Source organism: Oryx dammah, unplaced genomic scaffold, assembly GCF_014754425.2.
Source record: "Oryx dammah isolate SB20612 unplaced genomic scaffold, SCBI_Odam_1.1 HiC_scaffold_26, whole genome shotgun sequence".
NCBI classification, from domain to species: domain Eukaryota; kingdom Metazoa; phylum Chordata; class Mammalia; order Artiodactyla; family Bovidae; genus Oryx; species Oryx dammah.
Genome location: NW_024070210.1, coordinates 42,920,767 through 43,055,438, shown reverse-complemented (window position 1 = coordinate 43,055,438; position 134,672 = coordinate 42,920,767). Strand labels below are relative to the sequence as shown.

Here is a 134,672-nt window from a genome sequence, read left to right as displayed (position 1 = left end):
GGGTGAAGCATGGTTTACTAATATACAAACTGTGCTTCAGAGGAAAGAATTGGAGACAGAAGACAGGATACCGGGTGTTAGTCTCAATTCAATTAAAAGTTTGAGTAAATTTTATTAGCTCAATGCAATTGTATCTCAGTTTTCTCATCTGCAAAATGAGTATGTTAGACCAAGTAATCACTCTGGTACCTTCCAGCTTGAAAAAATTTTCTCATTCTTTGTTCAATCTCTTATGTAAACTTGAACATTATCCTGTGAGTCATAGGCCAATTGTCTATTTTATTTTCTTTTCTCTTAAGAAATCTCCGAAAAGTGATTGCAGAGACAGCAAGATTTTGTATTTCTCTGTAAATAATATATGAGATATGTGAACACATCTACGATTTTTCATTCTAAGGCCAGTTTAACTGATTAAAAGATAAAGCTGACACCTTTCAAAAATAGATCAAACCTTTGATGTTTGATCTGAATTTAGCATTTGAGGGAATTAGATGCTTTTGATTCATTGATATCTTTCCAGATTGTTAAGTTACTGAGTAATTTACAGATATAGAAGCTCCCTTGACAGCCCTTCTTTATACTTAATAGACTTATGGGTCACTTGGTTTATGGCAAATGACAAATAAGTATCTGACAAGTAAGAGTTCATGTTGATTTTGCCTGCATAATATCAAGTTTGAATTTTTTCCAAAGAATCTAATTTATTTGGCAGACTCGGATAGAGAGAAGAACAGATTAAGTGCCAGGTGAAAGCTCCCAACTATATTTTCATTTATAATATCAATAAAAAGTTTGCCAAAATACAGCTTTTTTAAGTAAAGTTATCTGCACTCTTATTCCAGCTTTAGGATATTCAAAAACTTCGACCACATTTTATGAAGAATGTTACAGAAAATTTTATACCTAGAAATCTGGAATTTCAGTTCTTTGATACAGATTCTACTTTATCCAACCACTAGTAAGAAGGTAAAATCTTGTTCTAGTTTGCTATTTAAATCTTACTTATTAAATAGAAAAAACAAAAAGTGAAATTCCTTGAGTTTCTCTGTCTTCAGTATCAACTTTATATTACTTAATCCTTTCTAGCAACTGAACTGAAAATATTTATAAAAATTACAGTAAAGTGCAGATTTTATTTGGGGAATCAAAATATGAACAGAGGATAGGAAAGATGAAAATTTGCCTTTAGAAGACTATCATTTCTTTCTCAAACTGTAAAAGTAGATGATTTTTACTTCAGTTCAACAAAGGTAAATATGAGTTTTGTGGGAAAGGACTTTGATAATCTGCTACATTGTTTTCTTCTAGCTTGTAGATTTTTTTAGATTAGCAATATCTTATTAGTAGACTCAGCAATTTATTTTTCTTTTGAAGGAAGAGTTTTAGCCCTTCTGTTGGCATTCACTGATTTTAGTTACATGTTCATAGAGATTTTGATGAAATGGTACATTTGTAGTAAATACAAATGAGCTTTGCAGTTTTTTTTTTGCTCTTTTAATTTCTGCCTTGTGTGCATATGTGCTAAGTCACTTCAGTCATGTCCGACTCTTTGTGACCCTATGGGCCATAGCCCACCAGGCTCTATCCATGGGATTCTCCAGGCAAGAATACTGGAGTGGGTTGCCATGCCCTCCTCCAGGGGATCTTCCCAACCCAGGGATCAAATCTGCATTTCTTGTGTATCCTGCATCAGCAGGCAGGTTCTTTACCACTAGCATCACCTGGAAAGCCCAATTTCTGCCTTAGGTATAAGCAAAATTTATTTTAATATTTGAACTAATTTATTTAATATTTGTCTCTAAAATTTCAATCTAATCTCAGTTAATGAGACTTCAAAAATAGAAATTGCTTTTCAAACTAGTGGATTATACTAGTTTGAAGGCTTTGTATTTTCCCATTAAGAAGGGAATATGCTGAATTTATTCAAAATGATGCCAGATAACCAGTTTTGTAGTTTAAAAATTTGTTGATGTTTTCAGTGCTCTATTTACCTCAGAGGTAACTCTAAAGGGGATAGGGGAGGGTAATGAAAATAAAATCAAAATCTTGAACAAAAATCATTTTATGCTTCCTGCAAGAAAGATACTCTGTGAATTCAGGAGATCTGAATCAAATCACTGAACATTTTAGAATTTGAAAGAAATTATGTAGTACTTATGATTTGATCATAAGAGTATTATAGTGGCCATATTACAGTAAAGATTTTAAATTTCCTTGTTTAATGTTTCCATAATTAAGGACAGCTTTTGTATCTAAGAAAATGTTCATGGGGGAAAAAATTTTAAACTAGGTTTTTTAGAAAAGTCCTACATTATTGGCAATTAACGGACAACTAAAAGAAAAAATGTAGAATATTTAATGTCATCGTGTATTTCTTTGATTAGGCATAAAATGTATCATAAACAACTGCTTTTCCTTCAGAACATGGATTTTTTTTTCAATATCTAAAATTCACCTGGTCAGCCTATAGGATTTCCCAGTGAGACAGGTCAGTATAAATTAGGTAGGTTTTGCCCCTTTTATACTTTCTGTTGTCTTTTTATCACATGAGAACCTATTTTAAATACATGATTGAATTTTTACTTCTTAAATGAAGTTTTGAGTGTGGAATTCTTTTCTTTTAACCCTTTGATATGTTAGTGTAAATTAGTACTTTTATAACACTACTAGGCTTTATTTTTTTATGGAACATGATTTAAAAATTTTCGAAGTGTTAATTTGGCTGTGCTTTGAATCTCTTCATTATGTGCCAATACTGACAAGAAAAAGTTTTTTTAATGTATTGAATTCACTATGTATTCAATAAATTCTATTTTAAAATAAAATTTGATTTTGTTTTCATTTGAAAAATAATTGAAAATGAACTGAAAGCTACTAGATCATGTTCACATAAGATAAAAATAATAATAATCACAAAAATGTGTAGTTATTTTTACTCTGACAAATTATCCATAACCTAGATTCCACAAATATCATTTATGAGAAATTTATATTGATACATAATGACCCTTAATAAGTATTTATTAAATTGATGTATATATAGACTTTTCTTAAAACCACGAAATTATCAAACCCTTTGTAACGAATATCCCTAGCATTTGCAGCTTTGCTGATATTCTCCCAAGTTACTAAGATTCCTGCTGCCATTGTACTGTTTTGTTTTTTTAACTCACATGTGGATGGCCCAGATATATATGTCTTGACCACGTGTTAAGAAGTCCTCTCCCCTTTATGCATTAAAGTCGCTTCAGTCGTATCTGACTTTTTGCCACCCCCATGGATTGTACCCCATCAGGCACCACTGTCCAAGGGATTCTCCAGGCAAGAATACTGGAGTGATTTGCCATGCCCTCCTCCAGGGGATCTTCCTAAGTTAAGGGATAGAACCCACGTCTCTTTACACCCCCACGGCAGGCAGGTTTCTTTACCACTAGCGTCATCTGGGAAGGGATTTTGTTTCATTCCACAGGTCCATATACCTGAAACGGAAAAGATGCAGAAGAAACTGGAAAGAGAGGGATTATGATGGCTTGAGCACAGCAGTGAGAGAGAGACTTATTTTTCACTGTATACTCTTGTACCACTTACATTTTCTGTCATATATATATGGAGCCCTATACCAAGGTCAGTTCAGTTCAGTTCGGTTCAGTAGCTCAGTCACGTCCGATTCTTTGTGACCCCATGGACTGCAGCATGCCAGGATCACAGAACAAAAATCTCTGAAAGTGACCAAGCCCCATAGCAGCTGTTGCCATGAGCCTTAGTATCTAAACCAGCCGGTTCCCTAACTCCATGCTAGGTAAAATACCCACCCTCTAGCATCCTAGCCAATCACCTAATGTCTCCCTTCCAGTAGGAATTTTCTGTCTTGAGGCTATAAAAATTGACTACTGACCTGTGAAAGGGGTTGCCTATCCCTTGAGCCAGCCCGCTGTTCTAACAGGGTCTCTCACTCATAAACTTGGTTTTTCTCTCATTCTGCCTCATGACTGGAAATTCTTTTCCAACCCACACACAGACCCCGACAATATACGTCTATTAAGATTCAAAATACAAATCATAAAAAATACTGAATTACTCCCCTCTAAATAGGTATTCATACTAATAGATGGTTAATAAAATACTCATATCATTTTCTTTAGGTACTGAAGTGAAGTCCCTCAGTCATGTCCGACTCTTTAGGTACTAAGCTTTGTAAACAGTATAAGGTATAGTGGGACTAAAGGGAGAAATATTTAACCAATTGTCATGTTTTTATTATTTTTTTATTTTTTGGTCACACCATGCAGCATACAGATCTTAGTTCCCTGACTAGGGATAGAACCTGTCCCCCCTGCTATGCAAGCATAGAGTCTTAACCACTGGACAGCCAGGGAAGTTCCCCAGTTGTCATGTTTTTTATCTTAAAATTTATGTTCTTTACAAATTATGCTTATTAGCTTGAAATTCATTTTACTTTGCTAGAAAATAGCAGTAGAACTTAATTTTTTAAGCTCATTCCCATTTCTATAATTGCATGAAGACTCTAGAATCGATGTCAGAAGTTTTCAATATTTCTTGTCACCCTTAACCAAAAGTCCCACAAAAAATTAAAGCAAAAGTGGAAATTCCCTGGTGGTCCACTAGTTAGGACTGAACTGAGTGCTTTCACTGAGGGTCCCAGCTCAGTCCCTGGTCAGGGAACTAAGATCCCATAAGCCGAGTGGCAAGGCCAAAAAAAAAAAAAGGCAAAAATAAAAATAATGTATCACTGAAGGGCAATAACAATGGAAAACAATGTCCAATTCCAGGCAACCCTGATGATAACAAAGTATTCTTGGTAAAAATTTGGAAATTTCAACAACCTGCATATGAGCTCTTAGAGTAGACACTTTGCACTTGCAGCAATAGCCAGATTCAGCAGAATTCTGGAGAGAGCTCTGTAAATGAGAGCAAGGCAGTAATTCTTAACAGCTCTTTTAGGAGATTGGGGTAAATAGTTCTTACCCCTGGCTGAAAATTACTATTTGACATGTTATTATGTTAAAAACAACTTTCCAATTTAGATCATAGGATCACCTCTCTAGCTAAGTGGGAAAGGTATCAATTGGGTTCTAATTAATAGTTACCTACTAATAGATTCTGCTAGCTTTAGAAAACCAAGTAATTTTTTTTTTACAGATGAATCCTCACTTGAAACTTCAGTTGAATCCTCACTTATTATTTTCTCTGTAAACTCTACTCCAGCCCCTTTCAGTGCAGAGAAATAAAACAAGACAAATAGAAGGGCCAAGTCCTCTCCACACTCTTCCAAACATCTCAAAGAATTCTAGTATTCATCATCCCCACTGCCAACAATTCAATTTGACTCAGTTTAATTCACCTGTACTGTAATAGACTTCTAGTTGGTCTTTCAGATGTTAATGTCACTATCAATTCCCCTTCCACATCACTTGCCAGTGATTTTTCTAAGATGAAAATCTGATCGTGCAAATTCAAGTGTTAAAAAAAAAAACCTTTAATAGCACCAAATTTGTTTAAGAACGGTCTAATTTCCTTAATGTGGTTTTCTAGTCCCTGTTCCTAACTCCCCTATGCCATGTGTCCAGTCATGTCCAACTCTTTGTGACCCCATGGACTGTAACCTGCCAGACTCCTGTCCACAGGATTTTCCAGTCAAGAATACTGGAGTATTTCTCAGTATTTCTCCCTCCAGGGGATCTTTTCAACCCAGGAATCAAATCCATCTCTCCTGTGTCTCCTGTATTGAAGGCAGATTGTTTACCCTCTGAGCCATCTGGAAGCCCCCTTTCTAACAATTTCCCATTATTTTCCTCTACATCATTCCTGCCCCTTACACTCTTCCTAAGAAGCTCTTCTGTGCACAGGTCCACCTTTCACATTCAGCCATCACCTACATACCCTTCAAATGTCAGTTTAGGTATCACTGGAATGGAAAGAGATAAATGTGGGAAGAACAAATATATTCCTTTACAGAGTTCCATTGTAAAAGGAAGGAGAGAAATGGATCAAGAAACAAGTTTGGAATGGGAGCGGGGTATTGACAAGGGGAGAAATAACAGCATTTTTGAATGTTGGTGTTTAGTTCAGTCGTGTCCGACTCTGCGACCCCATGAACCCGCAGCACTCCAGGCCTCCCTGTCCATCACCAACTCCTGGAGTCCACCCAAACTCGTGTCCATTGAGTCGGTGATGCCATTCAATCATCTCATCCTCCGTCATCACCTTCTCCTGCCTTCAATCTTTCCCAGCAAAAGGGTCTTTTCAAATGATCAGCTCTTCACATCAGGTGGCCAAAGTATTGGAGTTTCAGCTTCAACATCAGTCCTTCCAACGACTGATGGAAGGACTGATCTCCTTTAGGATGGACTGATTGGATCTCCTTGCAGTCCAAGGGACTCTCAAGACTCTTCTCCAACACCACAGGTCAAAAGCATCAATTCTTCGGCACTCAGCTTTCTTCACAGTTTTTCTGGAACTCTTGCTTTTTCGATGATCTGCCGGATGTTGGCAATTTGATCTCTGGTTCCTCTGCCTTTTCTAAAACCAGCTTGAATATCTGGAAGTTCATGATTCACGTATTGCTGAAGCCTGACTTGGAGAATTTTAAGCATTACTTTACTAGCATGTGAGATGAGTGCAATTGTGTGGTAGTTTGAGCATTCTTTGGCATTGCCTTTTCTTTGGGAGAATGTTGATAGGGATCCAATAAAAGGAGATATTTTGATGATGTTGGAAAGAGATTGGAGAATTAACTAAGTTTATATACTTAAGTAGGCCAGAGGTGATGGAACCTAGTGTCCAAGTAGAAAGGTTTACATTAAATAGGATTATGGAGGGTTTGTCCCCAGTAACTAAAGATAAGGTGTAATATTGAATAGAACCATGGCTGTGATTTAGTCAAGCAAATTCCTGAAAGCAAAAGAGGAACAAGGGAATGAATTTAGGATGTGTGTGAAGGAGTAAATATAACTTATTAACCATGAATTTTAACTGGGTAAAGAACATGAGGATTTGAGGCATAATGCGGAGGGTGGTGGGGTGGTGGTAGTGGTTGTAAATGATAGTGAAAAGGTGTTAGGATAAATGCAGGTCCCTATAATAGTCATAGGTCCCCTATAGTGTTGAATGATTGTTGAGTTTGGGATAGCAGAAAAAGTTGAATAGATGGCAGTGGTAGTCCAGGTAAATTGAAAGAAATGGAAATTGTGAGGAATTGACAATATTGGTAATGATAAGGTCAATGTAGATTTCCCAGGTAAAATACAGGATGCCCATTTAAATTTAAATTTTAGATAAAAAGTAGATGCTTTTTAGTATAAATATGTTCCAAAGTATGCTTAGAATGGATTTATTTTCATCCATTATGCTGATCTTGCCATGGGTCCCTTCAGCCTAGTAACCTCTGTTTTTCAATTGGGGGATATTTTCTTAAATTAGTTGATTATTCCTTCCCTTCATTTTCTCTGCTTTTTTCTTTCTGGAATCCCTAATTATATTGATTTTTTACCTCCTGTGTTACTTTTCTTCTCAAATATTCTACTTTTTGTCTTTTTGCCTCGTTATCTGGAAGATTTCCTTAACATTTAATCCTTTTATTGAATTTATTTCTGCTATCATGTTAAAATTTCCAAGAGATCATTATTTGCTTTTTGCTCTCTGACATTTTATTTTTTATTATATCTTACTGCTGTTTCATTAGTGCTGTATATTCTCTTAATGCTCTGAAAATATTAATAGGGTTTTTGTTTGAAATTGTCCCTTGTATATAACCACCATTTATTTTTTCCAATCCATTTTTGTGTGGTATATTTTAGAAGCTTTCTTCAAAGAGAAGATAATCATTAGTTTTCTGCTCATGTTTAATAGTATGATACTAAAAATACAGTTGGACACTCTGAGCACATAAGTGGTTTATTAAATGACAGTTGCATTGTAGGATAATCTGGCTCTGCTATCAGGAAACCCCAACCCCAGTATATTTGAATGTTTTCTCTTGGGGGTGATCAGATTGCTCAGAAAAGTGTCTTCCAGTCTCCTGGAATCATGTGGTAGGGAAAGTGTTGAGAGTCTCAGCATTCTACTTGCAAACATTCACTCAAACACCATTTTCAGTGTGTTACTGATACACATCCTTTATTTTAATGGGAATCATCCAAGTCAAAGACATCTGTTTTACTCTCTCCAAAGAACAAACCTCGTTCTTCTTCCAGAGCAGAGGGGAAAAAAATTGCCCAACTACATGAAGTAGAGATGTGTGACTCTTCATGAATGATAGGATTAGAAAATAACAATTTTGTAATTCCAAATGAAATAATTGGTTTAGGCAATAATCAGTGTATAAAACTATTAGATGAGAGGAGGGCTTAAGGTGTCGGCACCTAACATCACTGATAAATGTTAGCATTACTAAAAGGGCTTCCCTGACGGTAAAGAATTCACCTGCCAATACAGAAGACACAGGTTTGATCCCTGGATTGCCAAAATCCCTGGAGAAGGAAATGGTAACCCACTCCAGTATTCTTGTCTGGAGAATCCCATGGACAGAGGAGCCTGGTGGGCTGCCGTCCGTGGGGTCACAAAGAGCTGGACACGACTGAGTGCAGCATGGCAGCAGTAAGCAGCAGCATTACTGAAAGTGTGACAGCTAGGCATCACGGGCCTTTCAACGTGGTGCAGTGTGAAGCACAAAGCACCATGAAGTGTTCTTGGAAAAAAAAAATAACCTGAAATCTCATCAAATCTAGAGTATGAACTTCTAACAATGGGAAATATGGAGGATGAAGACCTTAAATGATGCTTGAGAGAGGAAACTTACAGAATATGCAACATTCTCAAGGACAATTGAATTGGCTCTTGTAATAAATCAATAGTACAGGGGAGAAAAGTGTGAAACAAAGAGCTGCTCTAAATTAGAAGAAACTTCTGTAATGTGACACCCAAATCTCACATTTATTGAATTGGGATCCAACTTATTTGGATCCCAATTCAATAAACCAACTAAATAAGACATTTGTGAGTCAACTGGGAAAATTTGGTTATGAACTAGATATAAAATGATATCAAATAATTATTTTTTTTCAGTGTGATAATGGCATCATGTCCATAGCATATATGCATATGCTCTAATTGAAGAAGCCTGATTTTCACCATCTCAATTATTCAAGAACTATTTATTAAATACCTATGATATGCCAGGCACTGTAATAAGCTATTGGGGTTAAAGATTAATATTTGAAACATTCCCGGTATTTTTGGTGCCATTTTATAAGCTTTCCTCTTACAAAACAAGTTAATTATTTTGAAAGAATGTCTAAGAAAGAAAATCCATTAATCCTCAATTCAAAGTACAACAAAATTTCTTGGAACTGGTTTAATCACTCTGCTTATACAAACAAAGGATTTGCCAAACATTTATGAGGGTCTAATTTACATGACAGGGAAATTGTACATAAAACATTTCATGTATTGACTCTCTTTTTGTTTTAATACTTTAATCAATGTTAATTGTTTTAATTCATATGTTGCCCATGTTTTTCAACTTTGAGTCACAATTGTTCCTTTCTCAGTTGCCCAGGGACTTAACGCTGGTGGCAAAACCATTCAGGGAGAAGTCAGAGTGTGATTAATGTGAAAACAATTATGTAAGCCAAATATTTGGACCTAGTGAAGTAAACAAAGAATCTTGATTAGCTGATTAATTAGTTTGAGGAAGAGATTTTGTGAAAGACTGAATCATATATAAACTGATCTCTATTATTAGTGACAGATTTCTCAGCTGTGTTTTACTGCCACAAGAGGTAATGTAGCGTAAGGGTTAAAGACATAAACTCTGGAATTAGACTGCCTTGGTTGAAACCCTTACTCTGCCTTGTGCCTCAGTTTCCTCCTCTGTACAATAAGGATGAAAATAATAGTGTCTAGTTCATAGAGTTCAGAGGATTTAATACACATTGAGTGAATAGAGCAATATCTGAGAGATAGAAACCACCCAACAAATGCTCACTATTCAATGTTCAGAAGTAAGGACTCCTGATGCTTTCCAATTGTTTTACTATGGAGCTTACTTTTACTTATCTGCATATAAACCTCTATACTTGTGTTGATGTCAAGGTGAAACATGTTTAAAATAATTGTAGGAAATCATAAAACCTGGCTAGTGTCAGAGATAGTCATCATTTATAAACTGTACTACTTATTGGTCACTTTAGATATAACTTACAATAAACTTACAGCATTCCAAATGAACTGAACAGCATTCCAAAAATATATTTTTCTAGGTTAAAATTAAGCCTCTTTACTATTAAATACCCAAAAGCCGCAAAGAATCTGCTAATGTTTAAAATAGTTGCTTTACAGTTGCTACATCCCTACTGTAGCTGTTGATGAGTTTAAATCAACAAAATGTGCTTCTGAAAATTTCTAAATGTAAATGGAATACCAAATATTGTATATATTTGTTAACAAATTTAAATTATAAAAACAAAGAAGAAATTGTGGGCTAATCATTGACATTATTTGGATTGACTGAGCTTTTGTTTTTGTTTTAATCCATTTCTCCTCTTTACAGTTTGGGAGCTATATAATCTATTTCTTTTCTCTCGGTTCTTAATTTTTTTAATGTTCTTATGAAACTGGAAGTCTAAAACAGAATGGCTGACTCTATTTCCTTCCAAAACAATGAAAGAGCTTTGAAATAATGGTCTTCAGATATTTTTGTTTGCATATCACTTAAATTTGAAAAGCTACTAGGGATGGATGGGTTAACTATACTTATTGTGGTAAACATTCTGTAACATATACATATATTAAGTCATTATGTTGTACTCCTGAAACTAATAAAACATTACATGTCAATTATATCTCAATAAAATATGTTTCAGTATAAAAAAGCACTATGTAACTCACGTATTTTATAATTTAAAATATTTGCAATAAATATAATTAACAAAATATTTAAAATTTAGAAACTTTTAAATATAAATTTTATCACTTGGATTTTAAAATATTATTTGATACTCATCACCATTCACTTAAGAAAAGTAAACTCTTATTCAAAATTAGAAAAAAAAAATTTTGTTTGGCCTTGCATGCAGCATGTGGAATCTTATTTGCCCGACCAGAAATTGTACCCATGCCTCTTGCATTGGAAGTATGGAGCTTACACACTAGACTGTCAGGGAAGTCTCCCAAATAGGAAATTTTACGTTGTTCTTTTTCTGTCCTTGACTTGTGTTTCTATTCTACTTTCCCCATATGATTTTTTTAAATTAATACATTTTATCTTTAGAGTAGTTTTACATTTATAGAAAAATTGAGTGAGAAAGTATAGAGTTCTCTTACACCCCTTTTAAAACCCTCCCCCTCCCCCGAGTTTCCCCTACTATTAACATCTTGCATTAGTGTTGTACATTAGTCACAATTGATAAGCCGATATTGATACCTTATATTAATTAAAGCTCCTTATTTACATTGGGATTCACTCTGTGTTGTATATTCTACGGTTCTGACAAATGTATAATGACATGTATCCACATTACCCTATCATACAGACTAGTTCATTGCTTAAACATGCCCTGTCCTCCATCTATACATCCCTCCCTCTCTCCTTTCAAACCTCTGGCAATCACTAACTTTTAAACATTTCCCTAATTTTGCCTTTTCCAGAATGACACGGAATTGGAATCATACAGTTTGTAGCCTTTCAGACTTGCTTCTTTTTCTTAAAAAATATTTGTTTCCTCTGTGTCTTTTCATGGCATGATAATTCATTTCTTTTATCACAGAATAATATTCTACTGTGTGGATGTACCACAGTTAGTTTCTCTATCCGTTTAATGAAACACAAACTGGTTATTTGGCAATCATGAATAAGGCTGTTATTAACAACTATTTGCGTATTTTTACGTGGACAAAAGTTTTTACCTCATTTGGGTAAACACCAAAGATAACAATTGCTGGATCCTATCAAAAGAGTACGTCTAGTTTTTGTCATACTATCTTCCAAAGTGTCAGTACTATTTTCCATTCCTGCAGCTCCACATTTTTGCCAGTAAGTGGTACTGGTTTTTGGGAGGTCTCAGTCCCTTGTCACATGTACCACTTCAGAGGCTGCTTGAGTGTCTTCATGACATGGCAGCTGCTTTCCCCCAGAATTAGTGATCTAAAAGAGTCAGGGGGAAGCCAAAATGTCTCTTATGGCCAAGCTTAGAAGTCACACATTGCCATTTTCACAGTATCCCATTGGTTACACTGATCAGCTCTATTCATTGTGGAAGGAAACTACACAAGAGTGAGAATACCAGGAAATGAGGAACACTGAGGGTCCTATGGGAGGCTGACTAACGCAGCTACTAAGACATTTATCTTTAGTATGAGTTAGGCTTGTATCCATCTCTAGTCCCACTAGACCAGTGTTTCTCATCCTTTTTTTCAGGATCACTCCACTATGGAGTCTTTTTAGACGTTTTTCCTAATCCATGCTCCCTTCATGAAATGTTAATGTTTCTTTATGTACTGTGTGTATATCTGTGCTAGATATATATGTGTATAAATATATACACATATATAAAGTAATATTTTTCACCACTCCCCCAAGAAGCAATTTTCACTACCTTGAAGGAGGTGATGTCATCCCCTCTGAGGTTGAGAATGTATGCAATAGACTGAAAGCTAAAAATCCAAGAGTTGGTACAATACCAAACCTTTACATCTTTTTATATGTCATGAACTTCACTTGATGTTTTAAATAGAGTATAGTAGTAAATGTTTAATTGTTGCGAATAACTGGGCGAAGGTAGGGAGGAGAATGAGTATGTGATCCATTGAAAGTGGAAAATACAGATGCCATTGACCAAAATGGAAAGAGACTCTACGAGAAAGAAGTGAGAAGAGAGCATTTAATGAACTTTTTCTGATCCTATGTATGGGAAGATGCAGAGTTTGGGCTCATTGAAGTAATTCCTGTGATCTTCATCTTAACTACCTGGAGCCAGTACCTGTCTTTCTCTATCTTGAATTCCCCTCAGAGCACAAGGTGGTAGTGGCTGACGGCTTGATCATGGGCAATATTCGTTGTTTACTCATATGGAAGGCAAAATTTCTAACTCTAGACTAAATGTTCCAATTTACCAAAAAGTTTTGGAGATCAAGTATCATGGGGCTATTCTTGTTTCCTTTTCTAAAAAAATTCTTTTCATTTATTTGGCTGGGCCAGGTCTTAGTTGTGGTATGCAGGGTCTTTGATCTTCATTGTGGCACTCAGGATCTTTAGTGATGGCATGGTCAGCATGTGGGATCTAGCTCCCTGACCAGGATTGAACCTGGGCCCCCTGCACTGGGAGCACAGTCTTAGACAAACTTTCTACACCCGCCAAGCAAGAGGACTTTGGTGTACAAAAAGGCCAGAGACACAAAGACCACGGAGAACAAAACATTCTTTTTATCTTCTGCTTTGCTTCCACTTTTCAGATTATAAACTCCCCAAAGGCAGGAAGTGTATAGGCCCTGCTGAGATCTAGATGATAAACATTTAGATCTCTTCCCCAAGAGGCTGACAATCTAGTAGCAAGGATATGACACGTTTTAAAACATTTTTTTAACTTTGGTCCCACACAAGAAGGTATCTCAGATGGTTAAGAATCTGCCTGCAATACAGGAGACTTCGATTTGGTCCCTGGGTCAGAAAGATCCCCTGGAGAAGGGAACGGCAACCACTCCAATATTCTTGCCTAGAGAATCCCATGGACAGACCATGGGGTCACAAAGAGTCAGATAGAACTGAGCTACTAACACTTTGTATTTTCTTTTTCTACATGATAAGGCATACCTTGTTTTACTGCACTTTAAAAATACTTTTTTTTTTTAAACAAACTGAAGGTTTGTGGCAACACTGTGTTGTCAGATTGTCAGATGCTTAATATTTTTTAAGGAATAAAGTTTTTTTAAAGTATGTGCTTTTTAAAGACATAATGCTACTGTATACTTAATAGATCATAGTATAGGGTAAATACATCTTTTATATGCTCTGGATACCAAAAAAACTGTATGACACAGATTATTGCAATATTCACTTTATTGCAGCGATCTGGAATGGAACTTGAAATATCTCCAGGCTACATTTGTACTTAAAGCTTGTTCACAAGTACAGCGAAAGCCTGTTAGGAAAAACAATGGGTGGATCAATTTTTGAAGAGAAGTGCCTACTTCAGGGACTTCCCTGGTGGTCCAGTGGCTAAGACTCCAAGGTCCCAATGCAGGGGTGCCCAATTCCAGTCTTCTTTGGGGAACTATATCTCATGTGCTGCAACTACCAGTTCACATGCCGCAACTACAGATCCTGCATACTGCAACGTAAGTTTCCACACGCCGCAACTAAGACCTGGTACAGTCAAAGAAATAAATACATTTTAAAAAATATTTAAGAAAAGAATATTCTACTTCAGTGAATAGAAAGTTATAGCTATGCTGGCTGAAAGAAGCCAGATTCCCCTTGTCCCTCAAAAGTACATAGGGTATAATTTCATTACATAAAACTTTATGCTGGAGAAGGGCTTCCCAGGTGGCGCTACCGGTAAAGAAGAAAGTCGCTCAGTTGTGCCCAGCTCTTTGAGACCCAATGGACTATACAATCCATGGAATACTCCAGGCCAGAATACTGGAGTGTGTAGGCTTTCCCTTCTCCAGGGAATCTTCCAAACCCAGGGATCAAACCCTGGTCTCCCGTATTACAGGCGGATTTTTTACCAGCTGAGCCCCAAGGGAAGCCCAAGTGGTAAAGAACCTGCATGCTAACACCAGAGATACAAAAGATGCAAGGTTCGATCCCTGGGTGAGGAAGATCCCCTGGACAAGGGCATGGCAACCCACTTCAGCATTATTGCCTGGAGAATCCCATGGAAAAAAGAGCCTGGTGGGCTACTGTCCTCCATGGGCTCACAAATAGTCGGACACGATTTAGTGACTGAGCACTAGAATGTGCAAACTGATCTATAGTGACTGAAAGCACCTTAGTAGTTGTTAAGAGGGCTTCCCCAGTGGCTAAGGTGGTAAAGAATCGGCCTGCAATGCAGGAGACCCCGGTTCCATTCCTGGTTTGGGAAGATCCCCTGCAGAAAGGGAAAGGCTACCCATTCCAGTATTATGGCCTGGAGAATTCCACGGACTGTATAGTTCACGGGGTCGCAAACACACGACTGACTGACTGCCTTTCACTTAAGAGGCGGTGATGGGGAGGGACAAGATAGAGGAATTAAAAAGAGTGGAAGAAAATTTGGGGGTAATGAATACGTTCACAGTCTTCAGTGTGATGATTTCCTGGATATATCAATATGTTAACACTCGTCAAATTGTATATTTTACTACGCATAGGTCGCTATAGGTCAATTATTCCTCAAGAAAGCAGTTTTTAAAAGATTTAACAAAGAATCACATCACACAGGATCAGACAGAGGCACTCCTGATGCTTTTCTGGTGTATGAAAAGCAACATTTAATAAATTATCCCTAACTGTCAAACCTGGGCTGGTGCAAGAGCAAAGGTGAAGGTGAAGTCGCTCAGTCGTGTCCGACTCTGCGACCCCATGGACACCAGGCTCCTCCGTCCATGGGATTTTCTAGGCAAGAGTACTGGAGTGGGTTGCCATTTCCTTCTCCAGGGAATCTTCCCGACCCAGGGATCGAACCCAGATCTCCCACATTGTAGACAGAGGCTTTACCGAGAGCAAAAGAAAGACAGAAAACCTGCACTCTCTGGTTTAGGTGTGTGGTGTATGCGGGCCTGTGGGTGCTTTCTGAGGAAGGAAAGGCTAGTGCCCACAATTAAAGACAGAAGAATTTTTGCTGGCAGAAACAGAGGAAGCTAGAGGAAGAACATGATTTGGGGTAAGACAGTTTTGCACTTTGGACGAGGAGAGAGTAACTTCTAAGGCCTCCACCCTCGCTGAGGCACAGCCAAAGGGCTAGGGAAAGCTGCTCAGAATGCAGACAGAGGCCAGGCCGAGTAAGCAGAGATGAGACCACGTCGCAACTCCCGGCAGGGTCCCAGAGGTATGGAACCTTAACCCTCAGCTATCGCTCCCTTAAGTTCCACTCCCCAAGCTGAGACAGACGTTTGTGCAAGTCCGGCCTACGTAGCCCACGCAAACCTGGGGAAAACCTACCCAACTCGGCGAACACGGGGCGGTGGGGGTAGGGCGCTCGTGCCCGGCGCGTGCGCGCGCGGCGCGCTGAGACTCGGCCTGGAAACGAGGGAGCGCGCGCCCTCCACGTGACCCGCCCGGCGGGCGGCGACGCACTCGACGCGCCCCTCACGTGGTCTGTCTCCAGCCCCGTCGCCGGCGGAGGCGGGCGCGGGCGCGTCCCTGTGGCCAGTCACCCGGAGGAGTTGGTCGCACAATTATGAAAGACTCGGTTTCTGCTGCTAGCGCCGGAGCTGAGTTAGTTCTGAGAAGGTTTCCCTGGGCTGTCCTTGTCCGGCGGCCTCTGCTGCCGCCTCCGGAGACGCTTCCCGATAGATGGCTACAGGCCGCGGAGGAGGAGGAGGTGGAGTTGCTGCCCTTCCGGAGTCCGCCCCGTGAGGAGAATGGTACTGGACCCACTCAGGCCCCGGTGGGGGAATGGCCTGGGGGTTGCGATCAGGGAAGCAGGAGGACTCGGCTGGCAAGTGTGTGAGCCGAGCCGCTCTTCCTGGGGCGAAAGATCTCGGATTTTGCGTTGAGGCTTCCGGACTTGCCCTGACGGGACGGGAGTGCGGTTCTTTTAGCGGGTGAGGGGCAGGAAGCAGGTAGCAAATCTGGCGCCACAGCTTGTCGCGGGAATCCCCTGAGCGGAGCCCGGGCTCCGGGTAAGGCCCCTCGAGGAGGCAGAGGCGCGAGCTGGGGAGGACCTGGCGGAGCTGAGCGGCCGCAGCGCGCCAGACGCAGCGCTCTGCCGCCAAGCTCCGCATCTCCCGGGAGCGCGTTCCTCCTGGCGCTTGTTGCTGGCTGATAAGGGAGCCAAATGCTCTGCTCAAGTTCCGCAAGGAAGGGGAGGGAGGGCTGAGAAGGGAACAAAAAAGGGATAGAGGATACGGGTTTGGAACTGTGCCTTGTTTGCTGCGCAACGTGTACTCCACAGGTACATTTTCTTTTAGAGCCAAAGAGGAGGGATTTGATGATATTGACGCTAGCTCTGATTTGGAATTTTCTTTAGCAATAATTAAGGGCTTTCATTGGGCTTCCCAGGTGGCTCAGTGGTAAAGAATCCGCTTGCCAACGCAGGAGACGCAGGTTCGATCCTTGGGGTCGGGAAGATCCCCTGGAGGAGGAAATGGCAACCCACTCAAGTAGTCTTGCCTGGGAAATCCCATGGACAGAGGAGCTTGGGGGGCTACAGTTTATAGGATCGCAAAGAGTGCGACACGACTGACCGAATAAAACAATAAGGGTTTTATTGGGGCGCTGCTGTAGGTACGCGAGGCGATGCGTTGTCTGGGTTTGTGTCTACCTCCTTCGTTGCGGTAGAGGAGGGTTGGTCGTGTTCTAAACCAAAGGTGCAGAGAGGGATGCGGCGCATTGCAGCTTTTTGGTAGAAGTTTTTGTTAAGGCCAGGAATAAATTAGAAAATTTCTTACAAAAAAAGTCATTTGGATCAGGGACTTGAATGAGCGGGTAGGTGTTCCTGGTCAGTACTTGAACTAGATAGGCGTCAGGCGAACAACTCTCCCTCTGCTGGAGTCTGGCAGGTATACTTCTCTCTAGAAACTAATTCAAATGCCATACAAAACTGAAACCACGAATATAGTTATACTTTGACTAAATAGTACATCTTTCCATTATTTTCCACCTTTTTGGGTAAATGTAAAGTCAATAGAAATGTCATTTTACCTTTTTTCATAATTTTTAAAAAGAAGGATTTAAGTTCATCTACCAACACTAAACTTTAACATTTATTTGTTAAGTGGATTTTAAGGGAAGCTTTTTTTTTTTTTTGGTGGTGGTGGGGTTCAATCAAAGTGGTTTTTATTAAAAAAAAAAACAGCAAAGCATTGATACTGACTCTTCAATGATGTTTCTCATTTTCTTAGATGGTAAATGGCATACATTGAACATACCATTTAAGTATTTAGAAAAAATTTAGATACATTAGAAAATGGAAATGAAGGTGATTCATCATCTTCAAAACCATCGCTTCCTACTGTTTTGTTAAAGCAACCAGATGACTTTATTTCTAGTGACTTTCTAGTAAAAGTCAATTTCTTAGTCTTACCTCAGGTGGTGTTCTTAAGTCCAGCCTCTTAATGTCTTGCTGTTTACGTACGTTGAAATGCAGCTTTCAAAATTTAAGATGTGGTCTGAGTTTTTCTTGTGTTTGCTGTGTTTCCACTTTGTCCTTTTATACATGTGTATATAGCAAATGCACTCTCCCAGACAGCATGTTTGTATACAACATTATTGTTTCTACAGGGAGAAATTCTCACTTTAAAATTTGACAAGAAGAATCTGGTTTTATTTTTTATGTTTCTTGGGTTCTGACTGCTGTTGAGTCCTGTGATTTTGCCTACAATTTCCAATTATAGTGAAACCTTAGGATAACCTAAGACTGAGGTTCTCCAATAATGGTAATTTGTTGATCCTCCTGAACTTTAAAGTCAACATTGTGACCTGAAAGTTTCCCTAAGTATGTTGTGGTTATAATTCCTACTGCAAAATCTGTTTAAGACTTCTGTTTCTGGTAGTCATTTTCTTCTTTGACACTAAGAGAAAGTGTACAAGAATGTTCTGCACTGCTTTGAAACTAATCAGCCAAATGACCACAAAACAAAAAAATACCAAGAAATACAAGTTAAACTGGCATGGAATAAAATTTCTTACAGAATTAAAAACTATGGCTAATAGAAGTATTTGTTTTATTCATTTGGTTAACACTTAATATTTACTATATTCTAAGTACAGAGTTGGACATGACTTGAAATGACTTAGCACACAGCACGCACTAGCACTGGAGTGGCAGAGATGTGATAGACAAGTTTCCTACTTTCAAACCACTTACGTTCTGGTTATTTATATAAGAACTGACTACCTGTCTGTTGTCAAAGGAAGATGCCTACATTACTTCACAAAACAAATACTTAAGTGTCTACTGTGTTGCAGATTCTATGATACTCTGTCTTGAAGGGCAGTATAGATATGCAAAAAAGCAAGAGTTCAGTTCAGTCGCTCAACCATGTCTGACCAGGCTTCCTTGTCCATCACCAACTCCTAGCGCGTGCTCAAACGCATGTCCATTGAGTCGGTGATGCCATCCAACCATCTCATCCTGTCCTCCCTTTCTCCTCCTGCCTTCAGTCTTTCCCAGCATCAGGGTCTTTTCCAGTGAGTCAGTTCTTCGCATTAGGAGGCCAAAGTATTCGAGGTTCAGCTTCAGCATAAGTCCTTCCAATGAATATTCAGGACTGATTTCCCTTAGAATTGACTGGTTTGGTTATTGCGTAGATTACTGTGAAAGTATAGGGTAATCAGACAGAAAAGAAAGTCTGGGTAGGCTTGCAAAGGAGCTGACATTAAAGGTGAGTCTTGTACCGTGTGTGCTAAGTTGCTTCAGTTGTGTCCAACTTTTTGTAAAACCTGCCAGACTCCTCTTTCCATGGGATTCTCCAGGCAAGAATACTGGAGTGGGTTGCCATGCCCTCATCCAGGGGATCTTCTTTACCCAGCGATCAAACCAGTGTCTCATACATCTGCATTGGCTGACAGGTTCTTTACCAGTAGGGCCACCTGAGAAGAGGCAATAGTAATTAATTAACCTGGAAGTAGAAGAGATATAGAATTGGTGGTTTTAGTTTAAGGGAACTGAGCTTTAGAAGAGAAGAAGCATCCATAGTTCATCTGAGATCTATTATATAAGCACTGTACCTAGTTTAGAATGAGTAGAGTATGAGATGGTACAGTCTACTAGTGCGAGTGTTATGAAGATAGGCAGGGATCAGTTTTCTGAGGGCAATGTATGTCAGGAAGAGAGGTCTTGATTTTATTTTGGAGATTAAGGATCCATTGAAGGAACAGTATGGAAGGTGAATTGCTGTGTGTTTAAACTAAAAACTGAGATCATAAGAAGTCTTTAGCAAGACTCTGAGCAAAATATTTAGGACTTGAAATAAAGAAGATGGAAAGAAGGAACCAACTGAGGTGTTTAGTAGGAGTTAGAATATTCAGAACTTGGTTCCTTCGGGGAAGGGTGTTTGTGTATGTGTCGGCACATGTCAGTAGTAAGAACCAGACATAAAATGAAAACATGAAATAGCTGAAGTCATTACTTTAATACGTGCACAATGTAATGTTTAAAGGCAGTACTTAAAATGTGTATTTTCAATTTTGATTTTTAAATGAAGATCTATTGATGCAAAAACCTCTTAAGATTTAATTTTGAGAGTTTTGCCAGTCATAGATATTTTTGATACAGTGCTCTGACATTCTCTTTCTTTAACATTCTGATGTGGGAAATTTGAAACATATAAAGGTATAATAGTAAAATGAATCACCATATACCCATGACCCGTTTCAACAGTTGAAACATGTGAATATTGTTTCTTCTATTAACTCTCTCATTCTCCATCAACTGGATAATTTAAAAACAAATCGCAGACATGTTCGGTCTCTAAATACTTCATTATGTATATCTGTAAATCCACAGTACTGTTGTGCTCAGTCGTGTTTGATTCTTAGCTTCCCCATGGACTGTATCCATTAGGCTCCTGGTCCATGGGTTTTTGCAGGCAAGAATACTGGAGTGGGTTGCCGTTTCCTATCTGCAGGGATCTTCCCAATCCAGGGATCAAACCTGAGTCTCTTGTGTCTCCTGTGTTGGCAGGCGGGTTCTTTACCACTGCACTTCCTAGGAATCTCTTACAGTACTATTAGCACACTCAAAATTAATAATTCTTAATATCATTAAATATTCAGCATATTGCCTTAATTCTTATTTCTTTTCCCAATTGATTTGTTTGAATCAGGGTCCAAAGAAGTCTACATAGCATTTGATTTGATAAATAATTGTCAGTCTCTGTATCCCCCTGCCAACTGCTTTTTTTCCAGTCTTGTGATTTACCATTTAATGGGGGTGGAAAAGTGCATTTCCTTGCCCTGCAGAATTTCTCACAGTTGGGATTTTGTTGCATATATCCGTGTGGCATCATGTAGCATGTTCCTTTCTCTTCTGTATTTCCTGTGAACTCGTGGTTGATCTTAAAACTCTTAGATTCTTGTTTGAATTTTGGTAAGACTACTTAACAGGTAGTGAAATACTTTGTATTGAATTATATTAATAGGCACATACTGTGGCGGTTTTTCTCTTTTGGGTGTTAAAGATTATCTAGTGGGTTGCTGTTGTCAGCTGCCTGATCTTTTAATCATGAAGTTTCCCATCATATGTTCACATAATAGTAGCAGTTGATGATTATTGCCATTGCTTAGTTATTTCATTCTGTATTTCTCTTTCTCCTTTTTGGCAGGGGTGATGGGGGGAGCCTTTCAGCATGTGATTAAATTGTACAGTTTTTTGGGGGGTGGGTAACAGCTTTTTAAATGCTTGTTTTAACTTTGATGCCTGGAGACAAACTTCAGAGTGGTTGAGATTTGTTTAGAATATGAGCAACTTTTGGCTATCTGTGGGAATTTGAACTGAGTCATTTATGTGAGTTAATATTTAAAAAAAAAACTTAGATGTGTGTCACTTTTATAGTGTACTTTGCAAATTATTAGATTAGTTTGAATATTAGTAAAAATTGTGACTTGGAGAATTGGACCTCTTCTAGTTTATAAAAACAATTGGTTTAATTTGGTTTAAGTTCATACATTTAGATATTTTGTTCACCCTTTGGTTTGGTTTACCTTGGATTTAGAAAATTATTCTGAATCTTTTGGGGGAACATGTATTTAGTTTCCTGACCATTTAAAGGTTTTAGAACCCTGTTAAATAAATTTTAGATATGGAGGTAAGCAGTTCTTTGAAACTGATAGACATGCCTATTCACTGAAGCATTTTTTGCCAAGTCACACTCTTACGAGCATCACTGTTACTGTGTCTGCGAAAGGCAGATGATACATCTTTTTTCTACTTGACTCCAGGAGCAGTACTTGGATTAAACTGTTTGTCCTTCCTTGCGTCATGAAAACATGTTCGTAACACCTCAACTATCCCAGCTACCACACTTTTGGTAACTTCAACCTTTGGAAGCCCAACTCCTCATAGAAGGGAAAAAAAGATTTTGAGCCAAGCCATTATCAGAAATATGGCAACCTTGAGCCCAGAGTTCACTGGTTGAAAAGTATGTGCAAAGTGAAATTTAGTAAGCTTACTTACCTACTTTCCTCTGACAGTTTGGTAGCACACTAGAAATGATAGAAGTTATCTGGGAAGCAGACTGCTACTGCAAGGAGGAGACTGGAGAAACATTCACTAGAATAGAAAAACAGGACTGTAAATTACCCTTTAGTATGTGAACCAGGTCTTCCTTGCTTTTGAGTATTTTACCATACCCAATACTTGGAAGGACTTCCTTTAGTAAAGAATCTGCCTGTAATGCAGGAGACCCTGGTTTGATTCCTGGGTTGGAAAGATCCTCTGAAAAAGAGATAGGCTATCCACTCCAGTATTCTTGGACTTCCCTTGTGGCTTAGCTGGTAAAGAATCTGCCTGCAATGTGGGAGACCTAGGATTGATCCCTGGGTTGGGAAGATCCCTTGGAGAAGGGAAAGGCTACCCACTCCAGTATTCTGGCATGGAATTTTCCATGGACTGTATAGTCCATGGGATCACAAGGAGTTGGACATGACTGAGCCACTTTCACTTTCTTTCACATTTTCAGTACCTGGAAGATACTTTACCCAGAAGGTACTCCTGACTAAAAAACCTGTGTGATAGGCTTTAGACAAATTTTCACAATATTAGCTAACATGTATTAGCATATTAGCATTTTGGAGAAGGAAATGGCAACCCACTCCAGTATTCTTGGCTAGAGAATCCCATGGACAGAGATGCTTGGTGGGCTACAGTCCATGGTGTCACAAAGAGTCGGACACTGCTAAGGGACTAATATTAGCATTTAGCTGTCATTGTTCTAAGTGCTTTGAAAAAGTGAAAGTGTTAAAGTTGTGCCTGACTCTGTGACCTCATGGGCTGTCGCCCACCAGGCTCCTCTGTCCATGGAATTCTTCAGGCAAGCATACTGGAGTATGCCTTTGGATGTTTTTATAGTGTTGCTACATAGAGTATATATACTATGTTCTGGTCCTTTGGTGTTCCTAAGTTTGGTATATATAGAATTTTGTACATCTTTTTATGGATGTTGGTTTTTTATTGAAGTATGCTGCTAAGTTGCTTCAGTCGTGTCCGACTCTGTGCGACCCCATAGACGGCAGCCCACCAGGCTCCGCCATCCCTGAGATTCTCCAGGCAAGAACACTGGAGTGGGTTGCCATTTCCTTCTCCAATGCATGAAAGTGAAAAGTGAAAGTGAAGTTGCTCAGTCGTGTCCCACTCTTAGCGACCCCATGGACTGCCACCTACCAGGCTCCTCCGTCCATGGGATTTTCCAGGCAAGAGTACTGGAGTGGGGTGCTGTAGATGATTTAAAATATTGTACTAGTTTCAGGTGTACAACAGTGATTGAATATTTTTATACATTATACTCCATTTAAAGTTATTATAAAATACAGGATATAGTCCCTGTGCTGCACAATATATCCTTATAGCTTATTGGGTTTGTTTTTTTTTTGTTTTTTTTTTGTTTTTTTCATTTTAATGAAATTAGGTTTTGGAGATTGTCGTGTTGATACATGTAAGGTTTAGTTTATCCCTTTGAGCTGCTATATATTATTCCATTGTAGGAATATACTGTATGTTATCCATTTTACAGTTATTGGGCATTTAGGTTGTTTCCAGTTTTTTATTAATGATGTAATATTCTTGTGTATCATGAGAATTTTTCTAGGAAGTATATAAATAGAATTGTTGGGTCACGGGGTAGGTGCATCTTCAACTTTGTAGGTATTACTGGAGTGTTGACTAAAGTAGTTGTGCAGTTTCCACTCCCTCTAGAACTGGGTAAAAATTCCCTTTCTTTTTTCCAACATCTTTGCCAACATTTAATTGCTTAGGTTCTTCTATTTTGCCCGACCCATGAATGTAAAGTAGTTCCTCATTGTTCTAATTTGCATGTCCCTGGCCATGAATAATGTTGTGTGTCATTTCAGGTTAAAAGTTTCTGGCTATGGTTTCTTTCCTTCTGGTAAATTCCCTTTGCTCAGTTTTCTAATGAATTATATTTTTCTTTATTTACTCATAGAAGTTCTCTGTGTAGTCTGGACAGTATTTTTTGTTGTTTGTTTTTTGTTTTATGAGCTACAAATATCTTCTCCAGTCTCTAACTTTTTAAGTTTTTATTTTGTTAATGGTGGACTATTTACTTATTTTTAGATTGTTGATGTATATTGGTTTTTAGTGTAATAAGTTATCAGTATTTTCATTATAGCCCGAACTTTCTCTTATCTTGAAGTTATAAAGCTATTTATTTTTATTTTTGGTAGAAGTTGTAAAGTTTTGGTTTTTCACATTATGACTTAACCCATCTAGTATTCATTTTGGATTCTAGTGTAATGTATACATATAATAATCATACTGTCTCCTGATTTGTATTGCTCTGTCTGAAATCTCTGGGTCGTGTCCAACTCTTTGCAACCCCATGGACTGTAGCCTACCAGGCTCCTCTGTCCATGGGATTCACCAGGCAAGAATACTGGAGTGGATTGCCACTTCCTCCTCCAGGGGATCTTCCCAACCCAGGGATCAAACCCAAGTCTCCTGACTTGCAGGCAGATGCTTTACCCTTTGAGCCATCAGGGAAGCCCGTTGCTCTCTCTAGCACTCACCAAGTTTTCTTAAGTGCAAGTTTCTGTTTCCAGGTGATTTATTCCATTGTTCTGTGTGTCTTTTTTGTCAGTGTATTTATTTGGACTTTTTTAGTAATCTTAGGTGTCTCCATAACATTTCTTGACTTTGTATAAGAAACTAAACTTTTTGCCAACATATGTATCATCCTTTTTCTCATAAAACAATAAGTTTGATCCTTTTTCATTTTAATAAAAATTCTTTATGGTAAAATGATAAATTGTTCTAAGTTAGACTTTATTTAGAATACCCGAGAAATAAATTACTGCTGTTTGAGCTAAATTAAAGTTGGTCACTTTTTAGACTCAATGTCTTATCTTCAGTTACTTAATATGTTGGACTCCATGGAATGACACAGTGGCAACTGCTCATACTTACATTTACCAGACATTTTCTATCTTTTAAATTGGAGCAATACTGTAGTGGTAAGCAGGCAGGGTAGCAATCTCCATGAGGTCAGCAGGGCAGCAAAACCAACAGAAAATAAGATTAAATATAGAAGTTGGACTCTCTTTACAGACACAGTCATGGTATGAATTTGATTCTTTTTATTTATTTTTGGCAAAGTCTAACCGTTTATTGGAGCAGACTAGAAAAGTAGTCACTAAAATGACAAAAACAGTTTTTAAAAAACTTTTAATTTTATATTGAAAACAATTAACCAAGTTTTATTTTTTAATGTGTAAAACTTTACCAACTATTTATTACTCCACAGAAGCTTTTCAGCAGTGTCTTTAAAACCTGTTCGGAGAGTTCACATCTGAATTATCAATAATATCTAATTAGTTAAGTGATCGGCAGCCTTTTAAGCAAAAGAGCAGAACTCTGTAGAGTAGGGGCCTGAGTGCCAGGTCTCCTACAGAGGAAATCAAAGAATGCCAGCCATTTTCAACATTTTGCTTCAAGCTAGCCTTAAGTTTTCTTTGTCATTATGCCTTTGCTGACGGACATGTTGTCCAGTGTACACAATTACCACAGAACTCAGAATTTCTAGATCTGCAGTGTCATTTAACTTTCGTAAGCTATTGAAGTTTATTAGTAGGCAAGCTTCCTTTTCATTTGATTGGCTTTTCTTTGGAATATGGGTCACATTTTCCTGTTCTTATATCTAGTAATTTTTGATTATATCATAGATGTTGTGAATGTTATCTTAGAGAGACTGTGAGTTCTGTTTTAGTCCTCTGAAGATTATTGATTTTCTCTTTTAAAGTAGTTGCTGCTGATTGAATGTTTGTGTCTTCCCAAAACTCAGTGTTGATGTTATTTAAAGATGGGGCTTTGGGAAAGTAGTTAGAATTAGAAGAGGTCATGAAGGTGGGGTCATTATACAGAGACCAGAGAGCTTGCGCCCTATCCCCACCTTGTGAGGACACAGTGAAAAGACAGCTGTCTGCAATCCAGGAGGGGCTCTCAGGTGCAGACCTTACTGGCCCCTTGATCTTGGATTCCAGTTTCTAGAACTTGGAGAAAATGAATTTTCGTTGTTGAAACCGAAGCTAAGTCTTATGGTATTTGTATGGCAGTCAGGCTTCCCTGGTGGCCAGAGGTTAAAGCGTCTGCCTCCAATGCAGGAGACCCGGGTTCGATCCCTGGGTCGGGAAGATCCCCTGGAGAAGGAAATGGTAACCCACTCCAGTATTCTTGCCTGGAGAATCCCATGGACGGAGGAGCCTGGTGGGCTACAGTCCATGGGGGCGCAAAGAGTCGGACACGACTGAGCGACTTCACTTCACTTCACTTTTCACTTTTCACTTCATGGCAGTCAGAGCACATTAGGATAGTAGTTGATTAACCTGACTGTACTCAAATTCCAAACTCTGACTCCTTCAATGGGCAATAAAAATATCTATTCAGTTAGTTACTCTATTCTTAACTGACCTGCTTGGAACCTGCCCCATGTATGCATGCTTCATGGGTCAGCTAGATTTCAGCAGTGTTAATATGCAGCATTTAGGGTTCCCTTTTTTTGTGACTCTGTCCTATGCAGGACTTTTCCCATCACTTTCCAGCTGCTGTTGTCACCTTGAAGTTTGTATTCTGGTTCTTCAAGCCAGTAAAACTATGGAATTTCTATTGGAGTTTTAGCTACTTAGTAGGTATGCAGTGGGGCCTCTCTTAGCCATAAAATAGGAAACTCACTCAGTACTGTTCCTTTATCCTGAGTACAAACTTCATCTGATTCCTTCCTGCTTTTGGTTGCCTGTTCAGTGCTGCTAAGTAGTTTTTTTTTTTTTTTTTGTCCTGAGTTTATGGTTATTATCTTCAGAGCTTTAATCCAATAGAAGCTCCATAGCTGGAGGCTCTTTTCTAATATTAATATATAGAATTGTTGGGTGTATTTAGTTGTAAAAATAGATTGATTGAATTTCTCCTCCCCCCACCCCTCAATTTTCACTATCAGTATGTAGTCAAGAAGGATGTGCTGGTACTGATTTGTTTGAAAAGTAGGATGTGGTTAGTAGACTTATTTGTAGCATATATGCCCCTTATTGCTAGGAGACAGGAAGAATTTATAATTGAATTTTGAAGCATTGTTGAGATATGACTGTGTGGGGGGCATTTTGCTAAAAACATGGATCATAATCTTCAGAGCAACTTTGTGAAATTGGTATGTTATTCTGTTTTATGGGTGAGGAAACAGAAGTTCAGACACTTAAGGTTGCATTAATAGAATAACCAACAATGAACAGGTTATTCTCAACTCCAGAATCTGAACTCTTTTACCACTGAAGATCACATTTCCCTCTTTTGCTAACATTCTGTGGTTAATATAGTTGGTTAAGGAAATGGCACCCCACTCCAGTACTCTTGCATGGAAAATCCCATGGACGGAGGAGCCTGGTGGGCTGCAGTCCATGGGGTCGCAAAGAGTCGGACACGACTGAGTGACTTCACTTTTCACTTTACTTTACCTAGAACATTTAAGTTTAGGAATTTTCAGATTTGTGTTTGTAGTGTGCCATCTTTTGGTAAAATACAGTAATGCAGTCTAGCAAAAGAAGTATAAAATTAGGAATTTTTATATGTATTTATAATCCGGGGCACATTTTATTGGATACTTGATGGTAGAGCAGAAACTCAGAGTTTCAGAAATTATAGAAACCTACTACTGGGAATGGTTTGCCATTACCAGGTGGGGTATGTCACTGTCAGGCATGGACGCCAACCCCTAATGTACTCAGTGAAGGCCGTGATGCCAAAACTGGTGTGTATGGGGAGAGTATATTTACATTTGGTGTTCACACAAACAGGAGAGGTGGCAAACCCTTGAAATAAACTTGGTGAATAATGAAGGTAGGGGAAACTGTGATAGTCTTGAAGTGTGGTAATGTTTTTGTATGTCTCTGTAGGCACAAAATTTGATAGAAATTTGTGAGCATCAGAGTGACACTATTTAAGTGACTTAGCCAGAGGGTTTGCTAAAGTTTTGGATGGATTTGTCAGAGACTACTATGAAAGATTTGAAGTTGTGAAGAGATATTACTGGCTGCTTATTATTTTTGATAAGAATGATAAAATGAAACTATGAGTACATTTGTACCAGGTCCTGCAATTTAACAGTGTTCCTGTTTGGGTAGTTTTATATTTTATCATAACAGACAAATGAGTACTGAAAGAAAGGGAAAGCGTTAGTCGCTCAGTTGTGTCCCACTCTTTGCCACCTCATGGACTGTAGCCCGCCAGGTTCCTCTTTCCGTGGAATTCTCCAGGCAAGAATACTGGAGTGATTAGCCATTCTCTTCTCCAGGGCATCTTCGTAACACAGGCATTGAACCTATGTCTCTGCATTGCAGACAGATTCTTTACCGTCTGAGCCACCGGGGAAGCCCCAAATGAGTACTAGAAGGGACTCAAATGTTTTAGTTTGTTGGTGATTGAAAGTGACCATTTCTGGGGGGAAAAGCTAGGTATATGTGCTCAAACACTAGATATTTTTTTCCTCAGTAATGTTTAGATTTTCATGTTTACATCCATTTATTTAATGCCTTTTCTATTGGAATTCCTGCAGAAAAAAATAACTTTGTTCATGTACATCTAAAACTCTCTAGCCCCATCTCATTTTTCCTGTCTTTAGAAAGCAACTCTTAATACAAGGGTCTACTGGGATTGTAGGCCTGGTAGAAGGGACACTAATAATATCCAAGAAACAATGCAGGGGAAGAATCTGAAGGATGTGGCATAGACTTGTTAGGTTGAATTGGCTCAGTGGAATTGTGAGATTTTTTTGTGGGAAGCTTTTGTGAGATTTAGAGCATGGATTGGCAAACTATGCCATGTGTACCAACTCTGGCCAAGGCCTGAGCTCAGAATGGTTCTTATATTTTTTAGTGGTTGAAAAACAAACCGGTATGTGATGGAGGCAGTAAGTGGTCCAAAAAGCCTAAAATATTTACCATTTGGCTCTTAATAGAAAAAATTTACTGATTGCCCATATAGAGTATAGCCATACTTCTCTAAGTGCAAGTCGCTCAGTCGTGTCCGATTCTTTGCAACCCTATGCCAGAATACTGGGGTGGCTGGCTATGTCCTCCTCCAGGGGATCTTCTGAACCAGCATCTCTTACGTCTGCTGCGTTGGCAGGCAGGTTTTTTGCCATTTGGAAAGCCCACTGTTGTGAATGGAGTATTCCATAAGTTCCATCAGGTAAAACTGACTGATAGTGTTTAAGTCTACTCCGTTCTTTCTAGTTTTCTGCCTAGTTATCCAGTCAAGAAAAAGAGGTGGGGAAAAGGGGGATGTGAATTGTACAAGATTGTATTTCTTAACCTTATCTAAGCCATATATTTTCAAGTTCTCCCTAAGATGTTTTCCTCTTGACAGAACTCCTTAAAAAGGTCCATTGTATTGTTAATTAATAAATTTGGTCATGTTGTGTTCAATTTTCACCCATCTTTCATTCATGCTGTAGGCTTTAGGCCTATGCTCATGAATTGCAAATAAATTAGTTTTTTAAAAAACATATAGTTCATACTGAAGCAATCTGAGTGCTTCTTATGCTTGTATATTGCCACTGTTTTAGTGTGTTATTTGCATATCTTAAATGTTTAATTCTAGAATCTGATTTTGATGGGCTTCATTACTGTATCGTGAGACTGAGCTGCCTTTTTGTTTGCAAATAAGCTCACAGAGAGAAATTCCAAACAAATCTTTTGTCTTGCTTTAACAACGAGTAAAAATATAGCAGTAAGTACAATCACTGAGCTGTTCTCCCCCACCCCAGCACAGTTCCAGTTTTTCTAAAAGAGAGAAGCAACCCTTTAAAAGATAAATCACAGTATAATTTTTGTTATTATAAACCCACTTTTATAATTTAAAGTTTCATTTATTAATTTGGCCATGCCAGGTCTTAGTTGCAGCACTTAGAATCTTTAGTTGCAACGTGTGAAGAAATCTAGTTTTCCTGGCCAGTGATTGAACCCAGGCCGCCTACATTGGGACACAGAGTCTTTAGCCACTGGACCACCAGGGAAGTCCCTGCATTTAAAAAAAAATTATTTCTTTATTTTTGGCTGTGCTGCATCTTTGTTGCTGAGAGGGCTTTTCTTCAGTTGTGGTGAGCAGGGGCTCCTCTCTCGTTGCGGGCTTCTCGTGGTGGTGGTTTCTCTTGTTGCAGAGCACAGGCTCGAGGGCACACGGGCTTTAGTAGTTGGAGCACGTGTGCTCAGCATCTGGCACCCACGCTCCAGAGCACAGGCTCAGTAGTTGTGGCGCACCAGCTTAGTTGCTCCGTGCCATATGGGATCTTCCCAGACCATGGAGAGAGCCTGTGTCTTTGGCACTGGCAGGCAGATTCTTTATCACTGAGCCACCAGGGAAGCCCCCTGCGATTTTTAATAATAGAAGAGGAGCATAATAAAAATTTCATGAGTTTAAAGTGTAAGTTAATTTTAGTAAAAATTCAACCTCACATCATCATGTGTTAGAACAGCCTACCAAATGATTATTTTTAAAGTTACAAACAGAAGTCACATGAATAAATGTCTTCTGGTCCAGATGTGCTGCCTACCTTCAGTGTACTGTGGTTCTGGAGTGAGAGAAGGGTTAGGATAGCAGTAATATCAGCAATCTGACTGACATGGCCAGATCTTTTGGTTGTCAGGACAGTGCTCTCACTGTGATCCTGGGGATGGTTCCATTGTTCTGTAGATGCATAAGGCAGTAGAGGGAATGGTGATCGCATATCTTAGTGTAAACCTCTTTGGTGGGCAGATTTGCTTCAATTTTCTGAGTGAAATGGGAAGTAGGTCATCAGTTGAGAATAAGAATGGTGAATGATGGTTGGAGGTTTGAGGAGAGGAGGATATAGTGTGAAATCGTATAGGAGAATGAGAAAATGGACCAGGGAAATGCAGTGTGACTATTGGGCATCATTAAGGGATGTTTGAGGTTTTAAAGTGAAATCAAAGGGTGTTGTTTTGTTTTTTCCTGTAGTCATATTAACATAGGCAGTTATGGAATAGATGGGGAATTGGATTGAATCAGGATTGGGTTTTCCGGGTGTATTCCTAGTACAGTAAAACTGAAGAGAGTCCTATTTTTTTTTTCCTCCATGAGAGGTATATAGGTAAAGCAGATTCTTCAAAGGAATACCAGACTTTAGTTAGAATAAGAAGGTGATGGAGGGACTGTGTTAAATGATCTTTAGAGTATAGGACATTTTACTGATGAAGGGTCATGGGTTCTAGAGGGCATTCTGTGAGTTTTAAAAAATTTGTTTATTTACTTTGACTGTACTGGGTCTTCATTTACTGGGTGCAGGCTTTCTCTAGTTGTGGCAAGTAGGGGCTACTCTTCTTTGAATTGCATGACTTCTCATTGCACGATGGTCTCTAGGCACATGGGCTTCAGTAGTTGGAGCTGCCAAGCTCTAAAGCATAGGCTCAATAGTTGTGGCACACTGGCTTAATTGCTCTATAGCATGTGGGATCTTTCCAGATCAGGAATCAGACCTGTGTCCCCTGCATTGGCAGGTGGATTCTTAACCATTGGACCACCAGGGAAGTCCCCATCCTGTGATTTTTGTAACTAGGGGATCATGGTATAATTTGCTCCTACTTAAGTGAATCTATTTAAAGGAGAACCATTGACCTAGAAAATGGACATTTTGAATGGAGAGACAGAATTTTGCAACCAGAATTAGATTAAAGGATATACTAAGGTTTATGATTAGAATATCTAAGGGATTTGAGAGGAAACTGCAAACTCCACCATCATAATTCTGTCTAGAATATCTCTTCTCCTAGGGGCTTCCTTTTTTTTTTTGTTTTTGATTTGGCCCCCTGGTTGGCTTATGGGATCTAATTTCTCCAACTAGGCTTGTACCCTTTGCAGTGGAAACTCCTCTACCTAACCACTGAACTGTAGAGGTTTCATTAAGGAATATAGGCTCTTCCTTTTTGTATTGTCCTGGTAAGAAAGAGGCAGGTAGAGAAGGGAAAAGAGATTCTGATAGAGAGTATGCTAATATCTATATTTAATATATAGTAATATCTATAGACATATTAGAGATATAATATTTAATATTTTCTGTATATCTAATATATATGTTATATGGAGGATGAAGCTCAAGATCTTTAATCTACTCAGTCCTAATTTATGGAGTTTCACCTTTTTCAATATATAATGCCCCGTCTCTTTCTAATCAGTCACCGGTAGTAGGGTACAGAGGCTAGGGATCCAAGCAAAAACTTAAGTAGTGGTATAAACAGTAATTTTTAAAAACCTTTTAAACTTGAAATTGTTTCAGATTTACAGTAATTGAAGGAAATGTGCTAATCTTCCACTGTGATCCTAGATTTGTCTTATTCTCCCTATTAATTTTTGTGCTATATTCATTTTAGGACTGTCATATTTAAGATTGTTCTAACAATCTGGTGAATCAGACATTTGAAATCATGTAGTAATCTATTGATGTTTAGCATCTCTCTTTTTTTAGTATTATTTTTCTTTTGATTGATGCATTTTTGGGTGCCTGTGCCATTAGCCATTCCATGCCCCTGTACTTTAGGTATTTATCTTAGAAATAGAACAGAATATACCTAGGGGTTTTTTTTTGGCTGTGTCATGCGGCCTATGGGATCTTAGTTCCCAGACCAGGGCTCAGGGGACCCAACTTGCGCCCCCTTCAGTGAAAGCACAAAGTCTTAGCCACGGGAATGCTTGGCAAGTCTCTGACAGTTGTCTGTAAAATGATCCACTTCCCAGGATCGTACCAGCCCCTCTTGAGGTTTTTGGCTCTGCATAGCACTGTTGATTTAGTATCTGCATAGTACTATTGATTAGTAATCTCAATCTCAGTGGATTTAAATGGAATGATTCTCATATTTTAGTTGTGCTGTCATCAACAAACATATGTAATAAATAGTGAACTAAAAATGGAATTATTTTTATGTATTTCTTATTAAATTTGTCTTTGTAATATTAATTGGTTAATTTATAAACAGTCTTTTTAAACTTTCTGTTTTAGTCCCAGAAATCCTGGATAGAAAGCACTTTGACCAAGAGGGAATGTGTATATATCATACCAAGTTCCAAAGACCCTCACAGGTAAGTAATACTTCTCTTTATTCTGAATTCTTATAGAAATTTAGATGTAAATTACATTGCTATTTATTTATTAAAAACTAAAATTATTAATTATTTGTAGTTACTGTTGGGTGAAGGAAATGGCAACCCACTTCAGTATTCTTGCCTAGAGAATCCTGTAGACAGGGGAGCCTGGTGGGCTGCTGTCCACAGGGTTGCAAAGAGTCGGACACGACTGAAGTGACTTAGCATGCATGCATGCATTGGAGAAGGAAATGGCAACCCACTCCAGTGTTCTTGCCTGGAGAGTCCCAGGGACAGAGAGGCCTGGTGGGCTGCTGTCTATGGAGTTGCACAGAGTTGGATATGACTGAAGCGACTTAGCAGCAGCAGCAGTTACTGTTAATTTTTGTGTTTACTGTTAATCTTTTAAGATTAGGAGGAGATAGTATTAGCAAGATATCAGCATTCTGCAGTTCTTAATGACATTTCACAACATCAAACCTCTCATTCAGAGTGTTCGTCCTTCCTGATCTTCCCCATATCATACTAGTGTATTACAAAGATCAGACAATTAAGTCTCTTTTTTAAAAATTTGATTTATTGATACTGAGAACTTAAAAAGTTTATGTATCTGTTTAAGGGGCGTATACTGAGTACCCAACAGTATAGTTTATGCTGAAGAAACCAGTATGAACCTAATGGTTGCTGTTTTTGTTTGCCAATATGTAGCTATAGATGAGCACCTATTGGAAAACCCATCACCAGAAATTTGTTGGCATCTCTGATTGTCCTTTGGTCTTAAAAATGGCATTGATAATAGAAAAAAAATTTAAGTAAAGGTCATGAGTTAGAATTCAAGAAAAAGATCTCTTGAGGTATTTATTGAAGAAACATTTTTCCTAATTTTTTTCTTTTTTTTCTGAGACCTAAAAATAGCAAAAAGCTTAAAAGGGTACATCAAAGATATATTTACTTCCTGGATTACAAAGCACTTTTTTTTTTTTTTTTAATTTTATTTATTTATTTGGCTGCTCTGGGTCTTAGTTGTAGCATGTGGGATCTAGCTCCCTGACCAGGAATCGAACCTGGGCCCCCTGCACTGGGAGCTCAGAGTCTTAGCCACTAGACCACCAGGGAAGTCCCACAAAGCACTTTTCTTCACGGCACTTAAGACAAATTAATTGAAAAAGGTGTTTACCGGGGTTTTTGGTCGTCTTACCATTCCGGTCTCCTATTAAACCTTGTTTTCTATGTAGTTATCTTTTCTACAACTTTCACTTCCATTTGATATATGGCTCTTATGAATATAAAGCCAAATAAGCAATCTTTTATTAACTATTTTGAGTTATAATATGTTTGTGTTCAGTCACTCAGTCGTGTTTGATCCTTTGCTGCCCTATGGACTGTAGCCCGCCAGGGTCCTCTGTCCATGGGATTCTCCAGGCTAGGAGTACTAGAGTGGGTTGCCATTTCCTTCTTCAGGGGATCTTCTCGACCCAGGGATCGAACTGGTGTTTCCTGTGTTGGCAGGCAGGTTCTTTTACCACTGAGCCACCTGGGAAGCCCAGTCTTTTATTAACTGATGTATATTAAGTTATAGCACCTGTCCCTATTATTGTGACATAGTGAATTCTCGGTAAATATTTGTTGAATAGAATTTCTAAATATTTTGTTTGTATATTACATAAACCTGTTTGAAATTCAACATTTCTTTTTATATTAATGGCAAAAAATTTGAGTATCTCATTTATTCAAATTAAATGTGCATGATAAATTTTGCTAACTTGAGATGTAGAAAGTTGGCTTAATATTCAGAGTATCAAAACTTGAAGACAGTCATTAATAACATTTATTTCACCTATTTTTAATCTTTACTGAGTGTATAGCTTTTGTTTTAAAATATTGCTTAATTCAGTCTATATGTAAAACATTGTATCTTTCTCTTAACAAAATGTTATAGTAACTTTATTTTTCCATAATATCCCTTTAAGAGTAGTAGTTAATACTCTGTTGGTATATATACAATTCATATATGTATCCTACTGTTGGGCACTTGAGTTGTTTTCAATTTTTAGCCTATTTTAAATTAAAATTAGGTCGTAATGGAGGTCTTAGTGGATAAAACTATTTTTGTGTTTCAAGTTTTATTCCCCCTTAATATATGTAATGCCAAAAAGCTTTACAAAAGATTAAAGAATTATGTATATTGTCACCAGTAGTGACGAGAATGCCTGAATATTGATTAATGTTAGCCATCATCTTCAAGAAAGTGATTAATAGAAAATTATATATTAAATTTGCATTTATTTGATCACCATTAAGTAAACATTTTTTGTATTCTTTAATATTCCCCCAATTTTTGGTAATTTCTATAAATGTCATTTTAGATCATTAAAATACATAACCTTAGTGTTTCTTTCAATCAATATTCTGTGATTTATCTGAATTTCATACTAGTTATTAAAGATGAGTTTTGTTATAAGATCATCTCTTTTAACCAGAAAGCACCAATGACATTTCCCAGGTCACGTTGTTCTTTGTTCTTAAATGTTGCATCCTTACTAATTATATATCTGGATCATAATTTTAATATTCCCTGATTGATGGACATTTTAGCTAACCTGTTTTCTTTTTTGCTATTAGACAAAAAAGTATTCTGTAGTGAATAACTTTATTTTACACATATTCTATAAATATTTTTAACCTTTACTCTTAAGTACTGGAATTAAGAGTTTGAGAGTCTACATTTTTCATTTTGATGAGTATTGCCAAATTGCCCTCCATTTGTACTCCTACCAGCAGATATAAGACTACTTTCTTCCATATTCTTACCAAGATATTGTCTTAAAGGATTAAATAATTTTCTTCCAATCAAATATCTTTCCTTATGTGTGTTTTTGCTGTGAATTATCTGTTCATGTGGACTTCCTAGGTGGCTCTGTGGTAGAGAGTCCGCCCGCCAGTGCAGGAGATGCAGGGGACACTGGTTTGATCCCTGGGTCAGGAAGCTCCCCTGGAACAGGAGATGACAAGCCACTCCAGTATTCTCGCCTGGGAAATCCCGTGGGCAGAGGAGCCTGGGGGCCCCAGTCCAGGGGTTACAGAGTGTACTCGACTGAGTGCCTGAGCACACATGCACACATCTGTTCATATATTTTCCCATGTTATGTTGATTTGATAAATATATATTATAGTAGGGAAGTGAATACATTTTTTATATTATATCTTAGGGAAGCTTTATATATTATATTTAATATAATATTAGGAAAGCTAATCTTTTCTCTATAAATAATTTTTCTCAGTTTATCTTTGGACTTTTATTAGTGACATGTTTTTGCCATATAAATTTTTTTTTTTATGTAGTTAAATCTGTCTTTTGTGGTTTCTGGGTTTTATGACACAACTAATTGTATTTAAAGGATGAAAACTGAGTTTTTTAAAAAGGTACAAATGACCTAAGATATTGCTTGAAAAATATATAATATTCCTTTGTTTTATCCTTTTTTTTTAATGGATTATTATAGTTTAGTTTAATGAGAAGAAAAATGATTTTCCCTTTAAGTAATAGATTTACCTTGTTTTATAGATGCCTTCCAGGATGTCAGATTTGTCAGCAGCTTGTCAGGTAAGTATCATAACAATAACGGTATTGCACAAATTTTGGAAAATAAAACTCGTATATTAAAAAAGTCAGAATACACTGGGATAAAATTCACAGGCCATTATGTTTAAGCGTTACTTAACTTACACTTGGGAGGTAAAGGATTAGGCAGAGTTCCTTGAAACTGAAGTGCAGAGTGCTAAAGTTGAATATGAATTAGCTGGGTAAAGATTGAGGGAAGGGATTTAAAGCAGAGAGGACAGTTTGTGGGAAGGCCTGGTAGTGAAAGAGAGTATGCTTATGTCAGGAAACTGCAAGCTGTAGAAGATATTAATAAGATGGATTTTGGAAAGATCTGAGTCTTGAGAAATAAGTAGGGCCAGATCATTTTAACTTTTTGTATACTATGCCACACAGTTTTGATTTCATGTTAAAATGATGTTATATAAGGAAGTAACATGCTTAGATTTTATTTTTTTTCCCCTCAGTAAAAGCAGTTGGCATTTTGAGGAGATTGGCTTGAGAGGAAAAAATAGTTTGGAAGTTTTTAGAGTAATTCTGGCAAAAAAATAAGAGCCTGAATTAAGATACTACCTATGGTGATAAAGAGAAACAAGCATATTTGAAAAGTGGGATCAATCAGATAAACTCAGTAGTATTGGTGGTATGTAGGGAAAGGGAACATTGGAGGATGGTACCTAAGTTTCTTACTCGGGCAACTAATTAAAGACTAATGTTGTTCTTTAAGAAGTGATGAAGGAATGTAAGAGAAAGAAGAGAAGGCCTCTGGTTGGCAGGCTAAGAGCAGAAGTGCATAGAATGAGTTCATTTACAATATTGAATTGTTGCACCATTTCCAGGCCTATTCATTCCTTCCTCTAGATGGGTAGTTCCATCTGGCATCTGTACTCAGGCTGAAGAGCTTCTTTTAGCTTTTGGTATAATGCTGGTATACTCGATGGACATGGGTTTGGGTGGACTCTGGGAGTTGGTGATGAACGGGGATGCCTGGCGTGCTGCTGTTCATGGGGTTGCAAAGAGTCGGACACGACTGAGCGACTGAACTGGTATACTGGAGATGAGTTTTCTCAGCTTTATCTGGTTTTATCTTTTTCAGGTTTATCTGAAAATATGTTTATTTTACTCATTTTTGAAGGATGTTTTCCCAAATATGAAATTTTGAGTTTTCTCATTCCAGTGATTTGAAGATGCCATTCTATTGTCTTCTGGCTCTTGTTTCTAGTGGGAAGTCAGCTGTCATTAGTGCAGTGGTTCGTCTGTGTGTAATGGGTCTTTTTTCTCTCTGGCTGTTTTAAGGATTTTTTTCCCTATAATTTTGGTTTTAACAGCAGGCCTGTAATGTGCCTGAGAATGGTTCTCTTTTTCCTTCTTTTTGAATAAATCTTGAATCAGTTCAGTTCAGTTTAGTCGCTCAGTTGTGTTTGACTCTTTGAGACCCCATGAACTGCAGCACACCAGGCCTCCGTGTCCGTCACCAACTCTCGGAGTTCACTCAAACTCATGTCCATCAAGTTGGTGATGCCATCCAGCCATCTCATCCTCTGTCGTCCCCTTCTCCTCCTGCCCCCAATCCCTCCCAGCATCAGAGTCTTTTCCAATGAGTCAACTCTTCACATGAGGTGGCCAAAGTACTGGAGTTTCAGCTTTAGCATCATTCCTTCCAAAGAAATCCCAGGGCTGATCTCCTTCAGAATGGACTGGTTGGATCTCCTTGCAGTCCAAGGGACTCTCAAGAGTCTTCTCCAACACCACAGTTCAAAAGCATCAATTCTTTGGCTCTCAGCCTTCTTCACAGTCCAACTCTCACATCCATACATGACCATTGGAAAAACCATAGCCTTGACTAGACGGACCTTTGTTGGCAATGTCTCTGCTTTTGAATATGCTCTCTAGGTTGGTCATAACTTTTCTTCCAAGGAGTAAGCGTCTTTTAATTTCATGGCTGCAGTCACCATCTGCAGTGATTTTGGAGCCCCCAAAAATAAAGTCTGACACTGTTTCCACTGTTTCCCCAACTATTTGCCATGAAGTGATGGGACCAGATGGCATGATCTTCGTTTTCTGAATGTTGAGCTTTAAGCCAACTTTTTCTCTCTCCTCTTTCACTTTCATCAAGAGGCTTTTTAGTTCCTCTTCACTTTCTGCCATAAGGGTGTTGTCTTCTGCATATCTGAGGTTATTGATATTTCTCCCGGCTATCTTGATTCCAGCTTGTGCTTCCCTATCCCAGCGTTTCTCATGATGTACTCTGCATATAAGTTAAATAAGCACGGTGACAGTATACAGCCTTGACATACTCCTTTTCCTGTTTGGAACCAGTCTGTTGTTCCATGTCCAGTTCTAACTGTTGCTTCCTGACCTGCATATAGGTTTCTCAAGAGGCAGGTCAGGTGGTCTGGTATTCCCATCTCTTTCAGGATTTTCCACAGTTTATTGTGATCCACACAGTCAAAGGCTTTGGCATAGTCAATAAAGCAGAAATCTTGAATAAATATCTGCAAGTTCATGTTTTTCACGAAATTTTAGCCACTGTTTCTTAAAATCCTTTTCTGCCCCTTCTTTGTCTCTCCTCTCTCTGGGACTCCGGGTATATTAGGTTGCTTGATATTTTCTGCAGGTCACTGAGGCCCTGTTTTATTTTTAATTAAAATATTTTTTTTCCCATTTATCAAATTAGATCATTAGTATTCATCTGTCTTCAGGTTCACTAACATTTATACAATCTCCAATGCTGTTTTGGCATCCAGTAAGTAGATGCCTCGAACTAAGTTTATTAATAGAAGCCTGTATCATTAAATACTAATGTATTTATAGTATTTTAATGCTAAGGTAAGCATATTAACTTACTGATATCCTAAAATCAGAAAGTCAGATTATTTGGATATTCTTCAAAAGTTCCTTTATTTTCATACAGTTTTTCATTGACTGATTTTTTTAAAAGGTCTTTTAAAAGTTTTATTATTTTTTTCCCTTAGGTGTTTTTGTGGTCGCTTGGTCAAGCAACATGCTTGTTTTACTGCAAGTCTTGCCATGAAATACTCAGATGTGAAATTGGGTGACCATTTTAATCAGACATTAGAAGAGTGGTCTGTGGAAAAACATACAGAACAGAGCCCAACGGATGCTTATGGAGTCATAAATTTTCAAGGGGGTTCTCATTCCTACAGAGCTAAGGTATGTTGTGTATTAGAGTGTCTTACTTCGTTTACCTTTTAATTAATTCCAACTCTTTGCAACTCCATGGACCGGAGCCCACCAGGCTCCTCTGTCTATGGAATTCTCCAGGTAAGAATACTAGAGTGGGCTGCCATGCCCTTCTCCAAGGGATCTTCCCAACCCAGGGATTAAACCCATGTATCCCGCGTTGCAGGAAGATTCTTTACCATTTGAGCTACCCAGGAAGCCAGTTAATTAAATAATGTATGTTTATTATCTGACAGCTTATATAATAGTGTGTCAGAAAATTAGTTTTAGTCATTTCTTTATTTTGAAGTTCTTTGTATTGGTACACACAAATATAGAATTATTATGTTTTGGTGCATTGAACCTCTTTTAGTTTCATTTACTATTTCACTTTCTCTTTGTTCCCTTTTTTTCTTTTTGGTTAACGTATTTTTAATTATTGCTTATCTTCTTTATAGCATCTTATTTATATATTTTTCTGTTCTGTAGATTAATTTTATAAATACTATAAAATACATCTTTAACTGGTTACTGTTACAGATCAGTACTTTTACTACTTTCTGGTCAATGCAAGAACCTTTAGAATACTTGTGACTACATTTATTTCCCTCATGACTTACGTGCTTTTGTTGGCATAAATTTTATTTGTGTGTGTGTGTGTGTGTATTTTAAAAACTCCCAAATTAATCCTCCTTGGTGGATCAGTGGTAAAGAATCTGCCTGCCAATGAAGGAGACACAGATTTGATTCCTGATCCTGGAAGATCCCACATGCCACAGAGCAACTAAGCCCATGTGCCACAACTGTTGAGCCTGTGCTTCAGAGCTCAGGAACCACAAGTACTGCACCCACATGCTGCAGCTACTGAAGCCTACCTGTCCTAGAGCCAGTGCTCAGCAACAAAAGAAGGTACCACAGTGAGAAGCCCAGAGCACTGCAGTGAAGAGTAGCCCCCACTCGCTTCAACTAGAGAAAGCCTATGCAGAACAAAGACCTGGCACAGCTAAATATAAATAAATAAAAACCTTTAAATCCCCAAATAATAATTTATGATTCATTTAGACTTGTTTACATTTTACCTTTTAAGTTGTTGTGCCTGGCTCCCTCCCTGCCTTGATTTGCTAAGCAGTGTCATATGGTGGGCCTGTCTCTCCGGGTTTTCTGTTCTCTTGGATCCTGACCCAAGTTGTCACACCTGGGTAGCTTACTGATGTCTTAATAACAGGGGTCGTTAATCTAGTTTCTCTAGTTCCCAGGGGCAGAGTTGGTCCAAAACAACATAGTCCATCATTGTTGAAAATGGAATTCCTCGTTTATTACTGACATAATCTTGTTTTTTTTTTTTAATTTTATTTATTCATTTATGTCTGTGATGGGTCTTCATTGTTGCATGAGGGCTTTCTCTAGTTGCTGCCAGCAGGGGCTACTCTTTTTGGTAGAGCGTGGCCTCAGTAGTTGTGGCATATAGGCTCAGTTGCCTCACAGCATGTGAAATCTTCTTGGACCAAGAATCAAACCCGTGTCCCTGCATTGGCAGGTGGACTCCCAACCTCTGGACCACCAGGGAAGTGCCATAATCTGTTTTTTAAATTTATTAACTTTAGATTATTTTCCAGGCACTACTTAAAACCCAAGTATAATGATGAGTTAAAGCTAATGCTTAAAGACTTATAGAAGAAATTTCATTACAAATCATTCTTAAAGGAATCTGGAGTCTTCTCAGTTTTATATAATTTATGATATTTTGGGATATTTTTCCTTGGTGTTTGATCTCTGTTTGTAAAGGAATAGTTAATATATTGTTTTGGAAAGAACCTTTATTAGAGAAGATTAAAAATGTTGTTTTTTCCCCCCAACATCTGAGTATTATAGGTTTGATATGAATAGTTTTGATTTCTTCTTACAAAGCAAGAAATACTGTGGATAAATCTGTAAACCAGATGAATGGTAATTGGGTTTATATAATCAGAAAGAGTAACAAATTTACATCTTATTTGAAAATTAGAGTGCCACTATTTCTCTAGCTCTTACAGAATGGTTTTCCAACCTTAAAATTGTTTGTTTGTTATTGCTTATTCTTAGGAGTATAAATATATTATGAGTAGCCTATGAAATCTATTTCATAATAATCTGATGCAAATAAAGTTTTTCTTAAGTCATATGATGCTACATTATGAAACTTATGAATTATTATTTTTTAAAAATCTTTCTTGTTAGTATGTGAGGCTATCATATGACACCAAACCTGAAATCATTCTACAACTTCTGCTTAAAGAATGGCAAATGGAATTACCCAAACTTGTTATCTCTGTGCATGGTGGCATGCAGAAGTTTGAGCTTCACCCACAAATCAAGCAGTTGCTTGGAAAGGGTCTTATTAAAGCTGCAGTTACAACCGGAGCCTGGATTTTAACTGGAGGAGTAAACACAGGTAAACAGTAATAAAATTGGTATAATTTTTATTTGATGTGTTTGTAAATTTTTCATAATATCAGGTATTTGAAAAGTCAACACAGTATAAGTGTATAGTAGTCTCCTGTTAAGTAATCTATAGTTCTTAAGTATAAATGCTAACTGAAAAATGAATTTGGTTTTTGTTTGTTCTTTTAAAAGAATAATATGCTTTATCATTTACTTTTTTTTTTATTAAGACTTTATTTTTGGCTGTGCCTTGTGGCTTGCAGGATCTTAGTTCCCCCCCCGGGCTGTTGTGATGACAGTGCCAAATCCTAATCACTGGACTGTCAGGGAGTTCCCAAGAATAATGTGCTTTGGAGCAAGGGTTTGCAAACTGTGGTTCCCTGCACCAAATCCAGCCTACTCCTTGTTTTTGAAGATAGAGGTTTACTGGAACTCAGCCACATTTGTTTTTGTATGGTTTTGTATCACACTTCTGTGCTATAAAAGCAGAGGTGGATAGTTCTTAGACTGTATGTCTTGCAAAGCCTAAAATGCTTAAAATTTTGTCCTTTATAAAAAGTTTGCTGACCTCCTACTGTATAGCAAAGTGTTATTCTTGTCACTTTGTGACTGCTAGTAAATTGAGAAAAGAATGGCAATTCATTGCCTAGACAGTGGTAAAAAACAGCTTTTGAAATTAATTTTTAATATAATCTTATATTCTAAGTCTTTCCTATCACATACACAGTTTGGATGGAAGGAAGGCAAATTAATTTTAATATCCAAAGTAAAACATACTTATTATTTACGTTAGTTTGCAAAAATCTATTTCATTAACAGCAACTGTTTTTTGAACATCATTGTGGCACTCTTCTAGCCACTGAAAATATATCATTACACAAAATATTTGCCCTCATCGAGCTTATATTCTAGTGGGAAAGATATAGAAAACAAGCAGATAACTAAATGTATAATAAATTAAATAATAAGTGCTTTGGGAGACACATAAAATGTAGAGGAGGGATAGTGAGGGATGGTCAAGGAAGCTTCGTTCATAAGGTAACTTTTGAGTAGAAGTGGAAGGAAATGAAGCAAATGAGATTAAGAATAATGTGGGACAGAGCATTTAAAGAAGAAGAAATGGAAAGTATTGGAAAAATAGTAAGAAAGGTCCAGTGTAGCTTGAGTAGAATGAGCAAGGACTGCTGGGTGATGAGATCAGAAAGTTACAGGTGAGTGGTGATGGTGGGGTTGACATGGGGTTTGTGGTGAATATCAGGAGCAACAGACAGATCATCATATAAGGCTTTGCACGCCATTATAAGCCCTTTGACTTTTAATCTGAATTAGAAGGGGAGGTTTTAAACAGAGAGTTGACAGGAGCAAAGATATCTTGAATGATGGTTTAAAAATAGACTATAAACAGGCAAGGCAGCCATTGGAAGAACAGTGAAGATACTATTTCAGTAGTCCATGTGAGAAATGAAAAATCTAATTGAGTGATGCATTGATTTGCTAGGGCTGTTAAAATACCACAGACTGGGAGGCTTAAAAGAAATGTATTTTCTAATAGTTCTGGAGACCCAAGATCAAGATGTTAGCAAGTTTGGTTCCTCCTGATGCAGCTCTCCTTGACTTACAGACGGCCGTCTTTTCACTGTGTCCTCTTGTGGCCTTTCCCATTGCATGTGCATCTCTGGTGTCTCTTTTTGTGTCCAAATTTCCCCTTTTTACAAGGACACCAGCCAGATTGGATTAGGGCCTACCCTAACGTCCTCATTTTCACACGATAACCTAAAGGATCTATTTCCAAATACCGTCACATTCTAAGGTACTGGGGTTAGAATATCAACCTTGGAATTTTGGGGAGGATACTGTTCAGTCCATAACAAGTGGTAATGAGAAGTTATGTGCTCTTTTGAATCATTTTTTCTGTATACTTTCCTTCCAATTTTTGACTCAGTTGGAAAACTGTTGTATTTTTTTCTGAGTGTGTGTGTTTTGCTTATAGTCCTGAGCCATACTCTTCTTTTTTTTTAGATGATGTATAGAGCAGTAACAAAAACTACAGTTAACATGAGGAATCTAAGAGAGGAGACTAGGCCTAACAACATGGTAAAAGTTAGTTTTACGTGTGTTTCAGGCAGTTGTAGTGGTTTGACATTGTGGGTTTTTTTTTTTTTTCGTCCTTGTGTTTTCTTTTGAGTTTGTCTTTTGGACTTGGTTGCTTTTTATCTTGTATATGTAAAAAAAACTAGCACCAGTTGTAACGTTACTGAGAATAGGATTGTTCTGAACACAATAAAGACTTTCAAATAAAGTGAATTTAATTTTGTATGAACAGGTGTGGCAAAACATGTTGGTGATGCCCTTAAAGAACATGCTTCCAGATCATCTCGAAAGATTTGCACTATTGGAATAGCTCCATGGGGAGTGATTGAAAACAGAAATGATCTTGTTGGGAGAGATGTAAGAGTGTTTTTTAAAATTTCTTTTATTTAAGCTTATGTTGAAACAATTAGAGCAAGAATAGTGCAAAGTCAACCTAAAATATTCATGATCATACTACAGTCCTTTTGAAAACACTATCACAGATTTAAACAGTTGTGATTATAGTGTTAGTACATTTAGTTTCTGCCCTTTTTTGTATAACTACTTCACACCTTTTCCATATCATGCCAGTCTGTGTAATTGTTTTTAATGATTGCATGATGTTAAGAATTAATTGTATTGTCTGTGAAAGTAGTAATCAAATGCTAGTGTTTTATTCAAGTAGGTTAAAGACATGCGAATTGGTTGTAGATTTTTTTCAAGAGGTTATTAAAAAGGAATTAATTATAATGATCATTTTCATATGCAATTAAATTTCTAACATCAATTTAAAGATTCTACTTATGATTGGAAAAGTGGCAATATGACATTTAACTGCTTTTATTCAGTGTCCTTTATATATTGCACTTTATTCCCTAATAACCTGAGAGTTTCTTAACATTGTTTATTTGCTTATTTGCTGCTGTTTCCTTTGCATGGGATGATGAAATATGATTTATCCTGCAGTGGAGCCAAAATGTAATTGTTTGGTTTAACCCATTATTGAATAATCTTCAGCTGCTTAAAAGCTCATGCTTTTTGATACATTCTTTCATATTTTATATTTTTGCCTTTACAGATTATTTCAAAATTTGTTTTTACTTTATGTTATATTTAATCCTACCCATTAACTCTCATATTTGCTATTGTTTAGGTGGTTGCTCCTTACCAAACTTTGTTGAACCCTCTGAGCAAATTGAATGTTCTGAATAATCTGCATTCCCATTTCATACTGGTGGATGATGGCACTGTTGGAAAGTATGGAGCAGAAGTCAGACTTAGAAGAGAACTTGAAAAAACTGTTAATCAGCAAAGAATTCATGCTAGTAAGGGCATTTATAAATTTGTTGTTAAAATTATTCTGGGCTGTATTAATTGCCAGCAGCATTCTATGAAAGGTAGAATGCTCTTTAAGTCTTCATTTCTTTAGTAGCAGGATGACATACAAAACAACAAAGAGTAACTGACCTTACACAAAATAAGACCTAGCAAAGGAAGTTTGAGATTAAACAGGATACTCAAATATCAAGTCCAAAGCCACAAAAGTTCATTGGAAGCTTTGTTGCTATTGTAATCCCATTGCATCTCAAGGAATTCAGAAATATTCTTAATGTATGCTATATTCCAGTACATGATTTTGAAGTTCAAGGTTGAAGAGGAAAAACATACTTTATTGTGAAGTAAGAATCACTTTACTTAAAGTTGATAACACAAGTAGGTATCACTCTTTGATAGATATGTCTTAAAAATTGGTATTCTTGACACACGTCTTCTTTTCCAACCATGGTCAAACTTTCTGGTTCAACATCTAGATTTTTATTTCAAAAAGAAGAAACTTTATAATTTTAGGACACCAAGAAGGTGAGCTCTATGATGAAGTGAAATATAAGTACAAAAATTACAGGATACTATTTTCAGATTATGATGGAGTCATAGCATCTCCTAAAACTTAGGAATGTTTTAGAACTTTGCAAATACCTATATTTTGGATTTTTTCACTGGGTATTCACTAGGCAAGGTATTCACTAAATTTCTTTTCTGTTACTCTTACAGAGGAAATGGATTTTATTGATCTGTTCTGTTTATGTAATCCTGATTCTGGCATTAATTTCTATACTAATGTCTCAATGCATTTGGATTAAAAAAGTGATTAAAAATAGAAACATTGGAAGTTCAACTCAAGCCATATTAAAAAGCAAACTGAAAACTAACTTGGTGTTTTAATTTCTAATCAAGAGTTAAAGTAGTGAAATATATAAAATAGTTATTGCTTTTCAGTGAATATATGTTCCAGTGTGTGCCTTGTTATATATTGAATTTTCTAATTTTTTTACTTAGAACAGACTTTTAAAAGTCAGTGTAAAAGTAATTTTTTTAGTATTTATATCAGACTTAGTATCATGTCAAGTACTTTAATTCAACACAGTCTTTTAAGACATTTTATTTTGGCTTTTTATTGTTTTTGACTGAGAAAAAAATAAGATTAAATTATTGAATTTTGCCTAATATCATAATTAATCTTTTTACTTTTTTAAGGAATTGGTCAAGGTGTTCCTGTGGTGGCACTTATATTTGAGGGTGGGCCAAATGTTATCCTCACAGTTTTAGAATACCTTCAGGAAAGTCCTCCTGTTCCAGTCGTCGTATGTGAAGGAACAGGCAGAGCTGCAGATTTACTAGCATATATTCATAAGCAAACAGAAGAAGGAGGGTAAGTGTATGATTGCAACATGTTTTTAGTAATTTCATGTAAAGAGGGCTGTGGGACTTCCTAGGTAGTGGAGTGGGAAAGAATCTGCCTGCCAGTTCAGGAGATGAACGACATGCAGATTTGGTCCCTGGGTCTGGAGCAGGAGATGGCACCCACTCCAGTATTCTTGCCTGGAAAATTCCATGGACAGAGGAGCCGGATGGGCTACAGTCCATGGGGTCGCAAAGAGTAGGACACAACTGTGCACCCTTGCATAAAGAGGCTTGTGGCTTCTAGAATATTAAATTCATTTTGGTGTTTTATGAACATGAAAATGCCTTCCTAAGTGTTGAGGAAAAGGCCTGTCTGACACATTATTAGAATGAATTAAAATATAACAGTCTTTATTGTGGACAATTTTGCAATATCTGTTAAATATACAGAGGCACATATCTTTTGACTTGATAGTTTTATTTCTGGTAATTTTCCTACAAATGTACACATTATGAAGTAACTTACATAAAGTTATGCATTACAGTGTGGTTTGTGATAATAAAAGATTGGAACAATATAGAGCATATATCAAGGGGACTAGATAAATAACATGGTATATCTGCACAGTGGAATAGTTTGCAGTTATGTATGGTTTTAATCTGTTTAGTAGACTTGAGAAGATTAACTATATATGTAGAAAAAGGAAAATGTACAGTAACATATGTATTATGGTGCCTTTTATGTGGGAGAAAAGCAGCAGAATAATTGTGTGTGGAAAGAGATCCTGGAAAGTTAATAGTGTTTCTTGAGAGCAGTTGAGATGGAACGGACTGATGGAAGACAGTCAAAAGGACACATTCACTATGAATTTCCACATCTTTATATTTTGTATCAAACTTTTGAGCCATGTAAATATATTCCACTTTGAGAAAAAGAAAAATGCAAATGTGCTGATATTTAACACATTTTGGTGAAATACTGCTTTACACGTCATAATATCTTAAAATTATACAAAATCTAATAGGATATGAGTACTGATAATGTATTCACATGCCTTATAAAAAAAAAGTTGGAAATAATTCAAAGAGAAAAATCACTCCATTTTCCGTTTTTTACCCTTGTAATTTGTAGTGGGAGTCTAATGAAGCAGATTTCATTGACGGTAGAGTATTTAATTTTTTTCCCCAAGTACTTAATACAGTATCTTTAAATGCCTTGCCTGTCCACCAGTAACTTGATGATACTAGATTCTTTAAATTAGGGAATTTGAAATCAGTGGATTAAGTTGTGTTCCTCTTACTTCAGGAATCTTCCTGATGCAGCAGAGCCCGATATTATTTCAACTATCAAAAAAACATTTAACTTTGGCCACAGTGAAGCAGTTCATCTATTTCAAACACTAATGGAATGTATGAAAAGAAAGGAGCTTGTAAGTAGATTTCATCAGAATAAGCCTTTTTATTTCATTCAAAGCACATTCTAAACTAGAGAAATAGTTTTTTTAAAAATTAATTTTTGGCCACCCCTCTGGCTTGTGGGATCTTAGTTTCCCAACCAGAAATTGAACCCAGGCCCTTGGCCGTGAAAGCATGGAGTCCTAACCGCTGGACTGCAGGGAGAATTCTCAGTTAGAAAAATAGTAAAGGCTTGAATATACTTGAATTTTATTTGGTAAATGATACAGATTCTTAATTTTCTGGGTTTTTTATTATAATGAAATTATTCCCAACTCCCCAAAATTGTATATGCCATGTACTTTTAAATTACTTTGTGATTTATGTGTGATTTATTTGCTTTATGCCTTAGCTTTTAAAATGTAAATGTATAATATTATGGATTAATCTTTAAATAGATCACTGTTTTCCACATTGGATCAGATGAACATCAAGATATAGATGTAGCAATACTTACTGCACTGCTTAAAGGTAAGGTTTCAAATTTATTTGTTAGGTCTTTCATTTACAGTCTTTTTATATAAGTTAGTGTTTGTTAATTTGAGAACTAAATTTTTCAATAATTTTTCTTTGTAAAAGACATAGCATTCACTTTCTGTGACAGCAAATTCTCTTTTGTCTTTATATTATATAATTGTTTTAAAAGTTCAAACTAGGATTTATGCCATTAGGCCTATTATCTTATTAAGGATGTATAAAATATGTCACATTTTTAATTGGCTGAAAAATAAATAAGTGTTTAAAAGTAATAAGGTATTAATTGATAGAAATTAAAAATAGCATTCTTAAATATGCGATTTTTATCAGGAAGGAAAGTTTGGAAAGAAAACTTGTATCTTCTAGGACTGAAGGGTTATTATACATTCGCTTGAATTGTTTTTCTTTCTTATCTTTCCAAAGGCATCCAGCTGATAAACAGTGTTATAGTGAGAAATCTTTTCAAAATTAGAAACTAAAATGTTCCATCTATATACCTGACAATATGGAATGAGGTAGCAGAAGCAGAGCAAGAGGGTGTTGTCTTATCATTCACAAGAATTTTGCAAATGTTAGGCCATAATAAATTGCCAATAGATCAAACATTTAAAAATACTATAATAAATATAGCATGTTTACATCATCTAAGAATAAAGATCATAAATAATAGGAAGCCTAGAAACCATAAAGGGAAAGGTTAGTAAGTGTAATTTCCTAAGTATAAAAAATAAAAAGAGAGCACTAATATTTGCTGTATTCTTTCTGTGAACTAGCTACTGTGCTTTAGTAGTTTATGTTTTTTACTCTTGCAGCAGCCCTAATAGTCACATTTCCTATTTTCCTCATTTTATAGATGAGATAACTAAGAACAGGAATGTGGAAAGATCACTAGAAGGTGTTAAAAATTAGTGATAAGCAGATGAATAATCCATGGAAAAATGAGTCCGAATTTATGTAATAGATATTAGCAGAAATGTGGAAATTTGAAAATGATAGAAAGATGTAAAAGAAACCCTATAAATTGGGGGTGGGGGGGAAGCTTTTTATCCTCCTACTGGGTATTTGTATACTCCTAATGGATGGTATAACATTTCTGGAATTTATTTTGGCAATGTGTCAAAAATTTTATATATCCTACACAGCAGTTTGACTTCTATAAATTCATCTTATTAAACATGTACATGAAAATGTACTTGCCAAAAAATTCAAATAAGTTAATTGAACTTGTCCACTTCTTTATTCAATTAGGCACTAATGCATCTGCATTTGACCAGCTCATCCTTACATTGGCATGGGATAGAGTTGACATCGCCAAAAATCATGTATTTGTTTATGGGCAGCAGTGGCTGGTATGTAAATAATGTATACAAGCAATGTAATTAAGCTAAATTATAACACAGTATTTGCTGAAACTGTGTCCTAACTTGACATTTTACCTGTCAGTCAAAAGTGCAAAATTACTGTAATTAAACGTTTCTGCAGCATCCAGATCCATTTAGAATTTAGTAAGTTCTGTTTACTCTTGATAAAAACAGTGGTTTTTTTTTTTTTTATGAGGTATAGATCTCTAAAAATTCTATAACTTGCATCTGTGTTTGTAAGGAATGTTTTCCTGTAATTGCCTTTTCTTGTGGCATCCTTGTCTGATTTTGGGCTCAGAGTAATGTTGGGTTCATAAGATAAATTTGGAAGAGTTTGAGAAGGATTCGTATTAATTCTTCTTTGAATGTTTGGTAAAATTTACCAGTGAAGCTATCTGGTCCTTATTCCTAATTAGTCCGTTCACAATTTCTATTTCATCATGATTCAGTTTTGGTAAGTTTATGTTTCTAGGAATTTAACTGTTTCTTCTAGGTTGTCCAGTTTTTTGGCATATAATTTTTATGTTAACCTCTTCAGTTCAGTTCAGTTGCTCAGTCGTGTCCGACTCTCTGCGACCCCATGAATCACAGCACGCCAGGCCTCCCTGTCCATCACCATCTCCCGGAGTTCCCTCAAACTCACGTCCATGGAGTCGGTGATGCCATCCAGCCATCTCATCCTCTGTTGTCCCCTTTTCCTCCTGCCCCCAGTCCCTCCCAGCATCAGGGTCTTTTCCAGTGAGTCAACTCTTCACATGAGGTGGCCAAAGTACTGGAGTTTCAGCGTTAGCATCATTCCTTCCAAAGAACACCCAGGGCTGATCTCCTTTAGAATGGACTGGTTAGATCTCCTTGCAGTCCAGGGGACTCTCAAGAGTCTTATCCAACACCACAGTTCAAAAGCATCAATTCTTCAGTGCTCAGCTTTATTCACAGTCCAACTCTCACATCCATACATGACCGTTCAGGTATGACCTAAATCAAATCTCTTATGATTATACAGTGGAAGTGAGAAATAGTTTTAAGGGACTAGATCTGATAGATAGAGTGCCTGATGAACTATGGACTGAGGTTCATGACATTGTACAGGAGACAGGGATCAAGACCATCCCAATTGAAAAGAAATGCCAAAAAGCAAAATGGCTTTCTGGGGAGGCCTTACAAATAGCTGTGAAAAGAAGAGAAGTGAAAAGCAAAGGAGAAGAGGAAAGCTATAAGCATCTGAATGCAGAGTTCCAAAGAATAGCAAGAAGAGATAAGAAAGCCTTCCTTAGTGATCAATGCAAAGAAATAGAGGAAAAGAACAGAATGGGAAAGACTAGAGATCTCTTCAAGAAAATTAGAGATACCAAGGGAACATTTCATGCAAAGATGGGCTCGATAAAGGACAGAAATGGTATGGACCTAACAGAAGCAGAAGATATTAAGAAGAAGTGGCAAGAATACATGGAAGAACTGTACAAAAAAAGATCTTCACGACCAAGATAATCATGATGGTATGATCACTCACCTAGAGCCAGACATCCTGGAATGTGAAGTCAAATGGGCCTTAGAAAGCATCACTACAAACAAAGCTAGTGGAGGTGATGGCATTCCAGTTAACCTCTTATGTTCCTTTATATCTCTGGTATCATTTGTAATATCTCTTTCATCTTTTATTTATTTGAGTCCTCTCTGTTTTTCTTCTTGAGTCTAGCTAAAGGCTTGTCAGTTTCTTTTTTAATTGGAATTACAATTACTTGACACTGTTGTGTCAGTGGAAGCTGTACAACAAAGAGAATTAGCCATATGCACACATATATCCCCTCCTTCTTGAGCCTCTCTCCCACTCCCCCGATCCCATCCCTCCAGGTCATCACAGAGCACCGTGCTGAGCTCCCTGTGTTATACAGCAGCTTCCCACCAGCTATCTGTTTTACAGATAGTAATGTATGTTTTTCAGTGCCACACTCCTAATTCATCCCACCTTCTCTTCCCCCTCTGTGTTCATAAATGTCTATTTTCTACATTTGTGCCTCTGCTCCTGCCCTGCAGATAGGTTCATCTGTACCAGTTTTCTAGATTCCTTATATATACGTTAATAAACAGCATTTGTTTTTTTGACTGACTTCACTCTGTATGACAGACTCTAGGTTGATTCACATTACTACAGATGACTCAATTTCATCCCTTTTTATGGCTGAGTAATATTTCACCATATATATATGTAGCACATATTCTTTATCCATGTCTTGGGCTGTTTCGTATAATGCTGTTTCATATAATGTCTTGGCTGTTTCATATAATGCTGCAATGAACAGTGGGGTACAAATGTCTATTTGAACTATGATTTTTCTCTAAGTGTATGCCCAATAGTGGTATTGCTGAGTCATATGGTAGTTCTGTTTTTAGTTTTTTAAGGAACCTCCATACTATTCTCCATCATGGCTGTATCAGTTTACAGTACCACCAATAGTGCAAGAGGGTTCCCTTTTCTTTACAATGTCTCCAGCATTTATTGTTGGTAGATTTCTTGATGATGGCCATTCTGACCGGTTGAGGGGATACTTCATTGTAGTTTTGATGCGCATTTCCCTGATAATTGGCTTTTCAGGTGACACAGTGGTAGAAAATCTGCCTGCCAACGCAGGAGACGCAGGTTCAGTCCCTGGGTTGAGAAGATTTCCTGAAGGAGAAAATGGCAACCTCAGACAGAGGAGCTCGGCAGTCTGTAGGGTCACCGAATCAGAGACAATGGAGCATGCATGCACGGTTGCTTTGCAGATATTTTTCTCCATTCTGAGGGTTGTCTTTTTGTTTCGTTTATGGTTTCCTTCGCTTTACAAAAGCTTTTAAGTTCCAAATGTTTGGGCTTTCAATTTTATCTTTTCGAAGAACTAGCTCTAGTTTCATTATAGTTATCTTTTCAATCTGTTTCATTTTTATCTGTCTAATCTTTGTTACTTTCTTCCATCTGCTGACTTTGAGTATCATTAATTCTTTTCTGTTCTGGTCTCTTGAAGTATAAAGTTGTTATTTGAGACATTTTTTGTTCTATTGCTGTGAACTTACGTTTTAGAACTGCTTTTGCTGTATACCATAAATTTTTGGTATGTCATATTTTCATTTTTGTTTGTCTCAAGATTTTTTTTATTTCTATTTTGATTTCTTCTTTGACCCATTTGTTGTTGAGTAGTATGTTGTTTGATCTTTACACATTTAAAATTTTTCCAGTTTTCTTTGTGTGATTAATTTCTAGTTTTATATCATTGTGGCCAGAAAAGATGCTTGATATGATTTCAGTTTTGTTAAACTTATTAAGACATGTTTTGTGGCTTAACATTGTCTGTCCTATAAAATTTTCTGTGTACACTGTAGAAGAATGTGTATTTTTGCTCTTAGGAAGGAACTTTTGGTATATCTGTATTAAATCCTTGGGTCTGTTTGTCATTTAAGGCTTATGATTTCGTACTGATTTTCTATGTGAATGATCTGTCCATTTATGTAAGTGGCTATTGTTTTGTATTGCTGTCTGTTTCTTCCTTTAAGTCTGTTACTATTTGCTTTATGCATTTAGGTGCTCCCATGTTAGGTACAAAAATGTTTATAAATGTTGTGTCTTCTTGTTGAATTGACCACTTTAACATTATGTACCATCCATCTTTGTTTCTTATTGCAGTTTTTTTTTTTTTTTAACTCTCCTCTGTATGATATAGGTAAGCTTTTGTTTGGTTTCCATTTGCATGGAATATTCTTTTCCATTTCTTTACTTTCAGTCTGTTTGTGTGTCTTTACATGTAAAGTGAGTCTGTTATAGACAGCATGTAGATAGGGGCTTACATTTTTATTCATTTAGCTACTCTTTGTCTTTGAATTGTTGAATTTAGTCCATTTACATTTAAAATAATTATTATAAGTATGTACTTACTGACATTTTGTTAACTGTTTTCTGGCTGTTTTTGTAATTCCTCTCTGTTCTTTTCTTTTTTTCCTCTTGCTCTTCTTTTATAGTTTGGTGACTTTCTTTAATGATATATTTATATTCCTTTCTCTTTATGTTTTGCATATTTACTGTAGCTTTTTGCTTTGTGGTTACCATGAGAGTTACAGATAATTTATATCTCTTAACAGTCTGTTTTATGTTAATAACCATTTCTTTGATCCCATTCTAAATCCTAACATTTTCATATTACCCTTCCTGTTTTGTTTTTCATGTCACATTTTACATCTTTTTACTGTGAGTTTCTCTTAACTAATAACTGTAATCGTGGCTGTTTTTACTACTTTGGTCTTTTAACCTTTATTCTGACTTCATAAGTGATTAATTTACTATTTTTACTGTATATTTACTTTTCCACTGAGATTTATTCTTTCATATGTTTTCTTATTACTAAGTACCACCTTTTCTTTTCAGCTTAGAAGAAGCTCCTTTAACATTTCTTAAAAGGCTGGTTTAGTGGTCATAGACCCCTTTATTTTTTGCTAGTTTGGAAAAGTCTCTATCTCTTATTGCTTATAATATCCTCTCCTTGTCTTTAACTTTTGGCATTTCAGTTATGTATCTCTGTGAAGGTCTCTATTAGTTTCAGTTCAGTTCCTCAGTCGTGTCTGACTCTTTGCAACCCCATGAACCCAAGCACACCAGGCCTCCCTGTCCATCACCAACTCCTAGAGTCCACTCAAACCCATGTCCATTGTGTCGGTGATGTCATCCAATCATCTCATCCTCTGTTGTCCCCTTCTCCTCCTGCCTCAATCTTTCCCAGCATCCGGGTCTTTTCAAATAAGTCAGCTTTTCGCATCAGGTGGCCAGAGTATTGGAGTTTCGGCTTCCACATCAGTCCCTCCAATGAACACCCAGGACTGATCTCCTTTAGGATGGACTGGTTGGATCTCCTTGCAGTTCACCTTATTTGGAACTCTCTGAACCTCCTGTATCTGGATATCTGTTTTCTTCCTGAGATTAGGGACATTTCAGTCATTATTTCTTCAAATATGATTTCTGCCCTTTTGTCTTGCTCTTTTTCTGGGAAACCTAAAATGTGTTAAGTCAATTTAATATTGTCCCATAAGTTTCTTAAGGTAACTTAACTTTTTGAAAAATTCTTTTTGCTACTCTGATTGGGTGAATTCTATTGCTTTATCTTCAAGTTGACTGATCCTTTCTTCTGCTTCATCTAGTCTGCTGTCGAACCCTGTTAGTGTATTTTTCAGTTCAGTCTTTTATTCTTCAGTTCTTTGACTTCTGGTTGATACAGTCCTATAGATTTTCCATCTCTTCATTGAAGTTCTTGCTGTGTTCATTATTCTTCTCCACAGTTTGGTAAGCATCTTTATAATTACTTTGAACTCTTTCTCAGGTAAATTACTTACCTCCATTTCATTGTTTTTTCTTACTCTTTCATTTGGAACATATTTCTCTATTTTACTTGACTCTGTACTGGTTTCTATACAGTAGATGAGATAACCATCTCTTCAATTGTGTGGGTTTTTTTTGGTCATGTGGTGTGTGCAGAATCTTGGTTCCCTACCCAGGAAGCAAACCCACACCACTGGAAGCATGGCATCTTAATCACTGGACTCCCAGGGAAATCCCCCAGCTCTTCTAGTGTTGAAGAGGTGGCCTTGTGTAGGGGATGAACCTTGTCAGTCAACTTTGCCCCAGCTTTTTGTTCTCTCTCAAACCTTTCTGCTTCTTCATGCAGTGTATGATATTTTTACTAGCTCCCAGTAGTTGAGAATGTCCCAGTACCTTTTAGTGTCCCTAAGGGGAGTGTTTTAGCATCCAGATTCAGACTGATGGAACCCAGCTGCTCAGACAACAGCTTTTGAGAGAAGATCTTAGGAAAGTGAATTCAACAGTATACCATAATCAGGTGGGATTTATTCTGGAGATCTACAAATCAGTCAGCATGATACGTCACAAAAAATGAGTGATAAGGGCTTCCCTGGTGGCTCAGTGGTAAAGAATCCACCTGCCAATGCAGGAGACACAGGTTCGATCTGTGATCTGGGAAGATCTGACATGCTCTAGACCGACTAAACACATGCATCACGACTATTGAGTTTGTACCCTCAAGCTCGGAACCATAACTGCTGAGCCCATGTGCCACAACTACTGAAGCCCCATGTTCCCTAGAGCTGTGCTCTTCAACAAGAGAAGTCACCACAATGAGAAGCCCACAAACTACAGCTAGAGAGTAGCCCCCACTCGCCACAACTAAAGAAGAGCCCATGCAACAGTGATGACCCAGCACAGCCAAAAATACATAAAATTATTTAAAAAAGAAAGTGAATGATAAAAATTGTGTAATCAATTCAATAGATGCAGAAAAAGTGTTTCATATAATTCTATATCTGTTTATGATAAAAACTCAACAGAGCAGGTATGGAGAGAATATCCTTCAATATAATAAAGACATATATGACAAACCTACAGCTAACATCATACTCAATGATGAAAAGTTGAAAGCTTTTCCTCTAAGGAATAAAGCACTCTTCCTGCTTTTATTGCACATAGTGTTGGAAGCCCTCACTATAGCAGTTAGGCAAGAAAAAGTAATAAAAGGCATATAAGTTGGAAAAGAAGTAAAATTGTCACTCTTTGCAGATGACATGATACCATATGTAAAAAACCCTAAAGACTTCACCAAAAAACTGTTAGAGCTAGTGAGTTTAGCAAAGTTGCAGGATACAAAATCAGTATGCATAAATCTATTGTGTGAAATGCTGGACTGGATGAAGCACAAGCAGGAATGAAGATTGCCAGGAGAAATACCAGTAACCTCAGATATGCAGATGACACCACACTTATGGCAGAAAGCAAAGAGGAACTAACGATCCTCTTGATGAAGGTGAAATAGGAGACTGAAAAAGTTGGTTTAAAACTCAACATTCAGAAAACTAAGATCGTGGTATCCAGTCCCATCACTTCATGACAAATAGATAGTGAAACAATTAAAACAGTGAAAGACTATTTGGGGGGGCTCCAAAATCACTGCAGATGGTTACTATAGCCATGAAATTAAAAGACGCTTGCTCCTTGGAAAAAAAGTTATGACCAACCTAAACAGTATATTAAAAAGCAGAGACATTACTTTGCCAACAAAGGTCTGTCTACTCAAAGCTATGGTTTTTCCAGTAGTCATGTATGGATGTGAGAGTCGGACTATAAAGAAAGCTGAGTGCTGAAGAATTGATGCTTTTGAACTGTGGTGTTGGAGAAGACTCTTGAGAGTCCCTGGACTGCAAGGAGATCCAATCAATCCATTCTAAAGGAGATTAGTCCTGGGTGTTCCTTGGAAGGACTGGTGTTGAAGCTGAAACTCCAATACTCTGACCACCTGATGCGAAGAACTGACTTATTAGAAAAGACCCTGATGCTGGGAAAGATTGAAGGCAGGAGGAGTAGGGGATGACAGGATGAGATGGTTGGATGGCATCACTGACTCAATGGACAAGAGTTTGAGTAAGCTCTGGGAGTTGGTGATGGACAGGTAAGCCTGGCATGCTGCAGTCCATGGGGTCACAAAGAGTCAGACATGACTGAGCAACTGAACTGATTGTGTGAAAATCTCATTCGCAATTGCATAAAAAAGAATAAATTACCTAGGAATAAATTCAGCCAAGAAAGTGAAAGATGTATGTACCGAAAACTATAATATGTTGATGAAAGAAATTGAAGAATGTATACAGAAATGGAAAGATATTTCATGCTAATTGATAGAAATCAATATTGCTAAAATGTCTTCAACTTTTCATCATTGAGTATGATGTTAGCTGTAGGTTTGTCATATATATCTTTATTATATTGAAGGATATTCTCTCCATACCTGCTCTGTTGAGTTTTTATCATAAACAGATATAGAATTATGTGAAACACTTTTTCTGCATCTATTGAATTGATTACACAGTTTTTATCATTCACTTTCTTTTTTAAATAATTTTATGTATTTTTGGCTGTGCTGGGTCATCACTGTTGCATGGGCTTTTCTTTAGTTGTGGCGAGTGGGGGCTACTCTCTAGCTGTAGTTTGTGGGCTTCTCATTGTGGAATCTGTAGATTCTGTGCAGTCCCTATCGAAGTTCCAATGGCTTCACAGAAATAAAAGAAGTAATTCTAAAATTTGTATAGAACCACTGAAGATCCTAAGTAGCTGAAAGAGTCTTGAGAAAGAAGAATAAAGCTGAAGGCATTATGCTGCCTGACTTCAAACTTTTCACAAAGCTAGAGTAATTTAAACATGATGGTGGCATAAAAATAGATACATAGATCAATGGAGCAGAATAGAGAGCCCAGATATAAACTCATGCACATATTATGTCAATTAATTTATGACAGAGTAGTCAAGACTATACAAACAGGAAAGGGCGGTGTTCTTCAATTATTTGTGTTCGGAAAACTAGACCGTTGCATGAAAGACTGAAAGTTGACCACTGTCTTAGACTCCACACAAAAGTCAATTCAAACGGGGTCAAAGACTTAAACATAAGACTTGAAACCATAAAACTTGTAGAAGATTACATAGGTGGTAAGCTCCTTGACAGATTTTAGTGATGATTTTTTTAATCACACCAACAGCAAAACCTAAAAGTGCAAACAGGTAAGACTACCTCAAACTAAACATCTTCTGCACAACAAAAGAAAACATCAACAAAATGAAAAGGCAGCCTACTCACTGGAAGAACATATTTACGAATCATAAATCTGATAAGTGACTAATATCTATAATACATAAAGGAAAGCAAAAACAAAAGACAAAAATCAAACAAAACCAAGAAACCCAACTGAAAAATGGACAGAAAATCTGAATAGATACTTTTCCAAAGAAGGCATGCAAATAGCCAATATGTTCATGAAAAGATGCTCAGCATTATTAATCATTAGGGGAATGCATATCAAAACCACAATGAACTATCACTTCACACCTGTTCAGTTCAGTGCAGTTGCTCAGTCATGTCCGACTCTTTGTGACCACATGAATCGCAGCACGCTAGGCCTCCCTGTCCATCACCAACTCCCGGAGTTCACTCAGACTCATCACCGGAGTCGGTGATGCCATCCAGCCATCTCATCCTCTGTCGTCCCCTTCTCCTCCTGCCCCCAATCCCTCCCAGCATCAGAGTCTTTTCCAATGAGTCAACTCTTCACATGAGGTGGCCAAAGTACTGGAGTTTCAGCTTTAGCATCATTCCTTCCAAAGAAATCCCAGAGCTGATCTGCTTCAGAATGGACTAGTTGGATCTCCTTGCAGTCCAAGGGACTCTCAAGAGTCTTCTCCAACACCACAGTTCAAAAGCATCAATTCTTCGGTGCTCAGCTTTCTTCACAGTCCAACTCTCACATCCATATGTGACCACTGGAAAATCCAAAGCCTTGACTCAACAGATCTTTGTTGGCAAAATAATATCTCTGCTTTTTAATATGCTGTCTAGATTGGTCATAACTTTCCTCCCAAGGAGCAAGCGTCTTTTAATTTCATGGTTGCAGTCACCATCTGCAGTGATTTTGACGCCCAGAAAAATAAAGTCTAATCTAACACTGTTTCCACATCTATTTGCCCTGAAGTGATGGGACCAGATGCCATGATCTTCGTTTTCTGAATGTTGAGCTTTAAGCCAACTTTTTCACTCTCCTCTTTCACTTTCAACGAGAGGCTTTTTAGTTCCTCTTCACTTTCTGTCATAAGGGTGTTGTCTTCTGCATATCTGAGGTTATTGATATTTCTCCTGGCTATCTTGATTCCAAATTGTGCTTCCTCCAGCCCAGCATTTCTCATGATGTACTCTGCATATAAGTTAAATAAGCAGGGTGACAGTGTACAGCCTTGATGTACTCCTTCTCCAGTTTGAAACCAGCCTGTTGTTCCATGTCCAGTTCTAACTGTTGCTTCCTGACCTGCATACAGATTTCTCAAGAGGCAGGTCAGGTGGTCTGGTATTCCCATCTCTCTCAGAATTTTCCACAGTTTACTGTGATCCACACAGTCAAAGGCTTTGGTATAGTCAGTAAAGCAGAAGTAGATGTTTTTCTGGAACTCTCTTGCGTTTTCGATGATCCAGCAGATGTTGGCAATTTGATCTCTGGTTCCTCTGCCTTTTCTAAAACCAGCTTGAACGTCTGGAAGTTCACAGTTCACGTATTGCTGAAGCCTGGCTTGGAGAATTTTAAGCATTACTTTACTAGCGTGTGAGATGAGTGCAGTTGTGTGGTAGTTTGAGCATTCTTTGGGATTGAAATGAAAGCTGACCTTTTCCAATCCTGTGGCCACTGCTGAGTTTTCCAAATTTGCTGGCATATTGAGTGTATCACTTTCACAGCATCATCTTTCAGGATTTGAAATAGCTAGAGTAGCTATTATTAAAAAGATTTAGAAAAGAAGATAAATAACGTGTTGTTGAGGATGTGGAGAAAGGGAAACGCTTGTGCACAGTTGTTGCAGCTACTATGAAAAATATCATAGAGATTCCTCAAAAAGTTAAATAATTGAGCTACCATATCCAGTAATTTTACCTGTGGGTATTTAGCTGAAGAAAAAGAAAAAAAAGATACCTGCACTCTCATGTTCATTGCAGCATTGTTTAAACAGTCACAATAACGGAAACAGTCTTAAGTGTCCGTCAGAAAATGAACGGATTAAGAAATCATGTGTATGTGTGTATAGAGGAAGTTTACCCTGTTGTAGAAGAGATGAAATCTTACCATTTGCAGCATGGATGAACCCTGAGGGCATTGTGCTAAGTGAAATAAGTCAGAGAAAGACAAATACTGTCTGATGTCTCTTATGATATGGATTATATGTGGAATTTAAAAAAAAAAAAAGCTCATGGCTACAGAGACCAGATTGGTAGTTGCCAGAGGCAGATGTGGGTGGTGGGCAAAATGGATGAAATTGATGAAAAGGTTAAAAAGAAAAAGTGTTGTTTGTATAAGAAAACTCACTGTAGTGTTTTCTTGAATGTTTAGACCACTTTCTTCTGCAGTCTTCTCATCTCAGTAAATGGCACAACAGCTTCCCACTTTCTGAGACAAGAAAGTTTAATTTTTAACTTTTCTGTTAAAACAATTCCTTTGGTAAATCTTTCATCTATTTTCTAATTTTATCATCCTGGTCCAATCTACTCTCACCCTTCTTTTGTATTGTATTGTATTAGTAGCATCCTGTTTGGTTTCCTCATTCTCATTTTTTCTCTTGTTTTGCAGATAGACAGTGTATCATACTGTATTTACCCAGACCACAATCCGGAGTCCTTATGATGTCTTGTAAGGCTTAACATTGTCCACACCTTTACTTTTCATCATTTACTCTCTTACCTTACCTGTTACCACTGTTCCCTTTGCTTTCTATTTTGTAGCCATGTTGGCCTTGTTGTTCTTAGAACATACCAAGAATGCTTCTGCTCTCTGTTTTGTACTTACTATTTCCTTTGTTTGGAGCATTATTCCCCTAGATTCCTACCTGGGCTGGCAAGTTCTTATTTTTCTGGCTTCAGACGAAATGTCTCCTTCTTAGTTAGCTTTTACTGTTCACCCTGTTTTAATAGCAGTCCCCTTTGACATCATTTTGTATGTTTTTCTCTGCCATTTTTTCCTGTAGTATTTATCACCTGATCCATAATGCATTAAAGCTATTTGTTTGTTTATTGCTGTACTCCTAGGAAGTAAATTATGAAAGCAAGAATATTTTTTCAGTTTTGTTCACTGCTGTCTTCACAGCCTATGGTATAGTAAGTGCTTCACAATTTTTTGTTAAATGTCTGAATCAGTAGAAAGCTTGATAAATTAAATGTTCATCCATATCTTGGAACACTATCTAGCCTTTACAGAGGATGAGCTAGTACCTTTCTAGCTACATAATGTAAACAGCAAATTGCAGGATGATATGCATAGTGTGATCTTAATTGTGGCAAATTCTGTTTATAAGTGGCAAATTCATACATATCTATATGGCCTGTGTGGTCAGGAATTTTACTGGAAACTGTTAATGTGGGATGTATCTGCAGAGATGAGGAGCAAAGGAGAGACGGTTTCATTCATATTGTTTTATGATATTTGATGTTTTTTTGATCATGGGAATATATTTTCTCTATAATAATAATAAAAAATTATTTAGTTGCTTCCCCTCTTACAAAACTATAGAGGAAGAAACTGATTAAACTCCAGCAGTAAACCAACCTTTCATTCCCTTGCATAATTTCATTGGATTTTTTTATCTTAGATATAAAGGCTTAAACACAGCCTTTACCTTCTTTTTATATTTGTTTTATCTCAAAGATTTGTTCTGCATAGTATTATCTATTTGATTTTATGCTTGTGCTCTGTGCTTAATCACTAAGTCATGTCTGATTCTTTGTGACCCCATGGACTTATAACCCTCCAGGTTCCATTATCCATGGGATTTCCCAGGCAAGAATACCAGTGTGGGTTGCCATTCCCTTCTCCAAAGGGTCTTCCTAACTTAGGGATCAAACCTGTGTCTCCCTTATCTCCTGCAGTGGCAGGCAGCATCTTTACCACTGAACCACCTGGGAAGCTCGATTTTATGCTGCTTCACCCTGAACGTAGTCTGCAGGACAGTTTACATTTTTTACTTTTATTTTTGTTAGGAGTTCAGTATGCATTGAGTATGTAAACAAATTCTGTTTTACAAACAGACTTTTTTTTTAACTAAGCCTTTTTTTCTCAGGTGTGAAAATTTTGGCAGGCTTTACTGTTCTAGGTCAATGATTATACACCCAGTTGGCTAGAATACTTCTTTTTTAAAACTTTAAAACTTTGTTATACCTTTTTTTATTTTGTGGAAAAGAAATTTGGTAAATACTTACTACACAAATTGTTTTGAAAAATACTGTAGTGCCCTAATTATATTGAAGATAGGGAAATGAAAATGATGTATAGTAGAAACATATTTCATAGAGCAAATGTTGTTAATGTTAGAATAAGTTAATAGCAAATCAGATTTGTATGTGATAAGAGAAAGTAGGAAGTAATCTTAAACTAAAATAGGAATAACATGCTATGAAAAGTTACAGACTGTTAATATATAAGAAAATAAGTTACAGTCTTATAAGTTGTGCCTTGTTTTTAAGTGCAATGTTAAAATATATTCCTTGTTATGAGGTAGAACTGAATGGTGAAAAAATCACAGAAAATATCTTCCATCCATCCATCATGTGTAAGGGATTAATTAATTAATATTTAGTCTTTATACTTAAAAAAGATTTTGGAGACCATACCCTTTGTGAAATAATAGAAATCAATGATAGATTGAATGAAGTAGTACTAGAAGCTGCTGTACAGAGGTTATATAGTTGTAAACTTTTCTTAAAATTTATTCTTAATTGGAGGATAATTGCTTTACAACATTGTTGATTTCTGTTCTACAGTAGTGTGAATCAGCTACAAATATACATATACTCCCTCCCTCTAGAGCCTCCCTCCAACCTTCTCCCTCAGTAAATTGCTGAAGATAGAATTGGAATAAGATTAAAAAACAACAGGTGAAAAAAGCTAATGATTTGGTATTGATTTTCATCACAGAGTTTCTTTTATTATATGATAACCAAAGTATTTTAAAATATACAAAAGCAATAGGATATTATCAAGATATTAATATAACAATAGTATTAAATATACTAATACTGTTTTTAATGGATTTTAGTGAAATTTCTCTATTTGTGTCTCCATTAATTTTAGGGTATTTGATTTAGAGTCTGTTGAAGTCTCTAAAAGAGTCTGTAAACAATTACAAGTGTTGAAAAGTTGTTAGTCACTCAGACGTATCTGATTGTTTGCAACCCCATGGACCTTAGCCCACCAGTCTCCTCTGTCCATGGAATTCTCCAGGCAAGAATACTGGAGTGGGTAGCCATTCTCGTCTCCAGACTCAGGGATCAAACATGGATCTCCTCGTTGCAGGCAGATTCTTTACCATCTGAGCCATCAGGGGAGTGCCATGAACACTGATACACTTGTTGTATTAAACTACAGTGCTGCATGTTGTGCTGCTGTTAGAGATGGGGTTTTTCTCTAATGGTGAATGGTTTCTCAAAATTCTAAAGAAAACTGAATATAATCTTGTCTGACTTATTCAGTGGTTGTATTTTTAGAAAGTCTGTGACAATACTTTGTCTTTATATGTAAAGCAAAATTGTTGGATTTTTCATTTGTTAGAGTCTAAGAGGATAATAAAAAGTTGTGTGAGATATAAGTGAGATTATACGGCATACTGCATGATTTCTGGTGTCTTTTGACCCTGTCCTCTAAATGTAGTTATGGCCCCTAATTATTAAAATGATTCCTCTAAAAACACCTTTCCTGAACACTAAAAATCATTGCTCTAAGCTGTTTTCCCCCAAATTTATTTGATGATGGATTCTTTCTTATACCTCCACCCCCTTGTAACCCTTGATCTTCTGCAGAATGTTTTTTTGGGAATACTACTATAGATAGGTCTGTTTATCTATTTCCTATATAGTTAAGTCCTAGCCTTCTAGATTTTGCATCTTTTTAATTTTGTTTTAAATCTGTTCAGGAATAAATATGTGTAAATCCTAAGGACGTGCATTTAGAACTGTTTGTATAATCAGAATGTGTGAAACATTTATTAATTTTGATGCTGTTTTAGGTTGGATCCTTGGAACAAGCTATGCTTGATGCTCTTGTAATGGATAGAGTTGCATTTGTAAAACTTCTTATTGAAAATGGAGTAAGCATGCATAAATTCCTTACCATTCCTAGACTGGAAGAACTTTACAACACTGTAAGTTTATGTTAAATTTCTTTGTGGACTAAGTTTTATCGTCTTTGAAAAGTGTCATTTTACTTGAATATATTCACTCCTATTGATAAAACCTTTAATATTTTGCTAGATTACATGAAAAAATTATACCCAGTCTTTGTATAGATTGTTTATGACAGTCTGAGACCCTTTCCCTGTTTCTGGAGACCTCCTCTGTTACCATAGCTACATAGGAAAGAGATGCAGTGTTAACAACCCTTTCTTTCACCTCATCCCCCTTTTAAAACTTATAAGATCAGCTTTCTAATCATAGAGCCATTGTATTTCTTCTGTTTCTTGGTGGTCATTTGTTAACCAAATTTGTTTTCCTTTGACTAATGGAGAAATTACACATTGCTTTTTTCATGTCTCCTTTTTGTTGTTTCTATTTATGATTTTGACCTTGTGATATCTACTGTTAGCTTACATACCGTTTTTCATTTTTTCCTTTTAAAGAGCTCCTGAAAACTAATTATTCCCTTTACAAAGCTTTTCTCATTATGTTTCAAATTTAATGTCACTAACATTCAGAGGTAAATAACTACTACTCTTAAAATTTTTCGTTACCAATAGTACTTGAGGAGTACTATGACCAAATCCTAGCTGTCTAACTTTGACTTCTCGGCTAAGCTGTTTCCCTTTATTCATCAGTTTGTACCTCTTTATCTCTACCTTTGCATTCTTAATGTCTTTGTACTATTCAATCATTTCTAGCCTTTACTACTTCAGTAATCTAATCTCTTTGTCTATCTTCAAATCTTTAACCCAAATATTCTTATAGTCACATATTTTATCATAGCTTTCCCAGTTAAAAATTTTTTGATGGCTCCTTGATATGTATAGAATAGTACTCAGCCCTTTAGACTAATTTTCAAAGCTCTCCGGCTTTTGAAATTTTGCCTCAGCTATTTCGGTCACTCAGCCTTTCAATTCCTACCTCCCATCTTCCTATAGAGTGGCTGTTTCAGCTACATCATCTATCTACTATTTTTTAGAAAGTGTTTGCTATTTACACAGTGCTGGTCTGCATTTTTCTTCCAAACTACTTACCCAGTTGCTGGATTTTATTCTTTGTTTAAACTTATTTCAAATGCCAAGGCATTGGTACAGTAAACCCCAATTAATGGTTTGTTAAGTACAATTTTATCTTCTACTGTGGACCTTAAATTTCCTTTGAGTAGGGATTATATCCTTTTTCCCCCCATTTTTTTCCTTTAATAGTGTCTAACACAGTCAAATTGAACTTTGTTGGCATTCTACTGTCTCTAGAGAACAGATGTAATATTAAATGGATTATTCATTGTGCTGAAGTAAGGTTTATTCCTGAAATGTAAAGCAAGTATAAAACAGTAAAAATACAAATTGATCCAATTAGCAAGGCAAGTAATGTTTTAATAATATAACTCAAAATTATTAAGATAATAGTTACCTTTCCACATCAATTATTGATAAAATTATTTAAAGTTTCAGGGATTATATATACCATGATAAAGCAGTGGTTCTCAAACTTTTTGGTATCAGGGTCCTATTATATAAAAATGGAAAAGTAGTTTGAATTGATTACTAACAACCTCATAAAAAATTAACTATAACACAGAAAATTTTCATTTGAAAAATTTGGTAGGAGAAACTTTTCATTTGATATTTCTTTTAAACACCAGATTTAAAATATTGACAGTAAGTCTCTTGATTTATGCTGCATGGAATTAATTGCAGTAAATTTTATATAGATGAGGGCACTTCAGAAAAGTTTAGAAGAATATATTTTTGGCTCTTTCATCTCAGTCTTGATGAGAGAGATAATAGTGGGTATTTTTTCAAAATATAGGATACCCTCAAAATAAGATTATGTAAAAATGAAACTTGTTTAGTCTGCTGTAATATTTCATTTAATAGAATTAAGATAATAGGGAAAAGACAGCATATATAAATGTTAAAGGTTTCTTACCCAAAATATTTAATATATTGCTGAAACTTGATGATTAATAACAGAAACAGAGATGGACATTTTAACAAGAGGAAAGAGAATGTGTGCTTCTACTATCAGTGAAATATAAATTAAATTTAACATATAATTTTGAAGCTTGCAGTGTTTGCATGACTGTTAGAAAACAAAAGCTTTTGTGTTTTTGCATAAATAAATGTAAGAACATAAGAAATTATATATCCTGTTTAAGGTAAATGACAGTGTGAAATGGGTATATCTTTTTCTTTGTTCCATTTTATGAACAGAATTTCTATAACTCAGAAACAGTGTAATTTGTGTAACAACAAAAGTCCTATAAGTAACAAGAAAAAACTTATTTTAGAAGAAAAATAATAGTTTGCTTTGATTTTTTTCTCTTTAAAGAAACAAGGCCCAACTAATCCAATGCTATTTCATCTTGTTCGAGATGTCAAGCAGGTAAGAGATTATTTTTGTTTCCGAAAAGTGTTGTTTTAAAATCATTTATACTTAATTTGTTTCTAAAAACATTTCTGTACATCTCAAAATCAGCAATAAGATCACTTTTTTTAAGATCAAAATAAAATGAGATAAATTTGTGATAATACAGGTGTAGAGAACATACTATATTAGAAATCAAGAAAAATAAAGTTTATGAAATTAAGACCTGAGCCTCTGGTCATCCAGGATAGAGTATGATGAACTTCATGAGGCTCATTTGTCCATAAAAGATGATCATTGATAGGATGTATCTTCTTTCTCTGTGTTCAGAAGAAATTTGTTCCCTGGACATTTAAAGGGTTGAATAAAGACATTGAGAGAAACACTGGTGATCTTCAATGGCAGATTTGCCAATAAAAAGGCTGAAAGTGCTATCTTTCTCCCTATGTCCTTCATCCTCCGTCCCCTCACTCCACCCCACCCCTGCCTATTGCCGCCAGCTCTCCTCTTTCTCCCTCTCCCCCATTTATATTCAGTATTGGTAGTAATTGCATATGTAACGCTGTCATATGATCTAAAGCCATTCTGTGGTGACTAAATTTGATACACTGATATTTCTCTTTTCTTCTACTGGATTCTCTGTGAGTTAATAGTTTTAAACATTTATTTTTAAAATTTATAACAATGTAAACTATTGATGTCCAATGGTTTTATTTTATTGATGAAAAAGTACTTGTATTTAGTTAATTGAATTATTTTTAAAGCTTCTGCATGAAAATGCTTACTTTCCAAAATTCTTTACTTGCTAATAAGTGTGAGTGTGCCATTAAACGGTTGAAAACTGTTTAGAAGTGTCATTTTCTGTGTTGTATAACATATCTAATGGAACTGACATTTCATAGAAAGAACTTTTAACTTCACTTAAAATGTTTTACTTTAATTCATTTTTCCCCACATACTTATCTTTATAGTTTTATTGAAATGTGTTTCACATACCATAAAATTCATCCACTTAAAGTGTATAGTTCAGTGACGTTTCTGTCTTCAGGGTAGTGTCACCTTTACCACAGTTTTAGAGTATTTGCAGTAGTCCCCTAAAGTAACTTCATATCTATTAGCAGTCTCTCCTCATTCCTGTTCTTCTTTACTCCTTACTCCTACTTGACTTCACCCTCAGTTCAGTTCAGTTCAGTTGCTCAGTCGTGTCCGACTCTTTGCGACCCCATGAATTGCAGCACGCCAGGCCTCCCTGTCTATCACCAACTCCCGGAGTTTACCCAGACTCATGTCCATCGAGTCAGTGATGCCATCCAGCCATCTCATCCTCTGTCATCCCCTTCTCCTCCTGCCCCCAATCCCTCCCAGCATCAGAGTCTTTCAGGTGGCCAAAGTACTGGAGTTTCAGCTTTAGCATCAGTCCTTCCAAAGAGCACCTAGGACTGATCTCCTTCAGAATGGACTGGTTGGATCTCGTTGCAGTCCAAGGGACTCTCAAGAGTCTTCTCCAACACCACAGTTCAAAAGCATCAGTTCTTCAGCGCTCAGCTTTCTTCACAGTCCAACTCTCACATCCATACATGACCACTGGAAAAACCATAGCCTTGACTAGTTGGACCTTTGTTGGCAAAGTAATGTCTCTGCTTTTGAATATGCTATCTAGGTTGGTCATAACTTTTCTTCCAAGGAGTAAGCGTCTTTTAATTTCATGGCTGCAGTCACCATCTGCAGTGATTTTGGAGCCCCCCAAAATAAAGTCTGACACTGTTTTCTCATCTGTTTCCCAGGAAGCGATGGGACCAGATGCCATGATCTTCGTTTTCTGAATGTTGAGCTTTGAGCCAACTTTTTCACTCTCCTCTTTCACTTTCATCAAGAGGCTTTTTAGTTCCTCTTCACTTTCTGCCATAAGGGTTAATCTCCTTGTCCTCTCTATGGATTTTCCTGTTCTGGACATTTTACAGTAATTTTGTTTGTTTAAGTCATTAAAGCTTCTTTTTTATTCTCCCCAGAAAGCCTGAGTAATGGGGAGACTTTCAATCCAAGAATTTCTTAAACACATTTGCATTGTGATTTATTTACTTAGGTGGTTTAGCAGAGCTATAGTTAATTCTGGAAATCTCACATATGAGATTTGTTGTGTTAACTACTTTCACATTGATGACTAGTAATTAGCCCAATTTTTGTACTTCCATAAGTGAAAAATCCTAAAGTACAAGCAGTAACTTGAGTATATTCTGATTCAAAAAAAGTTTTATAAGAGCTGTTTGTATAGTTTGAAAATTTGATTATCTTTTTTTTAGGTAATTCACATTATTTTCCTTAATTAATTTACTGAAAATATTTATTTGTTTGGCTCTGTTGGGTCTTAGTTGAACCATGTGCCATCTTCTTTGCACTGTGAGGGATATTTCATTGTGGCAAGTAGACTCTAATTGTGGCATGCGGACTTAGTTGCTCTGTGGCGTGAAGGATCTTAATACCCTGATGAGGGACTGAACTGCATCCCCTGCATTGCAAGGCAGATTCTTAACCCTGGACTACCAGGGAAATTCCTGTTTTTCTTTATTTAAATATTTCCTGTTCAAGTGAATTCACAACATAAGGGTATTTGTCAGATTTTAAAAAAACAAACTGAAGTATCTATCATACATGTCATCTTCAGTCATAAAACATATTTTGAGATTGCTTAAGATAAAATAAAAATAAAAATCTTGTATTTAAGGTGAAAATATGTTTTTATTACTTTTAAAATCGGTGACCTAAAGAACATAGACATCTACTTAGAAACTTCACAGGTGTAGCTAAAATATAAAAAGTATAAGCATTTTAAAAAGTACTAAGTTAATAAAATTACAATTAGGGGAATGAAAGAATGTTGACTATAGTAGGGAAGAATTGGTTAATATATAAATTAACTGATGATTAAACCCTTCTAAGATTATTTAATGAAATTCACCAATAGTGCTTTCTGAAACAGTCTTTCCAAACTCAAAAATGGCTTATGTTCCAATTTGTTAATTGATGCCCTAAAAAGATGTCTTAGCTGTGAACATTGTTGTAAGTGGTAGTTGAATTTTAGTCAAGGCTATACAAATTCGTGTAATCTATAATATAGCCAATATAATTTTGGTTTAAAAATAGTAAGAAGTATTCATGGTCCCAACTGAAAACATTTATAGCATTATTTTTGCAGGAGAATACAACTTATGTGCCATGGTGAGATGGAATACTTGGCACTTAGAGCTTTCTTTGCCTCTGTGTGAAGTATTAGTAGAGTGGAGAGATCAAATTATCTTCCTACTGTAAATCATACTCTTGTCCTGAGCCACACTGTTGGGACCTCAAACTTCAGAATCCTTTTTCTTACAAAAGGAAACAGAAGCAAGTCACTCTTTTCTGTAAAGGTTCAGTTCAGTTGCTCAGTCGTGTCCGACTCTTTGCGACCCCATGAATCGCAGCACGCCAGGCCTCCCTGTCCATCACCAACTCCCGGAGTTCACTCGGACTCATGTCCATCGAGTCCGTGATGCCATCCAGCCATCTCATCCTCTGTCGTCCCCTTCCCCTCCTGCCCCCAATCCCTCCCAGCATCAAAGCTTTTCCAGTGAGTCAACTCTTCTCATGAGGTGGCCAAAGTATTGGAGTTTCAGCTTTAGCATCATTCCTTCCAAAGAAATCCCAGGATTGATCTCCTTCAGGATGGACTGGTTGGATCTCGTCGCAGTCCAAGGGACTCTCAAGAGTCTTCTCCAACACCACAGTTCAAAACCATCAATTCTTTGGCGCTCAGCCTTCTTCACAGTCCAACTCTCACATCCATACATGACTACTGGAAAAACCATAGCCTTGACTAGACGGACCTTAGTCGGCAAAGTAATGTCTCTACTTTTGAATATGCTGTCTAGGTTGGTCATAACTTTTCTTCCAAGGAATAAGCGTCTTTTAATTTCATGGCTGCAGTCACCATCTGCAGTGATTTTGGAGCCCCCAAAAATAAAGTCTGACACTGTTTCCACTGTTTCCCCATCTATTTCCCGTGAAGTGATGGGACCAGATGCCATGATCTTCGTTTTCTGAATGTTGAGCTTTAAGCCAACTTTTTCACTCTCCTCTTTCACTTTCATCAAGAGGCTTTTTAGTTCCTGTTCACTTTCTGCCATCAGGGTGGTGTCATCTGCATATCTGAGGTTATTGATATTTCTCCCGGCAATCTTGATTCCACCTTGTGTTTCTTCCAGTCCAGCGTTTCTCATGATGTACTCTGCATATAAGTTAAATAAGCAGGATGACGATATACAGCCTTGACGTACTCCTTTTCCTATTCGGAACCAGTCTGTAAAGGTAGCTGCTGGCAACTCCAGCTTTCTGTAGCAAGTAAATATTTGTTATTTTGGAGAGTAATAGACACATTGCTAGGCATGGCTTGGAAACAATGAGAAATACAATTTTGCCTTTTTAAAATTAATGTTTTGTTTCCAGGGGAATCTTCCTCCGGGATATAAGATCTCTCTAATTGATATAGGACTTGTTATTGAATATCTTATGGGAGGGACCTATAGATGCACCTACACTCGGAAACGTTTTCGATTAATATATAACAGTCTTGGTGGAAATAATCGGGTATGTATTATTTGGGGGAAGTGATATACATGTGCTTTAAAATGAGCTTATAAAAACTAACTCATTAGAATGGTAAAAGTATTGACAGAATTGTCTTAAAAACAAGATTTTCAACTAAGAGTACTTAGAAATATTTTGTAATTGAAATCCTAAAGAAATCATGTTGGGTTTTGTGGGGTTTTTTTGGTGTGTGTATACACACATTTATATATACATATATATGTAAAAATAGATTTTTAATTTTCATAGCATAACAGCGTATTTAAATCTGTAAAAACTAATAAACTTTTGCTTTCAGAGGTCTGGCCGAAATACCTCCAGCAGCACTCCTCAGTTGCGAAAGAGTCAGGAATCTTTTGGCAATAGAGCAGATAAAAAGGAAAAAACGAGGCATAATCATTTCATTAAAACAGCACAGCCCTACCGACCAAAGGTATTTTTGTTTAAATATTACCTGTTCTGGCTTTTGGATTTTATTCTTTTTAAGTTACTTGGTATTATGAAATAAAAAAGTTACTTGTTTTAGTAAGAATTATCTTTTGTTTTTAGGTATAGTATTATATCCTCAATTTTTCATTTTCCTATATACCAAAAAATAATATGAGATAATACTTCTATTAAGTTTTTATATTTACCTATGATAATCAAAAGTTTTAGATATTTTGGTCCGTGCTTAACTGCCTTCTTTTATTCCATATTTACTTGATTAACGGCATGCAAGACAAAGGTGGTACCAAACTTTTCTTTCATTAGAACTGTGTTTTATCAGATGTTAGTGGAAATATTGAGGCCCTTTCTCTCATCTTGGAAAACTTTTACAAAGACATTTTTGGGGAATAACATTTCTATAAAATGAATTTGAATTGTAATAAAAATCAAATATATAAAATTTATTTTCATTTGTACATTTATATGAAAAATCAAATAAACGTCATTTTATTAAAATTTTCACATGAGTGTCATATGGCCTTATTTTCATGAGTCTTGTAATATTTATTTCCTCCTGAAGATTGATACAGCTGTGGAAGAAGGAAAGAAGAAAAGAACCAAAGATGAAATTGTAGATATTGATGATCCAGAAACCAAGCGCTTTCCTTATCCACTTAATGAACTATTAATTTGGGCTTGCCTCATGAAGAGGCAGGTTATGGCCCGTTTTTTATGGCAGCATGGTGAAGAATCAATGGCTAAAGCATTAGTTGCCTGTAAGATCTATCGTTCAATGGCATATGAAGCAAAGCAGAGTGACCTTGTAGATGATACTTCAGAGGAATTGAAACAATATTCCAAGTAAGTTTTATCATTTGAAACATTTTAAAAATATAGATGGGGTTTAAGTGGAGATTATAGTGCCATGCACTAATTGGGTATGTGTATATATAATTTTGTTGGTAAAATTAGGAGAAATCCACTTTCTAAATATTTAAGTCTATTTTATAAAAATTCAGAGACCTAGGCATGTAAAAAAGAGGTTATTATATCATTTATAATTCAAGAGTTAAATATTTCAGCAAGAAAGAAATGCCAGATGTCAGTTTACTAATTAGTTGCACATGTGGTGTTGGAGAAGACTCTTGAGAGTCCCTTGGACTGCAAGGAGATCCAACCAGTCCATTCTGAAGGAGATCAACCCTGGGATTTCTTTGGAAGGAATGATGCTGAAGCTGAAACTCCAGTATTTTGGCCACCTCATGAGAAGAGTTGACTCATTGGAAAAGACTCTGATGCTGGGAGGGATTGGGGGCAGGAGGAGAATGGGACGACCGAGGATGAGATGGCTGGATGGCATCACGGACTCGATGGACATGAGTCTGAGTGAACTCCGGGAGTTGGTGATGGACAGGGAGGCCTGGCGTGCTGCGATTCATGGGGTCGCAAAGAGTCAGACACGACTGAGCGACTGAACTGAACTGAACTGAACTGAATAGCAATTAAATTAGGTAAATTTCCATTTGAAGTGGTAGAGTAAGGAAGGAAGGTAAGTTTAAGCTGTTTTCTAAGGAAATTAGTTCAACTGGAAAGGCATTTCATATGGTGGAGCTACATGTGTAGAAGACTGAAACAATTCCCAGAAGTTTTACAGTTTACTTAGGGGAGTAATGGAATATTAAGCTAGAACAGTAGTTTGTATTGATAGAGAGCTTTATAATAGAGAATAGGACCTCCCTCCCTGCAAATGGACTCCCTTTGGAAGAGAATAGGAGTTATGAAAACAGCTAAAACAGATCCTATGATCAACTCACCAGGGATTGAAGATTAGGATATTTTTCATACTAGGTTGGTTAGTCCATCAGTTCAGTTCAGTTGAGTCGCTCAGTTGTGTCCAACTCTGCGACCCATGAATCGCAGCACGCCAGGCCTCCCTGTCCATCACCAACTCCCGGAGTTCACTTGGACTCATGTCCATCGAGTCCGTGATGCCATCCAGCCATCTCATTCTCTGTCGTCCGCTTTTCCTCCTGCTCCCAATCCCTCCCAGCATCAGAGTCTTTTCCAATGAGTTAACTCTTCTCATGAGGTGGCCAGAGTATTGGAGTTTCAGCTTTAGCATCATTCCTTCCAAAGAACAACCAGGGCTGATCTCCCTTAGAATGGACTGGTTGGATCTCCTTGCAATCCAAGGGACTCTTAAGAGTCTTCTCCAACACCACAGTTCAAAAGCATCAATTCTTCAGCGCTCAGCTTTCTTCACAGTCCAACTCTCACATCCATACATGACCACTGAAAAAACCATAGCCTTGACTAGACGGACCTTAGTAGGCAAAGTAATATCTCTGCTTTTGGATATGCTGTCTAGGTTGGTCATAACTTTTCTTCCAAGGAATAAGCGTCTTTTAATTTCATGGCTGCAGTCACCATCTGCAGTGATTTTGGAGCCCAAAAAAATGAAGTCTGACACTGTTTCCACTGTTTTCCCATCTATTTCCCGTGAAGTGATGGGACCAGATGCCATGATCTTCGTTTTCTGAATGTTGAGCTTTAAGCCAACTTTTTCACTCTCCTCTTTCATCAAGAGGCTTTTTAGTTCCTCTTCACTTTCTGCCATAAGTGTGGTGTCATCTGCATATCTGAGGTTATTGATATTTCTCCCGGCAATCTTGATTCCAGCTTGTGCTTCTTCCAGCCCAGCGTTTCTCATGATGTACTCTGCATATAAGTTAAATAAGCAGGGTGACAATATACAGCGTTGACGTACTTCTTTTCCTGTTTGAAACCAGTCTGTTGTTCCATGTCCAGTTCTAACTGATGCTTCCTGACCTGCATACATCTTTTTCTCTATTGAGTACCAACCTTTTCTACTATTTGAAATATTATATAGAGACTTTTTGAATAGAGCGTCTGAACATTGTCAGTTTTAGTTTCCTATGAGTCTGTAGGTTTATTTTTATGACCAGGGGAATGTGCTCTGGAGTCACATTTTCAGTCTTGTTCCTGATGTGACATATTTTAATACTTTGCAATTTCCATAGAGTAGTGGATATCTCAAAACATAGGGCTATTCTTATGCCTCACAATTCCCCAAGTGTGTCTGAAAATGTTAAAAATTGGAACATGTTATGAATGACCCTGAAGATAATGGTTTAAAACTGCAATTTGGTAATTTGAATATATTTTGCCTTTTATCTTTTGATAGTGATTTTGGTCAACTGGCAGTTGAATTACTGGAACAATCCTTCAGACAAGATGAAACCATGGCTATGAAATTGCTCACTTATGAACTGAAAAATTGGAGTAATTCTACCTGTCTTAAGTTAGCAGTTTCTTCAAGACTTAGACCTTTTGTAGCTCACACGTGTACGCAGATGTTGTTATCTGATATGTGGATGGGAAGGCTGAATATGAGGAAAAATTCCTGGTACAAGGTATACTTTGGAAATAATTTAATATTAAGTATGTGATTAGATAAAAAGAACAGAGGAATTAGCCCACCAGTATAGTAAAATGTAAGGGCAGTAAGAATTGTTGTGTTGGCATTTTATTGTAAGTGGCATTAAATGGCCTCCTTTTTCCTCCTTCACTCTGAATTCTTTTCAGATGTGGTGTATAATGATTATTTTCCCAGTTTGAGTCAGGTGCATGGTTGCAACCAATGGGAATGGGAGTGTTGGCATTTGTAGAGCCCTGTGCAGCCATAAAAAAAGTTGCTGTTTTATGAAAAGATGATTCCTAGATTCTAAAATTCTAGATCCTGGCCCATATCTACTAACTTAATAATCTGTTACTTTTAATTTTTACTTCACATATATTAGATCTGCTTGGTTTTCATGGTTAAAAATTTGGGTAAAATATTAACTGGTACTCTCAGTTTCATTATAGTGAGAGATTTTGCTTTAAACTTTCCTTTTTGTTGTGTCTTAAATAAGGCACAGAAATATGGAAGGCAGAGATCATGCAAGAAGTTTAATCACGGACCATTATAAGTGGATAATAAATACTAATCATACCTTAAAAATAATGGTGAAAGATTAACCTTGATATTACAGTTATCATAGAAACCTTGCTACACAATTATAATTTCTTTGTGCTTTTAAGATTTTGCAAATAATACATACCAGTTTAGAAATAAACCTTTTTGTTTATAGGATATAACTTGAGTAATCACGTTATGACATGGAACACTTGCAGAGAGATTTAGGGTAAAATTAAGCACATAGCAATTTCATAAGACTTGAATTTTATTTATAACAAAAATGTATTCTCTGAACAAATTGTAATCTGATTCTTTAATGGGACAAGTCTATATTACTCTTGTAATACTAAAATGATTTGTTATTCCTTAAAGCAATTCAACTTGGGCCTCTATATATAAGTGAAAAGTGAAGTTTTTTTTCCCCTATACTACCAGGGGCAAAATGGCTAACTAATAACCAGGATTTTTATAGCTTTTTATTGCTTTTATTATGTTCTTGAAAGTCATTAGTTTTAAAATGTGAACTTATCTGTTTCTAAAATTTTTAGGTCATACTAAGCATTTTAGTTCCACCTGCCATATTAATGTTAGAATATAAAACTAAAGCTGAAATGTCTCATATTCCACAATCTCAAGATGCTCATCAAATGACAATGGAAGATAGTGAAAACAACTTTCAAAACATAGCAGAAGAGATTCCCATGGTAAGGAGGGAAAAAAATTTAAAGTAAATGTAAATTTATTGTGAGAAAATGTACCATAATGTTATTTTTATTTTAGGAAGTATTTAAAGAAGTAAGACTATTGGACAAGAATGAAGGGAAGAATGAAATGGAGATACAAATAAAATCAAAAAAGCTTCCAATCACACGAAAGTTTTATGCCTTTTATCATGCACCAATTGTAAAATTCTGGTTTAACACGGTATGGTTTCTTTTTATTGAAGTATAATTGATGTACAGTAATACGGAAGTTATAAATGTATAATATAGCAATTCACAACATGATCCATTTATAGTTATAAAATTCTGGCTGTATGTCCCATATTGTACAGTATATGCTTGTAGCATATTTCATTTTTTTGGTAGCTTATCTTATACCTAATAGTTTTTACCTCTTGGTCCCCTGCTTTTATGTTGCCCCTCCTCCCTTTTCTCTCTGCCCACTGGTAACCACTAGTTTATTCTCTACAGCTGTGAGTCTGCTGCTTTATTGTTACATTCACTGGTTTGTTGTATTTTTTGGATCCCGCATATAAGTAATATCATGCAATTTTTGCTTTTCTGTGTCTGACTTATTTCATTTCAAATAATACTAAGTCCATCCATGTTGCTGCAAATGGCAAAATTGTCGTTCTTTTTTTATGGCTGAGTAGTAGTCCATTGTAAATATTTACTACATCTTTGACCATTCATCTGTTGATGGACACTTAGGTTGATACCATATCTTTGCAGTTGTAAATATGCTGCTGTGAACATGGGCTATATGTATCTTTTTGAATTAGTAACGTGATATGGTTTAAAATAGTATGAGAAAAAAGTAGACTTTTTTTAACCACATTAAAAATCATTCAGTTTTATTAATATATGTTAAATTCACACGTGGTCTAAGTAAACCTTTAACAATTCACCTATAATCCTCTTATCAAAATATAGATTATAGAAATTCAGAAGAATTATTCTAATAGACTGATAGGAGAATTGTGATTTTTATGGTTTATAGAAGAAAGGCTAGTTATTTAATAAATGTGGATATACAGTAATTTTATAACCTCTTATGGAAGGGTTACCTATATTTTTCTTAGTTTTCGATGAAGATGTATTTGTTTCAAACATGCCAACTAACATTCATGACTTCTGTTGATTTAGTGAATGTTTATCAGGATTTTAATGAACTACCATCTTTTTATCCTTAAAAGCAAATGGACACAGCTACTTAAATTTAGAGTGATTCTCTTTCTTTAGTACAAAGAGTAAGTCCCTGAACACTTAACTAATAGTCATCTATAAGAATGATTTAAATCAACAACAAATGTCATCTCCATTTAGATTTTCATTATACATTTTACCTTATGGTCTTTAAACATACATGGAGTAGTGAAAATAAATGATTGCCCCCTAATATAGAACCTCTTTTATCTCTGAGGCATCAACAGTCAAACACATGAATTTACATTCACACTAGAAAGAAAGGCATATCATGTAATTTGGGAGTTATATTACTTTCAAATAACCTCAAATAATACTAGTATAAAAAAGATACTGATAATAGTTATACCTGGCTCAACATCAATACCAACAATAAGTGGATCAATATCTGTGATCAGTACAACAAATAAGTTTTACAGGTGCTTCAACTTTAGATTATTTTCTACAATATTCTCATTTAGGGTAGTGCTAGAAAAGTTATTGATTTTAATGCTTTCTACTGTGTTTGCTGATATTTATTTAGATTTGATTTTTGAGTACTTTTACATTTTTTTCATCTTTCAAGTTTCTTTCCACTATGAACTCTTTGGCTATTTTCTGAAGTATACACGAAGGACTAATGTCTTTCACCACTTACTATGTTTGTAGGGTTTCTATGATTTTGAGTGAAGTAACAGCTTTGATTAAAGGCTTTGTCACATGCTCTGCATTTGTACAGTTTTTTCCTACTATGTTTTTTTTCCTACTTTTCTGTGAATTTTGTTATTTTTTGTGAGCCAGTTAAAGGCTTTGCCACATTCTATACATTGGTGAGGTTTCTTGCAGTATGAGTTCTTTGATGCTGAGTAAGATATGGATGCTGATCAAAGACTCTGCAACATTGTGTACTTTCATAAAGCTTCTCTGCAGTATGAATATCTCATGCTGCTTAAGATTTGAGCACTGGGTAAAGTCTTTGCCACATTCTTTACATATGTATGGTTTCTCCCCATTGTGAATTATCTGATGTCTGGTAAGTTTTGAGCACCATATAAAGGCTTTACCACATTCTTTACATTTATAAAGTTTTCCTCTAGTGTGAATTTTCCCTTAGATTTTTTATAAAGACTTTCCCAGATTTATTATACTTGTAACGTTCCTCTGTAGTATGAATGATTGATTAAAACCTTTATCACATTCACTGCATTTGTAAGTCTTCTCTCCGTATGAATCCTCTTATATGTAGTAATATTGAGCTTTGATAAAAGACATTTTTATATTTATTACTTTTAGAATGGTTTTCTGAAAATTCAGAGCCCTGATGTTTCATAAGATTTGAGTCTTAGTCAAAGTTATTGTCTGATTTACTGCAAGGATTGCTTGTCATTCCATTATAAATGCTGTTGTAGTTATTGAGTAACAGAGTTCTTGGCTTAAGATCTTATACAACTTATTGCAGTTTAAATTTCCAAGTTGACAGCTTTCATGTTTTCCCAGCAACATTTTTTTGAAATGAATCTTCCATGCCTACTTTTTGGGTCATCAGAACCTGGGTGTCATAATAAGACAAAGCTGGATATATGGGCTGTTGTCTCTATTCTCTTCACATCCTAGAGATCCTTCTTTTGTGCACAAAAGGTGACCACATGTCTGGCTGACAGTAAGACCCAAGGAGACCAGGTCCCAGTAGTTCTCTAACATCACGTTCCTGTGTAATTCTCAGTGATCAAAGTCCAAGCATTCCCACTCCTCTTGAGAGAAATCAATGGCCACATCTTAAACATCAGCAGTCCCTGAGAAGCTGCCATTTCCTCCTCTTCTTCCTCCTGCTGTGTGCTGTGTTCTCGTTGGTATCATATCGAGGAATCACACCAGCATCTTGAGAGCACACCTTCCCAGGGGTGTGCACTTCTCCGTCTCTGGCTCCTGTCACACCCACAAGTCAGGCTGTCAAAGCTGACTTTGAAATGCTGAAAAGGCCAGCCTCTCCTGTCCTTTGTCTCAGGAGAGATTCAGGAATTTAGGTTTTGGGGGCTATGAACCAAGCATGGCCCTGCAATAAACCTTTCTCTGCTGCAGATTCTCCTGTTTAGGTATCGTTTGGCTGGGAATGTGGCTGCAGTGGATACCACTCTACCCAGTTGGGGGCACCCTCTCCAGGACTCCTACCTGCTTTGGGGTGGGGCAGTGCATTCTACTCCCAGCTATTCCCTCCAAGGTGCCCCCCCCCCCGCCCCGCGTGACTGAGGGTGGAGCAGCCCTGCCCCTACCACCCAGAATGGAGCCCAGGTCTCCTTGGAACCAACAAAATGTTTTAAAGGATAGGCTTTAAGGGTACCTTTGGTTTAGAGTCCATACTAATCTTGATACAACTTAGATCACTGGAAAGCCATTTTCCAGTTGAGAACTTATATACACAAATATAATTTCCTTGTGCTTTGGGACTTTATAGATAATGTTACAATTTTAGAAGTAGACCTTTTTACAGTGTTAGTTGATGGTGATACAAGTAATCTAGATCATTCATACAGTTTTATTTTTCAGTGGTATAATAGCTTATTTCTTTAACTGTAGTACACGTTTGGTTATCTGTCACATAATTGGTTTTTTCCTTGCCAGTGGAAAGACAGATTTTACTACCAGCTTAAAGAGCATACATGTCAACAGAGTAATGGATTCTGTCTGAGAAACATGAGATTGGTTACTTTTATCCAGGGGCTGAGTGACTTAAGTGTTTACTCCTCTTACCAAGAAAAATTTTCAGTTGTTTTTAATTTTGTTGTCATGTTTGTTGTGTTTCATTTTCATCGTTGTCAGGCTTTTTTTGAGTTGCCAAAGTAGGCAAATGGTTTTATGCTGAGATGAACATTTGAGAATTTGTTTCTTTGATCATTGCTTTCTCACCCACACACAGGCCTATTAATCTAAGACTAATTCTGTATGTTTCCTTCTCAATATGAAAATTTTCTTGCTTGATCTTGTTTTGGTATTAAAATGACAAATCTGAATTATCTAATATAATCCCCAAATTCTTTCTCCACTAATGGAAATAACAAAGGTTTCATATGTTTGCATTTGTATAAATGACTAAAAGTGGACAATTCATGTGACTATAGGAATTTCTTTTTTTCTTTCTTTACTTATTGCATTTTACTTCCCTTCCCTGCCATAGCTTAAATCAAATATATGACTTATTTTAAGACTTGTAGAGGCAAGGAAAGTGATAAGAAAATTCTCAGCCACAATTGTTCAGGAGTCAAAGGATTTGGGTTTTCCTCTGAAATGAAATGATTCTTCAGAAGTTATTTTATGTTGTTCCTTATTATCTCCTTATCATTTTTCTTGTTAAGAGTCTGAAAGGTGGGATATTCTTTTACCTAGGAAGAATGTTTTTCATTTTTGTTTCCATTTCTTGGGATACAGCCTAAGTGACCAGGAGCTAAGAAAATACCAGTTGTCTTTCTTAGTACTACTTTGTTGGGGGAAGGAGGAGCTAGGTAGTGTGTGTTTCTGAATGATGGTGATGAAATTCTATAGTAAGTTTAAAATGTTATGGTACTTTAGGTATAAGTGAAATTATGTGGACTATACTGAGAACATAAACCTGGTATTATAAAATTCTTCCTGTGGGAAGGACTAAAAAGTTAACGGAAGTCTAGAATAATACATTTGTACCTTGGGGGCCATTTATAAATGATTGGTTGATAAATGCAGTGTCTGCATGGAAAAAGAGTTACCTCTGAAACTTTTCTAATGATTAAAGCTGGGAGATACTTCACAGGGACTAGTTTAGTCTCTTTTTGTGTGTATGTTTAGAAATTTTCATAGTAAATTACATTTTATAATAAATTTTATTCATATCTTTTTTTTTACTAGTTGGCATACTTAGGATTCCTGATGCTTTATACATTTGTGGTTCTTGTACAAATGGAACGATTACCTTCAGTTCAAGAATGGATTGTTATTGCTTATATTTTTACCTATGCTATTGAGAAAGTCCGTGAGGTATGTCTTTAGTTTTTCCTACCAGTAACTTAGTTTGTAATTGGAGGATGTTTTGTTTGTTTCAGTTATGTGTATGGGTATGGTAGGTGTTATTCATAATTTCAGTAGGTGATGATATTATTAAAGTGTAGAATGTTTGGCTTTGCTATTCTAAAAGTGATGACCAAAGAATAGAGATTAGTGTGTTGTTAACTTTGTCCTGATTACAAAGATAGTGATTGTCTCAAAAAGTAGATTTGATTTTTATTTTCTCAACATTCATATTTATGATCTTTGCCACTCTCAAAGAATTTTAAATATACTAGCCAATCAGGTAGGTAAATTATAAGTAGTTTCTTATTTTACAGTCCTCTAAAGTATCTTGTGGACTTCCCAGGTGGCTCAGTGGTAAAGAATTCTTCTCCCAGTGTGGAGTTGGGAAGATTCCCTGGAGTAGGAAATGGTAGCCTACTCAAGTATTCTTGCCTGGAAAATTCCCTGGGCAGCGAAGACTGGTGGGCTACACAGCCCATGGAGTCACAAAGAGTCTGAGCGACTGAGCAAAGTGTACTATATTGCCCATTGAATTGTCATTTAGATTTAGATCCCTGTGTCTATCAGAGTTTTCAATGTAAAATTGTAAATTTTCTAATACCCTGACTTCGGGGGAAAAAAAGTTTTAAAAATCTTTTTACAATTTTCTGTTTAAACTGATACCTACATATATGTTGTTTTATAACACACTTATTTAAATACATCAGAATTATTTCATGTCTCTGTGCTTTACATTTAGAGAATACGTGAAATTGCAGAAGTAGAAGGCATTGTACTTCTCTCTCACTTACGTATTGTAGGACTTTATCTTATTAAATAACTTACTATGCATTTTAAATTCCTTTGAGTGCCATGGCCACTCTATTTATGAAATCTATTGTTTTACTAATATGTTTTAAGAAATTAAGTTGTTAAATGGTAAAAGCAAGTTGCAAATAATTATTTTAAATGTATATTCATAAAACAGCTCTGCAAGAATTCATTAGGTAATAATAAAAGTGGTTGCCTCTAGTGGGAAGGGGAATCAGTTGACTAGGGGAGAAGAATGGGAGACTTTTCAATATTTATGATTCACTATGATTTTGAAGCTGTAAATGTATTACCGTTTCCCACATAAATTTTTTTTTTAAATTTTACATCAAAGAGAAGAGCTAAGTATAGCAATTTAAACCATTGAGTTGTTTACTTTCTGCAAATAAGGCACTTTTGGAAGATTCTGCTTGAATGTCCTGGTGTTGTTTCAGTGAAAAATAAAACAACTTTTCAAAAGTATCTCACTTTCCAAGCCTAGGGATCTTTATTCTAATCCAGAATTTACAGTGTCTTAATTGGATGATCTTGGTTGAACAGGTTATTTTTGGGTCTTTTTCCCCCCATACACAGAAAATGAGGATAAGAACTATGTCTCTGATGTCTTACTGAATTGTTTTGGTGATCAAATACCAAGACAGTCAAAAATACTTTGAAATATTAAAAGATATATAAAATTTTATTGTGCTGTTATAATTGAATTCTGTTTTAATAGGAAGAAATTGATTATTATTATTTTTTAACCTTTAGATTTTTATGTCTGAAGCTGGAAAAATAAGCCAGAAGATTAAAGTGTGGTTTAGTGATTACTTCAATATCAGTGATACAATTGCCATAATTTCTTTCTTCATTGGATTTGGACTGAGATTTGGAGCAAAATGGAACTTTGAGAATGCATATGATAATCATGTTTTTGTGGCTGGAAGATTAATTTACTGTCTTAACATAATATTTTGGTATGTGCGTTTGCTAGATTTTCTAGCTGTAAATCAACAGGCAGGACCTTATGTAATGATGATTGGAAAAATGGTAAGTTGAGAGGTATCTGATAATACTTGTGGGTTTATTGGTATTTTTTCTTAGAATCATAAAAATGTTACTAATACAATTTTACTTGAATCAGAGAATAGATAGTTCATGTTTATTTGCCTCGTCTTTGAAATAAACCATTTCTTAGGATGTTAACTTTTGAAGAAACTGTTTAATAGGATAAGGTTACGAAATTCTATTTGTTTTATCTTGAAATACTTAATAAATGTTAGGACTATTTGAAAAAATAGAAATTTGCCAGGTCTAATCTATGAATTTCTTTTCATCTTTACTGCCACCACACTAATCTAATCTGCCTTCATCTGGTACCAGCAATAGTCTAGTAATCTGTTTACTCATAAGCACTCTGGCCTGTCTTCCTTCTCATTCTTAAAAAAATGTTTTTTTCATGATTTTCCATTACTCCTAGAATCAGTGTACTTAATGAAACGCATAAGCCCTGCCCAGTTTGGGGTTGGTTTCCTTCCTTTCTTCCTCTCTCTCTACCTTCCTTCCCTCCCTTTAAATTTTGAAATAATTATAGATTTACATGCAGTTGTAAGAAATAAGAGCAATTCTGTGTACTCTTTACTTACTTTCCACCAGTAGTAACATCTCTTTGCTTTCTTTCTGAACCTTACCCTTACCATTTTTTTTTCCTGTGTAAAATGGTCATCCTTATTTACACTCATATCCTTAGGTTTTTTGAGTAATCAGTTTTATTCTTCAGATCTTGACTCTTAAAATGATTCTTTTTCAGGGAGAATTTTTTGTCTTTTTCAACTGAAAGAAGTTATCTGTATAATTTTATGGCACCCATGTTCTTCCCTTCAGAATATTTATCTGTGTCTAACTTTATTTTAAACTACATTTTTATTGGATTATTTACATTCTCCTCTAGACTTCAAATTCATTGGAGTAGGAACTTTGGTGTTGGTTACCTTTTCATCTATAGTGCTTATAACAGTCCCTGTCACATAGTAGAATCTCCTTACTAAATATTTGTTGTTTGGATGGATAAAGCCATTTCAAGTAGGAAACAGTGTAAAAATAATGAACATTAATTGTACTTTAAAAGGTTGGTTCTTCAGATTTTTTTCTCTGATTTTTATATCCTTAACAGATTATGCATTTAAAAAACAGTAAAAATTCAACAAGTAGTTTTTAATGTTTATGATATTGTCATTGCTATGCAAGACAGTGCAAAGGTATTAGGATATTGTCCCTGAACTTTGTGAAATCACATTTTTCTTTTTTGACTTTATGAGTCCTGTCATTTTTAACAATTACATAATCTAGCTTGAGGAACCTGTCCTACATAAGGGATTTTAGGAAATATGAGATATTAGTAAACTATCATTGTTGCTGATTGATTAAGTTAATGAATAGGAGATATAGGGATTCATGGAAAGAAAAACGTCTGTAGAGGTTTTTCTTATAAAGCAATGAAATGTGAACTAATCTTTGAAAGCTTGAGATAGATGGGAGTAAAAAGGAGCAGCCTGTCTGGAACTTCTTTTATGATCAGGTACAGTTTGTTAGCACACTGGATAGAAGAGAGGGCGTAGCTTCAAGTATATAGAATGTTGAAAAGTTGAACTTTAGAGAAGAAAAATAAAGGGAAACCACTGAAGAATTTTTCCCCTAAATTTTGATTTTTCTTTACTATAAAAGAAGTACGGTGATACTTTTCTGTCTTTCCTTACTTATCATTTTGGAGTTACTTTTCAGTGTGTGGATGTTGAAAGCAGGTAAGTCAGGTGGTTTGTTATGATTTTTAACCAGAGGGTCAGTCTGAAAAAGTCTTGCAAGGGTTTGTCATGTGCAGCTCCAACTCACCACACTAATCTTGTCCCTTATGAATATACTTTGCAAGATAATGATCACTAAACAAATACTGTCATGGTTTAATATCTTTAGATAACTCTTTTTTCCTCTCTCTACTGATCCAGACTATTTTTAAAATTTATAACCAGAACGTCTAATCTTTTCCTGATATAATACGCCCACCATTTTGCTCTTTCTCATAGGCTTAACCAACTTGGAGATTCTGTTTTTTAAATATAGATGTCAGATTTAATGTGCAATTTTTATGCATTGAACTGAAAAAACCTAAAATGTATTGGGCCTACTCCTGCCATAAATAGCTTTCAGATTTTAGTGGTGTAAAAGACAGACAGGCTTTGTTATGCTTCTGTTGCTTCTGTGAAAGTAACTTCTTTCCTTGTTCTAAAATTACTATTCAAAATTTTAGCAAAAGCAGACAGACTACCCTCCAGAGATTTTCAGTGTTAACAATTTGATGTAAACCTTTCCATTCTTCAAGACATATATAGGGAAGAAAAGACATGTATATGAATACATGTGTTTATTTGTGTTAAATTTCACAAATGGGCTTATGTATTATGCTTTTTCTCAATTCTTTTAAAATATCTACCCCCTTTATAAAAATCTGTTCCTAGAATTTTTGAAACCTTTTTCCTTAATCTTGGAAGATTGGTCTTCTAGATTAAATTTATCTTCTAAGTAACCCTTCTAAGTAATCCAATACAAGATTACCTGCATTGCTTTGCATTATGAAAACAAAATTTTTACGGTTTTTGAATATAGAGTTTTATTATTATATTTGCTTTTTCACACTACACTTTTTCCCCCGAGGAGAGTGTATCCAGCTCTCCCCAGTTAAAAATTACTAGTTTACTGTTTGTTACATTAAAGGAGTACTCACTATTCATCATTTTGCATTATTTCCAGGAAAAGTAGGGGAATTAAGATTGTCAAATAGGCTTTACATGAAAAGGTATGAAGTCCGAAGACCTCTGAATCATCAGCCAATACACCTTATATAATTTAGACTATTTCAGGTTTGGGTTTTGATTTAGGCATTTTCTTTAATTACAGATATATATTTAGATTTCAAATTATAGCAACCACCATGAATAATGTTTTGATGAATTATTTGCCTTTTAAAATCTTTTATCCCAAGATTTTGTTTATTGAGAGCATACATTCTCTTAGTAGTGCTCTGAAATGGTCAACTAAGATATTATTTAACTATTTTATAAGTAAAAAAACTGAATCTTGGGAGAGTATATTAGGATTCTTTGATGCAAATTACAGGGACTCTGACTTAATTTTAAAAGGAGATTTATTAGCAGATCTAACAATTTTAAAGCTAAAGGATCAAGACTAAATGATTATATTTAAGTAAATGTTTTATAATTCCTCCATCTATTCTAGATTTACTGTCCTCTTTACTTTTCACAGTCTCACCTTCCATTTCTACTTTCACTGTATACTTGTTCAAAACATATATGAAAATGTTATAATAACTTACTTTAGGTTAAATTATTACTACAATTATTGTTAGTTCATAGTAGATTAAAATATAGATTTATTATACATGTAGTCTTTTGAATGGGATTTTCCCCTTAGATTATTTTCTGTGGATGAATATTACTACATATTGCTAGAGTGAGACTACATTCACTTTTTTATATGTAAGTGCTGAATACATGTACACATAATAAGTGGATAGAAATTAAAGTTTTCTTATTGCATTTCACTTAATTATTTGAATTCCTAAGTAATGATGTCAGAATTCACATTGTGATTTAGCAATAAAAATTGTTTTTTAATGATTTATTGTGTGATAGCTCAGTAAGGCTCTTTTTCATTTTGTTGAAATTAAATAGTTGCAAACCATCTGACTAGCAAAAGGGTTTGTTAACCAGATACGGGGATCAGTTCTTTTTTAGACACACATACTGGTAATTCAGTTTGTTGTTATATTTACCTCTTAGAAGGTTTCACAGCCCAGGAGACAAGGCACCATGGTAGAGTTCAGTATGGAAGAACATTCACGGAAATTGATTCCTTGTGTCTGCCCATTATGTCTATACTTCTTTAAAAGGCTTCCGGGACATGAGATAGGCAGACTCCGGTTTCAGCCTGTGTTATGGTTTAATATATAGATGATGCCTATGACTTGCCTGATGTCACAGATCAGTTTTTATATAATTTCCTTTATGTTCAGTCTTATATGGTGATGAGATTTCCTGAATGCTACTGCTAGGAATAAAAAGAAGCTCAAAGATTCAAATTATCTTTTGGAATGTTAGAAACTTTTTTAAGATGAAGAATTACCTGTGTGTATAAATCCCCATGTATTTTAACAGTGTTCATTTTTTTAACAGGTGGCCAATATGTTCTACATTGTAGTGATTATGGCTCTTGTATTACTTAGTTTTGGTGTTCCCAGAAAGGCAATACTTTATCCTCGTGAAGCACCATCTTGGACTCTTGCTAAAGATATAGTTTTTCATCCATACTGGATGATTTTTGGTGAAGTTTATGCCTATGAAATTGATGGTAAGGATTTAACGTATACAAATTTATCTTATGTTCAAGTCAAAACTGCATTTTAGTAATACTGTGTATTTTCACAAATTAAGGTGTTAAACCTTAGCCTTCCCACAATATATTAGTTAATCTCAGAAGAAACATAAACATTAATTGAAAAAAGTATTTTAGATTTTTTCCTTTTTAGTTATAAATAATGGAATTTAGCCTAAACTGGCTTATACAATAAGGACATATATTAACTCACATAACAAAAAGTGCTAGAGTGTCTTTGTGATGGGTTAACTGATAGCTAAGGACACCTGTTCTTTTTCATCCCAGTGCCCTATAATCAGTGTCTGATTCAAAAAGGGTTTCCTTTACAATTTTAAGACTATCTCATTAGCAGCGGGAGGAAAGAGACACTGTTTTCCATAGTTCTCTCCAAGGGAAAATGTTCCATTTCCAAGATGCTCCCTATTGAACCTGTATTTTTATCTCATTAGCTCAAATTGGCTTCAGGTTACCTATGTCTAAACAAGGCAAGCATAATGGAATTGATTAGTTGATTGTATCAATATATACTATTGAATTTTAAAATTCACCTTTCAGTACATTCTCTGCATAAGGTTATTCTGTTGTTTTAAAGAGGCAAGTGGGCCTTAGGAAGCATTACTATGAATAAAGATAATGAAAGTGATGAAATTCCAGCCGAGCTATTTCAAATCCTAAAAGATGATGCTGTTAAAGTACTGCACTCAATATGTCAGCCAATTTGGAAAACTCGGCAGTGGCCACAAGACTGGAAAAGATCAGTTTTCATTCCAGTCCCAAAGATGAGCAGTGCCAAAGAAAGTTCAAAATACCACACAGTTGCACTTATGTCACGCTTACAAGGTAATGCTCAAATTCTTCAAGCTAGGTTTCAACAGTATGTGAACCAAGAACTTGCAGATGTACAAGCTGCATTTAGAAAAGGCAGAGAAACTAGATATCAAATTGCCAACATCTGTTGGGTCATAGAAAAAGCAACAGAATTCCAGAAAAACATCTTGTTTCATTGACTATGCTAAAGCCTTTGACTCTGTGGATCACAACAAAATGGAAAATTCTTAAAGAGATGGGAATACCAGACCACCTTACCTGCCTCCTGAGAAATCTGTATGCAGGTCAAGAAGCAACAGTTAGAACTGGGCATGGAACAATGGACTGGTTCAAGATTGGGAAAGGAATACATCAAGGCTGTATATTGTCACCCAGCTTATTTAACTTATATGCAGAGTACATCATGTGAAATGCTGGGCTGGATGAAGCACAGGCTGGAATCAAGATTGCAGGGAGAAATATCAATAACCTCAGATATGCAGATGATACCACCCTAATGACAGAAAGCTAAAGAACCTCTTGATGAGAGTGAAAGAGAAGAATGAAAAAGCTGGTTTAATACCCAACATTCAAAAAACTAAGAACAGGGTATCTGGTCCCTTCACTTCATGGCAAAATATATGGGGAAACAATGGAAACAGTGACAGACTTTATTTTCTTGGGCTCCAAAATCTCTGCAGACGGTGACTGCAGCCATGAAATTAAAAGATGCTTGCTTCTTGAAGGAAAAGCTATAATGAACCTAGACAGCAAATTGAAAAGCAGAGACATCACTTTGCAGACAAAGGTTAAAGGTCCATGTAGTTAAAGCTATCGTTTTTCCAGTACTGATGTACAGATATGAGATTTGGACCCTAAGGCAGGCTGAGCACTGAAGAATTGATGCTTTCAAATTGTGATGTTGGAGAAGACTCTTGAGAGTCCCTTCGCCAGCAAGGAGATTGAACCAGTCAATTCTAAAGGAAATCAACCCTGAATATTCATTAAAAGGAGTGGTGCTGAAGCTGACGCTTCAATACTTTGGCCACCTGATGCAAAGAGCTGACTCACTGTAAAAGACCCTGATACTGGGAAAGTTTAAGGGCAGGAGGAATAGGGGGTGACAGGATGAGATGGTTGGATGGCATCACTGACTCAGTGGGCTTCAGTTTGAGCAACTCCGGGAGATAGTGAAGGTCAGGGAAGCCTGGCATGCTGCAGTCCATGGTTTTGCAAAGAGTCAGACACAACTGAGCAGCTGAACGAGAAGACAACTTGAGAACATAGATGATAATGCAAACTTTGAGGGATGTTCTTCTGATCTCCACATTGAGTTACAGAATCTTATTTTTGTTAGTTTGCTTGTGTTCTGTCTTGCTCTTTCTCTTCCATCTTACTTTACTCCTCCCTCTCCCTATTCCTGTGTTGCTCTTTACCCACCTATTTACAGGTGATTGGAACAGGGAATGGTAACATAGTGGTCACCAGTTGTTACCAGATGTTGATAAAAACAGGTTTTACCAGCCCGATAAAATTTTATGTTTAATGGTTTCCTTTTTGGTTTCTTTTCCAGGTTTTTATTATCTGCTCTTTTTCTGATGTGGTTCTAGTTTAGTTATAAAGCATTAGATAAAGTTTTTTAGTCTCCTGCATTCTCTTTCTTGGGTATTTGCTTCATCAAACTAATCCGAATAGAACAGAAATAGATTCAAAATTTTTTTTAAGAGAGGACTATATGCATCAGTTTGCCCATAAAACCATTTATTTGAAAGGAATGATATAGCCATGATGAGAATTTCAGTGGTGTATATTTTTAAAATGCATACAAGCACTTCCCTGGCAGTCCGGTTAAGACAGCCCTTCCACTGCAGGAGGGATAGGTTTGATCCTTGGTCGGGAAGCTAAGATCCTGCATGCTTCAAGATGAGGCCAAATTAAATAAGTAAAATGCTTAGAAAGTACCAGGTGCTAAGTGTATTGTAAATATTTGTATAAAACTTGTCACTAATTGATTATTTAATTTTAATCCTTGCCATACTTGAATTTATTTTACCTTATTCCTCATAACTCTGTGGGGAGTTTTAAAGCTCTTCCCTTCCTTAATCCAGGTATGTTATAGCTTCAGAAACATTCCAGGTGGAGGCAATAAAAAGCAAGGAATTAAAATCTAATCATTGTGTATTTGAGAGACACTTTAACCATTCCTTCAACCCTGTTTCGTGGCATGATAAACTAAACTCAGTAGTCTTCATGTTTGTAAATGTACTATCAGTTTATCATACTCTTTATGGTTCAGTTATTTTTCTTATAGAATGTGTGGCTGAATCTCAGAATTTTATTCTCCTTAATGCTCCTCTGGCTAAACTCTACCTTGAAGGGTAGAAATAATATGGAAATACACTTCCTTGCGTGGAATAGAGTGGTAAAGTACTACCTGCATCCCTCACAAAATTCTTCTGTGTTTATATGGCTGCCTGCCCAGAAACTTTTGCTAGAATCTGTGAAACAGATTTATACATAATCAAAACTTCCTTCAAACAAATGTACACCAATACTGACTAGAAGCAGTTAACTGCTAAATTACTGTGTTTTAATTCTTTTTTCTCTCTCTTGAAAGTTTGTGCAAATGATTCCACTATCCCTCATATTTGTGGTCCTGGGACGTGGTTGACTCCATTTCTTCAAGCAGTCTACCTCTTTGTACAGTATATCATTATGGTCAATCTTCTCATTGCATTTTTCAAGTAAGAATTTTACTCAGCTGCTTATTGTAATGATATCATTTAATATACAGTTTTCTTTTTGAAGGAACTATACAAAATTTTAAATATGATTATATTGAGGCTTAAGCTGCTAAGAATTATTTCTGACAATTATAAATAAAGTATGCTTTTTCAAAATCAAATCAGTTCTAAGTTTGAGACTCTACCTTTCAGCATTCCATTCTTTTATAAATTTAATATTTATTTGGGATTTATTACTCAACAATCAGGGAACACATATACAATATAGAAAACAGAAAGGCAAATAGAAAATTCTTAAGTAATCACATTCTTAATATTTTAATGTACATCTTTATCTTTTATGAACATATATGAACCATTTTTTTTCTTTCAAAAACACTGTTCTTATAGTTTTGTGTACTGTTTTTAAGTAAGCAGAACGTGAATTTTTCCTATATTAATAAATACTCCTCTCCAGTTTCTTAATGGCTGCCTAGTATTCCATGATACAGACCGTGATTTTTAAGCTAGTATGTTTTATTGCTCCATTTGATTGTTTATAATTTTTTGTTCCCCAAGACCACATTGTGGTTAAATTTTTGATCAGTCCATATGTATTTCCTTAGAGTGTTTTCCTGAAAGTAGAACTATTCAGTATATTTATATTTTGGGCTTCTTGGACGTAAGTCAAAATCTGCCTGTTTCCCCAAATCTGTGTTAATAGCAGGTGTTATCTTTTTGATGATTGCTTATTTTTTATAGCACATAAGAGTCTTATTTTTATTTGCAGTTAGTGTGTTACTTCAGATTGAATATTTTCTTATTTTGTCGTTTATATACCATTTTAAAAGCTTAAAATCATATTTTCTGCCTGTTTTTTTGTGGGTTTGTAATTAAGACCCTCAACAATATCAATATGTTTATGTTTTTGCTGCATATGTTTTTTTAACTTTCTCATTTGCCTTTTAGTCTTTTTTATATTGGGCTACTCCTTTGAATCCTTGTTTAGAACATAATTAAGTAAAATTTTAGTACTTCAAACTTTAAAATGTGCTTACCTAAGTTTGTTTATTCTTTGTTATTTAAGCAATGTGTATTTGCAAGTGAAGGCAATTTCCAATATTGTGTGGAAGTACCAACGTTATCATTTCATTATGGCTTATCATGAGAAACCAGTTCTGCCTCCACCACTTATCATTCTCAGCCATATAGTTTCTCTTTTTTGCTGCATATGTAAAAGAAGGAAAAAAGATAAGACTTCGGATGGACCAAGTAAGTAAAGTACATTAAGGCAAATGTTTTTATCACATGCCAGTATTATACTGAAGGATAAATATTAATTTTATTCAGAAGACTTAATTGGTTAATGTTATTGTAAAGGCTTTTGGATTTGCCTAAGCATAAAATATTTTTAAGTGCAATATGGTTATCTGTAAAAGTAAATTTAGTATTAAACTTGCTTTTTGATATGGCATCTCAATTTAGTTTTCTTAAAATGCTAATATAAACCATAACACTTGCTGTCCTACAAACCATTTTGACAGCTACATAAAGAATAACACTTTTAGTATATTTTGTACACTACATGAGATGTAGTCAAACTGCCTAAAATTTTACAGTGACTTTTTATTCTACCAATTCAGTATTTAAATTTTTCTACCCGAGTATGTGAGGGAGAGGTGAGAGAGAGAGATGAGAAAGGGTGTTTCACAGGAAAAGGAAATTAGAAAAGGAGGAAATGCCAGAAACTCTTCTGCTGACGTCACACTGTGAGTGAAGAAGTAGAAATGACTTGTCTGTGGCTTCAGAAACAATAAGTTTTTTAGTAAGAAAACAGTTGCAGGTGATTTACATAATCTTATGAACTCTTCAGCTAAAGTTTATCTTGATGTCTTCGTTTATTTTTTTTCCTTTTCCCTCCATAGAACTTTTTTTAACAGAAGAAGATCAAAAGAAACTTCATGATTTTGAAGAGCAGTGTGTTGAGATGTATTTTAATGAAAAAGATGACAAATTTCATTCTGGGAGTGAAGAGAGAATTCGTGTCACTTTTGAAAGGTTCAGAAACTCTTTAATTATAACTGATTTTATGTCAGAGTGGGTTCTGTTAGTTATGTCTCTCTTACATGGTCATTGTGCGATTTGTATTTGTCAAACAAATAAGTTTAGTAATGGTTTTACATTCTATATTGGGAGACAGATCAGTTGTTTACTTCATGTAAATCAGTCAGTCTCTTAATGTTTTTGGACCCTTGTTACAGGGGGCAGAAAAGAGTTAATATTCTTTACTAGATGGTGGAGAAAAATTACTATTTAATTATTTTAAATAATTATGTTTTAAAATAATTATGTCTTAATTATTATGTCTTTAATTATCTAAAGCATTTGTTTCTTTCCGTTAGCTTTGCTACATTCTAGAAGTATATGGTGTTTGTGTAGTTGCAGTAATGGTAATAGTAGTTCTGTGTATAGGTAGCTGAATACTCTTGTGTTACTCTGATGTGGGAATAAATAGCCTGTGGCACAAAAGCGTGTTTTGAAATCTTGTATTTTTATTACAATAGGATTAGCAATAGAGTTTTTCTTAAACATAAGGTATACCTTGTTATAAATGAATAACTGTACAAGATTTTATATCTTACCTTGTTTGAGTACATGTAAAATTTGTTTTTACCAATATCATTTATTAAGATTACAGAAATAGTTTCTAAACCAATAATTTTTACCATTTGTAAAATGCCTGTGTTTCCATTACAGAGTGGAACAGATGTGCATTCAGGTTAAAGAAGTTGGAGATCGTGTCAACTATATCAAAAGATCATTACAATCATTAGATTCTCAAATTGGCCATTTGCAAGATCTTTCAGCCCTGACTGTAGATACATTAAAAACACTTACTGCCCAGAAAGCTTCAGAAGCTAGCAAAGTTCACAATGAAATCACACGCGAATTGAGCATTTCCAAACACTTAGCTCAAAACCTTATTGATGATGGTCCTGTAAGACCTTCTGTATGGAAAAAGCACAGTGTTGTAAATACACTTAGTTCCTCTCTTCCTCAAGGTGGTCTTGAAAGTAATAATCCTTTTCTTTGTAATATTTTTATGAAAGATGAAAAAGATTCCCAGTGTAACGTATTTGGTCAGGATTTACCTGTAATACCCCAGAGAAAAGAATTCAATATTCCAGAGGCTGGTTCCTCTTGCAGTGCCTTATTCCCAAGTGCTGTCTCTCCTCCAGAACTGCGACAGAGAATACATGGAGTAGAAACCTTAAAAATGTTTAGTAAAAATCAAAAACCAGGCAATTCATCTAACAGTATACCACATCTGTCATCCCCACCAACCAAATTTTTTGTTAGTACACCATCTCAGCCAAGTTGTAAAGGCCACTTGGAAACTGTAACCAAAGATCAAGAAATTGTTTGTTCCAAAGCTGCAGAGGGAGATAACATAGAATTTGGAGCATTTGTAGGTAAGTTTGGAAAAACTGATATTCGTACATCAACAGTATTTTTTTAAATTATGATTATCACCATAGAAATAAAAATCAATTGCCAATTAATAAAATTATTTGTGTGAAAAGTGCACTGTCTTTTCGTAGAGTATAGTCCTGAAGTTTTTAAAGGAATCAGAAGTAGGGGAAATAGGTTGAATTGGACTGTAATTGTTATATTAGCACATAGCTCTTTGGTGCAACTTACTATGATAGTGATTGTGTGGAAAATTTATTTGTACTCTGTCTTTTGAACTTGAGGATAGTCTCTTAATAATCAACTTTCATTGAAAGAACTTAATGTGTAAGTTTAAAATACGAAGGGAAAGAGGAGGCTAAAAGTACCTGGCAAAGAACAGTATTTTATACATAGGATGACCATATAGTTTTTCATTCAAACTAGTACACCTCTGAGAATGAAAGGTTATATTACTAATACTTACATTAGGACTATAGGGAAAGCTAAGATTCTGCTTGAAAAATGAGTATTTATGGCCAAACCACTTACGTACCCAGAGGAGAGCATTTCAGAAAGGAATGATTCAGTCTTATACCTCAACTCAAAAAAAACTCAGGACTGAAAATATATATCTTTTGGCAATGATAACATATCAATGACCTTGGTGAAAACTGTTTTGGTGAAGGAAGTGATGGAGGGAGAAGCCAGATTATAGTGAAATACAGTGTGAATGAGAGGAGAGAAAGTCAAGTACCATTGGAAAGGGGGCTGCTCAAAAACTTGGCAATTAAGGCAAGAAGAAACAAACAACTAATATTTTGGTTTGTATGTTTAGGGTTTTATTTGTTTTGTTTTTGATGATAGTTTATGGTTTAAATGTTGACATTATGCCACGTGAAAGGAAAAGGTGAAGACAGGATGCTTTATAGAGCTAACCAGATCCCAGATATGTGTAGAATGTAGTGTTTTAACAGCCTTCCTCTTAGATTATTAAAGATAAAAAGTATTTAAGGAAGAATTCTTAGAAAACAACTTGAGTTGTTTGTGGACATAACCAGAGTTCCAAGGATTGAAGAAGGCCCTCTGTCTCTTTGGGTTTTAATTTTTCCGTGAGATGGCTTCTTAGCCTTGTCTTTAACGCTGTATGTGGCTTCCCAGCCTAGGAATTTACGTAGTCATTGAACATGTACAGAGATCATTCAGAGAATATGTTACATCTATGTGAAGTCTCCACATTAGGGCCAATCCCATGATTTATCTAGGTACTGAGCATGCTGATCATTACTGCTAGACTATGAGTTCACTGTGGTTTATAGAGATGATTTTTCCTACATTAAATATATCCCATTTCATTTTTAAAAAACACATTTTAGTCTATTTGTTAATATATTGCCACTGGGATGGATACAGATATCCTTATGTTTAATGTCTGTATTTATATGTAATATGCATGTGTCATATGTATAATAAACATCTTTATATATAATGCTTTTTTATTGATAATAAAAGCTTCCCTTGTAACTTAGACGGTAAATCTGCCTGCAGTGCAGGAGACCTGTATTTGATCCCTGGGTCGGGAAGATCCCCTGGAGAAGGGAATGCAACCCACTTCAATGTTCTTGCCTGGAAGTTCCATGGACAGAGGAGCCTGGCAGACTACAGACCATGGGGTCACAAAGAGTCAGACACGACTGAGTGACTGACACACACACACACTCTGATAATATAATGATTGTTCCCTTCTTCTTTTAAATTTTAAGCAATTCACTTCATATCACTTGTAGGACTCTTAGGATCCTGTTAACTATAAACTGAAGAGCTCATGTTCTCCAACCTTTTAACAAGCATTTTCACTATCAGGAAAGCTACAGAAAACTGCAGAGCCATCAAAACTACTTAGAACACAACGTAAATCATGTGTTTGAATAGGGCAATCACATTATTTTGATAGATCAAAATAAACAAGTACTTTTTGTTGTAATCTTTCTCCCTCCTTCTTTTAAGGACACAGAGATAGTATGGATTTACAGAGGTTTAAAGAAACATCAAACAAGATAAAAGAAATGTTATCTGTAAGTAAATCCTTACAGCAGTGCAATTTATTTTGTTGTTTTGGGGTTTAGTTCAAAATAGAATTAAACATGTTTTTCAGTAAAAACAGTTTTAGCAGAGACCATCCATCATCATGATGATCTAAAATACGTTAAGCTCAGTAGACATATTTCTTTTCCTCCTGTATTTCCTGCCTCTGTTAATAATGTCAGCATTCTAGTTTACGAGGGCAAACTTGAACTCTTACTCCTCTCTTCCAATCAACAGCCAAGTCTAGCTGGTTTTGCTTCCTAAATGTTTTTTTTAGTACTTCTGCTTCTCTTGATCGTTAGGTACCCTGACTTAGGCTGTTATTCTCTAACTTATACTTCATTGAGCTCTTAATATATCTTTAACAAGGTGTTACAGCAACAGTTGAAAGAATTTATCATCACATTCTGATGGCATCATTTTGCTGTTATGAAGTACTTGTTATATATGGGAAATCATTTAGGATAAATGGACATTTCCTAGTAGGAAATGGTAAATGTTAGGGTTTCCCTACAGATTGCACCTTGTAACAGTGACCCTGTTAAATGAGCTTAAAGCCAAAGTATGCTGAAAATTTTTAAGTGCGCAGATAGCTTCCTGCTAAAAACAAAAATAAGTTTCTGTGAGTGGCAAGAAAAGTGGTGGCTATGTTTTCAGTTTAACAATTTTGAGTAATCTACTTAGAGAAAAAGAACTACGCTAATAGAATAATGAGTTCTAGCTAATGTTGGTCAGAGACTTTGAGTTCTTAAACATTTGTGGGTTACATCCCTTTGAAAATCTAATAAAAACTTTAGATCCACTCCAGGAAAAAATGCACATATATGTTTCTGCTTTTAAGGTATAGAGTTTTACAGATACCTGAAGTTCACTCTTCAGTCCCATACTGGAATTTCTGTCAAACATGGTTCTATAAAATCGATGTGCCACTGCATCAAAGAGTATATCAAGGAAAGTACGTAAGCAAAACAGAAACAAAAAATAACTAGAACTGGTTCCAAAAGAAGCAACTAAAATCAGAAAGGAAATTAGAGTTGCTTTGTGACAAAAGGAAGATTAACACTTTTTGTTGGCTAAGTAAATCAGCTGTAATGTGAAGAATGTAAAGCATCAAAGGTAGAAAAGTTTAATTTTCTTGAGATATGTTAAATTTGTTAATGAAAGTAATAGTTTATTTTGGTAGTGATATTTTAAAACCCGTTGTTTCTGAGGGGTGGTAGAGGTTTGGAAATTTTTTAAGTACATAACAGTGTGACCTGTTTATAGTTAAAAAGAAACAAAATGAATTTATCAGCTTACCCTCATTAGTTTAATGAAATTCATTAGTTCATCTGGAAAAATGAATAGGTAAAAAGAAAATGAAGGGGAATTAGTTGTTAGATACTAAAATATCTATACAGGTGGTACAGTTGAAACATGAATATTTAGTAAAACATTTTGATGGCTCTGAAATAACTTTTCTACAAATTAGAATTTAGTAAGGGTAAAATTAGAAATCAATGAGAAAAGGAATGCTTTGTCAGTAAACACACAAATTGAACAACTGGGTAGAAATTTGGAAACATCCTTTTCATATCACTTTATAAGTTCAATGGATTCCAAATTTAATAAATTCAAATCATAGAAAAACCTAAGAAAATAGAAATATTAAGTCAGTAAGTCAGGAAGGCTTTTAAAACAAATATTAAGGGAAAGATGTAGAGAGATGAGTACTTAAAAATATGAAGCACAGATAAATCTTAAAAAATAGAAATCTGACAAATAATGATCAGATAAATCTTTGGTATACAAATCACTTATACAGATCAATAAGAAGTCTACCGAAAATCCCCCAGATAAATTTCCCCTCCACTCCTTTACCCTCCAAATTGTTATCACTTTTAGTTTTAGTGTAAAATAGTAGGTTTTTTTCTTTTTTAGGTTAACTGATAATGTTTTATTATTTTCCAAATTGTTTACTATTTCTTCCCCAACTTTTGTATGAACTTGTATTACTATGGAAAAGGATTCATTCAGGTGGATTTATGAACAATAAGCAAGTAGGTTATTTTATGGCAGTTTTTGAGATTGATATTGAAGAAAATAATTGTAACTTGTAATAGACTCTTTGGAGCCCAGGTAGATTAAAGCATATTAAGCTAAATAGATCCAGAGACTCAGTATACTACTTAGAACAGTGATTTGAAATTTAGTTAAATTGTTTTAAAATTGTGTATGTGTACCCTGTGCAGAATGATATTCCTTCTGAAAACACTTTGAAACATGTGAGTTCTCACGCTGGATTTACTGAGTGTCACAAAACTTCTATTCCTCTTCATTCAGAACAAGGTGAGTGTTTTGACTATGTGAGTTACATTAAATAAAAGGTATTTTATGTATGTCACACACCTGAGCAGTGAATGTTTCAGGAGTCAAAAAATGAAGATTCTGGTCTATCATTGTTGCTCTCAACCTTGAATAGAACATAATCTTAACATTCTAAGAGGTTTTCTTTTTTAACCAATTGTTTAGTCCAAAAGAAATGCAGACTTACTTTTTACAAATCTGCTGATTTTAACTTTTACAAATGGATCTGCTCTGTTTTAATCTGTATAGTCATTTAGTCAACTTGTGTTTCTGATTTAATCTTTAAAAATAGCTAATACATTTATTGATTCAAAATTAAAATACACACAAGCACTTTGGAAATCGTTGTCAGTTTCTCACTTTAGCCCCATATGTAACTACTGTTATTTTTGCTTTTCCTCTAGAGTTTCATGCTTATATAATCATATATGACAATAAGTCTTTTCTACCTCTCATTTTTACCACAAAATGTAGCATACTATACATGCCTTGCACCTTTAATTTTTTATCTAAAAATCAAATGGCCTGGAGATGTTTCCATATCATGCTTTTATTTTAGTCATAGTTATCAATATTATATGCATATAAGTTTATTGTTATCTAACTTTTCAGTTAGGTACATAGAATCTTTTTAAGATTCCTTAAGGAAAGCAGTACTAGTATATCCCCCTCACCATCATGTCTCCTTTCTCTTCAAGTTAGGTTTACTCTTGGAGTGCAAACTGGTTTAACATTCAAATATAATTAAGGCATGATAATAACAAGGTAAAGGCAAAAAATTATCTGATCATCTTAATAGCTGCAGAAAGGCTGACTTTGATGAATTCAACATCCGTTCATGATTAAAAACTCCTAGCAAATAAAAAATAGAATGGAATTCCTTAATCTAAATAAAAGGTATCTTAACAAAAATTTACCACAGATACCATACTTAATAATGAAATATTAAAAGCCCCAAAGGTAAATAAGGATTCTGGCTTTTATCATTTCTATTTAACATTTTAGCCAAAGGAAGAAAAGGAAGAAAAATAAATGGTAGAAGGATTGAGAGGGAAGAAATAAAAGTCTCATTTTCAGATAACTTGGATGTTATTACTAACATTAGAATGCCTGTAGTTTTACATCCTCATGTTTCAGTTTTTGGCACTATCTATTGACCTCCCATTAAAGAAGACAAGGGCTAGGATTATAGCAAGAATTTGAAATCAGGCCAAATGTCCATTAATTGTAGTTTGGTTAAACACATTATTGCATGTCCTTTGTATGAAATTCAGTGTAGCATCCAAGTAGAATAGAAGAATCTTCTGTGTACTGATATTGAAAGATCTCCAAGTTTAAAGTTCAAAAACCAACAACAGGGACTTCCCTGCTGATCCAGTGGTTAAGACTCCATGCTCCTGATTGAGGGGGCCTGGGTTTGATTACTGATCAGGGAGCTAGATCACACATGCCGCAAGTAAGAGTTTGCATGCTGCAACTAAGACCTGGCACAACCAAATAAACATTTTTAAAAACCACCAACAAAAAAAAGTCTGTAAATTAATTTTTTTTAAAAGTCTGAAGATATATGATTAGCATTTATGTTTTTTTTTTTTAAAAAAGGAAAGGCAGGGGTATATATACAAACAAAATATCTGGAAGGATACACAAGAAAGTTGGAAACAGAAAGAACAGGGTTGTTTTTTTTTTCATACTCTTTTGTTTCATGTTGCCTATTCACAGAAAAACTGAATAATTTGGATATCCTGTCAAGAGACCCATGGGCCTTGTGTAATTCTTATGTTTAGCAGTGTTAGGGAAAGGATACTTATCCTTGGAAAATTTTATATTCTGCCTTGAAATGCTTGTGTTCGTTAGTTGGTATTAAAAGTTTGTTTTGGTTGTAAAACTCTCTTGTTTTTTAAAATTTTCTCTTAGTGAAAAGTAGCAGTAGAAGGTCATCTACAGAAGAAACCCATGAAGTAGATTCCAAAGCAGCTTTGCTACCGGTTTGTATATTTCAATTAAACATATGCATAGTATAAAATCATATTTATTAGAGAAGAGCTAAAACATGGTGATATTTTATTTGAGATGATGTGTAGCTTTAAAAAAAACTTTTTTCAATTGAAGGATAATTGCTCTACAGTGTTATGGTGGTCTCTGCCATGCATCAACATGAATCAGTCATATTTACTTCTGTATATCTCCCCTGCCTCTTAAGCCTCCCTCCCTGACCCACATCCTACCCCTGTAAGTTACACAGAGTGCCAGGCTGGGTTCCTTGTATATAGCACCTTCTTGCTAGTTACCTGTTTTACACATTATAGTGTATATATGTCAACGCTCCTTTCTCAGTTCATCCCACCCTCTTATTCCCCGACTGTGTCCACAAGCCTGTTCTCTACATCTGTACCTCCATTTCTTCAATACTATTTTTCTAGATTCCATATATATGTATTAATATGTGATACTTTTTTTTTCTCTCTCTGGCTTACTTCACTCTGTATACAATGAAATAATACTCAGCCACAGTGTAACATAGCTTATAATTAGATGGAAAATGTGTTAAACATTAAAAATATGGAAAATACCTCTGAATTGACCTTGAGAGACTAGATAGAATTTGAAGAAATTATAAACAACTTAGAATTTTCCAAAATGATGAAATGTATGATGATTCAAATTCAGGAAACATGAGTCCCAAACTGGGGAAGTAAAAATAAATTGACACTTAGAAATGTAAAACAGCAGAATAAAACCCACCACATATGCCTGTTACTAGTGATTTCTTTGTCACCGTTTGCATGATTTTAATTTTTTTTCTTAATACTTTGATGCATTTTTCTTTTGGCAGCAAACACTTTTTTTTCAGAGTCATAGAAACAAATGTGTATTTTAAGAGAAAATTGTTAACTGACAACTATAATTATAGGAAATAACACTTGTAAAATTCTTTATTCTACCTTGTGGATGGCCTTATGGTAGCTTTTATAGCCATTTTTTATTCTATTGGCTCAGTTGTACAAACAAAATTCATATTAACTTCTCAGCCCTTTATTCATAAAACGTATTATAGGATACAAAGCAGAGATAAACAGTTACGCATTGTCTAGAGACTTTTCCTTTTAACTTTTCGTTTGTGTTTGTTTCTGTCTAAAGGACTGGTTACAAGATAGACCATTGAATAGAGAAATGTAAGTAAGCCTTGTCTCACTGTTAGTGTGAAAAGTACTCCATTCAGTAGAATGTTGTCTTTTTTCTGCTCTTTGCATAATAACCTCTTTAATACTTCTTGCAAGTGTTGATGATTATTTACTTTGGGATCTCCTGTCTTTACACTGAAAAGATTGGGGAATCATTTATTATGAGTCAATGTATATATTTTATGATTTTATATAATTATACTATAATTATGGGCATATTGTAGTCACAACTGTATTAAAATTTTCCATATAATGATAGAATTATGATTTTATTATTTAGTCCTGTTTCTAAGTTGCTTGCAAAGACCTAGTTTGACACCTTGGTTAATTTCTCTGCCCATTGTTCCAATCAACAAGTCTTTCTTCTGCCTTTGGAAAGCACTTAGGTAATTAGAGCAGTAATACACAGTGTACCTTAGAAAGCCTGCTTGCAGGGAAATGCCCTAGAAAGCTGATGTGGTAATCCAGAACCAAAAGTAGAAACAGAAGACCATGACAAGTAGTCATCCCCAGAAAGTAAAAAATTTCAGTTCAGATTAAACATAAGAATCAAAGATAACCTGTGTATTTCCCAGCCTAGAAATTAGTATTTTAGGACTCCAAAGGACATTAAAGTAATCTTGTTTTGATACCTGTTTTATATAGGAAGCATGCTTAAGAAGGGAAGCCAGTTTGAGGGAAATTATTATACAGTGTTTACCCTATTTCCTTCTCTCTATCAGACATAGATGCGAGTATATAGAGAAGAAAATAAATCAGATGTTACATAGGTATGCAGCTGGTCAAATTTTGGAGATATCCTGGTCCTGACTGGTACTTGAAAGACCTGTTTATAATGAAACCTCTTCAGAGAATAAATATCTTTTGTAACTAGAACTGTAGGGTGTAAGTACAGATTTGGTACTTAAAGTTGATGTTAATTCAGCTAATGAGAGAACATTGAATTACAGAATACTGACCCAGAGAAGTACCCACAAAGGTAGAGTTGGCAGTACTCTTTGGGTGCTAAGAAAAGAGTACTTTATCAATAGTAGAGAAAGGGCTAATGCTCGGTCAGAGTATTTCCTGTAAGAAAATACTTGTGTTATTAAGGTGAAAATCAAACATCAGAATCAGAATGTAAAAGCTAGAAAGAGATTACCAAGGTCTTCTACTCTGTAGGTCCTTTCAGGATCTAGTCCTTTAGTCCTGAGCAAAGCCACATAACTGTATAATGGGAGAACGAAGCTTCTAATCCATTTTCTTTATTCCATTCCACTCTCTTTTCCACTATACCTATCTCTCTATCTGTACTGTAATCTTTGGGATTAATAGAACCTCTACTTGGTACCAATATATGTTGTTATAAATAAATTATGTTCAACATTGGAAAGAAATTTTTTTCAACTTTAGCAGTTGAGTTTTGCAAAATGATACCTAATTACTGTTCTTTCAGTTCTTTGCCTATCAATTCTGTTGAATTTTTATAGTCTTGCAAAGTCATTTCAAGGCATTGTATAAAAGTACTGGAATGAACCTCCATCATAGAGGAGTCATGGAATATATTACTCTATTAGTACTCAATCTTCAGTTTGGCTCCAAACTACTACTGATATTTATGTAGGCTTGAATTGGAGGTATGAGTTATTGATAGTGGGTTTGTACATATCTGTGTGTGAATTTGATGCTAACTTAAGGGAAATGGCAAATATTCAAACAAAAATGAATCTGAATCACAGAATTATTTTAATAATGTTATATTAAGAATTTATAATAACTTCATAAGATGAAGTTTTATGGTAGCCAAAACTAAAGCTGTAATTTAACTTATTATATTTTTTGGTGTTTCCTTAAGGCCACCTGAAGAAGGAACCTTAAATGGTGAGTGTGTAGTAAATATAATGTGAAAAGCTAAGAATTGTATATAATGTATTTTATTTTAGCAAATACTAACATTGTCCTAGATAAGAAATATTAGGCTTCATATTTGAAAAAAGCCAAGGAAGTAGAAAGTTGTTCCCTCAGTTCATTTCTCTTTATTATATGTTTCACAAATACGGTAACTCACCACGTGAATGATGATCTTTTTGCAGTCTTCCCACTTCCCTTCATCCTTGCTGCCCAGACTGCTTCTTCCTTATATTCCCTGTGTTACTGAATATTACTCTTTCATTCAGCTAGGTGAAACCTGAGAGGAAGGTATTCTTGACCCCCTTGACCTTGCACTCACAAAGTCCTATTATATTTACCTCCTAAAACATTTCTGGAATCCATCTTCCACTCTACATCCTGCTGCTGCTTTCAGTTCAGACTGTCATCATTTTTAAATCCTTTTATTGATGCATATACAGAAAATATATAGTAAGTGAGCAATCCCATGTCATTGGCACCCAGATCACAAAATACATGTTGTGAGTATCTTAGCTACTGTATCATCTTTATAACCTCTGCCCCTTAAACAATACAGATTGATTTTATCTGTGTGTATGTACATGTTTATCTATTTTTCTCTATTTTATGTATGTATATTTGTGTGTATATATGTAAAATATATAAATGGAATCTTACAGCGTATACTCTTCTTTAGTATCTGACTTTTGTCCTAACAGATGCTTATGAGATTCATAAACATTGTTGTATGTAGTGTGGGTTGGGCATTCTCACTACTATATAGTATTTTCTTATATGAATATATTCAGTTTATATATCAGTTCTACCATTTGATGGGTATTTCAGTAGCTTCCAGAATATGGCTAATATTGATAGTGCTGCATGAGCATTCTTGTTCATGTTGTTTGGTAAACGGGATGTGTTTATTTTTGTTGGGTATGTACACAGGAGTGGAATTGCTGGTGGTAGGGTGCATGTGTTTATGTTCAGTAGTTACTGCCAAATAGGGTTTCAAAGTGATTGTGCCAGTTTGGGCTCCTTTCTAGTCTCTTTTCTATTCTACCACCAAAATGATTCTTTTAAAAAGATCTGATCTTGTCACTACTCTACTTTCCATTTTTGTACTGTTTTTGGATAAAATCAGCATCTTTTCATTTTTAAAGTATTTTAAAAGTTTTATTTATTTTATTTTTGGCTGTGCTGGGTTTTGGTTGCTGTGCAGGCTTTTCTCTAGTTGTAGAGAGCAGAGGCTACTCTCTAATTGTGGTGCATGAGCTTCTCATCGTGGTGGCTTCTCTTGTTGTGGAGCACAGGTTATAGGATGCGTGGGCTTCAGTGGTTGCAGCATGTAGGCTCAGTAGTTGCAGTTTCTGGCTCTAGAGCTCAGCTCAGTAGTTGCGGCATACTGACTTAATTGCTCCGTGGCATGTGGGATCTTCCCATATCAGGGTACCCATGTCTCCTGCATTGGCAAGCAGATTCTTTACCAGTGAGCCACTAGGGAAGCCCCCTGTGTCTTTTCTTAACATTGCCTATTTGGCTTTTAACGGTTTGGTATTCCCTGCTTCTGTAGCTTTACTTCCTACTGGTATGCCTGTACTTCTGCTCATTAATGTAAGATCTTGGTTGCATATCCAGATACTTGGTTATAAATCCAAATCACTTGTATGACGACACATACCTGAAGAGTTAGAATATTTTGGAGTGAGATCTGGGTAAGTCTATGTTTGAAAAGCCACACAGGTGATTCTGATACATGGATAGGTAGGTAGATTGGTAGGTAGGTATGTAGATAAATAAGTAGACAGATGGTGTTGAAAACAACTGTTCTGTTCCTATTAAACAGGTTTCTGTTTCTCAAGTATAGCAAATGTTGCCCTGACTCTGCCACACCTTCCAAACTATTCGCTTTTCCCTTCCTCTTTTCTCTGAGACATTCTTCAACCTTTCTTCAATCAGGAGACATTTGGTACCTCTCTTCTACAGTCCTATATTCTGTGTGTGAGAATATGCATACACACACTACATTTTATACAGTTTATCACACAGTGTTATAACTGTTAACTGACTTCCTTCTCCTGTAAGAATGTAAATAAAAAAGAACCTATTCTTGCATTTTATATTCTAGAAAGTTCTAGAAGCTTAACACGTAGTAGGTTCAATGTATTCTCCATCTTTCTCACTACAGTTAAGTGAAGTCCTCACAGAAATTAACACAACATTGTAAATCAACTATACTTCAATAAAGAAATAAAATTTTTTAAAAAGTGAAGTCCTCAAATATACCTAGAGATGGAGGAAGGGTTTTTTTTGTTACATTTCACATTTGCTCCTGGTCATCCCGCTAAAATGGTTACAGGGCTATGTCTCCACACCCCGAAGATATGACACTTTGAATAGGGAATAAGGGAAGAATGTAGTTTATGACAGGAGAGTGTGAACTATCATATGCTTTTTGAATGCATAGTTACCACTAATCTGCCTTATCTGGCATAATAAAATATGGTAATAAAGCACATGAAAGACATAATTTATCACTTTTTTAATTGCAGAGAGCTTACCTGCAGACAGCTTGGAATGATTAAATGAAAATGCCTGAGCAAAAATTTATGCTGTATGATTATTTTTAAAAGGGTCTCATTTGTTTATTTGCTGTTTTAGGTCTTGCTTCTCCATTTAAGCCAGTTATGGATACAAATTACTATTACTCAGGTTAGTAATAATAAATATTATATTAAAAACAAAATTTAGTGATCCTTTGAAATTTGGGGGATTTCATTATTTCTCTCTCATTTTTTTATGCAGCTGTGGAAAGAAATAACTTAATGAGATTATCCCAGAGCATTCCATTTACACCTGTGCCTCCAAGAGGTAAAACCAAGAAGTAAAAATAAAAGGAGAAATAAACCTTTAATTAATATGTGGGTTTAAACTATAATATAGAACATAGGTGGTGACAGAAAGAGGAGAAATTGCATTAAGAAGTGTTAACTTCATGTAAGTTTTAATCAGCCTGAGTACAAGAGTCAGGTATATTTAAATAGATGAAGGCATCAGAAGTATTGATTTTTCTTTATTTCTCACATCCAGAAGCAGTGGTGTATTTTAATTCAGAACAGCTCTTGATCATAGTTTAGTAATGAAAGCACTGATAAATTGATATCACAGGATTTATGGAACAGATCTAACCTCCTGTCTGAAAGTTTAGCTTACAAATGCTTAGAAGTCTAGTTACTTTTTAAAAATTTTTCTCCAAAATGTTCGTGATTTCAAAAATGCTTATCATACCAAATACATGTGAACTTGGAGATACTAGATCTTGGTTTCTGAATATTTCTTGTCCTTAAACTTCTTTTATAAAACTACAACCTGGTCCATCTCATTTTCTATTCCTTACTTAATCTTAACCAAAGATACCTGCCAATTTTTGCTCTGTGCTTTTTATAGTCATATTTTGACCTTAAAATGTGTCCATTCATCTTGCAGGTGAGCCTGTCACAGTGTATCGCTTGGAAGAGAGTTCTCCCAACATACTGAATAACAGCATGTCTTCTTGGTCACAGCTGGGCCTCTGTGCCAAAATAGAATTTTTAAGTAAAGAAGAGATGGGAGGAGGTTTACGAAGAGCTGTCAAAGTACAGTGTACTTGGTCAGAACATGATATCCTCAAATCAGGACATCTTTATATTATCAAATCTTTTCTTCCTGAAGTGGTTAACACATGGTCAAGTATTTATAAAGAAGATACAGTTCTGCATCTCTGTCTTAGAGTAAGTGCTAGTGAATGCATACAGTGAAGCATTGTTTGAGCTTCTTGTTTTCACTGCTAACGTATAATTAATAAAGTGTTAATGTCAATGTTGAACAAAGGTTTCTTTTTTCTGTTGTGTAGGAAATTCAACAACAGAGAGCAGCGCAAAAACTCACATTTGCCTTCAACCAAATGAAACCCAAATCCATACCATATTCTCCAAGGTAAATCTTTACAAATTTCTGAGATCTTTTAGTGGATAGCATTCTCTCTTGACCTTCATTATGGATGCTGAATTTCATTATTTATCCATTTTACAGATTGATTAGAATTTTATTAACAAAACTGCTAGTAATATCTATAACTTTCTCATAAGGTTCCTTGAAGTTTTCCTGCTGTATTGCCATTCAGCAGGACAGTGGTTTGCTGTGGAAGAATGTATGACTGGAGAATTTAGAAAATACAACAACAATAATGGTGATGAGATTATTCCAACTAATACACTGGAAGAAATTATGCTGGCCTTTAGCCACTGGACTTACGAATATACGAGAGGGGAGTTACTGGTACTTGATTTACAAGGTAAATTTATTAAAATATTGCTGAAAGGAAATTATGCATCAGGTTCTCATCTATTCAATATACAGAAATCTGTTTCTCTATAGATATGTAAAATCTTAGGTCAGTAAAAGCTGTTAAAAAAGCAAGTCGATAATGGCCATAGTATATAGCTATCAGGGTCCTGAAGAACAGGGTCTGGCTATCTTAATTGTTATCTAGGCAGTGCAGATGTTTTAATAAGCAAAAACATGTGAAATCCCCTATTTTACTCATAGATCTATAGCCTTAGTTTTTTAAAAGTATAAAGATTATTTCTTTAAAACAATAATAAGTAATCTTTATTGTTTCTGGAGAACATGCTATCTATTACTGTCAACTGAACTACCTAAATATTTAGTGGATTAAAAAAAAATTTGCTTTCACTTTTTTGGTTCAAGAATTTGGGGCTAGGTTATCTCTGCTGTACCCTTGGAGAATTTGAATGGCTGGATACTAGTTTGGACAGCTTGACTGGAGCCAAATATTTTAAGTCTCTGTTTAAGACAGCTGAATTCCTCAGTTCTCCACCCAGTGATCTCTCTACATGGCTCGCTAGCTTGGACTTTTCTTACAGCATGGTAGTTTGGGGTAATTAGACTTTTTAGGTGACAGTTGGCTTCTCCAGAGAGAAAGCAGGAATTCTTACGTTAGGCCCCAAATGGGCCCAGATCCCTTCTGCCACATTTTGCTGGTCAAGGTAAGCTGTAAGGACAGATCAGATTTAAGAGGTAAGGAATAGATTCCAGCACTTGGTTGGTGGAGCAGCATGTATACTAGGAGGGAAAAACTGATCGTAGCCTCTTTGTAGACAGATTCTTTCGTATCTATTAAAAAAAAAAAAGAAGAAACTATGGCTGGGAAAGAGCAGTGATTGCTTTTTTCCTAAAGAGTAGCTTTAATTTCAACTGTTAACATAGATCAGAATTCAAGTCACCTAAGAACAATTGTTCAGAATGTTTATCACTTGATGACTTCTTTCATTACATAGATATAAAAGATTTATTGACAAACCAACATTTGTTATTTCAATACCAACTCAACAAAATTGTATAAAAATAGCTATTGTTTTTTCAGTAATTCATTTTATATAAATGATTAAGTGGTGTGTATATAGTGAAAACTCTGATGTATTTTATTAGATGGGCCAATCCATTTTCAAGTGTGCCCTAGGAAATGAGGCCAGACTATGAATATTAAGAGATGGCAGTTACTTTTAATAAGCAGGGTAATTTTGATGTTCTCTATAAAATTAATGTTATGGAGCCATTTTTAAATAAAAGTATTTTAGATAATTACTACAAACAAACAACATAGAAATGTATAAAGAACAGAATGCTCCCATCTTTACTGTTTCTGTACTTTTGTGAAGACAAATTCACGAATTTTTTTTCCTTTAATCATTTTGTTTTGGGATTTTTCTCCAAATGGAATCATGCTATATATGTATGTGTGTGTGTGAGTATGTGTTTGTATTTCACTTGCTTTTTTTTCCTACCTAACAGTATATGCTAAACATCTTCTGGGTTATTACTGATAAATTTGAGTCATTCCTTTTAACTGCTGTAGTATGAAAGCATAGCATGATTTAAATCCTCTCTTGTCACACAGTCACCCTACTTTTTAGGTTTAGAGAGTGCAGTTTTAAGAGTGCCTGCCATATTAACCTTTTCCAAAAGGTTGTAGGAATTCATACTCAGCACTATGCAAGCACTCATCACTGTGCCCATTTCTTCATCTGTTCAGTATGGAATGCCAGTCTGAGAAGAAATTAGTATCATATTTTAACTCTAGATTTTTCTGTTGTGAAATTCTAACCATTTTATTAGATTTCATTCTAATGGGTAAAATATTTTATGATTTTTCAAGTATCAGTAGTTTTTCTTTATGTGAATGAATAGGTAAGACTGAAGAGAGTTAATCTCACTTTTAACACCTCTGGAGAGGACTGGAGGTGAAGAAAAACGTTCACAATCTTATTTTTATGTAATCTGAATCTTTTGAGCCAGGTGTATTCATATGTTAGTCTGTGATTTTTAAAAATCCAGGATACTTTTAAAATGGCTTATAGATCATGCCTTCATGTACTTAATTGTTTTTTACTAACTAAGGTGAAACAAGGGCAAATTGTAAATAAAGAAATATTTACTTGCAACCTTGGCCTTGTTGCATCAGAGACTGGTGCAATCAGGAACTTTCATTGTCTGCCTGCCAACTCTGACATTTAACTGTTGTTCATGTTGCAGGAACTGTACTTGTTGCTAGTGCAATGTTGAGGTCAAAAGAGAAAAACTATACTCTTTTGAATAGCTTAACATTGTGTAATGGTTGATGATACTGTAGAATTTCCTGTGACCTTTTTATTATGTATATATCAGTATTTTATATCAATTACATAATGTGAATTGTCTTCTTTGTATATACATATAAAGGTGTGGGTGAAAGTTTGACTGACCCATCTGTGATAAAGGCAGAAGAAAAGAGGTAATGAGTTTTAATAATTTCGTGAAAATCTTTTTATAGTCTCAAACTCTGCATTTCTGTTTGCATCAACTGACTTTTTCTTTTAACTACCAATTCCACAGATCCTGTGATATGGTTTTTGGCCCAGCAAATCTAGGAGAAGATGCAATAAAAAACTTCAGAGCAAAACATCACTGTAATTCTTGCTGTAGAAAACTTAAACTTCCAGGTAAGCACTTTCTTAATCAGTATAAAGTATATAAATTGTTAGCAGAGTTAGCTACTGCAGAACTTCATAAGGCCAGAAACATAAATGAATCTGTGCTTTCTTTCATTACTTACAGAAATACAGAGTTCATTCTCTTGATATAAATTTATTATGTGTCTGGTGGATGCTAGAAATTGTGTTAGATTTTGACGATATGATAGTGAATGAGGCAAACATGGTCCCTGCTCTGGAGTTTAGTGGAGTTTAGTCAAATCTTAAATACTAAAAGATTAACAGAGAATTATAGGATTATCATATCAAGCAGAAAAAATAGACCAGGTAAAATCACTTAACACAAACTTAAAGGTCAAGGAATGCTACCTACGGAACTAACAGATTTGCCTAAAACTGAAGGATGAGTAGACTTTCAAGTTGGCCTGGAAAAGAGTATTTCATGAAACAGAGACAAGGAATTGCAGATACAGTTACTTATGATAGTAATTTCATCTTTATATTTGAGAATTACAAGTTATTATTGAATTGTAAGTTGTTTCACAGACCAGTGGTTCTCGCTCTTTGGTGTGCATTGTCATCCCCTGTGGAACTTTTCCAAAATTACAGGTGCTTGGCACTTGCCCTGGACCTGTATTTCTGAAAGTCCCTCTCATTATGACCAGTAATGTAGCAATGAAGAACTTGGGCCTGGGAGCCAGACTCCAGGTCCTCAAAGAATATCTACATCATAGAGGTTTGTAGTTTTGTTTGTTTGAGGTTTAAACGAGTTGGTATTTGTGAAGGACTTCCGGAACAGTGCCAGGGACATATAAGCATGTTACTACTACTGTCTGTAATTGTTCATGTTAACAGATTCAGAAATTATTTATTTTTGTATATTGACCTTGTATCCTACATTCTTGCTAAACTCACTTAGTTCTACGAGGCTTTTTGATTTGGTTTAGTTTAGTTTTTTATTTGTAAATTCTGTGTAGACAGTAGACAGTTTTGTTACTTCCTTTGCAATTTGTATGCCTTTCATTTATTTTTCTTAACTCTTTTCACTGGCCAGGAATTCTAGTACAGTGTTCAATATGAATAGAGAGTAGACATCCTCTTTCACACCTTATTCCTTGAAGATGCTTATCCTAAATGGACATTGAATTAGTCAGATGTTTTTTCTGCATCTATATTTTTGGTTTGATCATTTGGTTTTTCTTCTTTAATTGGTTACTGTTACACTGAATTACACTAATTGTCTTTTTAAAATGTTGAGCCAGTCTTGTATTCCCGGGAAAAACTCCACTTCATCTTGATATATTATCTTTTTTTGTGTTCATTTGTATGTTCAAATTGTATATGGATTCAATTTCCTAATGTTTTGTTGATGATTTTTATATCTATGTTCATGAAGAATGTTGATCTGTGAGATTTTTTTTTCCCCCTTGTACTGTCATTCTTGTTTTGTTTTCGGATAATACCTTAAAAATAAGTTGGAATTATTTACACCTCTTCTGTTTTGGGGAATAGATTGTATAGAATTGATACTATCTCCACTTCAAATGTTTGATGGAATTATCTAGCAAAACCATCTGTCTGAAGTTTTCTTCATCAGATACTTTTTAACTAAGAGTTTATTTTTTTTAGATAGATACTGGCTTTTTGAGTCAGTTTTAATAGTTTGTGTCTTTCAGGGGGTTGGTCCATTTTATTTGTTTTGAGAAATAGTTAATAATACACCTGTGTAAGTTGAAGGCATACAGACAGCTTGATGGTTTGATTTACATAAACTGTGAAGTGATTGTACCACAATAGATTCAGCTAGCATTCATCTTTTCATATACATAGAATAGAAATAAAAGAAAGAAAATATTTTTCCTCATGGTGACTCTTGCTTGGTATCTATTTCCTCTCTTAACAACTTCCCTGTGTATCATATATCAGTGTTAGCTACAGTCACGGTATTCTACATTATATCCCGAGTGCTTACTTATTGTGTAACTGAAAGTTTGTACCTTATGACCGCCTGCTTCCAGTTCTTCCTCACCTCACCCTCCACCTCTGGCAACCAGAAGTCATCTCTTCCTGTCAGTTTGTTTTCTTAGGTTCCGTGTATAAATGAGATTGTATAGTATTTGACTTTATTTTATTTAAATTGGCAAATTTATGGGCATAGTTCTTTTTGTGATACTATTTTTTAAAATGTCTGGTGATTCTGGTGAATCCTCTCTTATGGTATCATATGCGTTTTCTTTTTCAGTCTGGCTAAAGTGTATCCATGTTATTGGTACTTTAAAAGAACCAGTTTTGTTTTCATTGCTTTATTCTATTATCTGTTGTCAGTTTCTTTGATTTTTTTTTTCTCTATTCCATTTTTCTGCTTGCTTGCTCTGGGTTTAGTTTTTTTTTTCTCTAGTTAGGGTAGTAATTTAGATTATTGAGACTAGTGCTATAGATTTTCCTGTAAGCATTGTGTTAGCTGCATTTCATAAATTTTGTGTTAAAAAATATAGAGGGATATGTATTATTTTTGTTTTTAATTTTTTTAATATAGCTTATTTCCCTTGAGATTTCCTCTTTGACATATAGATTATTTACAGATGTCTTTTTTAGTTCTCAAATGTTTGTAATTTTTCCTGGTAAACTGATTTCTTGCTTAATTCCATTATGATAAGAGAACATTCTTTGTATGAATTCAATTTAAAGAAAAATTGTAAACCTTATAAAGATACTGTCTCTAGTGAATGAATGTTATATTTCAAGAGAATATTCTCTTGTTGGATAAACTATTTGATTAATGTTAATGAAAGAAAGCTTTTTGATAGTGTTGTACTGCTTTTTTATATCCTTGCTAATCTGTCTACTTACTCTGTTTATTACTTAGAAAGGAGATCTTTAATTGTGAATTTGTCTGCTTTGCTTTCAGTTTTCTCAGTTTTTCCTGCATATATTTTGAAGCTTTGCTACACTGATTTACAGTATATATAAAGATTTTTATGTATATACAAAGATTTATACCAAGAAGTTAAGGCTTCTTGATTTAATGGTTTAATTTTTATCATTATGTAATGGTATGGTAATTTCCCTTGTTCTAAAGTCTACTTTGTCTGATATTAGCATAGCTTTTGATTGGTGGTTCCATCAGATATCTTTTCCTATTTTTTTTACTTGTATATATTAACTGTTTTTAAAGTGATTTTCTTATAGACAGCATAAAGTAATTAGTTCCTAGGTTTAATCTGTTTTTCTTAAATCTAACAATTTCTATCTTTTATTGCTGTTTTAGACCCTTTATGTTTAATGTAATTATTGATATGGTTAGGTTTTTATCTGCTGTTTTATTGTTTTCTGATTGACGTCTCTGGTTTGTTTTGTTGTTGTTCCCCCTCCTTTTTATTTTAGTATTCTCTTTTATCTTTATGTTGTTTTTTTTTAAGTGGTTGCTCATAGTTTCCCTTACCTAAGAATGTATTTTGCTTTCATTCCTGAAGGGTATTTTCACTGGATCTAGAATTTTAGGTTGATGTTTTTTCTGTCAGCACTTAAAAAATGTTCTGCTGTCTTCTGGCCTCTCTAATTTCTGATGAAAACTCTATAGTCATTTGAGTTATTCTTCCTTTTTACATGATGTATCATTATAATGTATCTCCTTTCAAGATTTATTATTTATTTTTGGTTTTGAGCAGTTTGACAGTTTGATTTTATGTCTAGTAACTTTCTCTAAGTTTATCTTGTTTCAGCTTTACTAAGCTTCTTAAGTTTGCAAATTGATGACTTGTGTCAAATTTGGGGAGTTTTTAGTTACTAGTTCATCAAATATGTGTTCTTCATCAACCTTTTCATCTGTTCCTGGACTCTCATAAAAAGACCTTTTGATAATTGTCACCCAGGAACTTGTGACTCTGGGGACTAACTTAAAAATTAATTTTTCTCTTTTGTTCAGATTAGATAATTTCTACTGATCAATATACACATTCACTGACTCCTCATTCTTTCTTTATTCTGTTAAGCTTGCACTGATGTTTTTATTTCACTTACATTTTTCAGAACTATAATTTCCTTTTGGTTCTTTTTGTGCTGACTCTTTCTCTTCTGAAAACTTGTTTTCCTTTCATTTCAACTCTTTTGTCCTATATTATGGAGTATGGTTATAACAGTAGCTAAAGTCTTTAATTCTTCCATCTGGGTTATCTTGGGATTGGCATCTCTTGGTTGTCTTTTTCTTTGAGAATCTAATAAATGTTTCTGTTTTTTGTATCTCTAGTAATTTTAGAATATGTCCACGATATCTAGTGTTAGGTAAAACACAACCAGGACACCAAAAGAGTGTCTAACGGGCTTTAATGGAGAGTGCTACCGGGCGGGGTTCCCAGACACAAATGAGGCAGGTCGAGGAAGTCTGCACCTGCACCATGCTGGGGGGTGGTTTATATACATTTGTTGCCAGGGATGGTCAGGCTAGATCACCAAAAAAGGTATGGTTATTGGACGGGGATTCGGATAGGTCATAAAAACACCCTCTTCCAACAACACAAGAGAAGACTCTACACATGGACACCACCAGATGGTCAACACCGAAATCAGATTGATTATATTCTTTGCAGCCAAAGATGGAGAAGCTCTATACAGTCAACAAAAACAAGACCGGGAGCTGACTGTGGCTCAGATCATGAACTCCTTATTACCAAATTCAGACATAAATTGAAGAAAGCAGGGAAAACCGCTAGACCATTCAGGTATGACCTAAATCAAATCCCTTATGATTATACAGTGAAAGTGAGAAATAGATTTAAGGGCCTAGATCTGATAGATAGAGTGCCTGATGAACTGTGGAATGAGGTTTGTGACATTGTACAGAAGACAGGAATCAAGACCATCCCCATGGAAAAGAAATGCAAACAAGCAAAATGGCTGTCTGGGGAGGCCTTACAGGTAGCTGTGAAAAGAAGAGAGGCAGAAAGCAAAGCAGAAAAGGAAAGATATAAGCATCTCAATGCAGAGTCCCAAAGAATAGCAAGGAGAGATAAAAAGCCTTCCTCAGTGATCAATGCAAAGAAATAGAGGAAAACAACAGAATGGGAAAGACTAGAGATCTCTTCAAGAAAATTAGAGATACCAAGGGAACATTTCATGCAAAGATGGGCTCGATAAAGGACAGAAATGGTCTGGACCTAACAGAAGCAGAAGATATTAAGAAGAGGTGGCAAGAATACATGGAAGAACTGTACAAAAAAGATCTCCACGACCCAGACAATCATGATGATGTGATCACTAATCTAGAGCCAGACATCTTGGAATGTGAAGTCAAGTGGGCCTTAGAAAGCATCACTACGAACAAAACTAGTGGAGGTGATAGAATTCCAGTTGAGCTGTTTCAAATCCTGAAAGATGATGCTGTGAAAATGCTGTACTCAATATGCCAGCAAATTTGGAAAACTCAGCAGTGGCCACAGGTCTGGAAAAGGTCAGTTTTCATTCCAATTCCAAAGAAAGGCAATGCCAAAGAATGCTAAAACTACTGCACAGTTGCACTCATCTCACATGCTAGTAAAGTAATGCTCAAAATTCTCCAAGCCAGGTTTCAGCAATACGTGAACCGTGAACTCCCTGATTTTCAAGCTGGTTTTAGAAAAGGCAGAGGAACCAGAGATCAAATTGCCAACATCTGTTGGATCATCGAAAAAGCAAGAGAGTTCCAGAAAAACATCTACTTCTGCTTTATTGACTATGCCAAAGCCTTTGACTGTGTGGATCACAATAAACTGTGGAAAATTCTGAAAGAGATGGGAATACCAGACCACCTAACCTGCCTCTTGAGAAACCTGTATGCAGGTCAGGAAGCAACAGTTAGAACTGGTCATGGAACAACAGACTGGTTCCAAATAGGAAAAGGAGTACGTCAAGGCTGTATATTGTCACCCTGCTTATTTAACTTCTATGCAGAGTACATCATGAGAAACGCTGGACTGGAAGAAACACAAGCTGGAATCAAGATTGCCAGGAGAAATACCAATAACCTCAGCTATGCAGATAACACCACCCTTATGGCAGAAAGTGAAGAGAAGCTAGGAAGCCTCTTGATGAAAGTGAAAGAGGAGAGCGAAAAAGTTGGCTTAAAGCTCAACATTCAGAAAACGAAGATCATGGCATCCAGTCCCATCACTTCATGGGAAATAGATGGGGAAACAGTAGAAACAGTGTCAGACTTTATTTTGGGGGGCTCCAAAATCACTGCAGATGGTGACTGCAGCCATGAAATTAAAAGACGCTTACTCCTTGGAAGAAAAGTTATGACCAACCTAGAGAGTATGTTCAAAAGCAGAGACATTACTTTGCCAATTAAGGTCCATCTAGTCAAGGCTATGGTTTTTCCAGTGGTCATGTATGGATGTGAGAGTTGGACTGTGAAGAAGGCTGAGCGCCAAAGAATTGATGCTTTTGAATTGTGGTGTTGGAGGAGACTCTTGAGAGTCCCTTGGACTGCAGGGAGATCCAACCAGTCCATTCTGAAGGAGATCAGCCCTGGGATTTCTTTGGAAGGAATGATGCTAAAGCTGAAGCTCCAGTACTTTGGCCACCTCACGCAAAGAGTTGACTCATTGGAAAAGACTCTGATGCTGGGAGGGATTGGGGGCAGGAGGAGAATGGGACGACTGAGGATGAGATGGCTGGGTGGTATCACGGACTCGATGGACATGAGTCTGAGTGAACTCCCAGAGATGGTAATGGACAGGGAGGCCTGACATGCTGCGATTCATGGGGTCGCAAAGAGTCGGACATGACTGAGCGACTGAACTAACTCGGATAGGTTGTTAGGTCAAGGTGTCGTGGGCTGATAGGTCCTATGTGGCTGGGGTGGGGCAGCTTTAGCTGGCAAGTATGCTGTCATTGGTCCCCGAGATCTGGAAGGATCCTTCTGTTAGGGATTTTCCCGCCGGTGGGAAAGAGGAAGGGCCTCCCATCATGGCCGCAGGGTCTGGCCTTTCATCTAAAATATTACGAGATTTGAGATCTTATTAAAAATCCTCTAGACAATTTTGAATTGTTGAATCCTCTTGAGATTTTTGATGTTATTATGCAACCATTTCTGTTAAATTCAAATCACAGTCTGTCTTTTGTGTGACTCTGAGTCCAGTGTCGGTTTGGTTTCATGTCAATCTATGCCAAAACCAATACAGAATTGTAAAGTAAAAATTAAAAATAAATTAATTAATTAAAAATAAATAAATAAAAAATAAAACCTTTGCATTATCATTCAAGTTTCTCTAATATGTGGCAAACAGGGTCAAGTCTGGAACATGAACAAAGGTCTGCACCATAGTTTAATTCTCAAAGCCTATGCCGTGCTGTCTTTCTACCTGTGTGCCACTCAAGGGGTATCATGCACAAATTGAGGGTGTCTCTCCATTTTCCTCTTCTCCATGATTTCTTCCATACTTTGTGAATCCCAAGGGCCTCTATTTTTCTTTTTTTGGTATGCTGACTAGAAAGCCAGGATTTTGGCCTCCCTGTGCTATCATATACTTTCTGTAATTTAGTCCATTTCTGGTGCTGACAGTAATACTTTTTGGATCAAAAGGTACCTATTCTCAGTTCTTCTGGTCAGAGAGGTTTTTCTCTTGGAGTTGTGGGTGCTTTCCCTGCTTCCACCACTGTAGGAATGCCTCTTCTTGACTAGGGTTTGTCTTAGGTAAAGGGCAGAAGAGCAAAGAGAAAAATAAAAAGAGCATTCCCCTCAACATTTTCCATCCCACAGGTCCTCCTTCCTTATCCTCAACCTGGGAACTCTTGGAGCTTTTTTGTCCACATTCACTGTACATTTCTGTGATTGAGCTATCTTCAAGTCTAAGCCTAAAATAAGAGATGGAAAAAGAACCAAAAACAGGAAATTCACCACCATATAGATCATTCTTCAAGTTCAGATTTTCCTTCCTATATATCTGCTGTCACTTTTCAGAAATCTCAGGTAGTTGCTGTATATATCATGTAAAAGGTTATAATCAGTGAAAGAGAAGATGGAATATTCTTGTCTATTTTAGCGAGAAGTGGAACATACAGTGGTGAATTTAACAGGCAGCCCAAATACAATTTTTACTTGGTTTTTGATACAATGCAATTTTTAATAGCATATCTGTTTTTTAAATTATCATTATAAGCAGGATTTCACAGCTTAATAGGGACATTAAAAGCAATCCAGTCCAAATCACATTGTTTTGCAGAATATAAAATAAGAGTTTACATGATTTGCGCATGTTTACACCATTAGTTAACACTGCAATTGTGAATTGAATGATAATTATGTTTCTGTCTATTCTTTGTGTACAGTTCAGCTGCAAATTAATTTGCATTCCTTAAGGCCTAATGCAAAGTCTTAAAGTTTATCAAAAATTGTTCATACTGTAGTAAGTATGTATTTGGATCATTGAACATAGACTGTTGCTGAAATTAAAATTAACAGTTTATATTCTGAGTGTTAGTTACCTCTTGTTTTTCAATTGGCGTGTATTTGCCTAACTGAACGCAAGTTCGGTTTTATATGGAAATAAAGGTAGAAGGGTTTATGGACAGCTCTGGTTTAAAATGTAAATTGGATACTACTCTCTCAAGGTTTTCAGTTCTGCAGCCAGTGTCCCGTGTGTCTGTAATGTCAAGCTCATCCTGCCCCATAGCTATATCTGCAGTCCCCATGCTATTAGTACCAAATTCAACTCAAGACTAACTTTTTTGCTGAGCTCCTGTTTCTGTATTCCCTTTCTTTCATTGCTACTTGAATTACCTTTTTTTTTAATTGGAGGATAATTGCTTAACAATGTTGTGTTGTTTTCTACCATACAACAATGTGAATTAGCCAAAAGTATACATATATCCTTTCCCCTTTGAGCCTCCCTCCCACCTCTCCCCGATCCCACCCTTCTTGGTTGCCACAGAGCACTGAGCTGAGCTCCTTGTTATGCAGCAGCTTCCCACTAGCTATCTGCTTTATACACGGTAGTCAGTGTATGTCAGTATATATGTCAGTGCTACTTTCTCAATTCATCCCACCCTCTCCTTCCTCTGCTGTGTCCACAAGTCTGTTGTCTGTGTCTCTGTTCCTGCCTTTTTACTGTAAGTTCATCAGTGCTATTTTTCTAGATTCCATATGAATCCACTATTTGTTTTTCTCTTTCTGATATACTTCACTCTGTATAACAGGCTCTAGATTCAAGTAACATGTTCACTTCAGAATTCTTGACTTTCATTTCCCTTCCCACAAAACTCTACTTCCCTGTCTCATTAATGGTTACCAAGTTGCTCAGGCTCAAAACCTAAAAGCTAGCCAGTTCCTTTTTTCCCTCACTTTTCATAACCAATCTATCAAATTCTGTCTGCTCAAATTCTGAAATCTCCCTAGAATTTATCAGTTTCTTTTCATCATTGCCACTATTTTGTTTCCTAGATTCTTACCCATTGTCCCCAAAGAAGACTTCATGACAATTGGAATGGTCATTTTAAATAAATTTGATTATGTTACATTCCTCCCTTAAGACTGCTTAATACCTTCCAGTGGATTTTACTGTAATGTGTACTTACCTTTGCTTATGTCCCCTGAATCAGAGGTCAGCAGACTTTTCTGTAAAAGGCAAAAGAAATAGGGACTGCCCTGGTGGTCCAGTGGTGAAGACTCCACATTTCCAATGCAAGGGGTATGGATTCAATCCCTGGTTGAGGAACTAGGATCCCTCATGCTGCATGGTGCAACCAGGAAAAAAAAAGGGCAAAGTACGTATTTTAGGCTTTGTGGGCCATGTGACTTGTGTCACAGCTACCCAGCTCTCCCATTGTAGTACAGAAACGGCCATCAGTTCAGTTCAGTCGCTCAGTCGTGTCCGACTCTTTGCGACCCCATGAATCGCAGCACGTCAGGCCTCCCTATCCATCACCAACTCCCGGAGTTCACTCAGATTGATGTTCATCGAGTCAGTGATGCCATTACAGCCATCTCATCCTCGGTCATCCCATTCTTCTCCTGCCCCCAATCCCTCCCAGCATCAAAGTCTTTTCCAATGAGTCAACTCTTCACATGACGTGGCCAAAGTATTGGAGTTTCAGCCTTAGCATCATTCCTTCCAAAGAAATCCCAGGGCTGATCTCCTTTAGAATGGACTGGTTGGATCTCCTTGCAGTCCAAGGGACTCTCAAGAGTCTTCTCCAACACCACAGTTCAAAACCATCAATTCTTTGGCACTCAGCTTTCTTCACAGTCCAACTCTCACATCCATACATGACCACTGGAAAAACCATAGCCTTGACTAGATGGACCTTAGTCGGCTAAGTAATGTCTCTGCTTTTGAATATGGTATCTAGGTTGGTCATAACTTTTCTTCCAAGGAGTAAGCATCTTTTAATTTCATGGCTGCAGTCACCATCTGCAGTGATTTTGGAGCCCCCCAAAATAAAGTCTGACACTGTTTCCACTGTTTCCCCATCTATTTCCCATGAAGTGATGGGACCAGATGCCATGATCTTCGTTTTCTGAATGTTGAGCTTTAAGCCAACTCTTTCACTCTCCTCTATTACTTTCATCAAGAGGCTTTTTAGCTCCTCTTCACTTTCTGCCATAAGGGTGGTGTCATCTGCATATCTGAGGTTATTGATAGACAATCTATAAACAAATTTGTACGGCTGCATTCCAATAAAACTATTTACAAAAACAGGGCAGACCAGATTTGGCCCACAGGCTGTAGTTTGACAACTTTTGGTAATTAACTGTTGCTTGACCTCATTTTCTCCTAGTCTTTCCCTACTTGCAAGCCATGCTGCTGCTTGTCATTCTTGGAACACACCAAGTCTATTTCCTTTCTATAGTCTGTAATCAACTTTCTCTCTGCATAGAGTACTCTTCTTCCTGGGACTTTGATAGGTCATTTCTCAATTGATGTTATTGCTCAGTTGCCAAGTCGTCTGACTCTTTGCAACCGCATGTTCTGCAGCACTCTAGGCTTCCCTGTCCTTCACTGTCTCCCAGAATTTGCCCAAGTTCATGTCCATTGCATTGGTGATGCCATCCAACCGTCTCATCCTCTGTTACCCACTTCTCCTTCTGCCTTCAGTCTTTCCCAGAATCAGGGTCTTTTTCCAGTGAGTTGGCTGTTCATATCAGTTGGCCAAAGTATTGGAGCTTCAGCTTCAGTCCTTCCAACAAGTATTCTCAGTATTTCTCAATATTCAAGTCTTTACTCACATGTTATCTCCTGCAGCTCTTCTGCCCAGCCCTGTCTAAAAGAATCACCATATACCACCTCCCACTTGACCCTCTTCACACTGTTTTCTTCAAGGCACTTGTTACTGCTCATAATTCTGTTATTTTTCTGTTTGTTTTTCTTCACCCTTAAGAACATAAGTTCCATTAGAACAGGGACTGTTATCTGCCTTGTTCAGTGCTAACATTCTCTGCTTACATGAGTTATTAACTCATAGTCAGAACATAATTATTTGTTGAATGATTTCATTTTTATGCATATAAATTTTGTGACTTTTGAATTTATAACAATATTGTAAAAAATAGATCTGGCATGTTTAGAGGGAAATTGATTTAGGAAATGTTCTTAATTTTCTTTTTCTAAGCAATACTGACTCTTCTTTTCTTTTTTTGTTGGGGTTGTTAATATAGATCTGAAGAGGAATGACTATACACCTGATAAAATAATATTTCCTCAGGATGAGCCTTCTGATTTGACTCTTCAGCCTGGAAATTCCACCAAAGAATCAGAATCAACTAATTCTATTCGTCTGATGTTATAATATTACTGAATCATTGGTTTTGATTACACCTCACAAAAATGTTACTGTGTCACTTTTCTGTTAGGAGGAAATGGTTTGATAATACAGAAGAGTGTGTGCTGAATCTAGCACAGTTAAAAGGTCAATATTCTTTTGGCCCAGTTAAACTAGTCAGTCAAGAACTCCCTATATGATACAGCTGGCAGCTGTTAAATTTTAAAGGTAAAGAAAAATTAGTATTTATAACTTTTTAAAGGGCTCTTTTTAACAGAGAATTTCATTTGACTTTGTTCTGATGAGGGTAATAACCTTCTCTTTGTGTGGTGCAATACCATTAACCAAAGTTAGGTGTCTGCAGATTTTATTGGCAGCTGGTTTACTGCCATTCAGCTAGTGAAATGAAGTCACCCAGTCTTTTGGTTCAATGGCAGTCAGATGTCTTCCTCAATGTCTTTTAGTGTGTTCAGTGATGTCACTAGTGCCCAACTAGATGCTTGTTGGCCATGGGAAAGGAGGCTTGTTATATATTTCTAGCTCTACAGGGATATAGGAAGCCCAGGCTGAAAACCATTTTCTAAGAGGGACTTTATGAATCAGGGTTAGGCTCCTATTTAAAAGATAGAGCCAGTTTTTTGTTAAATAGAGCCCAAATTGTGCAAAAGTATAATTTTTTTAAAATACGTTGTTTTCTCAAGACATTGTTAAGTAGAAGAAAGCCATGTTAGATTGCTATAACCTAAATATATCAAAGGAAAAACTTAACTCACTGTTCGAGAGAAGTTCCCTTGTGAGAAAAGTTAAAGTGCTTTTTTCCTATCATATATATAGTGACAACTTGGAAGTTACATACTTTTCAAAAGATTTTATTGACCAGTATATCAAATCAGAATGTAAACATGAATTCTTGCATATATTTAAAATTGTGTAGGAACATTTGAACATGAATAATGTTTGTGGTACTTAAGAAATTGAATGGGATTATCATTATGTGATGTTGGGAGATTGCAATGCAACTTTATGCCAATAAAATGTAATTTAACAGCCCCAGATATTGTTGAATGCTCAACAATAAGAAAAGCTTTTCATCTGTCTAAAGTTCTGTGCTTTGATTTTTTTTTTTCTTTCTTTTTTTTCCCCCTAGGTACTAATTTTAATTTTTATTTGGGAGGGAGCAGTGTAAATCTTATTTGTATTCAGTAGTGTATCTCATAGATACAGACAAGGCAAAAAGAGATAAGCTGTTCAAATAGTGTTTAATATTGATGGGGGGGGGAGAAAATGTATTAAAAATATACTATATACATTTTGTATATCATTAAATCTTTAAAAGAAATTAAATAAATTTATTCTTGTTTACAGATGTTTTACTGAGTTTAATTATTCTGAAAAATAGTATTTTCAGTGTTAATTTTTTCACAATATCAAAAACAAAATATGTTTTTTTAATGAACTGTCTTGTACACCTGTACTTTTTGATCTCCTGTACAGTGTTTAAAATGATCTTGATTTCTTTCTGTGTCTTTATTTTTGGATCTATTTCTTATTATGTCAGAAAACAGGGATATGGGTTCTCTACTTATATTTAATTTTTTATTGATTATATCCTCATGATAATAGTAGTAATAGAACATTTATTTAGTATTTAATATGTATCAGATATTACACTAAATACTTTACATGTATTAACCCATTTAATCCTTAAAACAATCTTATGAAATAGGTGTTATTGTCATCCTGTTATGCTGGTAACAGGATAACAAGCACTTGTTATCTCAGTTTCTTATACTTAGTAAGGAGCAGCACTAGGATTTGAACCCAAACAGGCTTTTATCTATATTCTTCAGCCCCATGGTATATTGACTTTCAAGTATAATGACTACTGATGATTTCTGTACCAATTCCTAGTCACTTTTTGGAAACAAATCTATTCATTAACTTTTTTGACTAATTCTAGAAAGTAACAGTTTACCTGAAAACTGCATTTCTCATTCCAAAGAAGTGTTGTTTTTAGATTACTCAAGTTCATCATTATTACTCCATGGTCTAAAAGTGTAGTTTGCTTTCATCTCTTTGATACTTCTCAGTCTCATCCTTCTCAAAACAGAACTCCACCTCTTTACCAAGTTACTTCATAAAACATCTGCAAGTGTTCTCTAATAATATGCCTTTCTCAGTGTGGTGGTATATGCAAGCTATGTTGATTGTATTGGGACATATAGAAACAATTTTAAATGTAAACAAAAATATAAAATTACCCTCCTTTTCCACCTTTAAGTTGAACTATGTTGTTTTCATAGTCACCATCTGTCTTTTTACCCCCATTAGACTGTACAATTCATAAAGGAAAAAAGAGACCCCTAAAATTTTTCACTCCTTTTACACCCCCTCCCTACCTTGTATACTGCTTGCTTTGTGATAGACATTCCATAAAATTATGAGTTTTTAAATGTTTTTCTACAATATCAAAATTTCTCTAGGAAGATAGATCAAAATGATAAAATCTTATGTATTTAAGCAGACAGTCAAGGCAAGAGCACCCAATAAATAGCTGTTTTCACTTATAGGATATATCACATTTATCTGCAGGAAGGAGATGTATCTGTGAGCAGGGATTTTTGTGATCCTCCTCATTTATCATATCTGTTCTGATTGTTTCCTAGGTAGTTTTCACACAAAGCATCTGTCTTTGAGGAACCCAGAAATTCAGATCTGTCACAATTACCACGTAGTTAAATAAATAACTCAGTAATTACGTATTAGAGTAAAACTATACAACCACTGTGTGTCTCTCAAAATTAGATTGTCTATGTTACCGACTAAGAGATGTCTTATTTTTGTATTTCCCTTAGAGCCTTGCTGGAGCTTGTAGCAAACAAAATAATAGGTACTAAATAAGTACGTGTTGAAGAAGTACCACAGAATATCTTCAACATTAGATGATCTGTGAGCTTTTTCTTAGAAAAAAATCCCAGGTAAGGTTCTAATTCTCTCTAGAATATGTTTTCCTTCTAGGTTTATTGGAATTGCTCAAAGCAGAGTTTCTTCTTGGGGTCCTTGATTCTACTTTAGTGGATATGAGGGGCTGGGAGAGGGTATGGTTATTCTTCAGAAAAGTTACAATACATATACCAGTTTACAATAAACAGCACCTTATTAGTAGGGTAGTTTCTTTAGTGCACTGTCCTAACCTACAGTTAGCACTTGCCTGTTTTTTACTTGGAATTTCTGAAGTCCTGGAATTTTATGAAATCCTTAATTATGGAACTTAACTTTCACTTTAAATGTTTTAGTATGTGTTTCTGAAATACCAGAACTATAGTATCTTCACATCTAAAAATTTAAATTAGTTAATATCGGAGAATGTAATCATTCTCAAAACAAATTTTTAAAAATAATTTTCTTGAATCAGGACTCAGATAAGCTTCATATATTACAGTTGCTTGATTTGTCTTTAAATCCTCTTTTAATATATAGGTTTCTGCTTCCACTTTCTTTTTTTTCCAGTTTATTTTTTGAAGAACCAGCTCTTCTGTTCTAAAAAGTTTGCCACGTAAAAGGTTTTGTTGATTATTTCTGTAGTTGTCATTTTATGTTTCCTGTTTAGTCCATAAACTAGTTGTTATGTATAGAGACTTGGTCACATTCAAGATTGATTCTCTGACAAGAATGCTTCACTGGTGGCATTGTGTACTTCCACTAGGACACACAGGTCTTACTGTCTTTTGGGTGGTCATTGCTTAGATATCTTCAGTAGATCAGTGGTTCTCAGTGTGGACCATAGCCCCCATGTGGACCACATTCCCCATGACACTTTCTTTGGCCTACAAGGTCAAAACTTCTCATAACTGTAAGTTATTATTTGTCTTTTTCAATGTGTTCAAAGTTTTATTGTTGTTACAAAATCATTGATGGGTAAAAATGCTGCTACCTTAGCATGAATCAAAGAAGTAGCACCAAACTGAACTAGTTGTTTGTTACAGTCTTCACCACATGCCAGTTTTTTTTTAATCCATTTCATTTCAAATGTCACTGATGAAGGAATAAGTTAATTTTTAATTAATTTTGACCTTAAAACATGCCTTTAATATTCTGTGGGACAAAATGAAAAATAGGCATAAAGTACTGTGCTTCATAAGGAAATGTGATGATTCTTTTAGGGAAAGGCAATTATGCAATTGTGTGAGTTACAAACTGGACTAGTCACTTTTTTCATTGAACATGTCTGCTTGGACGGATAATAGACAAACCAGGGTTCTTCACACTGGGAGTGTTTTGTAGAAAGCTAACAGTACTTACTAAAATTTGAGCTTTCAAGAGAAAGTTGCAGTTTTGGAAAACTTGCCTCTTAACATGGTAGCATGACAACATCCTGATACTTTTCCAATAAAATCAGTGCTGATTTAACAATTTATTTTTTATAGTGTATAAAGAAATGTGTCAACATTTGGATAATCTGCGAAACAATCAATATTCTCCAGATGCTCTCTGCATGGATTACAAAATGGTCCATGAGTGGAAAAGGGAATAAAACTCTAGCAGGGTAGAAGTTTACAGAATTCCAGATTCTACACTGCAGCTGACCTTTAGGAAACCACCGTTTGTCCATTTTGGTACTGTTTCAAATATGAATATCCAGGTGTTCAGTCATGGCTGACTCTTTGCAACCCCATGGACTGTAGCCCACTAGGCCTCTCTGTCCATGGAATTTTCCAGGCAAGAATACTGGAGTGAATATTCACTTCAGTGAATCTCTATGGCTGTCTAAAAAGGCTAATAAAATGTTCCTTCCCATACAAAACTAGACAAATGAAGACAATGTATTGTGGTATATAGATTAATAAAATAGAATTGAGAGTCCAGAAATTTGTGGTAAACTGATTTTCAACAAAGGTGCCAAAGCAGTTTGATGAAGGAAGAATAGACTTTTCATGAAATTGTTTTGGAACAACTAGATACCCACATGCAAAAGAATGAAGTTGAACCCATAGCTCACATCATAAACAAAAATAAACTTAAAATGGATTGCAAACCTAAACTTCAGAGCCTGAATCTTGAAACTCTTAGACGAAAATGTAGGGATAAATTTTTGTGACTTTGTATTAGATGATAGTTTCTTAGATATGACAACCAATAGCAAAGGCAATGAAAGAAAAATGGACAAATTGAGATTCATCAAAATTTTTAAAATTTTTGCTTTGAAGTACACAATCTGCAGTGAAGAGACAACTGTTATGGTGGGAGAAAATTTTGGCAAGTAATGTATCTGGTAAAGGATTTGTGTAAAGAACTTGCAACACAACAATAAAAATACAGCTCATAGGACAAGGCAGTTTTCATCTTTGGTGTATGTTTATACTCAACAGAAGTGGAAATATGTACACAAAGCCTTGTACACGGATGTTCATAGCAATTACTGATAATAGTCAAAAAGTGGAACAACACACATGTCCATTAGATGAATGAATTAATAAAATATGATATATCTAAAAGTAGAATATTCTCTGCCTATAAAAAGGAGGTATAATATATCCTACAACATCCCTTTCAATTCTGGAGCTACTGTGTATGCACGCAAAATGAAGCTGGATAGACTTGGATTCTTGTTCTGTCACTTCATGATTAACCAACTGATTGAGCAAGCCTCTGTGATAGTGTTTGTCCCATACTGTAAAGATTCAGTGAGTTACTGCTGCTGCTGGTCAGTCAGTAAGTCATGTCTGACTCTCCAACCCCAAGGACTGTAGCAACCCAGGCCCCATGGGGTTCTCCAGGCAAGAATACTGGAGTGGGTTGCTATTTCTTTCTTCAGGGGATCTTCCCAACGCAGGGACTGAACCTGCATCTCCTGCCTTGGCAGGCAAATTCTTTACCTGAGACACCCAGGAAAGCCATATACTCAGCAAACAAAAGTACTCAAATAATAGGTTTGTTGATGCTACCTTTTCTCTTAGAAGTTCCAAGAAAGAGAAGAGGGTATGATGGAGAATCAAGAACATTCTGAGAGTGATTTTTTTCTTTACAAAGGAACTTATTATCTTGTAGATTCTTTTGTTAGTGTAGTCAAAATAATAACAGCACATGCTCAAAATATATGTGTATGTGTATAATGTGCTCAAAGTGTAGATTTTTTCCATATTCATCTCTTAACATTTGAAGCATTTTAGGTTATTTTTTAAGAGTGAGAGTAGGAAAAAAAAAAAGTCAGAATACAAGTGTAAAACTAAAACATCAAGAAAATTCAAGTAGAGTAACCATAAAAGTGCTTGGTCATATACTAGTACAGGGGTACAAAAGTCAGAATAACTGTTGTGTGGGAAGAGTTGGAGCCACATAGAATAAATATAAGTAGTTAATAGATGGTGAACTATATATATGAAAGTGAAATGTGTATTTTATTCACTATCAAATACCCAGCACAGTGACTGGCACAAAGTAGATTTACAATAAATATCTTCTAGATTAGTGAATGAGATGTCAGTTCAGTTCAGTTGCTCAGTCGTGTCTGACTCTTTCTGACCCCATGAATCACAGCACACCAGGCCTCCCTGTCCATCACCAACTCCCGGAGTTCACTCAAACTCATGCCCATCGAGTTGGTGATGCCATCCAACCATCTCATCCTCTGTCATCCCCTTCTCCTCCTGCCCCCAGTCCCTCCCAGCATCAGGGTCTTTACTAATGAGTCAACTCTTCGCATGAGGTGGCCAAAGTACTGAAGCTTCAGCTTCAGCATCATTCCTTCCAAAGAAATCCCAGGGCTGATCTCCTTCAGAATGGACTAGTTGGATCTCCTTGCAGTCCAAGGGACTCTCAAAAGAGTCTTCTCCAACACCACAGTTCAAAACCATCAATTCTTCAGCACTCAGCTTTCTTCACAGTCCAACTCTCACATCCATACATGACCACTGGAAAAACCATAGCCTTGACTAGTCGGACCTTTGTTAGCAAAGTAATGTCTCTGCTTTTGAAAATGCTATCTAGGTTGGTCATAACTTTTCTTCCAAGGAGTAAGCGTCTTTTAATTTCATGGCTGCAGTCACCATCTGCATAGTGACTGTTTAATAAAGCATTCCAGATTAAAAGATTAGAAGAGAGAAAACAAGTGAGAAAACTACATAATTGCATTTTGGTTACTCTGCAAGTAAGAAGCAAAAATAAGTATACAAAGGAAAAAAACATCAGATTAACATAAGAATTTTTTCACCTGTCCTATAGTATTTGGGAGACACAAAGCAATATGAAGACAAAGGGAAGAGTTTGAACTAAGCTTTTCAATGGTATTCTCAGAAAATGTTCAGTTTTCTTAGAAAATATTAAGGATAAAATCAGAAAAATAAGGTCTAATTCTTGCTGCAGTAGTGCATATTCTGATGTTGGAATGATACAGGGCATGGCTCCTGCCCAAGGATGACACAAATTTTGAAGTGTTCCACATTTCCCCTCAAGCCCTGGCCATATGTCCGCACCACCCACCCCCCCGCTGCCCTGGCAGATTTCCATTGCTCCTAGGAGAAGCCCAGCTCCCTCAGGGCTTCTTGGGTCATGGACTTGCCCACATAATGGCAGCAACCACCACTGAACTAGGGAGAAGCCATTGCTTGCAACTGAGAAGATGTGGTACCCATTCACTTCATGTGTAGCTCTCCAACTAAAGCAACTAGGCACACACTGCATAGGGCTGCTCCCACACAGTACACCAGGAAGACTGGGATAGGTAACATTTGATTTCATAGAGAATTCAAAGCAATATGTTCCAAACAAAAGAGCAAAATAAAATCTCATGAGGAAAAAAACTAATGAAATGAAGGTAAGTAGTTTACCTGATTAAGAGTATAAAGACATGGTCATTAAAATGCTCATTGAACAGAGGATGAGATGGTTGGATGGCATCACCAATGCGATGGACGTGAGTTTGAGTAGGCTCCAGGTTTGGTGATAAACAGGGAAGCCTGGTATGCTGCAGTCCATGGGGTTGCAAAGAGTCAGACACGACTGAGTGACTGAACTGAAGTGAACTCAAGAATGGAGGAACTCAGCTTCAACAAAGACTTAGAACATAAAAGAATTAACCAATCAGAACTGAAGAATTAATAGCTGAAATGAAAATTATACACTGGAAGTCATTAATAGCAGGTTAGGTGATACAGAAAAATGCACAAGTGACCTGGAAATTATATAGTACAGTGGGACTCACCCAATCAGAACAAAAACAAAAATTTAATGATAATTGAAGGAACTTTTGGGACAACATCAAGTGTATTAACGTTCACGTTATAGGCATCTCAGAAGGAGAAATGAGAGAGGAAGGGCTAGAAAATGTATTTAATGAAATTATGACTGAAAACTTCCCAAACCCAGAATACCCAGGTCCAGTAAACACAGACTGTCCCAAACAAGATGAACCCAAAGAGACATCAAGAAATACCATAACTAAGGAAGGTAGAAATTAAAGAGAATGTTAAAGGCGGCAAGAGAAAAAGAGCCACATCTGAGGTATCCCCAGTAAAGCTATCAACTGATACTTCAGCAGAAACATTGCAGACCAGAAGAGAGTAGCATGATATGTTTAAAGTGGTGAAAGGAAATAATCTACAATCTAGGATACTCTACCCAGCAAGATTATCATTCAGATTTGGAGAGAATATCCCTGACAGTCAGAAACAATGAGTTCATCATCACTAAACTGGCCTTACAAAAATGTTAACAGGGTAGTATTCTTTTAAGGAAAAAAAGGCTATAATGAGAAATACAATACATGAAAGGGAAAATCTCAGTGGCAAGTGCAAATAACAATAAAGGCAATGGATCTGCCAATGAAACAAGCTGATATGAAGATTAAAACACAAAACAAATCAACTGTAACTACAATAAAGTGGGCTTCTCTGGTGGTTCAGACAGGAAAAGAATCCACCTGCAATGTGGGAGACCAGAGTTTGATCCCTGGGTTGGGAAGATCCCCTGGAGAGCATGGCAACCCACTCCAGTATTCTTGGCTGGGGAATCCCCTGGACAGAGGAGCCTGGCAAGGCTATAGTCCATGGAGTTACAAGGAGTTGGAAACAAAGCACAGCACAGTACAAAAAACAGTAAATGGATAGACAAAAAGATGTAAAATATGACATCAAAAATATAAAATGTGATGGGGAGTGAATTTTAAAATGTTTTGAACTGAAATGACTTAGTTTTAAAAAAGTAGGTATAGATCAATATATGTGAAATTCATGATAGGCACAGATCAAAAATCTAAAATACATATGTGAAAATTAAAAAGAGGAAGCCAAACATAACAATAAAAATCATTAAACCACAAAGATGAGACTAACGAACTACAAAAAACCAGAAAAGTAACAAAATGGCAACAACTACTTATCTATCAGTAATCACTCTAAATGGACTAAATACTCCAAAAGACACAGAGTGGCTGATTGGATTTTTAAAATGCCAAACAAGACCCATGTGTATGCTGCCTACAAAAAACTCACTTCAGAGCTAAAAACAGACTGAAAATGAAGAAATGGAAAGAATGTTCCATGCAAATGGGAAGGAAAAAAAGCTACTGTAGCAGTACTCAAATTAGACAAAGTAGACTTTGAAACAAAGTCTATTTTCTATAATAAAAGATAAAGGGGTCAATACAAGAAGAGGCTGTTAATTTGTAAATGTGCACCTGTCTGCACTTAATATAGTAGCATCTAGGTATGTAAAGCAAATATTAAGAGATACCAAGAAAGAAATTGACAGTAATACAGTAACAGTAGGGGACTTTATCACCTGATTTATATCAATGGATAGATCATCCAGTCAAAAAATCAATAAGGAAAGATTGGCCTTAAATGACATGTTAAAAGAACTTAACAGACATGTCCAAGGTTCAGTTCAGTCACTCAGTCGTGTCCGACTCTTTGTGACCCCATGAGTTGCAGCATGCCAGGCCTCCCTGTCCATCACCAACTCCCAGAGCCTACCCAAACCCATGTCCATCGAGTTGGTGATGCCATCCAGCCATCTCATCCTCTGTCGTCCCATTCTCCTCCTGCCCCCAACCCCTCCCAGCATCAAGATCTTTTCCAGTGAGTCAACTGTTCACATGAGGTAGCCAAAGTATTGGAGCTTCAGCTTCAGTCCTTCCAGTGAACACCCAGGACTGATCTCCTTTAAAATGGACTGGTTGGATCTCCTTGCAGTCCCAGGGACTCTCAAGAGTCTTCTCCAACACCACAGTTCAAAACAATTCTTCGGCACTCAGTTTTCTTCACAGTCCAACTCTCACATCCATGCATGACTACTGGAAAAACCATAGCCTTGACTAGACGGACCTTTGTTGGTAAAATAATGTCTCTGCTTTTGAATATGT

At 36.0% G+C, this 134,672-nt stretch overlaps 1 protein-coding gene across 1 annotated transcript; it reads left to right on the top strand.

The window, feature by feature from the left end:
- The first annotated feature begins 16,264 nt into the window (after positions 1-16,264).
- Positions 16,265-125,590, top strand: TRPM7 (transient receptor potential cation channel subfamily M member 7). The gene is made up of 39 exons (XM_040226500.1): positions 16,265-16,584; positions 33,391-33,470; positions 37,039-37,077; positions 40,050-40,248; positions 42,475-42,688; positions 45,002-45,126; positions 45,902-46,073; positions 47,284-47,458; positions 48,737-48,860; positions 49,284-49,356; positions 50,611-50,711; positions 65,329-65,463; positions 67,832-67,885; positions 72,347-72,487; positions 72,786-72,920; positions 73,497-73,777; positions 76,122-76,350; positions 77,447-77,602; positions 77,679-77,822; positions 82,682-82,810; positions 84,404-84,682; positions 88,879-89,053; positions 92,505-92,631; positions 93,698-93,882; positions 94,536-94,668; positions 95,368-96,083; positions 98,068-98,135; positions 100,377-100,473; positions 102,409-102,479; positions 103,633-103,667; positions 105,511-105,536; positions 108,207-108,257; positions 108,351-108,416; positions 109,032-109,315; positions 109,438-109,520; positions 109,673-109,878; positions 112,326-112,377; positions 112,479-112,585; positions 124,209-125,590. Exons 1-39 carry the CDS (start codon positions 16,582-16,584, stop codon positions 124,337-124,339), a joined length of 5,601 nt encoding a protein of 1,866 aa, XP_040082434.1. The 5' UTR covers positions 16,265-16,581; the 3' UTR covers positions 124,340-125,590.
- The last annotated feature ends 9,082 nt before the right edge of the window (positions 125,591-134,672 follow it).

Excerpts from the sequence above, each read along its gene's own strand:
- TRPM7 (XM_040226500.1), top strand. Across the intron at positions 72,921-73,496 it reads CACAGCCCTACCGACCAAAG|ATTGATACAGCTGTGGAAGA; the intron begins GTATTTTTGTTT and ends TTCCTCCTGAAG. Across the intron at positions 94,669-95,367 it reads ATTCGTGTCACTTTTGAAAG|AGTGGAACAGATGTGCATTC; the intron begins GTTCAGAAACTC and ends TTTCCATTACAG.